Below are 144,179 nucleotides of genomic sequence, written 5' to 3'. Positions count from 1 at the left end.
CAGGGAGGCGGCACTAGCCCCCGACCAGTTGTGCACACAGTCCGAAGACTGAGGCAGAACACCCCCAATGCTAATGTCGCCCCCTTTACCCATATTGTGCGAGGCTAACCAGCGGACCGATCATTATCTTGGTCTTTACACGGTCACGGAAATATCATCCGTGACAACTAGCTAGTAATACCTACATATTCCCTCCGTCCCATGTATAATGTATTCTTTAGAAGTTTGCTTTGTCAATAAAGTAGAAAGTGTCATGATATTTTTAAATAATTAGATAATTTTGCACTTAGCTTAAAAAATAGATGAGATATTAATTGTGGGTTGTACCAACCACCACTATGATACAAATTGTAGGCTTTAGGGGCAAATTTGAAAAATCATTATGCTTTTATATAATTTCAACTAAGTAATAAACTTTTATTGATATGTGAGATTCAACTAAAAACACATTATATATAGGAACAAAAGAGTATATGACAATATATTGATTGGTCAATAATAATTCTTGATTGATGAGACAGAAATAGTTACGATCCTCTGTGTGTGCTGACAGAGAAGGGTCCAATCTTGAACTGGCACTCTACTTATGTTTCATCCAAGCTAATAAGAATAAATTAATTATTTGAAAATTAAAATGATTTCTTTACCATTATAGAAATAATTTAGAAATTATGCGAATGTTATAAATAGGGGGAGGGGGTGTGTGTAAGTAAGCGTGGGAGAAATAAGGCAAGAGCTTTAAATTGCAAACTTAGGAATGCATGCTTAGGAAGGTGTGTGATGTTATTATTAGTTTAAGATCAGAGTAGAAAGAGGGAGAGAGAATGTGGAGGCTGAAGATAGGAGAGAGAGGGAATGACCCTTACATATTCAGCACAAATAACTTTGTGGGGAGGCAGACATGGGAGTTTCATGCAGAAGATGGAAGCCAAGAGGAGAGGGATGAAGTCGAAGCTGCTCGTCAACACTTCTCTAATCGCTCCCGTTTCAGAGCCTGTGGTGATCGTCTTTGGCGATTTCAGGTTTCATTTCTTCTTTATCCCCCCCTTTCTCTGTGTATTCTAGCTAGTTTCTCTCATTCAATTTGATTTGATATTTGTTTAATTTTGGTAAGCTTTTGACTCTTACCATGGCATCAAATCTGACAATAGTGCGATCCATCGTCTGTTACTTGCTAGATATGTCTTACTTTTATTTACTTTTTGTTTATGATATTTTTAATTATGGGAGTTTACTCGGTGATTGTATATTTATTTGATTATATCGTTGACTCTTTCTTATAATTAATAAATTTACAAGAAGGCAAATGACTTGTAAATTATACCGATTTGGGTGTGCCTAGGGCATGCAGTTTCTGTCTTGGACCATATATTTAAGGCGTCAGGATTGGTTTTTCTTTGATTTAACTTGTTATTCTTTTTTTTTTTATTTATTTATGTGAAGTTTGTATGTTGCCATTAGCTAGTAGCCAAAGCCTGAAACTACAGTAAAAGTCTCAGTATAAAACTCATGAAAAATGATCAGAGTCACAGATCGATCACCTCCTAAAACTACAGAACTGAAGAAGACAACAGAATGTAGAACTCGGAGAGGAAAAGGAAATATTCGGTAGGGAAGAGAACTACAGGAAGTAAAAGTAAGAATCTTTCTCAATGAAAGAGCGGGAGGGAGGTGGAAAAATATCTGTTGGAATGAATCTGGCGAAGCTCTCGATGACAAGTGTTTGAATCATATGATTTATTTAAACTAACATGTCTACTTATACATTATTTTTCTGATAAAAACTATCATTAATACTTTACTACTGGGTCAGATATAATTAAGTATTTTTAGGCCTAATTAAGAGTATGGTACTTTTTTTTTTTTAATACAAGAGTATGGTACTTTTTCGAAAGTGTTTTCTACATTTGTATAGACTGAAATCTAAGATCTCGAACCTAAGTATCAAAGATCATTCATGACATGAGTTGGGTGCTCATGAATTTTATTGATTTCTTACGTTAATAAATATAAAATAAAAAAGAAAGTCAAAATTTAAGTAATTATTTATATACTAATCATAAATTAAAATGACCGAGGATTTAATTTGGACAAAAAATGCCAGAGATTCATTGTACCTTGTAATCTTTAGGGAGAAAATCTAGATCAAATATGTATCTTGCATATTAACTATGCGAAGAAAATTGAATAATTGAAAAGGGAAATCACAAGTGAATACCTCCAAATAGGTAAATGACAAAATAGGGTTATCACTTTCAAATCTTTGGGGACTTATCTGTCACAATTTTTAGTAAAATTGTGTTTCTAGCCCTCTAAAAAATAATAGAAAGTATTGTCGTTAAAACTTAAATTAAAGTTGTTAAAAACAAAGTTAAAATTATTAATATAAGAAGTGTAGTTGCTATTGCATGATTACATTGAAATTATGACCAAATGTGTTGTTAATATTTAAACTGAAGTTGATAATTACTAAGCTAAAGTTGTTAATATTTACTATAAGAATGTACTTGTCATTGCATAATTAAACTAACAACTATATAGTATTTTTTATATTAACAAGTACTTTTTACTATTTTTCTTAGGGTTAGAAATTTAATTACATCATTCCATGGTACCATTTTGTCATTTGTCTATTTTGAGAGGTTGATATATCATTCTCCCATTGAAAAATGAATGGTTGGAACTTGGAACGAGTCAATTTCTATTACTTTTTTCAATTTTATTCAAAAGTAATTTCCAACATGTTTTATTAATAAAACTAAAAAAAATTTTAAAATTCATTGAACTTGTGTAAAATTTTATTTAATAAGTTGCAAACATTAATCATATTAAATATATATGTTTTGGTAAATTAAAATATACATGCTTTAAATGTTGATCCTATTAAATATACGTATTTTAATAATGTACTTTATGTTACAAAAATTTAATGTAATTAAAATGAAAACTTACAATTAAAAATTAATAATATTACTTATATATAAGACTAAAAAATTATTCTTTCTGCTTTATAAATATGACCAAGGGCATTTCCCATGGGGCATTTTATAAAAGGGTTAGTGCCGCAGTATAAGGATTTAATAATTTTATATTGTTTTAAATAATGGATAAGTATCTATGTAGAGTATCTAGAAAAAAAAAATTAACGCTGACTTCTACAGTTTTATTATAGCAATATATTTTATAAATTTTCAACATGCTCAATCAAATACGTTACTAAGAAGGACAAAGTATTTACTGTCACAATTTTTATAAAAGAAGAATGCTATAATAAATATTTACAATCTGTCGGCCCAAAAAAATTACAAGCTAAACATACAAACGTCTGATGTGTGTGTGCGAGAGAGAGTAAAACAAATTTTCAAACCAATAATTCCATATTCAAACTCTTGTGTGAGCGGGCTGAGGCATGAATAAATAAACTTGGACATACATTTATTAATTGTGTTGTGGTCGATCCCTGTTTTGAAGTCCAAAGTGGATAATTAACCAGATATGCTTATAATTGTCAAATTTGGTGCATGTGATGCAGTTTTTGAGAGAGAAGAATTTCAAGCAGACAATACCAAGTGTGAAGATAAAAGATGAAGAGGAAATCACATCTGAAAAAGTGATGAACACAGTGAAGAGAGCTGCTTATTACTTGTCTGCCTTGCAATCTAAGGATGGCCACTGGCCTACTCAAATTGCTGGACCTTTCTTCTTTATCCAACCTTTTGTATGTTTGTACCTATAAAATTTCTATTTATAACTTCATTTGAAACTTCAATAAATATCCTAGAATATTAATAAAAATTATGATGCAGGTATTTTGCATGTATATTACAAGACAGCTAGAAAATGTGTTTCCTAAAGAGCATCGTAAAGAGATCTTACGTTTTTTATACAATCACCAGGTGAAGTATCTCATTCTTTTAATTATCATATTGTCAACATTTGCAATGCAACAAGTAACTGATATTATGAATATGAATTAATGTAACATGCATGGAAATAAAGAATGACGATGGAGGGTGGGGATTGCATATTGAGGGTCATAGCAACATGTTTACTACAACACTTAGCTATGTATGCATTCGCATTCTCGGAGAAGGACCTGATGGAGGAGAAGACAATGCTTGTTTCAGAGCTCGAAAATGGATTCTTGATCATGGTGGTGTCACCTACATACCCTCTTGGGGGAAAGACTTGGCTTTGCGTATGTCTATTTTATTAAATGCTTTTGATTCATCATTTGGTTAACATGTTCTCTTTTAGACATATATGACATGGCTTTCCTTATTAATATGCCACCATATATAGATACTTGGTGTATTTGAATGGTTAGGAAGCAACCCAATGCCTCCTGAGTTTTGGCTCTTGCCTTCGTTTCTTCCTATGCATCCAGGTATCATTCATTCACTTAATTTAAAGGATTAAAGTGTATTTTTTTCTCTTTGTACCTTCCTTTAAGAAGCGTTGGACACCTTGTATTGGTAAATAGGCATTTTTCTCTTTAAATCATTTTTCAGACGAGCAAAAATTTTTCTCTATTAATAGATCACTAACGGATGGGAATTTGTACACCTGTAACAAATGGTTTAAGGATGCAAGTTCCTCGCTTATTAGTATAGGGTACATAATGTTTCTTGAAGGAACGTATAAAGTCAAAAATGCACTTTAACCCTGATTTAAACTATATGTGTGTGTGTGTGCGTGTAGGGAAAAAAAACCATATATACATATATCAAACTTGAGTTTCTCCAAAACAATTTATTTACTCTCCCTTGCCTTAATGAATGAATGCAGCTAAAATGTGGGTTTATTGCTGATCAATCTACATGCCTATGTCTTACTTGTATAGTAAAAGGTTTGTGGGTCCAATCACACAACTTATTCTTCAATTGAGACAAGAACTTCATGTTCAACCTTACCATCAAATTGATTGGAGCATAGCTCACCACCTTTGTGCATAGGTGATGCATTACATGTGTATTCTTAATTCACCATCATTATAGAACTACGAACTAAGATATTGTTTATATATTATAGGAGGATCTTTACTCCCCACATCCCTTGATACAAGATCTAATGTGGGATAGCTTACACATATTGAGCGAGCCACTTCTCACTCGTTGGCCCTTCAACAAATTGGTTAGAGAGAAGGCCCTTCAAAAAACAATAAAGCATATCCACTATAAAGATGAAAATACTCGATACATCACTATTGGATGTGTAGAAAAGGTATAATTTTCTTTGTTAATATAAATATAACATCAAAGATTTGACGTTAATTATAAGATTGGAAATAGCAAAATTCTAACATTTATGTTTCTTTTATATTTGTCTTGTTACAGTCCTTATGCATGGTTGCTTGTTGGGCTGAAGATCCAAATGGAGAAGCTTTTAAGAAGCATCTTGCCAGGGTACTAGATTATTTATGGGTTTCAAAAGATGGAATGACCATGCAGGTGAAATTAAGAGATAATTTCAAGAAATTAAACTATAATAATGGTTCAAATTCATCAATTGTTTTAATGTAACTTTTTCTTATTTTGATGTGTATGTGTGTGTAAGTTAATCCAATATTGATTTTACTGCGTCTAAAACTTTGTCTTCCTTAAATAGTTTTTAATTTCCTTTGGTAACTATAATAGTTTGATTTGAGGCTTGATATCTATATGCAGAGTTTCGGTAGCCAAACATAGGATGCTAGCTTTACTATTCAAGCTTTGCTTGCTACTGGCTTAATTAAAGAACTTGCTCCCACACTTGCAAGAGCACATTATTTCATCAAGGAATCTCAAGTTTGTTTCACTAATCTTAATGGGAAAACCCATTCAATGACTTGCATATTGTTGTCTTATGAGCTAGTGTAATTTCTTTTAATGACAGATAACAATATGGTCAGGTTAAGAACAACCCTTCTGGAGACTTTAAGAGTATGTATCGTTACATTTCTAAAGGGTCCTAGACTTTCTCTGATCAAGACAATGGATTGCAAGTTTCAGATTGCACAGCAGAAGCATTGAAGGTGATGATTTGCTAACTTCATACTTAATTATTCTTGTTTTCATAATATAATATAGGCAACTTTTTCACACTATATGTTGTCACCATATACATCATTGTTTGTTTTAGTGTTGTCTTCTTCTATCAAAGCTACCTCCAGAGATTGTAAGAGAAAAGATGAAACCTGAGAGATTTTTTGATGCTGTCAATATATTGTTGTCACTTCAAGTGAGTTATTTTTTTTCATTTTAATTAATTAATGAATCACCATAAAAAGTAGACATTTTCTCATCCATTGCATTTGTGGCATGTTTTCAAAAGTTTCATAAATCCATTACCCGAGGTTACTTTCTCAACATTTTAAAAACTGCCTCCACTCTTTTTTTGTAGTGAATATCTAGTTTGATAGAATCATATACTAATTTAATTATGGTTATTTTTGTGATAATATTGGCAGAGTAAAAGAGGTGGTTTAGCAGTCTGGGAACCAATTAGAGGTCAAGATTGGTTAGAAGTAAGAGTTATATATGCTTTATTATTAATATTTGAAGTAAACATACTTTGGACTAAAGATAAGATTTCTTTGATACATTCATGAAGTGATAATGCATGGATTAATTTAATTTGCTTTTATCTTTGAGGAGCAGGTGTTAAATCCTGTTGAATTTTTAAAGAATGTTGTAGTGGAGCATGAATGTGTAGAGTGCACTGGAGTAGCAATACAAGCTTTTGTTTTATTTAGAGAGCTATATCTAACACATAGAGAGAAAGAGATCCAGAATTTCATTGATAAAGCTGTGAGATACATTGAAGAGATACAAACACAAGATGGTTCCTGGTATGGAAATTGGGGAATATGCTTTATCTATGGAACAATGTTTGCACTTGGTGGACTTGTTGCATCTGGAAAGACTTATGACAATTGTGCTTCCATTCGTAAAGCTGTCAATTTTCTTCTCACAACACAAAAACAACATGGCGGGTGGGGAGAGAGCTACCTTTCTTGCCCTAAAAAGGTGGACTAATTAATACCTATTTGATTTCAACATTATTATTATTTTTTATTGTTAATTTAATTAGTTAAAAGCTGACTTGGATGATTCAGATGTACATACCACTTGAAGGAAGCAAATCTCATGTAGTACAAACAGCATGGGCTATGATGGGTCTTATTTATGCTGGACAGGTAAGTCATGTATCATCTTTAATTAACTTTGTCAACATGCATCTTAGTTTGGGCTGATCTTGTTATTTGGTTGGATCATTAGGCAGAGAGAGACTCGACTTTTCTTTATCGTGGAGCAAGAAATTTAATTAATTCTCAATTAGATGATGGAGATTGGCCACAACAAGTGAGTTCCTCTCTGCCCCTCCTCATTTAATGAATTTAATTAATGAAATATAAACTTAAAATTAAATATTAATTGGGGAGTTATTTATATATAGGAATCGACTGGAGTATTCATGAGGAATTGCATGATGCATTATGTAATGTACAGAAACATCTTCCCATTGTTGGCCCTCTCTGAATATTACAAGAAAGTTCCATTGCCAATTTAATGCTTGAAGGCCTAGGCCATAATTTTTAATCCCCTCCCCTTATTTGGTTAGTACTCCTATTTAACAAAGGGAAAGGAGAGGAGCCCCTTATTTAACTAAATGGGTTAGAAATGTCATTAGGCCATAAAATAGTATTTAAATAAGGATGCAAGTGTATTTGAATCTCACTATGTAGTAAGGATAAAGACCTTATTGATGGACTATACATAACTAGTATATCAATTGTAAGATTTGTCCTAATTCTATAAGGTGTAACTATCACAGCTTGAAGGACGATGTGATTTGTACCTGTCTGTAATTGAACCCTTAATCTTTTATATATATTTATTTGAGTCTGGTTAATAATCAAGTAGTGTTGATTTAAGGTTATTAAATGAAGAGTATTTTTGGAAGTTTATATTTTTGTTTTGAAAAAATAAGATTCTTAAGTGTAGTTAATGAAATTTATTAAAATTGAAGATTTTATCTAAAAATATCTTATAATTTAGAATGACGGGAGTATTAAATAGGCTAATTAAGTCCCTTATCTAATTATAATTGATTGTGTTGGAAAAACCAAGCTTGATTAACTTAATATAGTTTAGTGACTATGGTGAAGTTAAGTTCATACTTGCATCTTATATATGCTATCATTTGATTTCTTATCAAATAAACTATACTCCCTCCATTAGAAATTGTAAAATATTTTTAATCGAATCTTATCCTCAAATAAAGTAGTTACTTACTTTAAAACTAACCTTATCTTTTTATATTTATCCCTCACCCTATAATAAATATAAAGTTATTATCAACAGGGGTACTTTTGAAAAAAAGCAATGATTATATCTTAAAAAACTAAAAATGCTTTATATTTTTTAAATTTAATGGAGGGAGTATCCCTCTTTAATTTATTAACTAGATTTTACACTATTTTAATGTCAACATGATTTCAAAGTATATTCATCAAAGACACGTATCTTATTTTGGATCAAGTTTTTCTCTAGGTATTTTGTTTCTTGCTATATTAGTCTTTTTTTTTTTTTTTTCAGTGAATGCTTCATTATCAACCAGTAATATTTTACCTACAAAGAATCTCAAACTTATCATAAGATTTAATTATTTATATCATCGAACATGCATGAATGAAGCATGATCCAAAGGTTCTGAGTGTTTTTCTTAGTTGATAAACATTAAACAAGAAGAAAACTCATTAAAAAACACAAAAAAAAAAAAACACATATATGCTTGATTCCATCTCAAAGAAAAAAGGGCCAAATTTCTAGATATGAAGGAATTCCATTTAACGTGCATTTTATTTAACTTGGTTGGATTAGGCAGAGAGAAACCCAAGTCCTCTTCATCGTGGAACAAAAAGATTAATTAATCCTCAATTAGAAGATGGAGATTGGTCACAACAAGCGAGTTCCTCTATCTCTTATATATACTCATTTAATTAAATATAAACGTGAAAATAAATATTAATTGGTGAATTTTTTGTAGGAATCGACGGGAGTATTTACAAACAATTGCGTGATGCATTATCCAATGTATAAAAACGTCTCTCTGAATATTACATTAAAATTCCATAGCTGAGCCAAGCATAAGTCAAGTTGGCATTATCCTTCAAATTAATGAATATTCAAATTGTTTGATAGTCTAAGCCGTAATTTATCTTTTGTTGTGATCTCTTAATCCTCTCGTAGCAGTTGTTTTTTATTACCCAAAAAAAAAAAAATGAAGCGCACACCAATTAGTGAACATTACATAACATAGGAAAGACCGACTGCATATACTCCCTCTCCAATGCTTATTATAAGATGTTTTTCAACTACTTTACTGGAATTAAAAAATCATGGTTTACTCACTATAAATATATCATTCTTTTTTCTGGTCATGAATACTTCAAATTTGACCAAACGAAAGCCAAAAATCACCATCCAGAAGCAGCAAACAATAATAAAATGAAAACAAAAGTAGATAAAAAAACGGAAGAAAACAACAAAGGAAATTAACCAATGCCTAAACTAACTACAGGTAAGAAGTATCAAAAGATGACTTTGAAGCTTCAAGTGCATCAAAGATAGGAAGAAAGGACAAAGAAAGTGATGGCACAAACACCTACCCCAAAGGGCTTACTTCTTTAAAAGATTCAACTGCAAGAAAATCAACTGCACAATTTCCCCTACACAGAGTAAAGATAAGAGAGAACCCAACTTTAAATGCCAAAGATGCAATACAATCATGAATAATACTTCTACATCTCCAATCATATGGATCAAGATGATTAAAAGCAACACAATCTACCAAGAGTTTACAATCAATCTCGAACAAAACCTTGTCATGACCAAGATCAATGGCAAACATAAGAGCACGTTTCAATTCAAGTGCTTCAATCATGAGAGTTGAAAGATATTTAACTTTATCAGCAAAGCCCGTTGAAATATACTGGCATGATTCCTACTAATAATACCAATTGAAGTGTGATCAGATTTTCCAAATAAAGCACCATCAATTGTTAATTTTATGAGGAACCCATCTAATAGAGCTTACCAATACACATTAGCATCATCAACTATTGTAGCCTCAGTATTAGAATCTGGAGCAATAAAAGTGGCTCGGTATTCAATACGCAAATATCTAACAAGTTCAAGAACAATCCCCAAGATAGGATCAATATAATTAATGTCACGCCCCAAAATTTTGAAGTGTGACCAACTGGAATACGCATATAACACCTAATATATTAATTACAAATCTATCATACTATATATCATAATTTATATTAATAAGCATAAGCTAAAAGGAACAAAATATTCAAAAATTATAAAAATTTTGGTAGAGTCTACCTTATAAGCTGGACATTTCAAAATCTCTACAATTTGTCAAAAAGAATATTTGGACAACATAGAAAACTCTCACTAGTACAAAATAGCCCTTTTACACCCTTACATTTACATCGATTCATGCGCATGCGGTATAGAAATTGGAAGTGGTGGCCTTTTGTAAATAAATAGATAATTGTGATGATATCTACACCTTACTGGTGTAGATGTCTATTACATTTTTACTATTTTTTATTTCATGGAGATATCTAAAGCGATTACAAGTTATAATTGGTGTAGTTATACTGGCACAGAAACCGAATGAAAAGAGAAAACTCTAAATTTTATTTCTAGTCTGAGCTCTCTTACAACAAAGCGAGTCCTATTTATAGTGTTAGAACTTTGAACGAAAACAGGCAATCAGCTAAAACGTTACAAATGTAAATGCTAGACGTTTTATTGGCTTAATGAAGGGGTAACAGAACATGTTTTGGCTTTATTTCTGTAACTCTCGTGCATTAATTTTTTTCTTTTGTCCATTTCAGTCTGTTTCATCCTTCCCGAGTTCAGCAGAACTCGCCCTCAAGTCAAATTTGGCATTATCGTCAATGTAAGGGGATAGATCAGCAACATTGAAGGTGGCAGATACACCATAAGAACCATGTAATTTCACTTTGTAAGCATTGTTGTTGATCCTTTGCACTATCTTGAACGGACCATCAGCTCTTAGGGACAACTTGGCATTTGGCTGTTTAGGAAATTGTTCCTTTCGTAGATGTATCCAAACTAAGTCTCCTACCTTAAAAGTCTGCTGTCTTCGATGCTTGTCACGTTGAGCCTTGTATCTCAAATTCTGCTTTTGAATTCGCTCGCAGACTTACTCATGCAACTTCTTAATTTCCTTAGCTCTTTAGTCAGCATCAAAGCTATATTACTGCTTATCAAGTGAAGGGCTCAAGTCTAGTAGACTAAGGGGACGAGTGCCATAAACAAATTCAAACGGACACTTCCCAGTTGCTTGATTGATAAAGTTATTATAAGCAAACTCAACTTGAGCAAGAATAAGATCCCACTGCTTCAAATTCTTCCCCATGAAACTGCGAAGAAGATTACTAAGAATCCTATTATAGCTTCAGTTTGACCATCTGTCTGGAGATGACTAGCGCTGCTAAACTGGAGCTTAGTTCCCATCTTCTTCCATAACGTCCTCTAAAAGTGGCTAAGAAACTTCACATCACGGTCAGAAGTGATAGTTTTAGGAATTCCATAAAGACGCACAATCTTCTTAAAGTACAAGTCTGCTACTTGAATAGCGTTGGTCTTCTGGTATAGGGATGAAATGGGCCATTTGTGGAAAACGATCCACAACTACCATGACAGAATCTTTTTGCCTCTGAGTCCATGGTAAACCCAGAACAAAATCCATAGTTATATCTTCCCAAGGTGCTTCTGGAATTGCCAGAGGCATGTATAGTTCAGTATTCTGACCCTTGGATTTAGCTAAGTGATAAATTCTGCATCTTTGTATATGCCTGTTGACATCCCATTTAAGTTGAGGCCAGTAAAAGTTCTCCTTCACCAGGTCAACTGTTTTATCCCCTCCAAAATGTCCAGCTAATCCACCATCATGTGCTTTCCAAATTATGGCTTCTCCCAAGGAACCCTGTGGAATACAGAGGGTTTTACCTCGAAATAAAAACCCATCGTGTCTGTAGAATTGGTGGAAAGGTTAATCTACAGTTGCTTCCCATACTCCTCAGAAATTAGGATTATCCTGATACAACTCTTTGACAAGGTCAAATCCAACAACCTTGGTTTGTAGTGTTGTAAGTAGCACATGGCGACGACTAAGGGCATCAGCTACGAAGTTCAGAGTTCCAACCTTATGTTTGATAAGGAATGGATAAGACTGTAAGAGTTCACTCCAACGAGCATGTTTGCGACTGATCTTCTGTTGGGAATTCAAATACTTGAGAGCCTCATGATTAGAAAAAAGTATGAATTCTTTATTCAGGAGATAATGACTTTAATGTTGGAGAGCTCAAACAATGGCATAAAATTCCTTATCATAGGTAGAATATCTAAGCTTGGCATCATTAAGCTTCTCACTAAAAAAGGCAATGGAATGGCCCTCCTGGCTTAAGACAGCACCAATGCCAGTGTTAGAAGCATCATAACTAACTTCAAACACTTGGTCAAAGTTAGGAAGAGCTAGGACTACAGCTTCAGTTAACTTTTTCTTAAACTCCTCAAAGCTTTTCTGAGCTTGCTCTGTCCACTAAAACTTCTCTCCTTTGGTGCAATCTGTAAGTGGTGTAGCAATTGAGCTAAAATTATAGATGAACCTCCTGTAGAAAGAAGCTAATTCATGAAAACTTCGAACCTCCTACATAGATTTTGGAATTGGCTAACTGTCAATGGCTGCAACTTTGCTTGGATCAATGCGAACACCCTCTGCGATAATGATGTAACTCAAGAACATAACTTCGCTAGTAAGGAAGGTGCACTTCTTGAGATTTGTATAAAGTTTCTGTTCATACAAGGCTTGCAAAACTTGCCGCAAGTAATCTAAATGCTCCTCTTGATTCTTACTGTAAATAAGAATATCGTCAAAGTACACAATAACAAATTTATCAATGAAGGGTCTTAATACCTGATTTATCAGGCACATAAATATGCTAGGGGTATTTGTTAACCCAAAAGGCATCACATTCCACTCATATAAGCCATCTTTGGTTTTGAAAGCGGTTTTCCACTCATCTCCTGGCCGAATTTTAATTTGATGGTACCCACTACGAAGGTCAATTTTGGGGTCAATATGAAATTTCATAAAAAAGAGGGGAAATATGGAATTACTGAAAGATTTGGGGGAAAATATAATTTCTAAAAAATTGGCTGACTGGGTATAGTGACGTGGCGACGATGACACGTGGCAAAGTACTATTAGGCTGACCTGTCATTGACCGGTCAGATAGATGACGTGGCATGTGATGTTAGTGTCTTCAACCTTCGGATGGCGCGTGACAGCATGTGGATCGGCGGCGAGCCGCGTGGTCTTCCATTGGCGGCGCGTGGGTTGGTTTTCGATGACGGGGAACCTAGTGATTTTTAATTTTTTACTTGTGTCCTACTCTAGTTCTAAATATCTACCTCCTGGTATATCTTGCAGCCTTTTTTTTAACTAACTCCGTGTTCTGTTATGCTAACGGCACCATTCACTTGTTAAGTAAAAAAGGAGAGAATATGTCTGCAAGGTAAAAGGAAATGGATCTTAGTTGCTTCATCATTAGCAGAATGTTACATTACAAGGAACTAGTTTCTTGTGTTTACGGTTTGGAGATATGCAGTTGAGGGCTGATAGTCTAAGTCCTTCTTATGGCAAAACTACTTCCAATTTACATCCGATCATTTCCTTGAACCCTCTGTTATCTGGGGATTCTCATTTTTCATCTAATTCTCTCATCATAAACTATGTTGCTATGCACCATATTTTCATCATTATCTATATCATAGTGCTAGATTGACTGTGTATCCTCAAATCACCCCTTTTTTGGGATCATGATTTATCCTATCATGTTCCATGTCTCCTCCCTTAATCATCACTGCTTAGACTTTCCGATTGGATGTTTCTTATCTCGTCCTTTATTCCTTATATCGTCAGCCATCTTCTTCTTTGCTTTCTGGAAGGAATATTTTCCAACTGAATACTAATTGAAATAAGCCACATACATGGACGGAATATATGTAATACTGAAGAATGAAGATGGAGGGTGGGGGCTACATACAAAGAGTCCTAGATGCATGTTCAGCACAGCACTGTTGCTAGGATTATGGCTTTGAATATTAATAATTTGCTCAGCACTTAAACTGAGTCCTCCTTCTTTATCAAATATATATATATGTATACTAATACTACCTCTATTCCTATATATAAGATGTTTTTAATCGAATCATGCAAATCAATATTGTTTATCTAATTAAAAGCACATCAATATTCTAATTTTGTCCTAATTATTGTAAATTAAAAATGAATTTTTTTTCAAAATAAGTTAATTAGAGTATTTATATTTTTTTTCTTTTTCAATTTAATAAGAGTATAATAATCCATTCATTAAAAAATATACTAACAACCTTTTATATTTAGAGATAAAAAAATATTTTAAATTTTTTTTTTATAGGGATGAAGGAAGTAACATTAATTCAAATGTTAATCATAGGATGTCACTGCTAGTAGGCTAGCTAGGCATATGACAAAGATTTTCTTGGATTGGATTATACAGATGGCCGGTCAAATAGTTATTACCCCCTTCTTGCATGAATCGTAAGACATTTTTCAAGACAAGTTTGGTCCAAAATTTTGGACACTTGGCACTTTTTAAAATCATTTTTTTAAAATTTATCATTGTATTAATTAACCTTTGTATACAAAATATAATTAATTTAAGTTAAAGTATACATTTAATTCTTTAACTTTACACAATGTTTCATTTTAGTTCCTTAACTTTATAAATTATTTTTTAGTTCTTTAATTCTAAAAATGTTAGTTTTATTCTAACAAATTTTTATATTAAATTTTCAAATATTGATAAATTATTTTCAAATGTTGACATATTAAATTTAATTTTTTTAAAATAACAAATATTGACATAAAAATAATCATTTGAAACTAACAATATTAGCATTAAAAGACTGAAAAGATATTCTATAAAATTAAAGGACCAAATTGAAACCTATAAAGTTAGAAGACTAAAAATATACTTTAGCTAATTAATTTGACTAAATACTTCTTCTCACTCTTCATAATAAAGAAGTCAAGGACACAGAGAAACACATATAAGGAAAAAAAATTACTCATTCAAACCATAATTTTTTTTTTCTGATCTCATTTATAAATTATTTCTAACATTTTTAATGTGCTAAAAAAATTTTAAACTTTATTAACTCTTTTTAAAAATTCAACGGGTTTTCAACTTTATCCCTATTATATATACATATTTTAAAAATTAAATAATCTAATGTTTAATCATCTTCCTAATATTTAATAAAGGAAAAAAATAAAAATAAATACAATAATTATTTAAAAAAACAAGACAAAAAATACCCTCTCTGCCTTGCAAATAAAACCACAAAAGTACAACTATCAGTAAAAAGATAAAGATGAATGTAAAGTACTGTGTGCATTTAAAGATTGGATGGATATCTCGCCAAAAAAGGGAAAAAAAGATTGGATGGATAACGTTGCCATCCTATTATGGTTAATTACAAAGTTGGTTGGAAGTTGGATTCGGATGATGTGTATCAGTCATTCACTCCCCATTAACTCGTCGGCCACCACGTCTTCCCTCCATCTCTCATGCAGGATAAGCTAGAGTATTATAATTAATATTTCTCCCATCTTATTTGCAATTTTTTTAATATATTTTTCTTGAATTAAATAAAATCTTTGAATTTATTAACTTTATCTATCAATTTAATAAGTTTTAACATTATCCCTCTTAAATATATATAATTTAATAACTTATTTTATCCTACTGATGTTTATTGGAGTGAAATGAAAAACTTGTTATAAAAATTAATGACATGATTTATAATATAACTAAAAAATAAAAAAAAGTAAGGAGTAAAAATATAGACATGTTTGTAGTTAGCAACAAAAACCAGGATTATTTGCAAATTGCAACTATCAACATCATAAGAAAGTACAGCCAAAAATATTCATAACAAAGTAATTAAAATTATAAAATATTATTACTTCTTGTAAATTACTTAATTATTTATATGTTAAACAAATCTATAACAAATTAATTACTTTCTCCTTCAGGCTTAATTTAGACATTGCCTTTCTTTAGACTCGGTAATTGCTTGGAACCCACTTTAGTTTAGTTTATATAGAAAAGATATCACTATAAAATTGATTGAACTTAATTATTAATTTATAAGTTCATAACATAAGAACTTTAGCTTCTATGAATTAGTAAGAAAAAGATATTATAAGGATTTCATTGGGAGTAGCTCTCTCAAATATATATTTTCTGCATTCACAAGTTTTAAGCTCACATCCTTCAACTAAAAAAAATTCTACTAATCAATAAAGAATTAAATACAAGGAAAAAACATATGTAAAATCAAAGAAGGAAAACAAAAGCCTAAAATCCCTTCAATGTCCAACCGTATCTTAAATATGATTTTTTATAGTAGAAAAATATTCATGAGCAATAAAAAAAAGTTGCCACATGTAAAATCTCGTACATCCTTTTATCTTAATCATAAGTTAAAACTTAAAAATTCTATTTGATTTTAAATATGGGATAAATACATAATAGTAGTTAATTAATTTAATAATACCCATTTTTAATTGCACCAACTTATTGACAAATTTTTAATTCATGGACACACTTTTTATATTATTTATTTTAGTGAAAGGTAAAATCAAGAAAAAAGACATAATTTTTTATAAGTTAAAAAATATTAAAATATTGAATACCAGATATCTTAAAAACAGTGAATAGATTAACTTTATCTTATAATAATTGTAATTGGAGGTAGTACTATCTCACAAGCATTATATAGCAAGTTTGACTTAAGACAAGTACAAGTTGACAAGTACTATGATTAGCTTATTAATTGTGATATCAAGTCGCTGGCGTTGTATTTCACGTACTTGACATGTAAATCCTTGCTAGGGTATCGGCGTTGGTGGACGTTTCAACGTTTTGGCCAGAACAAACAAGGATACACCGTCACTCTGCGGCACTGACAAAGGCAATAGGAAAGATTTAATGTAGACAACACTCAAAAAGATTATTATATTAATTGACATATATAAGATATTGAAATAGTGATAATAAACTTTTTAAATTATATAAATAATAATTTAATTTTTCTAAATATTATAATTTTACTTAAGTTTTTAATTAACCAAAAATATGTAATGTGTAAATGCCATAATTTAAGAAATTTATTGAACTTATAACATTTTGAGGGTTTAAATTATCATTTAGATGATTCAGGTAAATTTTATTGTCATTTTTATAAAATATTTTAAGTTTTTTAAAGAGAAATTAATAATCTGGTAAAAAAAAGAGAGCAATTAATAATATTTTTTTAAAAAAATCAGATTTAATTAATAAAATTTTTTTAATTGAAAGATCCTGTTAATAAGAGTATATAATTTTAAAAATATAATTTGATTAAAAGTGTCATATAATATCAGAAGTAATATGTATATGTAATTTCATGAGGATGAGACTTTTATATTTAATCATATATATTTAAGATTAAAATTATACGTTTTCATTTTACCAAAAAAAAAAAATTATACGTTTTCAGATTATCACGCTCTTCCGCGCGTACACACGCCTACACGCCCTATCCATAACATTCGCGTCGTCTTCACAGCTTATGTCTATAACGGTGAAAAAATCATTTTAATTTTCATCTAATTTAGTGTTCTTAATTGTACATGCAATTTTCTACTAGAAAAATGATCAATCTAGCTTGTATAAAAACATAACTAAGGCGCCTGTTCAAGATGAGAGAATTATAAATTGAGAATTATTTTTTATAATTAACCAAGCATGTAAAGTTTTTAAAATAAAGTGGTATATTTTTCTTAAAAAAATAAAGTCCAGAACATCAAATTCTTGGGTTAATTATTTTTTTACTGAAAACTTGTTCTCCTATTCTGTTAAAAAAAAAAAAGCAAATTTTTTTCCCAAAAAACTTGTCATCCTACGTCATCAAGTTGTTTAAATGGCATTTTCATCTTTCCATTTCTAGAGATATATTGACGCCGAAGGACAAGAGAAGGATGAAATGTTTTAATATGACAAACATTTTCGCAGATTAGATTATAGATGGCCAGTGAAATAATTAACAACTAACGGAAAGAAAGATGAAGGGATAATTATATTAAAATTCCACATAAAAAATTAATTATTATAAAGTTTATTAATAACTGAATTAAATTACAATTATCAATAAATCTTGTAGTAATTAATTTTTTTATGTGGAACCTAACTGTAATTCTCCCAAAGATAAATTGATCAGAGAAGATATTGTGCATTTAATTCAATAAATTAAAGGGGAAATATTAAAGTTTAAAGGATTTATTTTGTAGAGAATAAATTTTAAAAATCAAATCATAGTGAGAGAAATTTTAACAGCTACTCCCTCCAATCCAAATTATAAGACATTTTTTCTAACTCATATTGGTTCAAAATATAAGATACTTCATAGGTTTTGAATTCTTTTTCCTATTTTACTCCTGTATTTATTAATTTAGTTTGTTGTGCAATATTTTTTACATTTTTCTCACTTTTCATGATAGCTAAAACTTTATTGGTTTACAAGGAGAATCGTGCTTTCTTATGATATAATACTCAATTAAAAAAAATGTTATCTCTCTCATTTAATTTATTATTGACAAATGGGGGAAGTATAAAAGAAAAAACTTGTGATATTTTTAATTAAAAATAAGAATATAACTGAATTTTATTAGTATTCAAATTATGATTAAAAATATCTTATATTTTGAATCGGAAGAAGTAAAAGTTTTCCATTATTTGTAATTAAATTATTTATCATTCTCTCTTTTCTTTTTCTTGGTATATAACGGGCACCTGACATTTTTTGGGCTGCCTTTTGCTCATATTGTTCATAAATTGTTTCAATAAAACCAAGCAATTTTGTAAGATAATACTTATAAAATAAAAATTATGACTGGCCAAGAGTTAGCTCTCTCTCTCTCTCTCTCTCTCTCTATATATATATATATATATATATGCTTATTACAACAGAGTTGGGTGGTGGTTGGATGATTTATCTGCTCCCCATTAATTAACTTGCCAACTACCATGCCTTTCTTTTAAAATAGATCCTCAGTTTCCTTTTATAGAATGCTCTTTGCTCATGTTCTATTCATAAGTTATTTTTAACATTTTATTAAAATAAAAAAAATATTAAACCTCATTAAGCCCATTTTAAAATTTAATAAATTTTTACATCTATTCTTAATAAGGACAAAAATAATTAATTAGGAGTAAAAGAGTAAATTGGCCCCTAAACTGTGGTAAGAGTGTATGAGATGCTAAACTCATTGTTGATGCAATTTCCTTTCAACTTTAAAAATAGTATAATTTAACCCCTATTGTTAATAAAAGTTGACTTTGATTGTTAGTTGACAAAAAATGACAGAAAAGGATAAAAAGTTATAAAAAAGGACCAATAAAATTTTTTTGATCATTTTCTATAAATTTTTGAGTCCTTGTCTTTAATTTTTAGGTCATTTATGGTACTTTTATGGTCCTTTTCTATAATTTGAGGTCATTTTTTAATTATTTTTTAGTCAATTAATGATTAAAATTAATTTTTATTAATAGTGAAAGTCAAGTTATGTTATTTTTAAAAGTTAAAAAAATATTATTATGCAAAAAAAAAATTACGGTCTCAAATGCTTCTTGACCTATAGTTTATAAATCAATTTACTCTTTTACCTTGTAATAAGGACATAAAGATAAAGATAAATATAGAAAATAATGAAGTGTTTTATAAATATGAAAAAAAAAATAATCTTCTCTCTTGACTAGAAAAGTATTTTTTTTAAAAGTAATTTGATGTTTCAAAATAAAATATATTTTTCAAAAAATAAGGCTTTAATAATAATAATTATTTTAATATTACCTCTCACTATTATATATTGTATAGTCCTTTAGTTTTATTTAGAAGGCAGGAAATTATTGAACATCTCAATAATTATTATTTTTATTTTTATTTTTTTGCCGCTATTAATGTAATATTCATCCAAGTGACTAGGTGTCTCATCAAACTAATAATGAGTCTAGCGCTATCATCTGATTAAGTACTATTCTCAATAAAAGCACGGTGAAGCATCAATCCTACTCATGTCACGTCTACGCTATAAATAGGGCTTAATTGTTTACGTATGTGAATGCAATATTCCGCAATATCACTGCTACTACTTAGCTTGCAGGAATATGTGGAGGCTGAAGATAGCAGAAGGAGGGAACGATCCTTATATTTACAGTACAAACAACTTCGTGGGGAGGCAGATTTGGGAGTTTCATGCAGAAGATGGAACCAAAGAGGAAAGAGATGAAGCAGAAGCTGCTCGTCGCAACTTCTCCTCCAATCGCTTACGTTTCAAAGCCTGCCCTGATCTTTTATGGCGATTTCAGGTTCCTCTTTGGTTTTCTGATATAAGACGAGATCTTTCAAATGCATTGTATAATCGTGATCATGTTGTGCATGCATGTTCTGATGGGGATGTCTTGCTGATGATGAACTATTCCTGTGTTTAACTCTGCATATCCTTCACATCTAGATATATATATATATATAGCACTCTCTTGTCTGGTTCTGATTTTTGTCTGTTTGACTGATCACAATAATTAATAGCATTATCAGGTCTCTCTCACCCATACCTGCTGCGAGTTATTAAATCATAGCTTTGCTGAGCGAACACCATATATTCTATCCTGATCTGTCATGCAAAACCAGGTCCCAAAAAATAAACAACCATGTATATATCATCATGAAGTCCTACAGAGATGTGATTGAACATTTTTTAAAATTTTTCTGGAATGAAATGTTGTAGAACCGTGATACAACTACACAATAAGAGAAGAGACAGAAGAATAACATTTCAGAAAAATATCATTTTTTTACAAGGATTAAATTTATAAGGTATATATATGATTGAATAAACTTTTACTTTTTATTATATATATATATATATATCATTTTATTAGTATGTAATATTTACTGGCAAAAAATAAAAAATATTTAAAAGCACTCATTCATTATTTGTGTTTGTGAATGATGATGTATATCAAGTACTTTTTGAAGAGTTTATAAAACTAAACTAACTATTATGAAGTTTGAAAAAAAAAATACAGATAAATAACTTGAAGTATAAAGATTAATTATCTGTTCTTATATTAAAAAAATAATCCAAGACTTAAGTAAGATAAATCAACAAAGATTAAGAAAAGGAAAAAGAAGAAAGCAACAAAAAACTCTTACTGAAGTTACTGAAAACCAAGAAGTCCCACGTCGAAAGACTGCGTGTATGTACTCCATTGAGTTTTTTGCCCGTAACTGTGATGGAATAGGGGTTGAGTCGTGTAAATTGAAAAATTACAACTCTTGGCCCACGTGAAAATTACAAGTTTGCCTTGAAAAAAAAACTTGGATTCGGTTTAGCTAATTGATTGTTGACTTGACCTGTTTGTCAACTGCCCAGTTTAGGGGTGACCAAACTGGATCAAAAGTTAATTCCTTGTTCCATTGGATGAATCAATGGGTTCAGTTCGGCTTTTAAAATCTTTTTTATAACCATAATAAAAATAATTTTTAAAATAATTTTTATTTTAATTTTCTATAATAGTTTTGAACTGTTTAAGTCAGTTGTTTCTTGTTTTTTTCATTATACTTCAGACCTGGTCAAGTTAAATTTTAATAATTTAAATTTATTTATGTATTTATTGTTTAATATAATAATAAATTTTCATTATAGTTGTTTACACATATGATGATTGGAAGTAATTGTCTAGTTTCTCATTATAAAATCTTGGAAAAATTAATTTTTTAGTCCTTCAATTTTTAATTCACTTGTAATTCAGTCCCTCAACTATGACTTACTGCGACTCAGTCCTTCAACTATAACTCGCTGCAACTCAGTCCCTCAACTTTTGATTTACCTATAACTCGGTCCTTATTTTTTAATTTTTTTTAAATTTTTTAATCAAATAAGAGGGATAAAAAAATGCTCATATATTATTTTAAAATACCTTCTTCTTATTCATTAATGTGAGATATAAGCTAACATGAAAAAAAAAATTAACAAAGGTTAGGGGGCTAATTTGTAAGTGATTCAAAAGTTGAGGGACTGAGTCATAGGCGAGTTATAGTTGAGGGACTGAGTCACAGCGAGTCATAGTTGAGGGATTGAGTTACAAGTGAGTTAAAAGTTGGAGGACTAAAAAATTAATTTTTCTTAAAATTTCTAATATTCTTTATGATTGTGAAGAGTGGGTAGTTTTGGGAGAATTAATGCCAAAATGAGCATGGATATTCAGAAGAATCAAAATAGTCTCTAATTATCTAATGTTCACGCGTGGGGTTGCTATTTCAATAAAAGTTGAGTCTATCTTCAAGAATAGTCATAACGAGCAATTTAGAATTTGGGAATAATTGCAATAGCACGTTAACCTTCTGTTCTGGTGAAGGGTCTAATCTTTGAACAGGGACTTTAGCTCTTTACAGTACATATCTGTAGATACTGCAAAAGAGGGCTGTTTCCCCTAAATTAACTCTTATCTTCAATTGAGAGAATTCAACTTAAATTCGAAGTAATATGTGCTCGCAGAGAACGAATGATGATCTGCTTTAAGAAAAAAGACAAAAATCTTATACCCACATAAAAATTATTGGAAGAATTTCATTAAAAGATCATAAATGTGATATTATTATAAATGACTTTAAAATTTCATTGCAAGAATTCAGGCTGAAGTGAAATTAAAATGATAGGCAAAATGACTGAAATAACTTTTTTGAGTTAACATATTTACTTTACATATTAATTCCCTGTAGTTGCTTATTAAAATATTTACTTTATATGTTATAATTCTTGACATTACTTGATAACTTGTAAACATGTAAAGTAAATATTTTAACAAGTAATTAAATAAAAAATTAACAACTAATATTACACATTTAACAAGTAGATTAATTGAATTAACAAGTTATCAAATAATTTTAGGTAATTAACATGTTAGGTAAAAGAGAATTTTTGGTTTTGAAATATTCTTTGAAGATCACCTAGCACCCTAGATTATTGGTCAAAGCATTTTTTTCCTTGCCACTAAATTCCCTAACGATCAACATTGAAGTCTTAGTTGGTATTTTCTAACCGTCAACATTGGGAATTAGACATCAAGAGCAAATATGCTCCATTTTAATTACTTTAAGGAAAAAATCACCTTGACCAATATTTTAAAGTGTTGACTTGTTGGGTGCTTCTCAGAGAATATTTTAGGGAAAAAAATACACATATACCCTAACATGTAAAAGTGAATATTTTAACTACTAACTATCGAAAATATAATTAATTAACATGTAAAGTAAAGATTTTAACTCAAGAAGGTTATTTCAGTTGTGTCTAACATTTTAATTTCAGTTCAAGCCTAACTTCTTCCATTGAAATTTCATATTTATTTGAAATTCATTTGTAATAATGTCACATCTCTAGTCCTTAAATAAAACTCTCCTTATAAAATTTGTGCTTATCACAAGAAGGGAAAATGTCAGTTACATCATGATAAAATTTTAAAAAAATTATAAATATTAATTTAAATAATTACAAATTTAAGATTTTTAAATTATGGCTAAAAAGATACGGGAGGTTGCAAAAATAGTTTTGGGAGAATCAAAAGGTTCTGGTCCGAGAAATAAGGAGTCTTGGTGGTGGAATAATAGTGTACAGGACAAAATCAAGTATAAGAAGAAATGTTTTAAAGCCATACATTTGTGTAACAATGAGAAAAATTGGGAGAGGTACCGTATGGCTAAGAAGGAAACTAAGAGAGCTGTGGGTGAAGCTCGTTTTAAAGCTTTTGAAGAATTTTATAAGAGCCTTGAGACGAAGGAAGGAGAGCGAAATATTTATAAGATTGCCAAGAGTAGGGAAAAAAAATCAAGAGATCTAGAATAGGTAAGGTGTATTAAGGATGAAGAGGGAAGAACTTTAGTTGCAGATGATGAAATTAAAAATAGATGGGAGACTTACTTTTCTAAATTTTTCAATGATGGAGAGGGTTCATCTAGTAACTTGGAGGATTTAGTAACTGGTGAAGGAGAACAAAATTTGTCATTCTATCGAATGATACGTGATAAGGAGGTAAAGAAAGCTCTTAAGAAAATGGCAAATGGTAGAGCCAACGGACCTGATTATATATCTATCGAAGCGTGGAAATGTTTAGGTGAAGAAGGGGTGAGATAGTTAACTAAGTTATTTAATGTGATTTTACGGTCCAAGAAAATTCCTGATGAGTGAAGGAGAAGTACATTAATTCCTATTTATAAAAATAAAGGAGATATTTAGAATTGTACTAACTATAGAGGGTTAAACTCATGAGCCACACAATAAAATTGTGTGAGAAAGTAATTGAGCACAGGTTGAGATTGGAGACAAGTATTTCTGAGAATCAGTTTGATTTTATGCCAGGTAGATCAACTACAGAGGTGATTTATCTACTAAGGGGATTAATGAAAAAGTATCGTTCTAAAGATAAAGATCTACACATGGTTTTTATTGATTTGGAAAAAGCTTATGACCGTATACCAAGAGAAGTGCTTTGGAAAGCGTTAGAAAAAAAGAGAGTACAGATTGCTTATATTAAAGCCATACAAGATATGTATGAGGGGGTAAAAACTAGTATAAGAACGCCTAGTGGTCAAACAAAGGATTTTCCTATAAAGATTGGACTACATAAGGGATCATCTCTGAGTCCTTATTTGTTCAACTTGATCTTAAATGTTTTGATGGAACATATTCAAGGGGAAATTCTGAAATGTACGCTCTTCGCGGGTGATATAGTTCTTATAGCAGAGACAAGAGAAGAGGTTAATTGCAAACTTGAGTTATGGAGGAGGACATTGGAGTCGAAAGGTTTTCATCTAAGTAGAAGTAAGACGGAATATTTATATTATAAATTTGGTAAAGGATTATTTGACAATAATTTGAAAGTAAAATTGGGAGATCAAATTATACCTCAAGTGGAAAATTTTAGATATTTAGGAGCTATTATTCAAAATGATGGCGAAATCAGTGGAGATATTTCACATAGAATTCAAGCTAGATGGTTCAATTGGAGAAAAGCTAAAGGAGTTATTTGCGACCGTAAGGTGCCTAATAAACTTAAAGGAAAGTTTTATCGCACTGCTATCAGACCGGCAATGTTATATAGTAGTGAATGCTGGGCTCTAACGGGACAGCAAGAGCATAAAATTAGAGTAGCAGAGATGAGAATGTTACGATGGATGTGAGGACATACACGTAAAGATAAAATTCAAAATGAGCATGTACGCAAAAAAGTGAGGGTGGCACCTATTGAGAAAAAATGGTAGAAAATTGGTTGAGATAGTTTGGGCATGTACAAAGAAGACTAAGGGAGGCACCAGTGAGAAGAGTGGAACATATAACTTTGAGTCCGATTAAGAGAGGTAGAGGAAGGCCTAAGAGAACATTTTTAGAAGTTATTGAACGCGATCTCTTAATTAATAATATTCCTAAAATAAGCTATACACATCTTTCCATGTGATGTAGTTTTTAAGAGATAAGAATTTCAAACAAACAATACCTTGCATGAAGATAAAGGATGAAGAGGAAATAACATGTGACAAAGTCATGAACACAATTAAAAGAGCAACACATTACTTGTGTGCATTGCAAGCTAGTGATGGCCATTGGCCTGCTCAAATTGCTGGACCCTTCTTCTCTATTCAACTTTTGGTAAGTTTATTTCACACTCTTCATATTCCTCATATATTAATGGAAAATGTAAAAGCACACAAAATTCATAGTGAATTAATGTTGCAGGTATTTGTTATGTATATTACGCGACAGTTTGATGCCATGCTTCCTAACGAGTATCAAAAAGAGATCTTACATTTTTTATACAATCACCAGGTGAGGTATATCAAATATATCTCATTCATTAAATTTTCATTGTCAAAATTTGAAATGAACTAACTCAAGGATGGAATTGAAGAATGAAGATGGAGGATGGGGATTGCAATTAGAAAGTCCTAGCTGCATGTTTTGCACAGCACTAAGCTACATATGTATTCGCATTCTAGGAGAAGGGTCTCGTGGAGGAGAAGATAATGCTTGTGTTAGAGCTCGAAAATGGATTCTTGATCATGGTGGTGTCACCTACATACCCTCTTGGGGAAAGATCTGGCTTTCTGTATGTTTCTTTTATTGACCCTCGCTAGTTTCTGCCATGAGAACAAGTTTAAATAAAGAGTCCATCCTAAAAGACTAATATATTGAATGAGAAAGCCCCTCACACTTATAAATTACTACACTTTACTTGTGAGGCTTTCTAATATAAGACTTATCATAGTTCCTAATTGCATGCAATTATGTTAACATAGGAATTGAATGGCCAACTCAATCTTTATTACTTCCATCTTCATGTTATATATAGATACTTGGTGTATATGAATGGTATGGAACTAACCCAATGCCCCCTGAGTTTTGGCTCTTGCCTTCGTATGTTCATGGTACGTACTCTATATGGCTTTAATTTGGCTCTACCTTACCTAATCTCAATGTCATATTTTAGCTGATCTCTTCTACCTTAGATAAACTGTGGTTCTTTGCACGAACAACCTTCTTGCCAATGTCTTACTTATATGGCAAAAGGTTTGTGGGACCAATCACATCACTTATTCTTCAATTGAGGCAAGAACTTCATGTCCAACCTTACCATCAAATCAATTGGAACAAAGCTCGACACCTTTATGCAAAGATCACATATTGTCTCCAATTTCATTGGCATGTATTGATATATTCATACACCTCTAGTTGATTTTCCATCGCTTTGGACCAATGAAGATTAGAATGTTTAAACATCACAGGAGGATCTTCATTGGCACCATCCCTTGATACAAGATCTCATGTGGGATGGTTTGTATCTAGTAATTGAACCAATTCTTTCCCGTTTGCCCTTTAATAAATGGCTTAGAGAGAAGGCTCTTCAAGTAACAAGAAAGTATATATGCTACGAAAATGAGAATACCCGATACATAACCTCTTCGTGCGTGGAGAAGGTATCATTTCCATATTCAATAAATAAACGGGAAAATGACAATTGCAAGACCCTGTTAGAGAATTAATGACAATTAAAGACCTCTAATTTGCTATAATTAAAAATGAATTCAATAGACTGGAATGCCCCTCTAATTAGTTACTTGTAAATCCTGAGAAAGTCGGTTGTAAATTTATAAGTATTTGCTTGTAACAGTTGTCAAGAATTGTCAACAAAGGAATTTGGTCATTCCATGAGATTTCAAAAATTACAAGTATGTAACTGTTATTAATCCTCTAAAATGGTTTGCAACTGTAATTTCCCCAAAATAAACCTTTAAATAAATTGAAATTAATTTGAGATAGATATAATTCTAATATTTAAGCAATGAACATTTCTACACTTGTCACAGGTTTTGTGTATGGCTGCATGTTGGGCTGAAGATCCAAATGGAGATGCCTTCAAAAAGCATCTTGCTAGGCTTTTGGATGTTTTATGGGTTTCAGAAGATGAAATGACTATGCAGGTGAAATTAAGAGATAAATAATAATAGAAAATACGACAATTAAATAATTTAAGCTACAAAAGCATTTTTTGTCATATAATAATTCCGGATGTTTTATGGGTTTCAGAAGATGGAGTGACTATGCAGGTGAAATTAAGAGATAAATAATGATAGAAAATACGACAATTAAATAATTTAAGCTACAAAAGCATTTTTTGTCATATAATAATGTTTGATTTTTGAGTAAACTATAAACGTTCAGGTTTTATATTTAAATGCAGAGTCCCGGTAGCCAGACGTGGGACGCTAGTTTTGCCATTCAAGCTTTGCTTGCCACTAACCTGATTGAGGAAATTGGTCCCACGCTTGAGAAAGGACATTATTTTATCAAGCAATCTCAAGTTCAATTCATTCTAACTGAGAAACCTTGCTATCATTGACTCAACTTCTTCACATTATCTATGTTCATGTACATTAAAATCCACACGCATGCATGTAAACACAAACAAACTAATTTTTTTATTACAAATAACAATATGGTCAGGTTAAAGACAACCCTCCTGGTAATTTCAAGGGCATGTATCGTCACATTTTTAAAGGGGCATGGACCTTCTCTGATGGATTGCAGGTTTCAAATTGCACAGCAGAAGCTTTGAAGGTTAACTCTAGTTACTTAATTATGTCACCTGAAAGTTAACCTTCACATGGTATGTTGTTACAATATAATTAAGATGATTGCTTCTTTCAGTGTTGCCTTCTGTTATCAAAGCTACCTCCAAAGATTGTGGGTGAAAAGATAGAACCTAAAAGATTATATGACGCCGTCAACATAATATTGTCACTTCAAGTGAGTGTTTTTGAACTTTAACCACCAATTTGGTGTGGAAAATAATATCTAATTAAAGGCATTTTGGATCTGTTTTATTTCAGAGTAAAAATGGTGGGTTAGCAGCTTGGGAACCAATCAAGGGTCAAAAGTGGTTAGAAGTAAGAACTTTCTATATCTAGCTTCTTCTCTCATTTTAATTAAGTAAACTTTTTGCCATTCAATGTGTTATTGAATATTGAACTTTTTTTTTTGTTTGGAAAAGTAGAAGCTGAATCCCATAGAGTTTCATGAGGACAGTGTGGTTGAGCATGAAACTATTGAATGTACTGGATCAGCAATTGAAGCTTTAGTTTTGTTTAAAAAGCTGTATCCAACACACCGAAGAGAAGAGATCGAGAATTTCATTACCAAAGCTATCAAATTCCTTAAGGATTCTCAAACAAAAGATGGTTCATGGAGTGGATTCTGGGGAATTTGTTTTATTTATAGAATAATGTTTGCACTTTCTGGACTTGATGCAGCTAATAATACTTACAACAACTCAGCTACCATTCGCAAAGCTGTGAATTTTCTCTGTACAATACAAAACAATGATAGTGGTTGGGGAGAGAGTTATCTTTCATGTGCCGAACAGGTTTAATTAATTTTATCCACTTTGAATTCTGAAAAAAAATTATATATCATCATGTGGTGATTAAGTAATTAGTTTGGTTTTCTTCTACTTGAATGATCTTGTGATTAATTAATGTTTCAGAAATATATCCCACTTGAAGGAAACCGATCAAATGTAGTACAAACTGCATGGGCTATGATGGGCCTAATTCATGCTAGACAAGTAAGTCAAACATAGTTTTCCTCTCTTGAGAGTTGAGATATCCTCTCTTGGTGAATTTTCATTTATATTCTCTCTTAATCACATGTTAATTAATTTTTGATTTTTTTAAAAAATTGTTAATGTCTTAATTCTTTTAAAAAATTTTCCCTTGAGTATATAATAAATATAATACTTGACTTATTCAAAATACCATCATTAATTACTTAATAAAATAAGGGTCTAATTAAATATATATATATATATATATAACACCTATTCAATGTCCTAATTTTTTAAACTAAATAAGACTTTTAGAAAATCCTTTATATTTTGGTTCCAGAGGACACACAAACATGTATATGTAACAATAATATTCTTACCAATCCTTAATATAAAGCACTTCAAATTACCTCATCAGAACCAAAAAAAGCTAGTTAAATCATTAACTTTATTTGAAAATGAAATAAATTTCTAAAATTACACCCATATTTAAATGAAAAATTACCAAATTTACATAACATTCTCTTTCATAGTTAATAACTTTAAATGGGGGTAATATTAAAACTTAATTAATATTCTATATTAAGTGATTTATAATAATTAAGAATTATCCATTTATTTTAGAAGGTATCTCATAAAAAAACCAAAAAGGACGTTGTTTGTGCGTGTGTGTGAAAGCGCGCCCACATAAATATATATATATATATATATATATGAAATTTCAAACTATCTATGTTGCATTTCATTGGATAGATGGAGAGAGACCCAACTCCTCTTGACCGTGGAGCAAAGTTCCTCATCAATTCTCAGTTGGAAGATGGCGAGTGGCCACAACAAGTGAGTTTTTTAAATTTACCTGTTCACGCATTCTTTTGATTGGCATAATAAATTATTAAAGCAATTATAAGTTTTTGATTGATTAATTAATGTATGGATGGTTCTGACTTTTAATTTATTATATATATGTTCAGGAATTGACGGGAGCATCGCTGAAACACTGCATGCTACACTATCCAATGTATAGAAATGTATTTCCCACGTGGGCTCTCTCGGAATATCACAAGCGACTTTCGTACATGGCTCTTTGATATGTTTGCCCAATATATCCTTAAAGCCGACAGTTATGGGATTAATTTTTGAAAAATCTGAGCGTTATTTAAAACGTTATTCTCTCTCAAGTAATATCTTTTTATACATACATGCAATAATTAAATCCTAAAATAATACCTAAGAGGGCTAAACCGCTATCATTTATGCCACATCCACTTGATGACTCTTTGATATATTGCTTATGCTTATATATGTGTGCACAATTATCTTATCTTAGTATTATATATAATGAATAATATTGTTATTAATTTTGAACGAGTTATTGTTATTGTTAATATGTTGTTGTTAATTTTAGACAAATTATTATTGTTGTTACTATCTAAATAATACTCCATCTATCTTAAATTATAAGACACTTTTTAAAAAAAATTTGCATCTTAAAATATAAACATTTTAATAAAAGCAAGGTTTCATTAATGATAGTTTTTCAATATTATCCCTTTCTTATATTCTTTCTCTTCAATATTCTTTCATCAATGACTATTAAATGAAAGGTATTTTTAAAAGTTTATATTTTTGTCTTAAAAAATAACGGTTGTAAAGTGTATTTAATAAACTTTATTGATATATAAAATTTTATCTAAAAGTATTTTATAATTTGAGACAGAGGGAGTAATTTGTCAATATTTGAACATGGCTTGTCAATATTTAAAAAAAAAGGTGTTCATTTCTAGTTTATTCTATTTTTTTACAACTTTTTCATTGAATATGAACTAATTATTAATATTATGTCCAATAAAGTAATACATGTATTATAAATTTAATTTTCAATCACTTCCATAAGTTGTTTATTCTGGATGAATTATTTATTATTAATATCTAAATAATAATTTGTTAATATTTGAATATAACTTGTTAATATATAAAAAAAAGTTATTAGTTTCTAATTTTTTTTATTTTATACAATATGTTCCTTGAATATCAATAAATTATTAACATCCAAGATATATGAGAACTTCCTTACAAAGTGCTCCTATTGAATGCTAATTTTTTTAATGGTTAACAACTGCTCATTCAATCCTCTTTACAAATCATCTCTATCAATTTCATCAATACTAATGCAAACAAAGTTAAAAAAAATAAAAGTGTATAAAATTCTAAATATGTCCTTATATAACAAATCAAAAAAATAATGGTATATTAATTTCTCTCTCTTATGAAGTGTAATTTTAAAAATATTTTTCAAATATTACCTAACAAATTGCATCATAACTTATGAATAGGATTAACTAAACCTTTAAAAATGTATTTTATAAATGGAATTGGAGGAAGTAAGTCTTTTTCATACAGGAATGCTTATGGATTTTTTTATTAGAAAAATAAAAATGCTAAACACTCATGAAACGCTTTCTTTTTTTATAAACCTTGCTTGATCCAATATATATGATCAAGCATTGGATAATTTTTATATTTATTTTTTTAATTATACTTCTACTTCATTTATTACTCTTTTTGTCCAAATTATGCGTTGAAATTTTAATTATTATTATCAACACTTTTATATAGGGTATTTAATGAAGGTAAAATAAAAAGATGTGATTATTTTTAAGAATTTAAAGTTTCAATTAATATTATTCATAAACAGTGAATTAATTACCTATAATTTATATTATAGTCTAGGATGAGTTTTTTTTATCTATTTAATGTTTTATGAATAAGGTTATATTAAGTGAAGTGTGTTTTGAGAAATTTATGTTTTTTTAAAATAAAACTGTAAATTATATTTAATAAATTTTATTAATATATATGCATGATGTTACTAAGAGGTATCTTATAAACAGAGATAGAGGGAGCAAGAGTTTATAATTCCGTCATAGCTCGATGAGTCAATTTAAATAAACCTAAAAAATTAAAGACTAAACTTAGTAAACTAATTATTTTTAATATTTGAGACTATTCAAGTCATCCTAAACCTGAACAGGCTTGGAAAAAAAATTCAGGCCAAGCCCTATTAAGTGGGGAACCAAAATTCGAACTATTTAAACTTTTTTTTTATAAATTCATGCTTGTTTGGACTGATATAAATAAACGCAGCTCGACTTGAAAATGGCATGAATAAGCTTTAATGACTTGAATTACCTGCTCAATCCATATCGCCGTCGTGGAAGACAAGAGAATTGAGTGATAGTACCGATCTTTATGATTAGTAAGAAAATTCATTCACTGACAGCTTCGTGAGAAATAACCTCCATTTTTATATATAAGATATTTTCAATCTAATCACATAACTTAATAAAAATTAATTATCTGATTAAAAGCACAGTAATATTTTAATTTTATTTCTAATTATTTAAATAAAAATAATTTTTTTAAAATAAATTAATGAGAATACTTATCTTTTTTCTTTTTAATTTAATAAGAGTGTAATACTTCATTCATTAAAAAAATATGCTAACAAACCTCTTATATTTAGAGACAAAATAATATTTTAAAAAACTTCTTATATATAGGGATGGGGGGAGTATCTAAGTAGATCGGGTACATTATGTCATTTGTGATTTGTCCCATAAAAATATAATATTTAAATGACATTAAATATAAATTGATTCTGATATTAATGATAGTAGAGAAAAAAACTAAGAAATCAAATGTGCAATCTATTATAAAAATAAAATTAATTTAAAAATGTCATACAAAACTTTATTTAAATTGCTTGAAGTATTTTAATTAAAAAAATTACAAATAACATGATTCATCTAAAGAGGGCTGTTTCCCCTAAATTAACTCTTTAATCTTCAATGAAGTAGAATTCAACTTAAACTCCACGAAGTATAGTATGAACTACATAGATTCCGGCACGTTGCATGGGTTGGATTTAATAAATTTAAAATAATTATCATGAATATCATTAGCATCACACATTTAAAATTTTAAAATTTTTTAGAGTTCTTCTATTCAATCATTTTCCTTCTTCTTAGATATTTAGTTTGTACACATCTTATCTTTATTTCTCGAACTTATAATGAGTTATAAAAAGAGTTTGAAAAGGTCAAATCTTTAATGATTCTATCATACATGATTGAGTTGCCAAAACTTCTAGATATCCTACATCTGAATTAAATTGTTTTTAGTTAAAGAATCTCTTTCTATGCCAAAGAATGCAAGTTGTCTTAATAATTTACATTTTATGTGAAATTAGGAGATATTTCTTTATTTAATCTATTTTTTTATAAGTATAAATATAAATCTATAGGAATCCGCATCACTTGCATCTTGAAAATAAAATTAAGTTATTGATTAACCCGTACAAATATGATGTTTCACTATGTCTCCAATAAAATATCTCAAATGAAAGCCATAACATGAATTGCTTTATATCAAGTAAAGCTTAAAACTGAATCTTCATGTAATAATGTTTTTCTTTCATCCCTTGCTCATAATCATTTTGCTCAAGCTTTAGAATAGGAAACACGAGAAAATACAAGTCACAAGATCTAGAGCAGCTTATAACGTCATCCTTTATGTACAATAAATCCATATACCTACTATTGCTAGTATGACAATCAATGACCTCCAGGTATGGCCATTTCAAGTACTGCAAGATCAAACGAATAATTATTCATAGTGAACTTAAAAGAAATTATTAATATGGGTGATGAGTAAATCTAATTTTCTTGTGTTCACTATCCCACGAGTTTATCTAATAATTTAGTATATCTAATTATAACTCTAGATAAACCGCAAAAAAAAAAAAATCCTTGACCACGGAATAATGTTATAATCAATTTAGTATATTTAATTTTTTAAAATTATCATTTCCATGACTACAAAAGGAAATTCCAGCTTTGTGAAACCCAATGTATTGCCTATTCTACTTTATATGGATGTGGTTAATTGCTTGACATTTTGATCTCATATTAATATGGATGAATTCTAATTATATGCTAACAGCCTGGCCACGCAATTTGATAAGATCTACTTGTAAGCTGCATCAATCCAAAAATTCTGGTCAATTGCTTGACTCTTTCATCAAGTTTAATACTTTAAAGATTGCTCCATGCCTTGATCCTATTTGTTACAGAAAATATAGTTAGAATAGAGTTTAGGTTCTTGTATAAATCAATCACTTGATGAAGAAGAACGAAAAAAAAAAGAGAAAAAGAAAAAGAAAACTCAAATTTACTATCCAATAAAGTAGATAAGATATCGTATTAATTGAATCATGAAATAAAAAAAAGAATTGAGTCATTGCAATTTTGCTGATTTCAAACAATTTCAAATCCTCAGCCTTTCTTTTAATATTATTTGACCATATAATTGGGTCCATTGTCCTCAGGCAAGAAATCTTGTTTTTGTAATTTCTCTCCCAGCCACTTTTCTGCCTTGTTGAACTCATTGATGATCTGAAACAACAAAGTCATATTACTTAAAACATGGGTTTATAAACAGACTCATTGTAATATCTAATGGCTTGTGTGTTATTGTACCAATTCTTTATCCTGAGGGAGACAAGAATCCACAGACATGATCAAGAATGCACTTCAACAAATTTCTTATAGCTCGTTCTCTTGCTTCTTCATCTTTATATCCATTCTCAATTGGATCCACATGCTGCAAGATTAAAATATATATTATGATAGTGATAAAAAATGCACTGCTATAGCAAGACAAGCAGCATCATTGGGTGATAAATCCCTGATATCAATTGCTTCAATTCTTAATTGACAACATAAAAAAAAGTGAAGTAAAGTAACATGTAATTAGGAGAAACAATAGGACTACCTGGATAACTAATGCACAGGACTGTGTAGTAACTAAAAAGTTCTTATCTAGAGGAACTTTCTTATGCCAAAACCACTCATATATCAAAACTGCAATGGTGTTGTCAAACTTCTCTCCCGGTGGAACCAAGTTCATATCAACTATAGTTCTTCCTTGATTTTAACTGACAGCACTTGCACCCATTGTCTTCACCCAACTCTATTCCAAATATGTGCCTGATGCAACCTCAATCTTTAAATTCATTCATTACTGGAAAAATACATAAGGTGCAACATTCAAGATAAGTTTGACTTTCATGGGAAAGACACAACCACAAGGTGAACCAAAAGGGGTTGCAATGAGTAGGTCCATACAAATTTAGTCATAACCTTCTAGAGACCTCATGTTAAAATGAGTATATAATAAGTTACATATTAGGAGGGCAAATGAAAATGCAATCATGCAGTCTAATCAGGTAAATAAATTATCTGACAGCATTTAAAACTTTAATTTGGCTGCTAATTAATCTCATTCATTACTACCAACATTCATGAAGTTCTCGACTTTGGCTGCCAATTAATCTCATTCACCACTACCTCTGTAAGAATCCCATCCAAGAATTAGTTCATAGACAACTCAAGATTCAAATTGCAAGTATGAGAACGGTTTCCTTTCCCACAAAACTATTAGAAAGATTTAAAATTTTTTCTACCCTCTAAATGATGAATCAGGGCTGTAAGAAATAAATGGAAGGGTGGCATACCTTGCCATTATCTAGAACTTGAGCTCAAGGGAGAGATCTGCAATGTCTAGCTTTTCCAATCTTTCTTAGTATTCTCTAATTATTTGCTCTATGAACTGATCGTAGAGACATTTTTTGAGTCTAAGCAGTTTAGGTTCAACCATTATTGCCAAACTGGGGAGTGTTGGGACTAGATTTCATTGAAGCCGTCATTCTTACCTAGATCATCATTGCCTAAGACCAATGACATAGGGAAGAGCGACCATAAAAGGAAAAAGCTATGAATCATTCTATTTTAGGTGAAAACATTTGCCCTATATAAAATGTTCATGTGGAAAACAATGACTCACCATTCTTGTCAGCCATCCTCACAAATTCTATTGTGGGCAACCAAATCTTTTTGTCAGACTCAATAATATAGTCATTGAATGTATGACAGGCAGGACCATCCTTAAATAAACAGTTGAGATGATTACCACTACACAGAAATGATCTTAAAAAATTAGGAAGGGTGAAAGAATCTATATATATATATATATATATATATTGTTAATAAACAGAAACCTAAACAAAGCAAATGGTGTGTCCTTTAGGATGGAGGAGAATTTCCAGCGGAGAAAGTCGCCCTTAACTTCCTTCTCGAGGGGACTAACATAAGTGATGAGTCCAGCAACATCTAAGAGGAATGAGTAATAATAAGAGGTAATTAGTAGAAGGACAAATAGATAACCTCTTCAAATTTAAAACGGAGGGGAAAAACAGAGGGGACCAAATAGAGGTACATAAAATAAAGTTGAATAAAATTTTAAGAAAGTAATAAAGGATGAATGGATAATAAAATACTTGGCGTCTGCGATACTTTGACGAGTAGATACGAAGATGAACTGTGATGAATACGAAGAGGGATCACGGGAATGAAGCCTGGCCTCCACAAATTGGAAATGATATGAAAACTTTTGAATCATTGGGCAGTAACTAAAGGGATTATTGGAATAAGCATTGGGAACAGGGGAAGATGTGAATGAAGTTGTAGAAATCATTGAAGTTAATACACCCGTTTGAAATGAGAAATGGAATTTATGAGAATACGAAAGGTAAATGGGGAACATAGAACACTTGGTAGAAGAATAAATCCAATAAACTGCATAAGAGAAGTGAAATTGAACCAAAGTAGGTTGGCCAGGATTGAATATATGCTGATCAATTAGAGACCAATTACAAGATTTGTTAATATATATTGATAATGAAATTGAACCAAAGTAGGTTGGCCAATGGGATTGAATATATGCTGACCAATTAGAGACCAATTACAAGATTTGTTAATATATATTGATTTAACAGAGAATGAGTGATTGATTTGCTTTAAGGAAAAACAAAAATCTTATACCCACATATAAAACATGTGTTTATTAATTACATGAAAGGAGAATGACAATTAAGTTCTAAAAAAATGATAATGACAATTAGGTTCTTATAAATGACAAAATTTTCTAAAAACAATAAGTTGTAAATATTGATTTAAAATAATTACTAATGCAGGATTTTCAGTTACAGATAAGACATTTAAGTTTTAAATGTAACTCTTAGTTTGCAATTGAGATTGTTATTCACAAATGTTTGAATTAATATATAGGGGCTTTAGCATATTTAGCCAACATTATGTGGCTAAATAAAACTAATAACCCACCTTTTCCTAAATTAAGAGAATGGCCGTTTGCTAATTTTCTTATGCACTAAAAGACAAAATAACCCTTAAACACCACAATACCTTAATTGCCTTTCTCAAACCAAAGACTTAGAGACTTGGCGATGAATGCAAAGGCAAGGCAAACCAAAGCTCTACATTTATCTAGGAAAACACATGAACGTGAGGCGAGGCAAGGCAGACTTGCTGCTATAAATTCAGGGTGAAAAATCACAAATGCTGCCAGGGTGGGGAACACTTGCTGCTATAGATTCAGGGTGGGGAAGTTTGATCACACTGTGTTACTCTAGCCAGAGTTCAAGCGAGGATTTTACAGATATTTTGTCAATGGCACCAAAGAGGAAAAATCGTCTTACTTCACCAGGTGTTTTGCAGAATCATTGATATAAGGCTATATATCAGTTGCTTAGACATCTTGATTTGTTTGTTATTAAGAGCTAAAAACACCTTACCCTGTATCAAAGCTTTTAGCTGTAACATATGCAATACCTTATATATCAAATTATTACTTGTTTAAAGACTTAGTACATGTAATATTTCATAGGAAGATTGCAAAGCAGCTTGTGCGTAGACTAGTCAAGAAAGAATTTTTCATCTATTTCTTTAAGATACATCATATTTCTATTTTCATCTTCAAAGAAGCAATGAGTTTTTATTAAACTAATAAAATAGTTCATCTTAGATGTTTGAATATAGAATAATGATACCTAATCTTTTATAGACTTTATAAAATCATTTGCTACTTGATGCTTAGAAGATTTCTCCCTAGCCAATGACATGGCTTCCTCAACATTTTTCATACACAATTTCCATCACATCAAGATATGAAGTTGTATCTTCCACAAGCATTTCCAGGTATAAACCATCCACATAATGATTGTTCAAATCCCATTTTTCATCATAAGAAATGATGAGATTAAGCATCTATATATCTACAAGATGACATGATGTTGGTAAATTATCATTGATATGCTTTATTAATGAGATACTATAGTATATCAACGATATACTAACGTTAATGAGAAACACGAAAACACCATACTCCTTTGCCTAAATCAGATTAAACTAGGTTTGAAAAAAATTACAAACGCCGTAGCTAATCATAGAAAATCAAATAACTGAAATAAAAAAATAAAAATCATGAACAATGAGAAAATAATATGTTTTCTGTTTGAAATTCAAGCAAATTACATGATCAATAACAACAAAATAATAGATTAGGAACAGATGATTTACTAATTCAGTGGAGATATTATCAGGTATATGAAGATGATGAAAATTTGATTATGAATAAGATTTTTCAACCTCCAGATAAGAGAATACAAGATAACTTTTATTCGATAATGCAGTTTCCTCTTTAATGTGATGATAATGTTTGGGAAAAATAGAGAAGATAAACAGAGAGAGGAAAGCACTGTATGATAAGAAATATTTTGCAATTTGTGATGAAGATGGTGAAGAAAATAGCCGTACAGGTGGAGAAATAAAATCAAGGGAAATCAAATAAAAATAAAATCAGTTATATTCTATTTTAATAAAAATAACTGTACAAATTTGAGGATAAAGAAGTCAAAACACTTCTAATTTATTTTTGAATGGGCCATATTCTAAAATATTCAAAAACTTCTTTCATAATTTATGGGAGTTGTATTTTTTTAAGCCATTGAGCCAATTTTCTCTAATATATATGTGCAACTCTTTTTTAGAAAATTTTGTTGATAATTTAACTGTTGTTAATTTAATCTTTCATGATTTTATTGTCGTTCTCCCTCATAGGCTAACTATTTTTGGCTGACTATTTTTGGGATCATTTTAAGGAGGTAAAGACACTTATGGTTTCGAATATGATCATTAAGGACCTCTGTTCTTTACTAATCTTAAAATAATAATGCTAAGACCAAAATAATAATAAAATCTAAAGATTATACATGAAAATAAAATATTTTAGACAATATTTAATTATGTTCTCTCATTATAAATATCAAATTTATAGTCAATTGCATCAACTATGTAATTAAACTATTTAATACTCTATTTACTCAAAAATGTAATGCATTTTTAGTCTTTTAAGGTGTAACCAATATTTTTTTTAAGTGTTCCTATTAAATAAATTATTTTACATTTATTTTATGGTAAAACGTCTTATTAAATAGAGATAAATATGATAATATAAAGTTTATTTAAAAATAAGTAATTATTTTATTGAGAGATGAGATTCTGTTAAAAATGTTTTATATTTTTTAACGGAGTGAGTATCAATGATGAATAATCAAAATCATCAAGTATGCCATAATAATTATACTGTCTAGTCCAATCAATAAAAGCTTTTATTATCAACTAAAATCATTAATAAATAATCAAACACACATATAAGACTAAAGAAAAACAAACCACAAAACAAAAACAATAATAATAATATAGTTTAGGATTATTGAGATTTAAAAAAAAAAACACACAATGAAAACAAGTTCTTGGCCAGTTTTCATCAGTTCTTACTAGTTCCTAATCGATTCACTTTTACCTAATCGATTCAGTGAAAACACACACGTATAGGGATTGAACGGACTGTCATAAGCTAGATCTCTGCCGAATCAATCAATCCGGTCCGATTTTGGCAATATTGTATATTTTTGATAAGGTGGTGGCATTCCATTTCCATAGCATTTTTCCTAATCAATATATAAAAGACCTTACTCTTTAATTAATTGTGATTTTTGAAATTTGCCAACTTGATGTGGTCCCAATTGTCATTTTCTGTTTATTTATTATAGCTTGCCTTGTTTAAATTTTGCATGTGAAAGATCAGGCCAAAAATAAAGTAAAAATTAGGAAAATTTGCAAGTGAGAGGATACCGTGTCAAAATGTTACACATAGCTATTAGCTGCATATGGGCTACGGTAATATTGGTGGATAAATATTAATAAAAAATAATTTGAAAATTAAAATGATTTCTTTGCATTATGGAAATAAGTTAGATGGCATATGACTATATATCTTATCCTTTCTTCAAACACACAATTCCACTTTTTTGGTTTTCTGATCAGACGATCCATTACATTTACGCAAGTCGTTTTGCCATAATAGACATTAATGTACATATTAGAAACACTAAACGCATTTACTCTCCACCTTCATTCTTTGAGCTTTTCATAAAATGTGCATCTTATCAAATGTTTTGGAAACAATTCCGAACTATAATAAAAAACTATAAAAATATTTTTTTATATTCTGAAAATATTGTTCAAATTAATTTTTAACAGATTAAATTTATTTATTTGTTACCTAACATAATGAAAATAATATTATTATAATATTAAATATCAACCATTGAACTAGATATGTAAGAATAAGAAAGATAAGAAGAGAGTAAGAAAAAGGATTGAAAAATCAAGGTAGCATGCTTATATTTCACCAAAATCTAATTTAAGTAGACTAAATGAGCTACCAACGAGCACGTAGTTCAATGATAAGGAGTTGTGCTAACTTAATCAATGATCTTAAGTTCAAATTTGAGATATGCAATTATATTAGATACTCATTCGGAAAACTTTTACTGCTAATATGATTTTACTTGGCTCAGCCCATGAATAATGTATATATATATAAATAAAGATTGATCGGGCTATCTTTTTTTTTTTGGTGAAATCTTAAAATAATATAAATCATTGATCTAAGGTAACCCAAGTTCCTCATAATATTTATAAGATTTATTGATAACTAAATATGGCACATTGACGAATGAATAAAACACAAAATGACAACTTCTGTTAATTGTCAACGGAATTTTTAACATTTAATTATATTGCAACGACTTCAACACTATTTTTTATTTTTATTATAGTTTCTGATGAGAAGCTATACAATTCTCATTTTTTCCTCCAAAATGTAGATTATTATAATACACCCCATACATAAACAAGTTAATTTTTTAAAAAAATATGTATGGATCTTGTATAATGGACTTATTTACAAATAAGTCTTACAAATTTTGAAAATCACAACCAAAAGGGACCTGAGTGTATACATTATATCAATCAAATAACTAATTTACAACTATTTCATTAGCAATTTATAACTACAATTTTAACTTTTTATAATTATAATTTCACATATCCAATAGTTAAACAATCATGTGTTACTAATAAAGTTTAACATTAATTATTTACGATTACTTCATCAGTAATTTACAACTATATTTTCAACTTTTACACAACTGTAACTTAAAATATTTCATAGTTAAACTGATTAGTTTAATTATTGAATATATGAAGTTATAATTGTAAAAAACTATAGCTATAAGTAAATTATTGATGAAGTAGTTATAAGTTATTTGACAAATGTAATGTGTATATATATATATATATATATTTAATAGAGATATTATTATTTTTTTATTCTAATTTTAAATTACACTCAAGTTACAAGAAATTTAGTTGTAGTTTTTGAATTCTGGAAGACTTATTTATAAATAAATTTGCTCCACACGAGACTTGTTTGAAAATTTTCCTTAATTTTTTCTGGACCTCCACGTGCTGATACATATCGGCTCTGGTTGGTTTACTTTCCAAACCTATGTTGGATGGTAAGAAGTCCATTATCCCCATTAATATCATGTTTGGGAAAAAATGGGTGGAAGTGCGGTAGAGCCAAAACGCACCGTGTTATACTCAACACGTCGCCTCCTGCGCCTGCAATTGCTGCCATCACCGTCAGTGAAGGTGGCCGTGGATTCCGTCGAGTTTGATGTCACTGTTTGTTTCCGTCGAAGTTGACGGAGAGCTAGAGAGAGATATGGGCAAACATAAGTTTGGGGGTCAAACTCAAATAGCTCATTGCAAAGCACATGGAAAGGACTGGAAGTGAAGTCGGAGACAGAGATAGGTGGATAGATAAAAGCCCAGAAAGTTAAAATGCTCCTACTAAGAATTGCAATAAAAATTTGATATTGGGTTCCCTCGGAAAAAACCAAGGTACGTAAAACCGGACCGGTCATTAAACCGGTCATGGCACTGGGTCACGGGTTAGTGGTTCAATCAGGGTTGAACTGGGGGTTGAACCGGTGGCAAACCGGTCATGATTAAAATAATACAATTTAAATAAAAAGACATTAATCATAAAAACATTCAACCAAATCCAACCACTCAAAAGTCTAACAATAATAAAATACTATATTTTTGGACTTAGCATGCTCTATCTCTAATTTTTTATTTTTTGACTTCAATTTTACTTTTTTTTTGTTATTTTTTTCCGAACTCAGAGCTCTGAAAAATTAAAAATAAAAAAAAAATCAAAAACGACGTCGTTTTGGGGTAAAAGTCTGAAAAAATATTAACCCGGTTAACCCAGTCAACCCACTGGGTTATCCGGGTTATACCGGGTTGAACCCGGGTTGACCGGGTTACACCGATTCACTCCCTCACCGGGTTAAGTGCAAACCCAGACCGGACAGGGGACCGGTTCACCGGTTTCCGGGTTGACCCGGCCGGTCCGGTCCGGTTTTCAATACCATGGAAAAAACATATAATATTGGGAGGTGAGTACTATCAACACCAACGAATCTATTTTAGCTTTCTAAATATTTTCAATTTTATTATTTAATTCAATATTTTTAAAACTTAAGATTTTTTTATTTATCAATGCATTTTATATTTATGATTTAGTTTTTAAAAATTATAATTTTAAGTTTAATATTTTTTAAAAACGTCAAAATAGTCACAAAAATATTTAAAAGAAAACTCATGTCAATTTTTGTCATTATATATTTCAATTGATTTTTAAATTAAATCATCCAAGTAAGTTTTAATTTGTTCAATTCACTTCTAAAAAAATATATTCAAACATAAATTACATTAAAATTATAGATTTTTCTTTTCCTAATCTCAGTTGAGTATAACTTCAATTATGGACTTTTTTCATCCAAACATACTAGAATCTCATGCCATCTCAGATTCCACAGTAACAAGGTACTAAAAACTGAAACTATTAAGTTAATCGTTAAAGGATTAATAATTAAAATTAGAGCCAAACGTGATCAAACCATTATAAATAAACATTTTGTTAAATCGGTTAAAACTTTGATTTCATAATTTACGAGTTCAGACCAAGCAGATTAATAATCCAGATTTCCATACTATACATTAAACTTTAAAGTAGCAAGTATCTGGTACCCCTCAGTGGAAGAAAGCACGCTTTTCAGAAACTGTAATGATTGCATGCAATTAAGCTCTCTCGCTCTAAGTTAATATTGTTATTATTGCCACCCAATAGCTATACATACAACAACAGGCTAGTGTCGCGCCATAGCTTCAATCACATTATAAAACTCAAGTGTACGTGTTTACTTGTTGTTATATATGTGTGCGTGTGTGTGTATATTGCTTATATATATATATATATAATTGTTATAGGCTTTGCTAGTTGGAGAGGAAGAAGATGTGGAGGCTGAAGGAGCAGAGGGAGGGACTGACCCTTACATTTTCAGTAGCAACAACTTCGTGGGGAGACAGACATGGGAGTTTCACGCAGAAGATGGAACCAAAGAGAAAAGAGACCAAGTTGATGCTGCTCGTCGAAACTTCTCCTCCAATCGCTTCCGTTTCAGAGCCTGTAGTGCGCGTCTTTAGCGATTCCGGATCCCTTTCTTCGATTCTAACATACACAAATTTGATAAAAAAATAATAATGATAAAATTTTACCATTTCGAGATTTCAAAATATAAAAACGTTTTTTATTTTATATAAAAACTAATGATACAATGAAAAGAAGAAATTGAGAAGAATGGGCATTAGAGGGAGGCATATTAAAAATCCCAAAACTAGGCTTAAACATGATTCATGGATAGGAAGGACTTCAAAACGTCAAATTAATTGGTGTGTTGACATTCGATGCAGTTTTTGAGAGAGAAGGATTTTAAACAAACAATACCAAATGTGAAGATGAAAGAAGAGGAAAGCACATCTGAAAAAGCAATGAACACAGTGAAAAGCGCAGCTTATTACTTATCCGCTTTGCAATCTAAGGATGGCCACTGGCCTGCTCAAATTGGTGGACCTCTCTTCTATATCCAACCCTTGGTATGTTTGAGCTTTTAGCCTTTCTACTCGACTTCATCTCAATTCTTTATAAAGAACTACACAATAATTTATTGCATATTAACTAATTAAAGAAAATGGTACGTTGCAGATATTTTGTTTGTATATCACAGGGCGAATTGAGACTGTGTTTCCGAAAGAGTATAAGAAAGAGATTCTACATTACTTGTACAGTCAGCAAGTGAAGTTTCAAATAAATTTAATTCATTTAACAAAGTATGAACATTTGATAAATGAAACAATTAATTGACTTTGATTGTTGCTATATGAATTAATGAAACATGCATGGAAATTAATAATGAAGAATGACGATGGAGGGTGTGGGGATTGAATATCGAGGGTCATGTCACGGGTCTCATATTGGGGAGTCTCACAAGTAGTGTGGAGTTTATAAATTCAATGGACTCTCCCACCCAATAGACTAGTCTTTTGAGATAGACTTTTCTTTGAACTTATACTCATGACATTGGTGCTTTTGTTGAGAGCTGCTGTTCGTGAAAAGGGCCTCCCATAAAGGGGCTGATCCACCGAAGGTTGAATGAAGCACCATGGAGTGTAAGCTGTCATGGACGTAAGCTCTTAAAAGGTGGGTTATGTCATGAGTTTCATATTAAGAGGCTATATTGATAGAATGTGATTTATAAGTCAACTGCACGCCCTCCTTTATGAAATGCTTTTTTAGGGGTGAGTTCTACATAGAGGGCTTGTGATCGTGCTGGCTAAGGGGTGGGCTATCTTATGAGTTCCATATTGAGAGGCTATATTGGTGAAGTGTGATTTATAAATCAGCCGGACACCCTCCCCCTATTAGGCATATTTTGGGAGTAAGTTTTATCCAGAGGGCTTGTGGTCACACTGGTGCTTTCGTTAAAAGGCTGGTGTCATGAAAATGGCTACACACGAAGGGTTCTGACTGTAAAAGGTAGAGTGGAGTGCCATGGAGTGAAACTGTCAACTCTCGACGGGGTGACATTGTCACGAGTCCCACATCAGAGAACCTCACAAGTGGCATGGGATTTATAAGTTTAAGGGACTCTGGCTCTCACCTAATAAGTCCCTTAAATATATAATCTTGCTCTCGCTCCATGACACCTCACTCGGCCACGATAAGTTAGAGCCCTCTATAAGCATCCCTTTCCGAGAACACAAGCCCAAAGGGAGTGGTATCACTACCCAACAAACTAACTTGTTGGGCGTGAGAGCCCCTTAAACTTATAAACCTTACATTACTTGTAAGGCTCATTGATATGGGATTAGTGATAATGTCATCTTGTTAAGAGCCGACATCTATGGTGGCTCCACTTCATAGTATTTCACTCAGCCTTTTGTCGGTCAAAACCCTCTATGGGTAGCTTTTTTCATGACATTGGCCTCTCAATGAAAGCACCAATTTTATGAACACAAGTCTAAAAGGAGAGCCCTTCTCGAAAGACTAGCTTATTAGGTAGGAGAGTCCCCTTAAACTTATAAACTCCATACCACATATGAGGTTTCTCAATGTGAAACTCATGACAATGCCACCCCGTCGAAAGCTAATGTCCTCGGTGGCTCCGCTCCACGAAACTTCACTCGGCCTCTTGTCAGTCAAAACCCTCCATAGGTAGCCCTTTTTATGACATCAACCTCTCAATAAAAGCACTAATGTGACAAGCACAAGTTTAAAGAGAAAGCACATAAAAAAAACTAGCCTATTAGATGAGAGAGCCCTTTAAATTTATAAACCCTATACCACTTATGAGGCTCACCGATATGGAACTCATGACAGGTCACAGTACCATGTTTTGCACAACTCTCAACTATTCACATTCTTAGAGAAGGACCTGATGGAGGAGAAGACAATCCTTGTGTTAAAATGTAGTCAAATATACTAATATTTCCTATACGCTTTTAGTCCTATTTATAAAGTAAATAACTTAATTTTGTATCATATTTATAAGGTATGTTATTGACTTTCACAATTTTTTTTACCTTCTCACTAAATTCTAGTGAGAGAGAATGTATGTGATTAAAGTATTATATATAGGGCCCCTTTAATTTGTTTCAACTTATTTTATAAAAAAAATTACTTTTGTTTAAATCAATTTTATAAGTTTTTATTATATTTGTTTAAATTTTTAAAAATGATCAGAATCTAAAAAGATATTTATTTTTAATTATTTTAAGAAACTACTTGTGGTAGATGAGGGAGAATATTTTAAAAAGACAGTGCACAAAGATATCATAAAATTTTAAAATAAGTAAACAATAAATTATTTTTATAAAACAAGAATCAAAGAAAATATCATAAAATTTAAAAATAACTACATGATAATCACTTTTTATTATGGTGATCAAACATAAAATAACATATGCCTTTTATGAAATCTCTACAAAATAAGTAGGAGTATTTTTTTTTTTATAAAATCTCTAAATTATCTAAAAGTTACTTATTTTTTTATTTTAAACAAACAGGTCCTTAATAAGAATGGAGTTGAAAATTTATTAGATGTTCCAAGAGAGTTAACTAGTTTTAATGTTTTTCTTAATTGTGATAAAATTTATTAAAAATGACTAATAAATAATATAGGAAGCACCGAAGGAGCAGTTTGTATAACTATTACGTCATGTTTTGAGGAGTGAAAGTTAAACTAAAATGGGAATTGAAACTACTTTTTGCTTGTTTGTTGGGTTGTTTAAGAGATGAACTTAGTGTTAATGTATAGTTGTTTTAGTAATAATGCTATCTCTTTTACTTGGAAAATACTATAAGTTTGAATTTAGCATTGATATATGGGTTAATGAGTAAATAAAACTCTAAACTCTTACTCAAAAATTGACTTGAATATTGAACTCTTAAAATATATAAAATAAACTTTAAATTTTTAAATTCGTAGTAAAATAAACTCTAACCTTTAACTTTTTTAACGTCGTTGTTGTTTATATGAATACTGTAACAATTAGGGTTAAATTTATAAAAAAATAAACTTTGAACAGTACACGCATGAACAATAACAATGTTAAAAAGTTAACGATCAAGTTTATTTTGCTAAGAATTTAAAATTTTAAGATTTATTTTATATATTTTAAGAGTTTAGAATTCAGGGTGATTTTCGAACAATAATTCAAGATCGTATTTGCTTATTAATCCTTGATATATTTGTAAGCTTCTCTCTTTTATTTGGAAGAGGGCTATGTTAGTTATTTTTTTTTTAAGGATAAAAAACAGATGGACATGCCATTATTGAATGAAGTAATCAAACATTAGACCATGAGTTTTGTATTATCCTCTTCCTATGATCCTATCAATAATACTCAGGGCGGGCCACTAGATTGGTCTATTAGTTCTTTAGTAAATACTCCCTTTAGTTAAAATTATAAGACATTTTTTTTAATTTATCTTGATTCAAAATATAAGATCCTTAGTAAGTTTTGAAGTTTTTTTTCTTATTTGACCTTTGTATTTATTAACTTAATTTATTACGTAACCTTATTGGTATTTATTGCAGTTTTTTCACTCTTTATAATAACTAAAACTTTACTAGTCTACAAGGTGATTCACACTTTCTTATATTATAATATTTCATTAAAAAATATTACCTCTCTTATTTAATTTATTTTTGAAAATAAAAAAAAGTTAAAGAATTTTTATGATATTTATAACTAAAAATAAAAATATAATTGAATTTTATTATTTAAATTATAGTTAAAAATGTTTTATATTTCAAACCGAAGAGTAATTAAATGCGAAGGAATCTTACGGGTCGTCAATGTCTCAACCCAACGATAACTAAAATTGACAACGATGTTACGTTACGGTTGTGCGGATGGTGGGTGATGTAGATGGTAATTACTCCTTGCAGTACCATATGCTTCCTTCCTTTAAAAATATAATTTATTTTTTAAAAGAATTAAATGTTAAAAAAATATAAAATATTTTTAATTTTTTAATGTACTCTCTCTGTTTTAAAGTATAAAAAACTTTTAAATAAAATTTTATATACAAATAAATATCAGTAAATATATTTAATAATCTTATTTTTTCAAAACAAAAATATAAACTTTTAAAAATACTTATAATTTAATATATTAAAAAGAGAACGAATAAAAATTAATTATAGAGAGAGAGAAACGATAACATTGAAATTGGTGCATTTAATAAAATATTAATCTACTCAAAATATTTTATATTTTAGGACAGAAAAACTCCTTCAAAATTGCCTTATAATTTGAAACGGAGAGATTATAATCATTTTCTTTTTTTTCAAGTACCCATATTCAATAAATTATTTTATATTTATTTTAAGGTGAAATATCCTATTAAATAGGGATAAATATAAAAAGATATGATTAATTTAAAGATAAGTAATAATTTATTGGAGTGAGATTTAATTAAAAATATTTTATATTTTAAGATAGAGGGAGTATAAGATAAAAATTAAAGGAGAAATTATTTAGTATATAAGGTAGGAAGAAAAGTCCTACTACAAGACATGTTGCTAATTTTTTATTATAAATTTTTTCTTTTAGATTGTATTATATGTTGTGGCGAGAAATTATGTTATTACGAGCTTAATTAATACTCAAAAAATGTAAAAAGAAAAATGTATGAACTTCAGAAGATATAAACTTAAAATATCCTTTAATTAACACTCCATTTATAAAAAAATATTAAAGAAAGGTAATATAACAGGAAGGATAATTAATATTAAAAAAGCATAATTAATAAAATTTTATTTTTATTAGAGTATATCATATTTTGTAATGTTAAATTTCTCTTAAAAGAATTATAATTCAGGAAGGAGAAAGTAGATAAATTAACCATGTGTAATTAATAAGTATAGAATTTGGAACGCACAATTCCAAAGACAACGTTGTCATTTAATGATTAAAATTTAATGCATGAATAAAAGAAATACTACAATAAAGAGGAGTATTATGGATTAGAGAAGGTAAATATTTACTAGTAAATCTCAAAAAAATATAAAAATTTTCTACAAGTTTTTTAGGCTGAACTGAAATAAAATTTATGGTTGAAAAAACTGAAATACCCTTCTACAAACTTAACAAGTAAAAACTTTTTTTTTGTGAAGTATGTAAATGTTATTCCTTTCATTTAAAAATATAATATATTTTTTGAGAAGTTGAATGTTAAAATATGTAAGGCATTTTTAATCTTTCAAGTTATAATCATTGCCTTTTTTTTTAAACTGCCTCTATTGATAGTGACTTTATATTTATTATAAAGTCTTTAATAAGGGTAAATATGAAAAGATATGATTAATTTAAAAGTTAGTAATTATTTTATTAGAGGGTAAAATTTAATTAAAAATATTTTATATTTTTTAATGAAAGAAGTATGTGTTAATCATGTTACATCACTTGTTGTTTTTTTTATGTTAATTGAAAAAACTTTGAAATGATGTTGTAGTAATAGATGTGGCAAGTTTATTTTAAAACTCTCTAAAGTCAAGCACATTATCTGGTTACTACTAACTTTACTTGTGAATAGTTTTCTGTCTTCAGAACAAACAAACCAAAAAATATGTTTGAACTGAATAAAAAAATTTAAAATTTATTAACTATATATAAACCTTTAATAAATTTTTAATTTTATTCTCATTAAAAATATATACATTTTTTAATAACGCTAATTTTTTACCGATATTTAATAATAATAAAAAGGGTCACCTCATGATAAAAAATTAATTATATGTCTTATAAATAAAATAAAATTTTTTTGTATCTGTTCCTTATGATTTTTTTTTTGTCAAGTCTTCCTTGTAATTTGACAAAAAGAAAAATTATTGTGCTTACGTAAAGTGATTGTTAGGAAATAATTAAAAAAAAATTATGACTGCCAGTTTTTCCCATCACCACACTATAGCCCTTGAGTTAGCTGCGCATTACCATAAAGTTGAGTGGCTGTTCGGCGTCCTCAGCACCACGCCATATTAAACCTGTCAACCACCCCACCCCCTTTTTGCCTCCCTTGCAATTTACTTTTTCTTTTTTCTTTTTTCTTTTAATAAACAAAAAGTCTATATAAGTTAAATTTCGAGAGCTCAGAGCATGGCTTAGTTACAAATTATTTATTAATAAGATTTTTATATTGATAGTGAGATCTAATTTTACAACTTTGTGGGTCATGGATCAAAATGTTTTTCAATTGAATCAATTTTCATTGATTTTAGACTTGACATTTAGTCTCATCATTTTAATATTTTGAAGTCTATGGAACATTTTATAAGACAACGGATGAAATATTTATTGCAGTCTTTTTAATTGTCCCTTTTAAATATCTGTTACACTTTTTATTTAATTTTTTTATTAAAACACAAGTTTACTCTAAGTAAAGTTTGAATTTTTTTTTTTACACAGGTTAATCAATTAAGGGAGAATTTTAAATAGGAATCAAGGATGTGATGTAATTACAAGTGGGTCTCAAAAAATTTTAAAATTTTAGTTTAGTCTAAAAATAAAAGTCAAAATAATTTTAATTGTGAAAAGGTTAAAGTACCTTTCATTTGTTATGTAAAATTATTAGTTCTTAACTTTCTTACCTCACTTATTAATTTACTAATATGAATTGCAAACTACATGAGTTGACATGTCAATAATTATATAAGTCTTGCCATTAGTTGTTTAATCATAAGCAGCAATATCAGTTATTAAATTACTAACTTTACTTGTTAATTTATTAATATTATATGTAAATTACTGACAGATCTTGTAACTTACAATTGATGTTAGTAAATTAACAAATAGAGTTAGCAAATTAATAATAAATGTCATTACTTGTCTAACAAACGGATGTAATTTGCAAGTGATATTGATAAATTAATAAGTCAATCAAGAAAATTAATAACTAGTGATTCTGCGTAATAAATGAAGGATACTTTAATTTTTTTATAGTTAAAATTATTTTTACTTTTATCCTCTTAAATTGAATTAAAATTTTAAAATTTTTTAGCTAAGAATTATATTACATTCCTTATCCTTGTTTAAAATTGTGAATTAACAACTCATGCTTTGACTTTATGGAAAAGATCAAAAGTGCTTTCTAAAAATAATAGAAAGAAATACTAATTTTAACATAATGTTTAAGAAAATGATATAAGCTTAATGCTAACTTGTTGGAGAGCCCATTTTCTAATTCCTATGTCAATTTTGGATTTTATTTAATCCATTATTAACATTATGTCATTTAAGAATGCAATAAGAAAGAGAGTTTAGATAATTTATAACTGAATTTCAATTATCTCAAGTGATCTTTCAATTTTTTTTTAAATCACTATATATTTCTTATAGAGAAGTGGTGGCATTCCATAACATTTTACCTGTCAGTGAAAGATGTCACTATTAAGTAGAGTAAGTAATTGGTGTTAAGTTCAAATAAGTTCAAAAATTTTGGAACAGGGCTTAAAGAAAATGAGACTTTTTTACAATTGAAAAAATTGAAGCCAAATCTAAGTAAGTTTGAGCTTGTCCTGAATATCTACATTTTTTTACTTTTTTATTCATACTACATATTAAATATTAATTAATCTCTCAATCATTTTGCACTAAGTTACTATATGTATATATTTGATTACATTGTTAAGGATTTTTTCTTTAAAAAAATTAAAAAGATCCAGGAAGAATGACATTTTAGTCCTAATGGACTGATTTAATGTAAACAAAGTCCCAAAAGATTGAAAAATGCTTACCAAGTCCCGCTGATCCTTTCATGAAAAAGGAAAAGAAAGCATTATCTACCCCTGTAGCTGATATCATTAAATCCTTTCCTAACTTCCTGTCACAATCACATGTAGTATATGATGGCAATATTTATTATAAAGTAAATGCTTTTTTATTTAAAAATATAAAATATTTTTAATTAAATTTTATTGTTAATAAAATAATTATTTATTTTTTAATTAACTTTATTTTTTTATATTTATTCTTATTAAACACTCTACAATAAATATAAAGTCATTATCACTATAGACACTTTTAAAAAAAGGCAATGATTACATCTCGAAAGATAAAAAATACCTTATATTTTTAAAAATTTAAATTTTTAAAAAATAATTTATATTTTTAAATGAAGAGAGTATATATTTTCATTCCTGTTCCAAAAAAATATTTTTTATAAAGTAGTTACTAAATTCCAAATCACTTTTCTTCTCCCCTTCTATGTGTGTGCACTTTTTTTTAAAGCATAAATTTAAAAATTCTACGTTCAATTTCTGAAAAAAAATTTTAAAAAGGATTTTATTTTAAATATAAGGATAAAATTATTATTAAATATCTCTTTCACCCCCTATAACTAATTTTTTTATAAAAAAATATCTCACAAGTTATAGATTGTAAATTATAGTATATTTTGAATTTATAATTATATATTTCAAAACCTTCATTTATGATCACTTGTATTTATAACTTCTTATGTCTTGATTTACAAAAAAAAATTATGAACACATGATTTAATATTAAAATTATGTTCAATTGCAAGGATTTACAACTACAATTTTTAAATTTGCAACTTATGATATTTTAATTTGCAATTCTGTTTCTTATTTTTAATCGTGAACACGTTATTTGACATAGAATTTTTTCTTGAAAAATTATTTGTCCAATTCAAAGAATTTGCCACCACACTTTCAGATTCTCAATTTGTAATACCCTACTTTGCAACTATGTTTCCCATTTTTAATTAGGATTGCACAATTAACATTGAATTGAATTTTCTCTTGAAGAATTATTTATTTAATTACATATATTCGCAGCTATGCCTCAGAATTTATATATTATTATACCTTGATTTGCAACTCCATTACCTATTTTTAATTAGGAACATCAGATTTAGTATCAAATTTTCTCTTGAACAATTACTTTTGCAGCATATCAGATGCATTCTTTATTATTATTATTATTATTATTATTATTATTATTATTTGAATCAAAAGCTGAAATTCATTCAAGACCAATGTTTTGAAACCCGAACTGAACATCCAACCAGAAAGAGCAACGAGTCATAGTTTTTATGGTCTAACCGTTTGACTGGCAGTCGAACCGGTGACATAAAAATTAAATAAAAAATAAAATTTATATGCACAATTGTATAAATAAAACATTAATTTGTCAGTGGTGCTTGGGATCTCGATCCCAAAAGCTAAATACTTGGATCGTTGGAGCTAGAGGTAGAGGCATGTCAATACAAGCTTGTGATCTCAAAGGAAAATGTTGGAACTGGAGGTATGCGATTATGTTAGGACTCACAAGCTTTCGATCTCGATGCTAAAGGTTAAATCTTTAAAACTGGAGGCAGATGTTGGAAGAGAAGTTAGAGATTGAGTTTGGGCCATGAAGAAGAGATTAGAGATTAGAGAAGAGAAGAAAAGAGAGAATTAGTAATTAGAGAAGAAAAATTATGAATCTAAACAACTTAGCCTAAATTTCTTTTTTTTTTTAATTTTTTTGACTTTGAATTGGGTTGACCTGGGTTCGGTTTTTGGGTCAAAGCCGATTCTCTCAAAACAGGCTGATTTAATCCGAGTCAAATGTCAAATTGGTTGAACTGGACCATTTTATTCAGCGGATAACAGTCAGACCGTCCAATCCGGTCCGGTTTTAACAACATTGTTCAAAACAATGAAAAATAGCAATAAATGAAACCTAATACAAATCTAGAGAGAGCAAGCTCTTTTATTTTTTTGATCCTACCAACTGTAGTCTTTAGCTTTTAGTTAGTTGTGATTTTCGGTTGCCGAATTTTCTGAAGTGGTCCCCACTCCCCAGCATCATTTTCCCTCCATCTATTATAGCTTGCCATCATGCTATGTTTAAATATCGCATGTGTAAGATCAGGACCAAAAAAGGAAAAACTTGCAATTTTGCACGTGACAGCGTACGGAACGTCAAAAATGAAAAGCTTGCTCATACCTCCCTATGACAATATAATGTAGTACATTGGTTGATCAGCATTAATCACGAGTGAATAATTATTATTTTTATCTCAAGATACGATTGTAAAGAATTTAGTGACTAAAACTTGAATGACTGAATTGAATTATATTGAATTAAATTTTAAAAATTAAGTTATAACTGAGTCAACAAATTAATTAATAAATTAAAACTAAAAGATAAATTTTACCTTGATAATTTGGAAATTAAAATGAATTCTTAACCGTTATATAGATAATATTAATAACTAGAAGTCATGTGAATGTTATTATAAATAGGGGAGGGTACGTCTGTGTGCGCAGAAGAAATAAGGCAAGCATGGGTGGGTGTGTGATGTTAGTATTGGTTTAAGTTAAGGTCAGAGTAGAGAGAGAGAGAGAGAATGTGGAGGCTGAAGATAGGAGAGAGAGGGAATGACCCTTACATATTCAGTACAAATAACTTTGTGGGGAGGCAGACATGGGAGTTTCATGCAGAAGATGGAAGCCAAGAGGAGAGAGATGAAGTTGAAGCTGCTCGTCAACACTTCTCTTCTAATCGCCTCCATGTCAAAGCCTGTGCTGATCTTCTTTGGCGATTTCAGGTTCCTTTCTTCTAAGTTCTGATTGCTCACAATTCCACTTTTAGGTTTTCTGATTAGAGGATCAAATACGCTATATGCCATGATAGACATTAATCAACATATTAGAAACATTAATATCATGTTTGGATTAATGAATATTTCAATTTAAACCAAATTATACGAGTAAGATCCAGGATCTTCAATAAATTTTTTAATGATTTAAGATCTTAAATTGTAATTATCATCCTTAAGTGGTTCTTTTTTGTTGTTTTCTCATGATCCATTTTGCTATTCCTAGTAATTGGAGGATGCAAATTCGAATCTCCCATATATATAAGGGCAAATTATATATAAGACTCACAGGACTAATTTATTTACAAATAAATTTCGTAAAATTCAGAAATCACAATTAAATCTTTTGAGACATAAATGTAATTTAAAATTTGGATCAAAAGACAATAATTCGCCCATTAGACATACATACATACATATGTATGTATGTTATGTATATTATATTAATCAAATAATTTACAACTATTTCATCAGTAATTTATAACTATAACTTTAACTTTTTAAAACTGTAATTTCACATATCCAATAGTTAATATTAAACTTTGTTAATAATACATAATTGTTTAATCATTGGATATATAAAGTTACAGTTGTAAAAAGTTAAAATTATAGTTATAAATTACTGATGAAATAGTTGTAAATTAATTATTTAATTAATGTAATGTATGTTTAATAGGAGTATCATTATCTTTGCAACTTAGTTTCAAATGATACTTAAGTCTCAAGAGACTTGACTATGATTTTCAAATTTTATGAAACTTATTTATAAATAAATCTACTCCATGAGACTCATATGTGATTTTCTTTGTATGTATAATAACTTGATATGTGCACGTGTGGAGAAATAAACAAAAAAACATACCTGGGGGAGTAATTTTTTTTTTAATAGAGACCATTACAAAACCGTACAAAAAGCTATTTTAAGTCACGGTAGCACACGAAAGTTTTTACACCCAAAAGATGAGATATCAAAAATCTGAATTTCTATATTATCAGTAAGGACTTGGTGTGACATCTAATCAACGTAATTATTTGTTTATCTAAAGACATGATCAAAAATGCTAACCCAACCTGTCTCATAGCAAATTCTTTGCATAGCAGGGAATATTTATTGCGATGAATCTATTATGATGATGGTGGTTGAAGACTTGAAGAACTCAGTCCATTAATGAAAAAATAGCACTGCGAAAGTACCTCTTTCCTTTTTTTGTCATTCTCAAACCGCCCACTTGTATTTGCCGTATTCCCTCCACTTTGTTTTTAGTTCTAGTTAAATCATTAAGATTAAATTCTATTGATTTTACGCATTTTTTTATATTAAAATTTTAATAATATTTATATAAGATATTAAATGTAAATAATACCGAAGGCTTTGTTTTTTCAAACTTTTAAATCCAAAGTGAATGCTTATATTTTATTAGATGGGGGTTTGATTTTGCAGTTTTTGAGAGAGAAGAGTTTCAAACAACAAATACCAAGTGTGAAGATAAAGGATGAAGAGGAAATAACACACGACAAAATTGAGAACACAGTGAAAAGAGCAACACATTACTTGTGTGCATTGCAAGCTAGTGATGGCCATTGGCCTTCTCAAATTGCTGGACCCCTCTTTTATCTTCAACCTTTGGTAATTAACTTCATTTCAACTCTTTTCTGAAATATCACATTCTTTGCATACTAATGACCCCAAGGCATTCAAAACTGATTATGTTGAATTGTGTAGGTATTTGTTATATATATTACAGGGCAGCTTCGTAATGTTTTTCCAAAAGAATATCAGAAAGAGATCTTGCGTTACTTATACAACCATCAGGTGAAGTTTAAAATAATATTATCTTATTTCATTAACTTAACAATGATAAATGTTTTAGTCCCTTAAATTTGCTTCATTTATCAACTTGGCCCTTGGAATTTAATCCTTATCAATCAAGTTCGTTTAATTTCATAGCCATATACAATTAGTCTTTGTGATGTTATTTACCTAGGGGCTGATTATGTGTATGATTTTGAAACTTTAAGGACTTTGTGAGTTGAGGAAGCAAACCTTAAATTAGTTGCAATGATTGAGGTTTTTATGTGGATGAGTGGAGTTACACAAATTTTATCTCTAGTTCATAGCAAATGCATGAGAGAAGAGAGAGGAGTTTTTTGAGTGCTCCTATATTGTGCAAAAATGGAGGCATATGTTTTCACAATGGCCTCGTGCATATATTCCCAACGCATTCTCCTTCATAAGAAAGGGAAAAATTGCACTCAAGATCCCAAACATACCACATAAGGGCCTAAATAAGAATAATATTCAAATATATCCCTAAGCTTAGGTTTGGGCTTGATTCACCGGGGGTCCAACAAATTTCATTAATAAAGATTATACTTCAGACCAAATTCAAAATTGAGACAAAGTTACATAAAGGATCAAAAATTTCAATATCCCATTAACTTATCATGTTAGAGTTTGATATGAATTATGTATATGAAATGTGAATGGATTGAAGAATGAAGATGGCGGGTGGGGGCTGCAAATACATAGTCCAAGCTACATGTTCACCACAGTGCTTAGTTACATATGCATTCGTATTTTGGGAGAAGGACCTGATGGAGGAGAAGACCATGCTTGTGTTAGAGCTCGAAAATGGATTCTTGATCATGGTGGTGTCACTTACATACCCTCTTGGGGGAAGACTTGGCTTTGTGTATGTCTCTTGCATTTAATCATTAATTTAGTTCTCAATTAATTGAAGCTTTTTGAATAATATGCTCAATTTTGTTACATCATCAATCATGATTTGCTATAGATACTTGGTGTATATGAATGGTCTGGAACCAACCCTATGCCCCCTGAATTTTGGCTCTTGCCCTCATTTCTTCCCATGCATCCAGGTAATTAATAATTCATTTACTAAATATTAAACCATATACAACTCTCAACTTATTCTAATTTCAAAGTTGCATTTAAGTTTCTCTCCAATGATTTGTTCATTGTTTTAATTACCTCAATCAATGAACGCAGCTAAAATGTGGATCTATTGTCGATCGGTTTACATGCCTATGTCCTACTTATATGGGAAAAGGTTTGTGGGTCCCATTACACCACTCATTATTCAACTGAGACAAGAACTTCATGTTCAACCATACCATCAAATTAACTGGAAGAAAACTCGCAACCTTTGTGCTACGGTAAGACCCATTGATGTTTCCAAGATTATCTAATTAGTAGATTTTTTTCATTGTTAATTATGTGTTAATAATAAATATATTTTGTTTGTGCATAACAGGAAGATCTTAATTGTCCACATCCCTTGATTCAAGATCTTATATGGAATGGTTTATATATATTAACTGAACCGCTTCTTACTCGTTGGCCTTTCAACAAGTGGGTTAGAGAAAAGGCTCTTCAAGTAACAATGAAACACGTACACTATGAAGATGAGAATACTCGATACATAACAGCTGCAGCCATAGAGAAGGTCTCTTTTCTATATTTAAAAATAAATTAACTATAAAAAATGAGTTGAAATTAATAAATTAAGTAGAAGTCTAACTTTCAAGAAATACTCTTCTATACTTGTCACAGGCAATATGTATGATTGCTTGCTGGGCTGAAGATCCTAATAGGGATGCCTTCAAGAAGCATCTTGCTAGGGTTCCTGATTATCTGTGGGTTTCAGAAGATGGAATGACTATGCAGGTTCTAACACACACTTTTCTACATCGATTACAAAATCAACATAGAATATCAACTTACTACTACAAACTTATTTCTACATCCCTCTCTTATACGAGGTAGAAAGCCCTCTATAATCAACATTAAAAGTCTTTCATGCAATAATGCTAGTTTAACCAAAGATTTATTTCCACTGAATAATATCTGAGTGTTTTCATAAACTACAAAATAAAAGTTGAGGTTTGATATTTATAAGCAGAGTTTCGGAAGCCAAACATGGGATGCTAGCTTTACCATTCAAGCTTTGCTTGCCACTGACCTTATTGAGGAAATTGCTCCAACACTTGCAAAAGGACATCATTTTATAAAGGAATCTCAAGTTTGTTTCACTCACACTACAAATCATATATATTTATTATTGATTCATTTGTGTATGTGCATTAAAATATCTATATGCACATAGATTTTGATGATAAATAAAAATCTGGACAGGTTAAAGACAACCCTTCTGGTGATTTCAAGAGCATGTATCGTCACATTTCCAAAGGAGCGTGGACCTTCTCTAGTAGAGACCAAGGATTGCAGGTTTCAGATTGCACAGCCGAAGCTTTGAAGGTTATATATTAACTACAGTTGGTTATGCCATCCTAAAGCTCAACTTCATTATATATACATGTGTGTGTGTGTGGCATCGCCTTATAATTTTATCACTTGTTTTAGTGTTGCCTTCTTTTATCAAGGCTGCCACCAGAAATTGTGGGTAACAAGATGGAACCTAAGAGATTATATGATTCTGTCAATATAATTCTTTCACTTCAAGTGAGTATTTTGGAATATGAACCCACCAATGGATATATATTATTCTATTTGGTGTACGTTCTACTAATTCAAAGATGTGTTGGTTATCATTTATTTTTAGAGCAAAAATGGTGGTTTAGCAGCTTGGGAACCAATCAAAGCAGAAAAGTGGTTAGAAGTAAGAACTACTTAATTACCTAAATTGATAATTTGGTCATGAATGATGCATTATACTTTGCATTTTTGGATGATTAGATGTTAAATCCTGTGGAGTTTTTGGAGAATGTGGTAGTTGAGATGGAAACTATTGAATGTACTGGATCATCAACACAAGCTGTAGTTTTGTTTAGCAAGTTGTATCCAACACATAGAAAGAAAGAGATTGAGAATTTCATTGCCAAAGCTGTACAATACATTGAAGATACTCAAAAAGAAGATGGTTCATGGTATGGAATATGGGGAATTTGCTTCATTTATGCGACAATGTTCGCACTTGGTGGACTTAATGCAGCTGGCAAGACTTATGATAGCTCTTATACCATTCGTAGAGCTGTGGAATTTCTTTGTACAATACAAAATGAAGATGGTGGGTGGGGAGAGAGTTATCTTTCATGCTCTAGAGAGGTTAACTTTTATCTCTTTGAATCCATTCAATGCCAATTTATATTATGTGTGTTTGTTTAATCATGTTCTCTAATTCAAATGCTTTAATTTCATTGATTAATGTTGCAGAAATTTGTTCCACTTGAAGGAAACCGATCACATGTAGTACAAACAGCTTGGGCTATGATAGGTCTTATTCATACTGGGCAAGTAAGCAACAGAGTTTCATTTTCAACCTAGCTAGATAGCATATGATCTTAATGCTAAAGATTTGTTCTAATCATCAAACTTGATCCATTTCAAAATTTATTTATTTATTAGTACTTCTTTTTATTGGATATAGGTTGAAAGAGACCCAACTCCCATTTACCGTGGAGCAAAGTTTCTCATCAATTCTCAATTAGAAGATGGTGATTGGCCGCAACAAGTGAGTTTTGATTTCTTTAACTCACATTCTCTTATGTTTAATCATTTTGTGATTATTATTTAATAATTTTTAGATTTCATGATATCTCAATGGATTTCCGTTCATAAAAATATTAATCATTTAATTATTTTAAAATTTTACGATATCTTTATGTTTGTTTTCATATTTTTATCACATTAACATAATCTTTCATCAGATAATCAGAAATTTATTTTGTTTTTTAATTTTGATTATTTTTAAACTTCAAACAAACATAATAAAATTCGACAAATGGTTTTCCTTAAAAAAATAAGTGACTTTTCATTAAAAAAACCCTTAAACAAACGGTGATGTCTAACTTCATGATTAATTGGTGTTTTTGGCGTCAGGAATTGACGGGAGCGGCTTTGAAATATTGCATGTTACATTATCCAATGTATAGAAATATATTTCCGATGTGGGCTCTTTCGGAATATCAGAAGCGACTTCAATCACTCTTTTCATCTGTTTCGTAAGCTCCTTAGTCCTCATGCTTCATTTTGCCAGAGATCGTGTTACCTTGTGTGTTAAAGCTTTTATAATTATGTTGATTTACTATGTTTATTTATTGAATAATGTTTGTACAATTGTCTATAGTCTAAGTAAATTAAATACCAAGTGAAATTAGTATATTAGTTATCAAATGTCCTTTTAGTCTCATTAAACTATGTAAAGACCTCTCACACACACACATTTGAAGTACATATCCCACATGTTATCACGCGTGGCTGAATAAATATAATTAAATTCAAAAGAAAACTCATACTTAACTTGTGGAACTTTGGAAATATAATTTTGCCACTCTAATATTGCTCGCTTTATATCTTCTTTTTTTAAAAAAAATTTAAGAACAATGCATATACAAACTATAGTGCGAGTTTGGAATTAGATCACAAAATTAATTTTCAGAGTTACATATATTCTATGTAAACTTCCTTCTTTTTTTAACTTGTGGTATTTTTTTAAAAAATAAAGATAGAAATATTATTGTGCGAAACTATTTCAAAACGGAGACAATCTTTGTTTGACCACATCTCACGTATCTTGGAAGTTCAAATGCAAAAAATATGGTGCCCTAAGTGAATTATTTTTACACGTAACGATAATAGAGGCAATTTTTTTTTTTTAAAAAAAAAAGGGACTCTGAGAAGGTAATAATAATGTGTGTGTGTGTGTAGTGATATTCATGGCATGTTTGAGCAAGATTAGGGAGATAGAATCAGTCGCAGGAGGTGTTGAAGATACGAAGTGATTTTTAGAATATAGAACCCAAAAAAAAAAAAAGTGATTTTTTTAGCAACGATTATGACTAGGAGTGGTGCTCATCATTATTTTTTCACCATTATTTTTTAGCAACGATTTTTTAGCCACTGTCAATGATAATGTGCCGGTAATGGTTTTAACTATGACTAGGAGTGGTGCTCATCCAGCAATCTGGACTGTTCAAATTTTAAAATTTTAATTTTTATATTTTTATTTTATATTTGTTATAAAAAAATTATAAAATTTTAATACATTTATCTTATTATCAATTTGAACAATAGAAATTTAATCTAAATAGTTTAATTTAATATTAATTTTTTATAATTTTTATAAATCAACTATCCAGATGTATTTGGATAGTCTAGATTTAAAATTTTTAAATTGCAACTTTTTCCTAATGTTTTTAAAATATCAGTTTGAAGACTATTTTTTTTTATTTTTAATATTATATTTACTAAAATAAAATTTATAAAAATTTTAAAAAATTTTATTATTAAATCTAAATGATCCAAAATATGTTTGGATAGTTAATTTATAAAAATTATAAAAAAATTTAATATTAAATTGAACCATTCAAATTAAATCTATATTGTTTAGATTGGTAATAAGATAGATTTATTAAAATTTTATAATTTTTTATAATAAATATAAAAATAAAATTTTAAAATTTGAATCGTTGAAATTAAAAATTTGGATGATTCAAATTGCTTAATCACTTAATGAGCATTGAAATGAAATGCGAGTGGTGACATAGCCAGCAGTGAGAGATATTGTGGAGGACTGGATGCTGGAGTATTGGTATACATGGGCTGATATTTAACCCGATTTGTCGTTGGAACATTGAATTGCCCAAAAGATTTGGGTCTGGTTTTGCCCAACTAAAAAAAAAAAACAAGAAGAAATGAGCATCATTCGATATTTAAGATGGGGGAACGATTGGAAAAATAAAGAACTACATTATTTCATTACCCTTTTCCCACAAAAATTTATCTAAAATCATTATCATTTTAATGTTTTTTATTTTCTGTCATTTCTTTTGACTCATATCTTTTCTAACAATTAAATCAGTTCTTAATAAGGAGAATTTTATTTTAGGACCACAGTAGATAAATATTTTCATATCAAACCTAATTATTTTTTAAAATACACTGCAGACTTTGATGGGCCCAAATCGGAATTAACTTTTTTCATGAAATGACCAATATGTCCTTTTATAATGAAAGGAAAAAGAATGAATGAGGGTTAAAAAAAAAGGGAGAGTTATAGTGAAATCTCACATAAATAAATTAATTACTGCAAGATCCATTGATAATTGAACTAAATTACATTGACAATATAATCAATTATCAATACAGTTTAGTTCAATTGTCAATGAACCTTACAGTAATTAATTTCTCTGTGCGAGACTGTTGTAATTCTACCAAAAGAAAACTCCTACACACTCAATTGTGTAGTTCCACAAGCAATCTGTCATTTCTGAACCTTCTTACTGAGAATGATTTGGTAAATGACGCAATTCCACATTCTCCTTCAATAGACAATATAAGTAGTTATTGTAGTCTTATTTTGAGTATTTTGTATGGTTTTATAGGAAGGCTGTTGCTTGGGCAACAAACAAATTCAAATTTACTATTCCTGTGTGGAGGTAAATACTAAACTCTCTTGCGGTAAGCTTCATCTAAACTATAAAATAGAAATAGATTGGCATGGGTTCCTAGTGTATGGCATGAGCATGTATCAAAGAAAAGGTTTATTTCACATGAATGATTGCCAACATTTTTTTTTATGCATGTAATCTGATCAACATTGTTAGTAACTAGTAAGTAACTCAGTGAAGGTGCTACATATTCATGATATCGAAGTTGTGTACTATAAAAAACAATTGTAATTTGTATTGTAAAAAATTTAATGTTACATCGTAGACATAAACAAGTGGAGTTAGATGATTCGAGTTGCATGAGGAAATTTACCAGTAGCTTTAGTTTATTAGTAATAGACTTAATTTTTGTAGGCTTGGAAATTTGAAGGAGAAGAAAGAAAGACAAAGGAAACAGAAGGAAAAGGAAAAGAACAAGTAACATGATTGGTAATGCATTCATGAGAATCAGATCATACGAGTAGTTCAACCAGTTGAACCGGTCTGAAGTTCGGTCTGGTTACAAAAGAAAAACACTTATTTTGAGTAGTTGGGTGGCAGTGCACTCATTGACTGACCCTGGGACCATGTCCCTTGGATGTGCCGAGAAGCTTTCCTTCATAGATGTGAGCAACGTGGGCATGACGGAATATTTCGAACCAACAGGTCAAGTTTTTTCAAGAAAAATTGGGTCACTTCTTTAGTTTTCTCCGCTCGTAATCTTCCTAACTCCATCTCCTGTTACCGTTATTTCTACTTGTTACAGCTAATTGAGTCGGATGATCTTAAGCAACTTCGTATCAACTGTGGTGAAGGACAAATGCGTATTTTCACAAAACAATTTTTTATATTTAAGCTTTTTAAACTTGTTGGAACAATTTAAAATATATTGGATTTTTGGTGTACATTTTTTCCAGTTTAAAAGTCTATCCTTTCCATTTATGTAAAGCGTTAGTGTGTGTATGGGGTTGAGTGGCTAGCGGCTGGCCTCATCCCTTCATCTAAAAAACCTACAGCCTTTCCCTCTTACACAAATGCATATATGTGCACAAGTGGACGCCCCCATATACAATTCTAATTTATTATTTGTATATCAGAAAAATAGGTGTAAAATGTATAACAATATTGGCTTCTAAAAATATTTTTATTATTGTTACATGATGAATATTATTTTTTATTATAAAAATGAGTGAAATTTAGTATTTATTTTGTAATATGTTAGTCTTTTACTTGATTGTTTGAAAAAACGATTCTAAAATAATTGTTATTATAAAAATTGAGTAGTTACTTTAATGAATTAATTTCTGTTATTTAATTGTATTTAATTTCTGTTAATGAATTAATTTCTGCTATTTAATATGTACTTAATTTCTGTTAAACTTTCATATCCATCACTTAATATATTGAAAAGAAAAGAGACGTAAATTAATTATCAAAAGAAAAAAGATAATATTGAAACTGACACATTTAATAAAATATTAATCTATTCAAAATGTCATATATTTTGGGATCGAAAAATTTCTTCAAAAGTGACGGAGGGAGTATTATTTATGAATATTGGTTTGAGTGCATTAAACATGTATAATATATGACTTAATTTAAATTTTTAAATTTTTTAAAATATGGTATAATTTTAAATGATTCTTATCTTATGATTTTTTTTCACATTGTAATAAAAATTTAATTAAATTTTTATTCTAAATATTAAAAAAATAAATTATGAATATATAAAATAAACTTTTATTTAAGTTTCCCACTCTTCCCATCCGATTCCGCCAGAGTATATCGGTGGCAGCTGGACTTGAAATAATTGCAGTCATATCTTGTGGCCTTTAATGCTTCAACTACTAATTTGCCCTTTTCGATATTGTCTGTCACTGCCTCAGTGTTGAATCCTTCGCTCATACTAACTGCAAAGATTTATGAGTATATTTCAAGCTATCAATATTAATATCAATGTATTGTGCAAAATTCAGAATTAAATTGAGTTATTAATTGAGCTAAATAAGAGTGTTGATGGTACATTAGACATCTTTTTTTTTAATGATAAGATACCTATCTTCCTAGCTAGAAAATGTTTTTTGCTTTATTATATTCTATTTATTTAATTAAACTTATTTTTATGATATATACAAAGTATGTTTACAAAATTGTATATCTAAAGACTATAAAAAAAAAGTATTATATATCTAACAATTTAAAACATTAGGAAATTAATTATGAAATTCGAAGGAAGATAGATTTGATTTCTTTTCCTTGAAAATTTATATGCGTGTATTTATTTATACTCCCTCTTCAAAATTACAAGATGGAATAGTTTTTTGAAGTATCTTAAAGTAGGATTGTCTTCATTGAGTTCATTCCTTAATAGATTAATCTTCAATAATATGATACTTGTACGCAACAAAAAAATATATTTTTTAATTAAGACAAACTATTAAATAAAAGCAATTAAGTTAAACATGAAAATTGTGTGGCTTCAAAGGCTAAAAATTAACTCATTGAAAGTATACATCAGTTAAGAATACTTAACTATCTTAAATGAAAGGGTACTCTATATCACTAGATATTGCAATTTTCAATTGATTCATTGTCTTAATTCGACTAAAATTTAACTTGATATGTATTGATAGACAACGAAAGATTTGTCAAGGAAAAGACAGCTTACTCCCTCTGCTTTTAAAATACTTATATAAAATGTTTTAAAAACCAAAACCCATGGTGGTGGATTGAGAAAGTCAGTGGGTCTCAATTTTTATAGCTTAATCAATTAGATGATCGAAATAGTGACTTAATAATTAAAATAAAAATAACATTAAATGCATATGTAAAATACATATAAGAATGATTTCTTATATTTAATTTTAATAAAATAACACAATAGTATAACCATAAATCAATAATATTATAAATTTTAATTTTTATAACGTGTCAAATATAAATAATTTTTATTAAATCAAGTATGGGTAGGCTCAAAATTATTTACATTTGTCTTCAGCTGTCACCATCTCATAAAAAAATATTTATCACAAATCATATTATATAAGTATATATAAAGAATCAAAAAAAATAAAGTTGGCTTTTTAATAAGGTTTATTTTTATTTTTTAAAAATTAACCTTTTTTTTAATATCATGCTTAGACTCTTCCAGTTTTTCAAAGAACTATTCCAGTTTCTAGCTAATGCCAACTCAACTCCATTCCAACCTAGTTTAACCGTGAAAATAATTTTTTTAATTGAAAGTGAGTCGTTAATTATTACTCTTATTGACCATCCAACCATTTTAACCGTTCAGTCCGCCAGTTTTTTAAAACAGCAGTCTATATATTAGAAATGGTTTGAAGAAGCAAGTAGAGTGTGAGAGATGAGAATGTGGAGACTGAAGATAGGAGAGAGAGGGAATGACCCTTACATATTCAGCACAAATAACTTTGTGGGAAGGCAGACATGGGAGTTTCATGATGAAGATGGAAGCCAAGAGGAGAGAGATGAAGTTGAAGCTGCTCGTCAACACTTATCCTCTAATCGCTCTCGTTTCAAAGCTTGTGCTGATCTCCTTTGGCGATTTCAGGTTTCATTTCTTCTTCTATTCCTCTCTGTTATAATGTATATTCTAGTTCCTCTCGGGTAGTCCATATTTGTTTATTTAATCTAATTTTTTCTGCATGCTTTAACTTATAACTAGTACCAACATCATAAGGCATCATAAGCTTACCATGACATCAGACCTGCCAATATAGTTGATCAATCGTCTGTTACTTGCTATATATGTGTCTTGCTAAAATTTTATTTACCTTGTTCATGACATTTTTAATATCAGAGTTTTAATATAATTATATATATATACACATATTCTTGATTCGTTGCTCTTTATAATCATTGGTAATTTTACAAGAAGCCAACAAATGACTTGTAAATTACAACGATAATGCTCGCAGAATTGCTTTCTTGGACTATTTAAGCGCTTAGGAGTGGTTTTACTTTGATTTGTTATGTCATGTCAATATGAGAATTAACCCACAATTTATAAATATCTCTATAAATATTTTTTTAAACCCAAAGATATACATTAGCCCTAGCGAGCCATTGAGATTAACTCGCATAATTTTTTTATATAATAAAGAATAAGTCTCATTAAAAAAGAAAAACTCTCAAAAACTACTTACAAATTAAGTTACTCTGTCTGTGTAAAAATATAATACATTTTTAATTAAATTACAATCTTAGTCAATTATTAGTTAATTTTTTTTAATTTATATTCCTTTCATTTTATATCATAAGACACTTTTAGAGAGATTTGGTGTTATAAATTATAAAACACTTTGATAAAAATAATGTTTCATTAATAATACTTTTTAATATTACTCTTCTCATTATATTCTCTCTTTAATATTATTTCATAAATAGAGGATTAAATAAAAGATAATTGTTTTAAGTTTATGTTTTTATTTTAAAAATAAAGTTGTTTTTTGTAAAGTATATTAATGAATTTTACTATTCATGTTTTTCTTATTTATTATGGCATCTCACTTAAAGGTGAACGTTAATTATTTTATTTCTTAAGGTTATTTTTGGTAAAAAAATTCATTAATTACACATTAAAAAAATTAAAGATGTCTTATATTTTAAATATTTAATCTAAAATAAATCTTTTATTTTTTAAACATAAGTTGATAATATTGATGGGAATGGGTGCTTTTATGATAAGGGATTAGACGTCGCCCCAAAAACAAAAAAGATAAGGGACTAGATTATTGTGACTTTATTGCTAATGGGCCCATTATTTATGAGTGTCGCCCAAAAAAACATAATCCTTGAATGGATTATTTACAAGTCATGAATAATAAATATGTATAAGCATAAATTAAGAGGCAAAATTTTAAAATTTTTAAAAATTTTGCGACTCTGAAAAGGCAATATCATTATATATATGTGGTTTGAGATTCATGGCATGTTGGAACAAGGTATCTGGCACGTACAAGAACTTCACCATTCTGATTAGGGAAGCAGAAAACCAGTAGCATGGATAAGTACGTACATGTTGAAGAAAGGCAAGTGATTTTTAGAATTTGCTTTTGTGTGTGCTGTGTGCACGTAATGATGTATAGTACCCAAAAAAAAAAAGAAGTCATTTTAGCAACGATTATTTTCTGCTTTGATAATGATCAACGACACTGTCAATCGTAACCTGTGGATAATGGTTTTAATGACTATGAGCACAATTGAGCAGGGAGATCGCTTTTTTTGTGTATTGAGCCAGCAGTGGGAGACACCTCTGAAAATCGAAGTAGCTTGAGATATACATGAGTTGAGTTGGACCGGGCTTCACTCCAACCCGATGTCCAACTTAATTTGTAGTTTGAACATTGCGTTTGCCCAAAATTTGAGGTTGAGTTTTGGCCCAACTCAAAAATATTCAAAAACAATTTTAACATTCTGAAATAATTGGATGCTCATGAGGGGAGAATGATTAGGGTTTTTAAAGGACTTCTCCATTATTTCATTACCCTCTTCTCACAAAAAAGTTATCTAAGATCATTATCATTTTCTTTTTTTTCTCTATAATTCAATTTCATTGTACTCGTATCTTTTTTAACTCAAATGAGCTCTCAAGATCCAATCAATATATATATATATAATTCATATTACATTGCATAACATAGTGGGTCAGACTGCATGCAACGTTAGAATGGATAGCACACTAGTTGAAGATTATAGATTTATAATATAAAAAAGCAAATTAAAAGGACAAGGTTTAAGAAAAAGGAAAAGCAAGTTTGGGGAGCCTGAAATGATAGCAAGTTTGAACGAAGAGAATGACTTTTTTTGGGATTGTGATTGACATCCACGTTTGATTGACTTTCTTCATGCTCCGCATTTGGAAACAGCCATTGAAGGGACTCCCTCCTTTGTCATTTTTCTTCAATTATCTCTCAGTTTGAAATTTGAATATTGTGATTTTGCAGTAAATTATATTTTACGCTTTAATTTAATCACACGTCATCCTAATATCACTCATTTATGTCTGTGCATGTCTTTGCTCATATTTAATTAAGTTTGGGCAAGAAATCAAATGTTAAAGAAAGTAATTTGTTTTGTTTATTTTTCAAAATTTAATTAAATTTAGAGTTAAAGGGTAAATTTATTCTTGAAGTATTTCTTGAAATGTAATTAATATCTTTAAATATTTAAAGGTGTAATATTACTCCTCATGTTTTAAAAATGGTGCAACGTGAATCTGAACTAACAGATTCAAACATTTGACCGTTAATTAACTTGCTTAAGTGGCAGCCACGTGTCATTCACCACACACTTTTTATTTTAACCCAGATCAAGAAAATTGCTTTCTCTGACATCCACCTCACACAACTATTCACTCCGATCAACTTCTTCGACTCCTAATGATCCCAAGAACGGAGTCATCATATAACTAGATCACTCATTTCTCTGACGCTGTTGATGAAACCGTGGAAAGGTTCTCCTCTCCCTCTATCCCTCCCTAACTTTGTTGGTGATGAAGTGGTGGTGACGGCAAGCATGGATTCAGGAAGGCGAGATGATGATGCTGTGGAAGATGGTGAGCACGGATCTGGGAAGGCTAGACGACGCGATTGTGGGGGATGGCGAGAACGGTTCTGGGAAGGCTAGAAGACGGGGTTGTGGGAGACGGTGAGCACGGATCAGCTGGGAAGGCGAGATGACACAGCTTTGGGAGACGAAACGCCATTGATGGAGATGGACTTCCCGATTTGCCGCAACTAGCAAGCCTCCATAGCATATTCTTGTGCAAACCTCCAAACCCGACTTCATGCTGCAAATCAACATCTCTACTTTCTTTTTCATCATTTCTTGCTTTGGCGACGAGCAACTATGTAACGGCATCGCCATCTCCATCGCCATTGCAGAGTAGCCCTCGTCGCACGATGCCATGTTCTTCATGGCATCAATTTATGGATTCTTGCAACAAACTTGAGCAAGGTGATTCCGAAAGAGGTATTTATTTTTTATATGTTTATTTCTTGTGAAATGTGAATATGAAATGCTGATTATGGCTATGGATATGAAATTCTTGGATGTTCATCGATGATGAGAGATGAAAATTGAAGATGAGGAAGGAAGAGTTTTGAACAAAGGGGTCAAAAAAAAGAGTGAGGTGGAGCCATGTGTAACGCCACCTAAGCAAGGTCAGTCTTCTAACAGTCCAACATTTTGGATCTGTTTGTTGGGACAACGTTGCAACATTTTTAAAACATCAAGGGTAATATTGCACTTTTAAATATTTAAGGATATTAATTGTTTCTCAAAAAACATTTTGGAGGCAAATTTGTTCTTCAACCCTTAAATTTATGATAATCATGACCTATAAAATTTATAATAAGTCATTAATAAAAGTTGACATGATTGACAAATGTTCTCGTAATTCAAACAGGTGAGTTGGTAGCTCGAATCTCAATTTTTATATGTATAACAATTTATTTGTATCATCAACCACATTCATTTGTAAAATTTTTTCATGGGCTTTTATTACAAGGTTTTTTTTGTAAAATCTAATGAATTATTTATCAGTCCTTTAAAAAACATCCTTGTCATCTTTTGCTTAATTAATGACTTTTTTTATTTATCCTTTCTCCCTCCCAATGAACTATATCAATAAAAGTAATTTTTGAGAAGTTGTAAAAATTTTAATATTTAACTAATTTTACTTAATTTCTATAATCTAAGAAAAATAGTTAAAGTAAATGTTATAAAAATTAAAAAAAATATCCTATATATTAGATATTCAATATATATATATATATATATATATTTATTTACGAGTAATGACTTGCTTTCTCAAGGAAAAAAAACAAACTTACTTGTACCGAGTTATTTTTTCATTAGATCAAATCCTGTTCAAGCCTATTCAAGTCTTAAATAATTCTTTCAATGAGCATTTCTTAATATTATGATGGATTAATCTTTTTTATTAGGTTCAACTGTTTGACATGGAAACTTACCTCTAAATCTTGGTAAAAAAAAAAACAAAAATCTTACTTTTAATTTGGAAACAGCCATTGAAAATGAAAAGACTCCCTCCTTCGTCCTTTTCTTCAATTGACTCTCACGTTGAAATTTGAATATTGTGATTTTTCAGTAATTAAATTATATTTTACAATTTAATTTAATCACATGTCATCCTAATATCACTCATTTATATTTGTGCATGTCTATACTCATATTTAATTAAGTTTGTGCAATAAATCAAACGTTGAAGAAGTAATTTATTTTATTTATTTATCCTGACTAAACTTATGATAATAGTGAACTATAAATTTATAATAAGTCACTAATAAAAGTTAATGTGAATGGTAGATGCTCTCATCACTTAAGCAAGTGAGTTGAAAGTTTGAACCCCAACTCTTATATGTATAGCAATTTACTTCCATTCTCAACCGTATTCATTTGTAACATATTATTTATGAGCTTTTATTATGAGGTCTTTTTATACATGTCTAATGAAATATTTATGCCTCATTTTAAAAAACGTCCTTGTCATTGTTAGCTTAATTAATGACTTTTTTCTTATCCATCCTTTCTCCCTCTCAATGAACTACATCAATAAAAGTAATTTTTGAGAATTCGTAAAAAAAATTAATATTTAACTAATTTTGCTTAATTTCTATAATCTAAGAAAAATAGTTAAAGTAAATAAGATGTTATAAATATTCAAAAAGATCCTATATATTAGATATTCAATATATATAATTTATTTACAAGTAATGACTTGTTTTCTCAGACCAAAAAAAATTACCTGTACCAAATTATTTTTTCATTAGATCAAATCCTGTTCAAGCCTATTCAAGTCAGTTCAGTATTAAATATTGACTCTTTCAATGAGCATTTCTTAATATTACGATGGATTAATCTTTTTTATTAGGTTCAACTGTTTGACATGGAAACTTACCTCTAAATCTTGGCCCAAAAAAAAAAAAATCTTACTTTTAATTAAACGCAGTATGATCAAAAACGTGTGTTGTGAGCTATAAGGATCTTCTCTGTTTTGAAGTGATGATACGGACGCGTATTAACGTTTTATTAGCTTTTCGCCTTTTCGGCTTGAGGGGCCTCCTTAAAAGAAGCAAATTCAGGAGGAAAGGCCTTCTTCGCATCAGAGAACGAAGAGCTATTGGGTGGATGGAGTCGAAAACACAGATTGAACTTACAAGCTAGTTCATTCAAGCCACTAATTTTAAGAGATTAGATTAAAAAATTAATTTATTTTTAAAAACGAGCTAGACTAATTCAATCTGTAAAAATAATGAGTTAAAATGGGCTAGCCTGTAAGCTAAACAGGCTAGCCGGCGAGTTGGCCTATTTTAAAAAAAATTAATTTAATTTTTAAATTATAATATATTTTTTTATAAATCTATAATAATGACAATATTTTTTAAATTCATAATTTATGAATTTTAAATATATTCTTTATATTTAAAAAATAATGTAAATCTTTCTTACAATTTGTAAATGAAATTTTTGTTATAGTTTGTTAATCAATTAGTTATTAATTTTTATAAAAATATTTTAAATATATATTATTTATTAATCTCATAAGATCTATTAATTAAAATTATAAATATAAATTTGTTGAGAAAAAATGTGGGCTTATATTTAAATTTTATTTTAAAAAACAATATAAAAAAATTATTTTATATATATATATATATAATATTGATTATAAATTTTAAATTATTTTTAAAAATAAAATTGTATTTTGTGGGCTAGTCTACAAGCTCGCTAGCCCATCAATATACAAGTTAAATTGGGTTTTTTTAATTTATTTATCTTGTTGGATTGACTCAACTCAACTCATTAAAACACTAACATGTGAACTGGCCGCAAATTGTTTGTACAGCTCTGGGTGGCAGCACACTCATTCACCAACCCTGGGACCATGTCTCTTGGATATGCGGAGAAGCTTTCCTTCATTTGAGGATGTGGACAATGTAAAATCTAAAAGCAAATTACAGTTACTTTTCTTGTCTTTTTTTCATTTGTTATTAGCAGTGACGGAGCTAAATGCAAAATAATTTAATAAAAAATTAATACTTTTTAAAAAATAATAATTATGCTATGACTAAAATTATAATAATATAAATAATTTTATCATCATTTTTTATTTAAAAAATTATATTGAATAGATTGATATAGTATTTTATTATAAATATGCTCTTCATATCCTATCTAATTCATTAAAATATTATTTATCTAATAAATTTTTGAGCCTAAATATTTTTCATTTAATTTAGAGGATGTAAAATATCAAGAGTAGGGGATATGAAGTTGTAAATTTTACATATCTCACTTATAATTTTTTTCAAAGTGAGGAGGTGCAATTTGCACCCCTTCAAACCAATGTAGCTCAGCCATTGATTATTAGGTTTTAGTCATTTGTCTAAGAGAAATTGTTGTTTCCTATTTTTAAATAGTCATGTTCCTTCATATGTTACATTTTATTGATGAAAAAAATAATAGAGAGATACTTGTAATTTGCTATTAGGCTTTTGTCATTTGCTTAAGAAAAGTTGTCATTTACTATTCTTAAGTAGTCCCCACCCTTCATATGTTGCATTTTACTAATGAAAAAAATGGCAACAAGTTACTTGTAATTTGCTATTAGATTTTAGTCATTTGTCCAAAACAAGTTGTCATTCCATATTCTTAAATAATCATTACGCTTCATATGTTTCATTTTACTGATGAAAAAAAATACAAAAAGATACTTGTAATTTGTTATTAGGTTTTAGTCATATGCCTGAAAGAAGTTGCTTTCTCTATTCTTAAGTGGTCACCATCCTTTTTTCATACGTTGCATTTTGCTAATGAAAAAATGATCAAAAATTACTTGTAATTTGGTATTAGAGTTGAGAATACGAACCAACTTAAACCATATGGGTTGTTGATCATATATGAGTTAGGAAAAATATAGGTTTAATCTATTTTTATATTGATTGAAAAAATCTCAATTCAATCTAACCCTCACAAGTTAGTGGGCTAAATGGGTCAACTCCCAACTCAAATAATTATTTTTTGCTTGAATTTTCCAAAAAAACTATACTTAAATGATATGTTTTAATATGACATCTCATACTGCTAAAAAATTCACATCATAAATGAATGAAAATGATATGTTTTAATATGATATCTCATACTGCTAAAAAATTCACATCATTATTCATTCCAAATCTGCTTGTTGTGTAGAGTTGTGGTGCCAAAACTCCCTTCACTTTTTTTTTTTAAAAAAATATGGGTTAAGTAGGTCAATCTTAACTCATTAAAGTTTGCCCATTTGATTTATGTGTTGTCTAGTCTAAGCTAGAAAAAATTCGTTTTTAGTTGGATAATTTTTTTTTTTTCAACTCAACTATACTTTTATAAGACCTATATTCTTAACTTTTTGTTAAGTTTTAGTCATTTGCCCTAGAGAAGTTGTCATTCCATATTCATTGTCCTCAATATGTTAAAGTTAAAATTTTAAATTTGAGGTAAAGTTATCATTTTGCCAAAACCAATATACCAGACAAAGTCCCTAGGGACTGCGCAGTAATTATATCATATTCCACAGTACTTCAATGTCATTTGCATGTTTTAGGATTTTTTTTATCACTTTTGCTATTATTTTCATGAAAATAAGAAAATAATTTAGTTTTATTGATATGTAAAATATAGTTGAAAGTATTTTATAATTTATATAGGATAATAAAACTTTATTTTTAAAATTTATCTCATTTATCAATTTAGTCCCTATAATTTAATTTTTATCGATTTAATCTTTAAGTGTGCATTAATTATTGATTTGCCTCTTATTGTTTAGAGATGAGGTAACACTATTAAAATTTATTAACATAGATAATAGCATATATATTAATAGCATCGATATAAATTAATGAAAAGCATACTTATTCATGTAAGAAAAAAAGAAGACTTAGATTTTTTTTAAATAACAAAGGAACAAAATGTAACATAATAAACTAAATTGATAAAAATTAAATTAATCTAAAAAATAATTTATTTTTATTTAACTACACATAGATGCTAGATCATTAATATATTTTTGGGATTAGATTAATTTAAAATTTAATTTGTATTTTAAAATTTAAGAGGCTGACACAACAATTTAAGAAAATATAAAAAATTAAATTGATAAAAATTAAATTTAAGAAATTAAATTGACAGTTGAAATAACCTTAAGGGGTTGAAAGTTTTATTTTCCGATGAACACACGATGAGGTAGAAGCTCTAATAATTGATTCATGCGTTACAAGCAAAAGAGGATGCACCCCTAATCGTCCGAATATCTCTGACTTTGGTGACAGGATCATCCATCACACAATTTGCGCAGTGCTGAGTCGTCCAAAAATTAAATAAATCATCCAATTTTTTTTTTAAAAAATCCAATTATTTTATGCTCCCTCCATATTTTATTATAAAAGAAATTACTATATACTTTATTGTTTTTTATAAGCAAAAATATAAATTTCAAGAAATATTTTTTATATTTTTAAAAATTACTCCTTACTCCCTCTGGTCCTATTTATAGGGTAGAGAGAGAAGAATTTATTTATCCTATTTATAAGTCATATCATTAAATTTTTATCATAAATTTTCTCTTTCACTTTTCATTAAATGTTGGAGAGAGAAAATATGTTATTAAAGTATATTTAATAGGGATAAAGTTGAGAACTTATTAACTTTTAAAATGAAATTAATAAATTTTAAAGTTTTTTTTACTACTAATGAAATATATTGAAAGTGGTTTATAAATAGGATCAGCAGTATAAATGAATATTATCATTAAATTTAAAAAGTAAACATTAATTAGAATCGCATTCCAATCCAAACATTTTAATTTTAGATATATTTGAGAAGTGGGCATTAAATAAATGTTGTAATAAACTTTGTTGGACGACAAAGAATTTAAATCAGTGGTTGGAAAATTAAATATATGGATATTATCGTTAAATTTTAAAATGTAAACATTAATTAGAATCTGATTTCAATCCAACCATTTTAATTTTAGACATTTGAAAAGTGAGCATTAAATAAACGTAGTGAGCATTAAATAAACGTTGTCATAAACGTTGTTGGACGACGGAGAATTTAAATCAGTGGTTGGAAAATTAAATATACGGATATTATCAGATATTATCATTAAATTAAAAAAAAAAGTAAACATTCATCAGAATCACATTTCCAAACATTTTCATTTTAGATATGTGAGAAGAGGAGAAATTCTTAAGCGGACCGGTTGCACTTTGCACCATGTTATTTGTGATTTATTTAATAAAAACATGATATTTTAACAGCATTAAATATAAATTAATTTTAATATTAATAATAATAATAATAAAATAAAAGATAATAAATTAAATGTGCATTTTATTATAATTAAAAAAATATCACATAATATTTTATTTAAATTATTTAAAGTATTTTAATTAAATAAATTATAAATAATGTGACGTACTCAACTTATCAAAGTGTTTCTCGAGAGGAGTGAGCATTAAATAAGTGTCGTGATAAACTTTGTTGGACGATGAAGAATTTAAATCAGTGGTTGGAAAATTAAATACATGACTTCGTGGAGATTGACGCTGAAAGAAAAAGGGAGACAATTTCATCTAAGTGTCTTAATTGTGACTCAAGGGTGGAACAACGTTGATGTTGGAGGGGGCTCTGGCCGCCCTAAGTTCCACCCCTCTCTTCAAAATATGTATGTATGCATGCATGTATATATTTAAAACATTAATCATGAACCATATAAAAACAAAAACATTAATACCCACTTTTTATTTGATTCATGACTGCATATAATATACACGTGTGTGTGTGTGTTTGCCTCTTATAAAATTGTGGATATATGTTTGAATATTAAATTTTTTATTAGTATTTAATTAATTAGTTTTAAATTACTTGAATTGATAATATTTATTAAATTAAAAATTTTGGCCCCCTCAAATTTAAAGTCTGGTATCACCCTTGTTCTGATTCATAATATATTTCTAAAAGTAAAAATATGTTAGGCTAAGTTAAATTTTGGCCAAATAGACGTGAGTTTGCATGGTTGATTAGAGGCTTCAAGCTTGTATAAATATTTTTTTTTTTTCACGACTCAAACCTAAACCTACCAAAAACATGCCCTGGCCTAGATACCTATGTAAAATGCTTACTTAAAAATAAGCCTTTTAAACATGTTTATATATTAGTATTAAACGTTTTAAATATACTTTAGAGTTATTAATATCTACATATATATATATATATATATATAATCTGATTTATTAATTATAATATATGATAATGAAAAGGACCTACTAGTTACAATACAGTACAACAATAAAGTAACAATATCAAAATCAATATATAAGTCTAATCCAATTAAAAATATAACTAGAAATAAAAAGGATAAATTGATTGAAAATTAAATGATGAAACTCGTGTATGTAATATATTACATAATATGTATGTATGTATGTATATACTCTTTTCGTTTAAAAATGTAAGATATTTTTAGTCTTTCGAGATGTAATCATTATCTTTTTTTAAAAAAAGTATTTCTATTGATGAATGATTTTATATTTATTGTAAGATGTTTAATAAAGATAAATATAAAAATATAAGGTTGGTTTGAACGTAAGTAACTACGTTATTGGTATATGAGATTCGATTAAAATGCCTTATGCCTTCTAACGGAGTGAGTATGTAAATAGGCTAGCCTATTAGACTCGTAGGTCAAGCCTTGTAAAAATGAACCTGATCCATTTAACTAAATAACTTAATCAAAGACTTAAATTTAATCTAAACCTATTTAATAAATAAGTTAGTAAGCCTGAAATAAGTTAGGTTATAATTTCTTGATAAGAGTCTAGTCTACTTCAATTTCTACATGTCTCTGAATCAAACCCAGTACAACTTAAAATTTCACTGCAGATGTTGAGCTTGAAGTGAAATAAAATTTTAAAACCAAAATATTCTTCTTCCAATATTGCATCCTAACAAGTAACACAGTGGCACTAAACAACTAAAGTAAAGCTTTTAATAGGTAATGTAATTTATTTTACATGTCATGATAATATAGCTTAACAAGCAGTAGATTTTATTGGCAACATGGACTTCACAAAGCAGTGAAAAAATTAGACTCAACTATAAGGGGGCAAACTTCAAAGCCATTAAGAATGGGGGAGCAGAAGCTACATTTCACATTTTTTACATATAAAATTAAAAAAAAACAAAAGAGGCGTAAAAATGTAGTCAACACTCCTAGAAAGTTATAGTTTTACTTATAATAAAAATAAAAAAATATAGGATTTTATATATATATATATATATATATTTGAAAACAGATGGAGTGCTATTTTAAGAGTTGCTACGTGTAAGATCTAAGAACTCACCAGCTTTATTATCAAGTCGGTGGCACTTAAACTTGAAATCAAATAATTGCAGCAGTTGTACCAAAAAAAAAAATTAATTGCAGCACTAAGTGACAATGATGTTTCAACGACCAAACGTGGCCGCCCTTATCATTTGTTAATGCAGATTGCAGACGCAACCTTGGTGTCCGTTCGGTTCCTCGAAATGATTGTAATGTAATGTAATGATAGGAACTACAATTTAATGTAATGATAGGAAACATCATGTTTGATTACCTTGAGTTCTTTGGGTTGCCATTACAGATGTGGAAGATAAATTAATATTTTATATCCAAATTAATAATAAACTTAAAAATAAAAAGACCAAGACACCCTTGATAAGAAAAGACATCCCACCCGCCCCCTTGATCCATCTCCTTCCCCATCACTGAAAGTAACCCCAAATCATCTTCTTCCTCCCCTTTTGATACCCAAAAAAAAAAAAAAATCCAACAGGAAAGTCAAAGAAAATGAAAATGATGTTTGTTGAAAAATCAAAGAAACACCAAACTCAAAGAATAAAATCGTAATATGTGGTACTTGAAGGTCCAAACTCCAGATCTTGTTTCATGAATATAATGGTGAAGGAAGAGGAAGGCAGACTCGAAAAAGGTCTAGACTCCAAAAAGATTGACAAAGATGAAGGCAGAGGAAGGAGAGGGGCTGAAATTGATAAAGGAGACATTGACAATGGTGCCATGTCGATGTCGTCTTCAAAGGCAGAGGAAGGTTGATGCCAGCGACGATAAAGGTGCGATGGGTCCACCGGAAGGGATAGGAGATGTAAGAAAGAGGGAGGAGGGAGGAGGCAGACACATAAACGGAAGGGGCATTATTGGATAAATGAGATGGGAATGGAGATTACATAGGTCCAATGATGTAACCCCGTTACATTACTGAGAAAATTATATTCAAATCTCACATAAAAAAAATTATTATCTAGGAGATATAATAAAAGTCATAAAATATTTTTAAATATCAAATCTTGCACATTTATAACTTGATTAAGGACATTGACAATTAGATAATGATCATTTATAACTTATTATTATAAATTATTATTTTTCTTTACAAGTTATAAATGGCCGTTACTCACTTGTCAACACCTTTAGTTAAATTGTAAATGTATAGAATTTGAATTTAAAAGTATTTTATAAATTTTATGAGATTTTTTAATAATAATGTTTTTTATGAGACTTAAATATAATTTTTCCTGCATTATTTGAAGTAATTTTCATCACATGATACAATCCTCTTTACCTTATTTTGGATCAACCAAACAAAACAAAGGGAATGGTGCGTTGCATCAGGACTCCAAGGAGTGGCCTAACAATGCACCAAACCAAACGAGCTATTAATGTTTCAGCTACTAACCAAAAATCACGTGCGCTCCTGTTGTATATCTATGTTAAAGTGGGCCCTCCGTTCTTTTTCCTCGACATCCCTCTCTAAGTCCTAAAAAACGGGCTGAGCCTGTAGGGCTAGTCCATTTAAATTCGATAATTACTAAAATCAGGTTTAAGTTTTAGAACTTCAAAATAAAACACAAACTTATAAGGGCTAGCTCAATGAGTTGAGGGTCTAAATAGGCTGGTCTTGTAGAGCCGAGGGCTAGCCAATTTAGACCCATTTATTTATTTATATTTTAAAATAGTATTTATTATGATAATATTATTGATACTTTTTATAATGTTTTAAATATTTAGCTATTTTAGAATTAAAATTTACATAATATTTTGGTTTGTTTAATATTTTTTGGATAAAGGTTAGTTTGTTTAATTCTAGACAATGATATACTTGGACAAAAAAGTAATTGTTTGATCTAATTTAGATTCTAGATAATAATTTGATTCATGCTATGTACGTGTATTAATATTTTTAAATTATATTTTTTAATAATAGATTATGTTTATATTTATATAATTTTGTATTGTGTGACTTGAATTAGGAATTTATAAATTTTAATATTTTATTATTTGAAATAAGGAAATTTTTGCATAATCAAAATATTGTTGATATTAAGAATTAAGATATTGTCTATATGATTTAACTTTGAAATAAGATTTTGTATTGTAATGAAATAAATAAATTATTTTTAATTTAAAAAATAAAAAAGTAAAAGGGTTCAAAGCCTGCAGGACTGACCTTAAGCCCGTTACACATAGGGTCGAGTTTCGAATATAAGCCCCTCAAAGGGAATTAGGGCTCGAACAAGCTAGCTTGAGCTAGTTTAGGGCTGACCCTTTAAAGTTGAGCCAACTTACTTTTCTAGCTTTACCTCTCTCCTAATTTAAAATTAACATAAATATTTGTTCTTTTTTAGAATTCGAGTAGATAAAATACAAGCAGGCAAATAAATTTCTTCTCATAAAATTAAGAATTATATATTTCTATTTTATGATATACTCTGTATTATCCTTATTATAAGATATTTTTAATTATTTTACGTATTCTAAAAAAATTAATTTTTTTCTTGATATCAAAAATGTGAAATGTGCTTACATTTGTACTTAGCTTTAAATGATAATAAAATTATATTAAAGACTGTCATGCTAATAAAAAAGAGATAAAATTGAAAAAAATAATTTAATTATTGTAAGGTGTTCTATATTTTGGACTAAAAATTATTTTTAAAAGGTGTCTTATAAATAAGATCAGAGGGAGTATATATATATATATATATATTGATTCCCTCTAGCCCAATTTATGACAAAATCACACATATCGATAAAATTTATTAAATACACTTTACAATTTTAATTTTTTAAAATATAAATATAAATTTAAAAAATTCTGTTCATTTAATATTTTGAAAGAATATTTAAAAAGAGAGAATATATTGAAAAAATGTAATATTGAAAAAATGTTATTTATAATGAAACATTATTTTTGTTAAAATATTTTATATTTTGAGAGGCCAAATCTTTTTAAAAATGTCTTGTAATTTAAAATTGAGGTAGTATGTAATAACTTTAATTTATCAATATTTACTTCATTAAAATTGATTTTGACTAAAATTATTTAAACACCTTCAGTCTTATCAAAATCAATTTTAAAAAATAATATCAAAACATAATCATGTTATGACATAATTAATTATAATAAAAACTAATTATATTAAACAAATTTTTTATAATCAATTTTATCCAACTGAAATTTAAACAGCCCTTAAAAATATTTATAATATGAAATAATTTCCCCAAAAATGATGAATATAATAAAACAGAAGGAGTAGTAAGAAAAATATCACGCAGAAAATATTACAAATAAAATGTTTGTTTATTGCAACGAAAATATTCTGTGGAATCATTTAAATGAGAAAGAGGCGGAATTTCATATTACTGAAAAAAAAATGGAGTTTGTACTATATATATATATATATATATAGATGGAGTTTCAAAAATGAAAATAAATTAAGGAGCAACGCCCTTTACTAATCTTAAAATAATGTTACAGACCAAAATATCTATAACTGTTTTGGAGATATAATACGATGGGAGCAGGAGAGACGTCCAGTTTCCTGTTCTACCCTTACAAGAGCATGATTTTTTTAATTTCCCACGTGGGAGAAGGAGAGAACCTGCTTCCAATACAACGATGTTTAAAAATGAAATGTTAGGTTGTGGAAATCAGAAATTCATTTTCATCAAATAATGCATGGAGCTTAATGTTAACTTATTCAAGACACTATTTTTAAAAAATTTATTATCGAGCTTTAATCATTTATAAATGCATTGAAAATGAGATTTTTAGATAATTTATCATTGAAGCTTTAGATTTTAATTGAACTTAATTATACAGTTGTTGAAAATCATTATGTTTTTTTAATCATTTTAGTCCATAACCTTTTTTTTTTCACTTTTTAAATAACATGCAAAAGACTTTAGTTCTTAATTGTGACTCTTGGAATTTGATGTCTCGGTCCTAAACGGTCCCAAAATTTCATGTTCCCTTTATTTATTATAGGGTTATGGCTAGGCACCGTTTAGGAGTTGCATATTTAAGATTTTTTTTTTTTTTTGCCCGGAGTTTCATATTTAAGATAAGCTCTAGAAACAGAAAACATTTACATGTAAGGGGCACTGTACAACAGTGAAATTTGTACTCAAGTACTAGCCAGTAATACCTACCCCTCTAATTCTATTTATAAGGTAAAAAGAGAGAAATTTTTTGATCCTATTTATAAATTATATTATTAAATTTTTACTATAAATTTCCTTTTTTAACCCTTCATTAAATGTTAGAGTGAGAAAATAAGTTATTGAAGTATGTATAATTAATAAGAATGAAGTTGAAAACTTATTAAATTTTTTTTAATAGAAAAAATTTATTAAATTTTAAAACAAAGTTAATGAGTTTTAAAGTTTTTCTTGATATTGGTGAAACATCTTAGAAATAACTTATAAATAGAATCAGAGGAATATGTATTCCCTCCATTCATGTGTATAAAGTGTTTTTAAAAATTTATTTTATCCATAAATATAAAAGATATCATGATATTTTTAAATAATTAAATAATTTTGTGCTTATACTGAAAAATGTATGAGATATTAATTGTAAGTTATACCCACTATCATCATGATATTAACTGAAACATTATTAGAGATAAAATTAAAAAAATATTATAATTTTATTTGATTTTAAGTAAATAATAAACTTTAATTGATATGAAAGATTTAGTTAAAAATATATTATACATATGAGGACAAAAGGAGTACTATATGACAATAAATTGATTGGTCAATAATAATTCTTGATTGATGAGGCAGAAATAGTTATGATCCTCTCTGTGTGCTGACGGAGAAGGGTCCAATCTTGATCTGCACTCTAGTTATGTTTCATCCAACCTAGTGACAATAAATTAATTATTTGAAAATTAAAATGATTTCTTTACCATTATAGAAATAATTTAGAAATTATGCGAATGTTATAAATAGGGGGAGGGGGTGTGTGTAAGTAAGCGTGGAAGAAAGAAGGCAAGAGCTTTAAATTGCAAACTCAGGAATGCGTGCTTAGGAAGGTGTGTGATGTTAGTATTAGTTCAAGACAGAGTAGAGAGAGGAGAGAGAATGTGGAGGCTGAAGATAGGAGAGAGAGGGAATAACCCTTACATATTCAGCACAAATAACTTTGTGGGGAGGCAGACATGGGAGTTTCATGCAGAAGATGGAAGCCAAGAGGAGAGGGATGAAGTCGAAGCTGCTCGTCAACACTTCTCCTCTAATCGCTCCCGTTTCAGAGCCTGTGGTGATCGTCTTTGGCGATTTCAGGTTTCATTTCTTCTAAGTTCTGATTGCTCACAATTCCACTTTTAGGTTTTCTGATTAGAGGATCAAATACGCTATATGCCATGATAGACATTAATCAACATATTAGAAACATTAATATCATGTTTGGATTAATGAAGATTTCAATTTAAACCAAATTATAAGACTAAGATCCAGGATCTTCAATAAATTTTTTAATAATTTAAGATCTTAAATTGTAATTATCATCCTTAAGTGGTTCTTATTTGTTTTTTTCTCATGATCCATTTTGTTATTCCTAGTAATTGGAGGATGCAATTCGAATCTCCCATATATATCATAACTTAATAAGTGCGTGCATGGTTGTTTATATATATATATATATATATATGTATATGTATATGTAATGCAATAAGAAATAAAACAAAAACACACACAGAGACTGACAGACATATAACATGAGGAAGTAAATTTTTTTAATAAAGACTGCAAAAAAAAAAAAAACACGTGCGAAAAAACATTTTAAGTCATGTCAATTTACCAAAGTTTGTACATCCCAACGATAAGATATCAGAAATCGAAATGTATATATTATCAATAAGGCGTTGGTGGACTATCTAATCAATATAACTTTTTTTCTATCCAAAGACATGATTAAAAATGCTCATCAACCTCTCTCCATAAGGGAGCATTTATTCCTATGATAATGGTGGTTGTAGACCTGAAGTGCTCAGTCTGTTATTGAAGAAATAGCACTGTGAAAAGTACCGATGGTCCCATCAATTCTTCATTTGATTAATTCCATTTAATGCTCATCTGCTAATGGGCCTCTTTCCTTCTTTGTCATTCTCAAGTGGCGCACTTGTATTTGCCGTATTCCCTCCACTTTTTTTTTTTTAGTTCTAATTAAATCATTGAGATTAAATGCCAATGATTTTATATATTTATTTTTATTTTAAAATTTTAATAATATTCATATAAAATATTAAATCTGAATAATACCGAATGAGTTATTTTTTTTCTCACTTTTAAATCCAAAGTGAATGCTTATATCTTATTAGTTAGATGGAGGTTTGATTTTGCAGTTTTTGAGAGAGAAGAGTTTCAAACAAACAATACCAAGTGTGAAGATAAAGGATGAAGAGGAAATAACATGCGACAAAATTAAGAACACAGTGAAAAGAGCAACACATTACCTGTGTGCATTGCAAGCCAGTGATGGCCATTGGCCTGCTCAAATTGCTGGACCCCTCTTTTATCTTCAACCTTTGGTAATTAACTTCATTTCAACTCTTCTCTGAAATATAACATTCTTTATATAGTAATAACCACAAGGCATTTAGAACTAACTCTGGCGAATTGTGTAGGTATTTGTTATATACATTACAGGGCAGCTTCATAATGTGTTTCCAAAAGAATATCAGAAAGAAATCTTACGTTACTTATACAACCATCAGGTGAAGTTTCAAATAATCTTATCTTATTTCATATTAACATAACAATAACAATACTTTCAATCCCTCAAATTTGATTCATTTATCAATTTGGCCCCTGGAATTTAATTCTTATCAAGCAAGTCTGTTAATTTCATAACCATATACAATTATTCTTTGTGATGTTATTTACCCTTTCAAACTAAAAAACTGATTATGTGTATGATTTTGAAACTTTAAGAACTTTGTGAGTTGAGGAAGCATACCTCTTAGTTGCATTGATCGAGGTTTCTATGTGGATGAATGGAGTTACATGAATTTTGTCTCTAGTTCACAACAAATGCATGAGAGAAGAGAGAAAGGAGTTTTCCGAGTGCTTCTGTATTGTGTAGAAATGGGAGCACATGTTTTCACAATGACCTCGTGCAGATACCCCTGATGCATTCTCCTTGAAAAAAGAAAGGGAAAAATTGCACTTAAGAACCCAAACATATTACCGCATAAGGGCCCAAATAAGAATAATATTCAAATAAGTCCCCTAAGCCTAGGTTTGACCGAGGGTGGATAAATCCAAGAAATTTCATTAATAAAGATTATACTTTAAACCAAATCAATAATTGAAATAAATTTGCATGAGGGACCAAAAATTTAAATATCCCATTAACTTATTGTGTTAGAGTTTGATATGAATTATGCATATGAAACATGAATGCATTGAAGAATGAAGATGGAGGGTGGGGATTGCATATTGAGGGTCACAGTACCATGTTCTGCACAGTTCTCAACTACATATGTATTCGAATTCTAAAAGAAGGATTTGATGGGGGAGAAGACGATGCCTGTGTTAAAGCTCGAAAATGGATTCTTGATTGTGGTGGTGTCACTTACATACCCTCTTGGGGAAAGACTTGGCTTTGTGTATGTCTCTTGTGTTAATGATTAATTTAGTTCTTAATTAATTAAAGCTTTTTGAACAATATTCTCAATTTAGTTACATCATCAATCATGATCTACTATAGATACTTGGTGTATATGAATGGTCTGGAACCAACCCTATGCCTCCTGAATTTTGGCTCTTGCCCTCATATCTTCCTATGCATCCAGGTAATTAATAATTCATTTACTAAACATTAAACCATTCATAACTCTTAGAGCTTAATCTAATTTCAATGTTGCATTAATTTGAGTTTCTCTCTAATTATTTTTGTTCATTAATTGTTTTATCTCAATCAATTAATTAATGCAGCTAAAATGTGGATATATTGTCGATCGGTTTACTTGCCTATGTCTTACTTGTATGGGAAAAAATTTGTGGGTCCAATTACACCACTAATTCTTCAACTGAGGCAAGAACTTCATGTTCAACCATACCATCAAATTAATTGGAAGAAAACTCGCAACCTTTGTGCAAAGGTGAGACCTATTGATGTCTCCAAGATTATTTAATTAGTAGTTTTTTTTTTATTGTTTATTATGTGCTAATAATAGAGATATCTTTTTTGTACATAATAGGAAGATCTTAATTGTCCACATCCCTGGATACAAGATCTTATATGGGATGGTCTATATATATTAATTGAACCACTTCTTACACGTTGGCCTTTCAACAAGTGGATTAGAGAAAAGGCTCTTCAAGTAACAATGAAACATGTACACTATGAAGATGAGAATACTCGATACATAACAGCTGCAGCTATAGAGAAGGTCTCATTTTCTATATTTAAAAATAAATTAATTATAAAAATGAGTTGAAATTAATTAATAAGTAAAAGTCTAACTTTCAACAAATATTATTCCATACTTGTCACAGGCAATATGTATGATTGCTTGCTGGGCTGAGGATCCCAATGGAGATGCCTTCAAAAAGCATCTTGCTAGAGTTCCTGATTATCTGTGGGTTTCAGAAGATGGAATGACCATGCAGGTTCTAACACACATGCACACTTTTCTACGTTGGTTACAAAATCAACGTACTGCAGTAGTAGCTTGACCAAAGATTTATTTCAATTGAATAATATCTTGTTTGACTATAAAATGCAAGTTGGGGGTTTGATATTTATATGTAGAGTCTCGGAAGCCAAACATGGGATGCTAGCTTTACCATTCAAGCTTTGCTTGTCACTGACCTTATTGAGGAAATTGGTCCCACACTTGCAAAAGGACATCATTTTATAAAGGAATCTCAAGTTTGTTTCACTCAGACTAGAAATCCTATTTATTGTTATTCATCATATGTGTATGTGCATTAAAATATCTATATGCACATACTTTGATGAACTCTTTTTTTATGACAAATAACAACCTGGTCAGGTTAAAGACAACCCTTTTGGTGACTTCAAGAGCATGTATCGTCACATTTCTAAAGGGGCATGGACCTTCTCTGATAGAGATCAAGGATTACAGGTTTCAGATTGCACAGCCGAAGCTTTGAAGGTTATATATTAACTACTAGTCATGTTATCCTAATGCTCAACTTCATGTGTATGTGTGTGGCATTGCCTTATAATTTTATCACTTGTTTTAGTGCTGCCTTCTTTTATCAAAGCTGCCACCAGAAATTGTGGGTGACAAGATGGAACCTGAGAGATTATATGATTCTGTCAATATAATACTGTCACTTCAAGTGAGTATTTTAGAATATGAACCAATCAATAGATATATATTATTCTATTTGGTGTACGTTCTACTAGTTCAAAAATGTGTTGGTTATGATTTATTTTCAGAGCAAAAAGGGTGGTTTAGCAGCTTGGGAACCAATCAAAGCAGAAAAGTGGTTAGAAGTAAGAACTACTTAATTACCCAAATTGATAATTTGTCATGAATGATGATGCATTATACTTTGCATTTTTGGACAATTAGATGCTAAATCCTGTGGAGTTTTTGGAGAAAGTGGTAGTTGAGATAGAAACTGTTGAATGCACTGGATCGTCAACACAAGCTATAGTTTTGTTTAGCAAGTTGTATCCAACACATAGAAAGAAAGAGATTGAGAATTTCATTGCCAAAGCTGTACAGTACATTGAAGATACTCAAAAAGAAGATGGTTCTTGGTATGGAACCTATGGAATTTGCTTCATTTATGCAACAATGTTCGCACTTGGTGGACTTAATGCAGCTGGAAAGACTTATGACAGCTCTCATACCATTCGTAGAGCTGTGGATTTTCTTTGTAAAATACAAAATGAAGATGGTGGGTGGGGAGAGAGTTATCTTTCATGCTCTAAAGAGGTTAATTTTTATCACTTTGAATCCATTGAATGCCATTTTATATTGTATGTGTTTGTTTACTCATGTTCTCTAATTTAAACGATTTAATTTTGTTGATTAATGTTGCAGAAATTTGTTCCACTTGAAGGAAACCGATCACATGTAGTACAAACAGCTTGGGCTATGATAGGTCTTATTCATGCTGGGCAAGTAAGTCAATAGAGTTTCATTTTAAACCCAGATAACATATGATCTTATTGCTAAAGATATGTTCCAATCATCAAACTTGATCCATTTCAAAATTTGTTTATTTATTAATACTTCTTTTTATTGGATAGGTGGAAAGAGACCAAACTCCTGTTGACCGTGGAGCAAAGTTTCTCATCAATTCTCAATTAGAAGATGGTGATTGGCCACAACAAGTGAGTTTTGATTTCTTTAACTCACATTCTCTTATGTTTAATTATTTTGTGGTTATTATTTAATGATTTTTAGATTTCATGATATCTCAATGGATTTTTGTTCATAAAAATATTAATTATTTAATTATTTTAAAATTTTATGATACTTTTGTGTTTATTTTCATATTTTTATCACATTAACATATTCTTTCATCAGATAATCGTATTTTTTTTAAATTTTTATTATTTTTAAAACTTTAAAGAAACATTATAAAAATTGACAAATTATTTATGGCTTTATTTTAGGAATTGACGGGCTCGGCCTTGAAATATTGCATGTTACATTATCCAATGTATAGAAATATATTTCCGATGTGGGCTCTTTCAGAATATCAGAAGCGACTTCAATCAGGCTTTTCATCTCTTTCATAAGCTCCTCATGCTTCATTTGCAAGAGATTCATGCTAGCTTGTGTGTGAAAGCTTTTAAAATTATGTTGATTTAGTGTGTTTATTTATTTCATAATGTTTGTACAATTGTCCATGGTCTAAGCAAAGTGAATACCAAGTGAAATTAGTATATTAGTTGTCAAATGTCTTTTTAGTCTCAGTAAAGTATGTAGATCTCTCTCTCACACACACTTGAAGTACATATCCCACATGTTGGCACGCATGGCTGAATAATAAATATAATTAAATTCAATCATTTTTTTTTAAAGATAACTCTATGCTTTTTCACCAAAAAAAAAAAAAAGATAACTCATACTGAGGGAAAAATTGTATGCAGGCTATAGTGCGAGTTGGAACTTGGAAATATAATTTTGCCACTCTAATATTGCTTTCTTTATATCTTTTTTCGATTTTTCACAACAATGCATATGCAAACTATGGTGCTAGTTTGGAATTAGACCACAAAATTAATTTTCAGTTACATATATTCTATGTAAACTTCCTTCTTCTTTTTTTTAAACTTGTGGCATTTTTTTTGAAAAAATAAAGATAGAAATATTACTGTGCGAAACTATTTCAAACAGAGACAATCTTTGTTTGACCACGTCTCACCTATATTGGAAGTTCAAATACAAAAAACATAGTGTCTTAATTGAATTATTTACAAGTCATGATTATATATATATATATATATATGTTGTATAAACATATAAATTAAGAGGCAAATTTTTTTTTTCAAAAAAAATGGGACTTTGACAAGGTAATAATAATTTGTGTGTGTGAATGTGGTGATCTTCACGGCATGTTTGAACGAGGTATATGGTACGTATAGTCCAAGAACTCTTCACCATTGTGATTAGGGAGATGGAAATCAGTAGATGTGTTGACGAAAGGCAAGTGATTTTTAGAATATGTCTTTTGTGTGTAGTCACTGTATATTAGTACAAAAAAAAAAGTCATTTTTTGAGCAACGATCATTTTCTGCTGTGAGATAATGATCAACCACTGTCAATGATAACGTGCGTGTATAATGGTTTTAATTATGACTCTGAGTAGTCACAGCCAGCGCTTGGAGAAATTGTGGAGGGCTGGAGGCTCAAGAATGGGCATACATGAGCCAAAAGTTGGGCTGGACCATATTTTGGGCTGGTATCCAACCTTATTTGTAGCTTGAACATTGGATTGCCTAAAAGATTTGGGTCGAGTTTTGGCCCAACTCAAAAAACTTTAAAAATATGAACATAATTCGGTGCTCGAGAGAAGAGAAGGATCTGAAAAAATAAAGACCTCTATTGTTTCATTACCCTTTTCTTGCAAATTTTTATCCAAAATTATTATCATTTTAATATTTTTTAATTTATATCATTTCATTTGAACCGTATTCAAAACACATACAGTTTTGACATTCAGTTGTGAATCAGCATCCCGTCTAGTTCAATAACTAGTTTAATTTTCTTAACACTGGCTTTTTGCCTTTTTGGCTCGGGGCCTCCTAAAAAAGAAGCAAATTCAGGAGGGAAGGCCTTCTTCACATCAGAGAACGAAGTGCTATTGAGTGATGGTGCCCTCATTTATCCCCTTGCTTTAATGAAATTAATGAGGGTAGTTTTAAATGTTTCACTAAGGGCAATATTGGTAAAATAAAACAAAAATATAATTTCTATGTGGTGCTCTGTGTCTGTGTGGGGGGAGGAGTTTATCCATTTTTTATCATCATTTCCCCTTCACTTCTTAATTATGACTGATCAAATCTATTGTTAAAACAAATTCTAACTTCACGATTGATTGATATGTTTATGGTTTTTGTATTACCCAATGTATAGAAATATGGGACTTTTGTAGGTATAGTTTATATTATAAAATCAAATTAAACAAATAACTTAATATTTATTATATTTTACATTGTATTCGGTTTATTATATTTGTCAATGATAAGCTTTTTATAAATTTTTAATAATAAATACTTTATATATATCAATGATAAACTTATTGTATATTAATGTAAATCGGTCATACTTTTAAATTTTTAAAAATTTAATCCATATTTTTTGGATATAAATTTTTTTGGGTCAATAGGCCAATTTATTTAGAAATATATTTCCAATTTGGGCTGTCTTTCGGAATATCAGAAGGGACTTCAATCACTCCCTTCGTCTCTTGAATTAGCAAGCTCCTCTTGCTTCATATTGCAACGGAGGATATTTATGCTACCTTGTGGCCAAAAGCTTTTATAATTATATTTGTTTAATAATGACTGTACAATTGTTTATAGTCTAAGTAAAGGACATACCAAGCGAAATTAGTATATTAAGTTATATAATCAAATGTCTTTTTAGTCTCAGTAAAGTATGTACATCTCTCTCACACGCACACATTTGAAGTACATATCTATGAGTGATGGATAATAAATGTGTATAAACATAAATTAAGAGGCAAGCTAAGATTTTAAAAAAATTTGGGACTCTGAAAAGGCAATCATTAATATGTGTGTGTGTGGTGATATTCATGGCACGTTGGAACAAGGTATATGGTACGTACAAGAACTTACACCATTATGATTAGGGAAACAGAAAATCAGTAGCATGAATACGTACGTACATGTTGAAGAAAGGCAAGTGATTTTTAGAATTTGTCTTTTGTGTGTGCTGTGTACGTACGTAGTGATGTATAGTACCAAAAAAAAAATCATTTTTAGCAACGATTATTTTCTGCTTTGATAATGATCAACCACACTGTCAACTGTAACGTGTGGATAATGGTTTTAATCATGACTATGAGCACAATTGAGCAATGAGGTCGCTGTGTTTGTTGATTGATCCAGCAGTGGGAAAAACTGTGAAAGCCGAAGTACATTGAAATATACACGCGTCGAGTTGGGTCGGGCTTTACTTTAACTTGATATCCAATTTGATTTGTAGTTTGAACATTGAGTTTGTCCGGGTTGGATTTTAACCCAACTAAAAAATATTTAAAAGTAATTTTAAAATTTTGAAAATAATTTGATATTCAAGAGGGAAGAAGGATTAAGGAATGTAAAGGACCTCTATTATTTCATTACCCTCTTCTCACAGAAAGTTATCTAATATCATTATTATTTTAATCTTTTTTATTTTCTATAATTCTATTTTATTGGACTTGCATCTTTTCTAACAGTCAAATGAGTTAGGGAATTTGCTTCATCTTGTCAATATATATATAATTAAATATTACATTGCATAACATATTGGGCTAGACTGCATGCAACGTTAGAATGGATAGCACACTAGTTGAAGATTATGGATTTATAATATAAAAATCAAATTAAAAGGACAAGATTTGAGAAAAAGCAAAAGCAAGTTGGGGGAGCCTGAAATGATAGCAAGTTTGAACGAAGAGAATGACTTTTTGTGGGACTGAGATTGACATCCACGTTTGATTGACTTTCTTCATGCTCCGTATTTGGAAACAGCCATTGAAAAATGAAAAGACTCCCTCCTTTGTCCTTTTTCTTCAATTAACTCTCACTCTGAAATTTGAATATTGTGATTTTTCAGTAATTACATTATATTTTACACTTTAATTTAATCACTCGTCATCCTAATATCACTCATTTATGTTTGTACGTGTCTATACTCATATTTAATTAAGTTTGTACAATAAATCAAATGTTGAAGAAGTAATTTATTTTGTTTATTTATCCTGACTGAACTTATGATAACAGTGAACTATAAAATTTATAATAAATTACTAATAAAAATTAATGTGAATAGTATATGTTCTTATAACTTAAGCAAGTGAGTTGGAAGTTTGAAACCCAACTCTTATATGTATAGTAATTTACTTCCATTTTCAACCATATTCATTTGTAACATTTTATTTATGAGCTTTTATTACGAGTTCTTCTTAAACATGTCTAATGAAATATTTATGCCTCATTTTAAAAAACGTCCTTGTCATTGTTAGCTTAATAAATGAATTTTTTCTTATCTATCCTTTCTCCCTTTCAATGAACTATATCAATAAAAGTAATTTTTGAGAATTTGTAAAAAAAATTAATATTTAACTAATTTTGCTTAATTTCTATGACCTAAGAAAAATAGTTTAAGTAAATAGGATGTTATAAAAATTAAAAAAGATCCTATATATTAGATATTCAATATATATATATATATATATATAAAGATATGTGTAATTTGTTTGCAAGAAATGACTTACATAGAAGGCCCAAAAAAACTTACTTGTACTAAGTTATTTTTTCATTAGAATAAATCCTGCTCGAACATGTTTAAATAAATTCAGGTATTAAATATTGATTCTTTTAATGAGAATTTCTTAATATTGTGAGGGGTTAATCTTTTCTACAGTTTAACTATTTGATAAAGATACTCACATCTAATCAATCCTTGGCAAGGGGGAAAAAACCTTACTTCTAATTAAAAGCAATATGATCAAAAGCGTGTGTTGTGAGTTATAAGGATCTTCTCTGTTTAAAAGGGATGATACAGTTGCATATTAACGTTATATTGGCTTTCGCCTTTTCGGTTTGAGGGGCCTCCTTAAAAGAAGCAAATTCAGGAGGAAAGGCCTTCTTCGCATCAGAGAACGAAGAGCTATTGAGTGGCAGTACACTCATTCACCAACCCTGGGACCATGTCTCTTGGATATGCCGAGAAGCTTTCCTTCATAGAGGATGTGGGCAACGTGGGGATGACGGAATATTTCGAACCAGCTCAAGTTTTGCAAGAAAAAGTGGGTCATTTCTTTAGTTTTCTCCACTCGTAATCTTCCTAATTCCATCTCCTGTTACTGTTATTTATACTTGTTATACGTAACTCGGGTGATCTTGTGCAACTTCGACGCTTCTGACTGCTGTCTGGGTCTAATACTGAGAAACTTTGTTGCCTTGTGGAATCTGGTACCGGGGTTTTAGTTGTATGATTGATCGGCAATTGGTTAATTCACTTGTTTTGTGCCGATTAAGATGAAATTTGGGAAACTCATTGCTGGGCTGTCTGTATATCTGGTTGTATAAGTCTTGATCATCAACTTGCATGATTATGCATATAAACGACACAGAGTAAGGCTACTCTGGAATAAGATGAATGAACTTGTTCCATTCCAAGGGTTTTTGATGGAGCGAATAATGCTTTCAGACATTGAATGTTTACCAGCTGCATACCTAGATCTGATTTGAGGCTGAGACAAGAATATTCCAATAGGCAATAATTAAATAATGGATAATGGGAGGTGTTTTCGACTTTTTGTCCACATATATGATTCTTGCCTTACCTGAAATTGCTGATGTTTTTCTTTTCATTCCAATTGTCTCCGGTAAATGGAAGTTGTGTTTTGTAGTTTGGTTTTAGTCACAGGTAATTTTCCCCTCATGTGGTGTGCTAATTGCAATGCTCTTTCATAATTTCCTTTTCTGGCAGATTGAGCAACTTGCTGTCGTGATAAAAAAGGTAATTTGCAGAAACTCGTTAGTTTTGACAGTAGGGAGTTCCATTTTTGTGTGTTGGTTTTGTATATAATCAGTTTCTTCATACCTCTCTCATTCTACTCGCAGAGTAAGCATCTAGTAGTGTTTACAGGTGCAGGAATATCAACTTCTTGTGGTATACCTGATTTCAGAGGTCCAAAGGGTATTTGGACGCTTCAGGTGATCAGCATATTCTATTTGATTTTTTTTGGAATCTGAAATGCGCTTTCATTCCATTTTAAGTGAATGAATGCTGGATATTTGATTTTATTATATTTGATTCATAATGCAAATTCCAAAGAGAAAACATTATATCAACTTTTTTATTCTCAGGCTAAATTGCATAATGAAATTTGTTGTCCTAGAATTCCTGCATTGTGGGATTATATATTCACATAGTGGGGACGTTGCTTGATCAGTCTGATTTGATGGTGCGATTTTAAGTTGACGACAAAGAAGGCTATGACACATTTAATGCTTGTCACTCTTGTATAATGCATAGTCATCATCCATTCTTATAATTTTAAGTATATTTGATTGAATCAGTATTTTGTGGACCATTTGTGAATTATGATCGTTTCCTTTCCTCATTAAGGAGAAAATGTATCTAATTTTTTAAGTAGTATGATATATATATATATATATATAAGTGCAAGAAAAGATTATGAAACCAAGATAATGATTTCTGTATATATATATATATATAATAGTATTAAAGTTCAATGGACTGTAAATTGGATTTTACATGCTGTTCTGTCTTAAACTTTGGTTACTCAAAAATACTAGAAGGGAGTTAATTGAAGTATAAACTGTTGTAGCTACAGTATATGTGAATAGTTACTTGAAATTGTTACGGACCTTAAAAACAAGGTTAACATGCCTCCTCTAGCATATTTTAATGAATTTGTTATCTCTCAGAGGAAAGAAAATATTGTTATTCCAAGATTTAACTACTGGTTTGTTATCTAGCATGTTTTGATTATGTCTCTTGTGATTGATATAAAACAAAGTCTTGTTGTTACCTAAAAGAAGTCTTATTTCACTACTGTCTGTAAGGATGTGTTCTTTCAGTGTTTCATTGCCTTTTCTTACTTGTCTTGATACTTCATGCTATTATTACTTCAATGTGGGGCTTTTTAACTTCTCATTCGGATTGATGTATCATTACAGCGTGAAGGAAAACCATTGCCTGAAGCATCTCTGCCATTTCAACGTGCAGTGCCAAGCTTGACTCACATGGCTCTGGTAGAATTAGAAAAGGCTGGTATATTAAAGTTTGTTATCAGTCAGGTAATAACACTGAATTTTTGTTTAAATATCTATATTTATGTCCATTGTATACATTACATCAACTTTTTGTTCATTATTAATTGGCTTTATCTCTGTTCTTTCGATGTGTGAGCAAATTATCTGTTTGAAGTAATACGGTGCTGCCAATGTTATGTTGGCTTGAATGTTTAACAAGGTGGGATGTATGATCTAAACACAACTACACAAGCATGCATACATTTGTTAATTTTGTATATATCACAAGAGAGACCTGTATATTTTTAGAAGACTCAATAATTATGCTCATATAATATACCAAACCTTCAACTACCATTTATATGAATACTATGATTACATAATTCACGACCAAAAACTCCATGCTTGATTCATGGTAATTTCCTAAAAGAAGATTATACATCTTAATAGGATACTATCTTATATCTATTCTCTGCAGCACAAATTTGGCGTACATTTCTATCACTGTTTTTAGGCATTTTCTTCTGTCAAAAAGGTCAATGAATTCTACTTTTGTCTGTAGAATGTTGATGGTCTCCATCTTCGTTCTGGAATACCAAGGGAGAAACTGGCAGAATTGCATGGGAACTCCTTTATGGAAACATGCCCTTCCTGTGGAGCTGAGTAAGATTTTTATTGCTATTTATATCCCAGTTTAGCACACGATTTATCTTTATTGATGATGTTTGGTTATCTTGGCATGTTCAATCAAATATCTTTAACAATATTAAAATTGATGCGTGAGCAAAACAAGAGCCACCACACATTTTTAGACCAAATAAATTTTATTTACTTAATTTTTATAAGTTCTAGTTTATAACATTATCTGGAAAGATTCTGTTATAGACATCGCTCAAATAATTTTGCTATATATATTGGATTAAGTCCATCATACATAGTCTAGGTTCATGCCTATTTGAATTGTTTCTTCTATGCTTTCTGTTCAGTATTTTGTTTTCAGCATTCAGGAACCTATTTCATCAAGGATATCCACCTAGCTCCTTTGAACAAAATCCACCTCAGACAATCTGTGATCGCCTTGCTTTCTTTCTTTCTTTTTTCCTTTTTCCCATTTTGGGCCTCTGCATTGTTAGAATTAATGTAGTTTTGTTATTCACGTCCATATTTTTTCAAAGTTTGTATGTTAAATATATTATAAGCCCAATTTTATGATTTGAACTTCTTAAGGTACTTTCGGGATTTTGAGGTTGAAACTATTGGATTGAAGGAGACATCAAGGCGTTGTTCAGATGCAAAATGTCAAAAAAAACTCAAAGATACAGTTCTTGACTGGGAGGTATTGCTTCATTCATTTGCTCTGTTTAATTTTAGCTGAAATTCATTGATGAATCCTCAAGGATGGACTCAGGACGGACAGTCTAACATAAGTAAACTATGGGGTGTATGATTTAAAAAAACAAAGAAAAAAAGGACTGTATACTGTTTTAAATTTCAATCCAAGAAAGACTTTATTTTAAGTGCTGAGTGAAGTTGTTAATTTAGCAAAATTGTCTTTAAACTAATCTAACCAATAAGGCGGAGCTGACTGATTGTTGCTTTCAGTTGGTGATATTTTTGAAATAAAATTGGGATAAAATTATGGGAAACTATCATCTAAGGACCTCTAGAAAGTTTTTATATTAGAGAAGGACCTTTAAAGTATGAAATTTCACTGCATCCCTAGGTACCTATTTGAAAATAAGATTGATTGAGAAAAGACCTAACTACCCTTAAGATTTTATGGATGTATAAACAAGCATCCATTTATGTTTTGACAAGTAATCGTACATGATTAACAACAATCTATTCAAAAATGAACAAGTTGCAAAAACTGATAGCACATGTTTAATTATACAAGTGTTGATTCTGCATAAATTAGCATCCATTCGAGTTATGGCAAATAACCTTATGTAATTAATAACAACCTATTTGGAATTAACAAGTGACTATAATTGATAGCACATGTTTAATTGTACATGTACTGGTTCTGCATAAATAAGCATCCGTGCTAGTTTTGATAAGTAATAATACATAATTAACAACTCCTCTTGTGGAATTAACAAGTTATTATAACTGATAACATATATTTAATTGTATAAGTGTTAGTCCTGCATAAACAAATACTATTTAGGTTTTGACAACTAATCATATGTGATTAACAATCCATTAATTTATTGAACTTTAGGGTAATTAGGTCTTTTCTTATAAATCTTATTTTCAAATAGATACCAAGGGAATGCAGTAAACTTTCAGATTTTTAAGGTCTCTCTTTGATATAAAAACTCTCAAGAGTCCTTAGATGATATTTTCCCTAAAATTATCATGTCCTGGCCGATGTGTTGTAAACTCACATGTTGGTTAGGATTCATTTATATCTTTGTTTCCCCTGACCATGCCTCTGTGTATGGATAGGACGCACTGCCTCTAAAAGAGATGGGTCCTGCAGAGAAGCACTGCAGACAGGCGGATATTGTATTATGCTTAGGGACAAGGTAACAAAATGCTTGATTTCTTGTCAAAGTAAGACAGAAGTATTCTTCTGACATGATGCACATCGCTTTCCCTACCACCTGCTTGTCTACACTTGTAGTTTTGAGTAATTCTGTGTGGACTAACAACCAACTTGCACTAGAATGACAAATATCTTTTAAATATATACTATTGTGTTCTTATTCTAAATCTTTTACTTCATTATGTGTTCTTTTGGTCGTGCAGTCTGCAAATAACTCCAGCATGTAACCTACCACTAAAAGCACTTCGTGGTGGGGGTAAAATTGTCATAGTAAATCTCCAGGTATCTCTTTCATTTTCTCACCAGGTTCTGTATATTCATCTGGGTTGTTGCCCATATGTCAACTTAATTTCCCTATTTGTCTTTCTAGAGTTGTTTGAGTGTGACTGCCTATTCAAATTTGTTAGTTCATCAGTGAAAGCCAAATACCTTCACTAGTAGCAGAAGATTTTGTCTTTCTAAAGAAATAAGTAGCAGAAGATTTTGTTTGTTTTTGTTTTTGTTTTGGGTTATATTAGAAGGGTTTGAAGCAAGGATATTACTCACGCTTAACTCCATCCTTTCCAGTTTTAGTGCTATGTAGTAAAGTATTGGCTGCCTCAATCAACTTATGCATTTTAAGTGGTCTAAATGGCTACTGTTAGTTAAACAAATCCTTGTTCAAGTAAAACCAACATATAAAATGGTTATGGTAGATTTAGAGGATCCTAATACAATGGGGGAATCGCAGGGTTCTTACAACATTGAGCCTATCACAGCCTGACAAGAATAAAATCAGAGAGTCAAATATTCTTCTGCTGCTTATTGTCTCTCTCTGTTCTTTTACTTATTATATTTTTTTTTAAAGCTTCATGATTCCCTTAGGATTCACATTATCTGCGGTGTGCTTTTTGGACTTTACAGAAAACTACAAAGGACAAAAAGGCCAGTTTAGTTATCCATGGGCTAGTAGATAAGGTATTTTCATCTGAATCCTTGAGTGCAGAAGATCTTTTCTTTTTACCATTGTTTTGAGAAAAAATGATACAGGTCATGAAGCCAGTGGCAAAAATTGAGGTGGGATTGGTACTTGCATTAAGAATGTGATGATGTAATCTTAATTCTGTGGTAAATATTAACTAGAGGAGTTCATGTTTGGAAATTGAGAAACTTAGCTGCTTCTGGAAATATTATGAAAGTGTAACAAGATTTTACCTCCAAAACCTTCGATTTTAAGTGGCATGCTTTTATCTGACTTTTATATGTATGCATATAGCTGACTATAAAGACGTCTCAGTTTGTAGTTACTCATCCAAATTAAAAAGTCTCTTAACATTTCAGGTAATATGAAAGGATTTCTAATAAATATATGATAGGGTCACAACAAATGTAAAATTGCTAATTTAAACCAAATGTTCATTAATCAATACAAACGAAAGAGTTGGGTATTAACTGTTTTTTTCCCCCTTGTCTTTAGGTTTTCTTTGTTCACTGCACTTGCAATTATAGAAATCCGAATTGCTCTATATATTCTTGTTTTCCCTGAGTAATTTTTTTCTTAGCATGGCTTTCTGCAATTTACTATGTTAGTTCAAACTGGAGCAGGTAATTGCAGGAGTCATGAACTTGCTTAGTCTGCAGATTCCTCCATTTGTCAGGATTGATCTTTTCCAGATCATACTAAATCAAGCTTTGAGCAATGGTAACCATCGTTCAGTTCTAATGTGTGTACATTTTTCTTCTTTGGCTTTGTATATTGACACAAATCTGTATAATGGCATGACAACTCCACTGCTTCATGATAAGTTTACAAGACTTTGAATGAAAGGTCTCATGGATTGCGTATCATGTCAAATATCAAAATAACTGGACTGGACAGAGTTTCATGTTCACGTGATAAAATTGATATGTCAGCATATCTCTTCATTGCTTGTTATATTTCTGGTTATGGTAACTCGTTTGGTTGTGTCTGTGAGAAATACTTGCCTTTTCATAATCTTGTAATTCAAGGTTGCGCGATTGAGTAGCACTTGCATGAGTCTTATTTGGTTTCACATAGTTCCTTCATTTGAGTCACAGATAAAAGATACGTGAACTGGACCCTCTGGATTGCCAGTGCACATGGGCAGAAAGCTGCATCGCCATTTATCAAGTCTGTTGAGGTGAATTTATGCTTGGAATTGTCGTTTTTTCTTATATGGCTAAATTACTTGATTCTGGATTTTTGGATACCAGGGCCAATGGTCATTTTCCTATTTATGGGTGGCTGTTTTAGTAATATCATGTTCAGATTATAGTGGGTGAATCTGTGCTTGGTGAAAAGAAAAAGAGTGTGGCTGTGATTGTAACTCTCCTTTCCGATTAGGGAAGGGGCTGGTCATGTCATGTCATGTTACCTTGCTGCTTTATAGTGATGACTGAAGTTCCCATGACAAACTCTGCTAGCTGCCATTTAGGCACGAGGAAGAACAAATCATTAACCAGTCGCTATTGCAACTTCATCACATTTTTTTAATGAAAAACCAAATCAATCTTGTGTTTGCAGTGAAAAATAATGTTTATGGTGTCGATAAAAAATTGACTGGCATTTCTATCTCTGCTGCAGGTCTCCTTCTTAGACAAAGATGATTACAAAGCAGCCATACTGACCACACAACCCTTTCGGCTTAAAAGGTGCCGAAGCATGCATCTGCCATACACTTTTTGGAATTAATAATATTGTCAGAATCAGTGGTAACATACACTCTGTTGTCCTCTAATTTTGGAATGCGTCTTCATGCCATGGATAAATTTAGCCAGTTAATTAGTCCTAACTCACTTTTTTTTTTTTGGGTAAGTCCTAACTCCTCGCATTTTTAATGAGATTAAACTGAAGTGGCATGATTTGTAAGAATATGCATGAGAAGTCAGGAAATCTTGAACAAAAATCATATCTTAGTGTTGCTCCATTTAAGATGCAATAAGTGTCATGGATCACATCTGGATGATTGGTGCATCAGGAGAACAGCACTGAACAAAGCATTTGAAATGGTTCTGAAAATCAGCTTCAGTGAAGGCTGTGGTTGCTCTTCCATCGAAATTGATGTCCTAGTTGATTTTAAGGTGAGATAGGTCAACATCATGTGACTATATGTTAGCTTTCAGAGCATCATTTCTTGAATAAAATCTTTCATGATGTTCCCTTCTGTTTATACCATATTTGTCTTCTCTGTTCATAAGAAAGCATTGCTAGTTCTCTATCAAGTCCAGTGATAGCCGATAACTCTCCTGTGTGCCTAAACGTGTTCTTCATCAATTTTTATGGTGGAACTTAACGACAATATCTTCACTGCAGGTTTCAACTGACAGCTTTAGCTTTGATAAGGATGTGATATTCCAAAAGCTGAGAGACAAAGCAATTGTTGAATCAAAATGTGGGCAGAATGCTGTTATAAAGAGAATATTGGGACCTAGAAGCAATAGCACTGTGTATGCTGTTGTCACGAATCTTGTTCAGTACAGCAAAGTGTATAAAACATGTCCCGAATACCTTAGTAATGGCCATCTCAAGAAAAGAAAAAGAAGTGTAAATAGTACAAAATCAAATAGGAAAGGATCTGAGTAAATCTTGATCAATAACTCTAGGATTTGTATCTATAACATCTTTTGATTAGATCAGTAAAGGAATGTGACAAAAGTTAGAAGACATGGATTTAAGCATTTATTATTATATTTTCCAATACAAGTTAATTTGCTTTTTCCCTGCGTTGTTTGATCATTTCTCTTTCTTTAAAAAATGCATTTTATTTTTATTGCATTATTTAATAACAACAACTTAAAAACTACTTGTGTTCCTATATACTAATAAGTGATAACCAATGTGACATCAGTATGAGTTGTAAGGGCTAAAATCTTACCTGAACATGTCACAACGAAAGGATGAAGCATATGATAGTTTTTGTTTTGTATGCTCTAGATCTATTCTGGAGGAAAATGTGTATGCTCTGGTAGGATTCGTTGTATTAGTGTTTGTATAATTGAACTCATAAGAATGTTAGAAGTGAAAGGAGAACTCGCACCTCTTGCTCCTATTTTAGCAGAAGTCTGAGGAATGTTTGGGAAGATGTTGATATCGGTAACAAATGGACCAGAGTATGGTAAGCAAATTCACTTATGGGATGATAACTAAGTGGGTGAGCTAAGACTACTTAAATAACTTTGGCCCTATTTGGTACATGGGATTGAAGGTTTGGGATTGAAAAACTTAACTTCCCATATCTGGCATAGATCATTGGGTAATTCAAGTCCAATCTCTATCGCACCTCATATGGGATTATTCAATACTACTCACCCCTTATATTGCAAAATCAATTTTGGGATTGAAAATATTTAGATGAAATTACCCTCACCCATCTCTTTCTTTGTCATCCCTTCCCTTACTTGTTGGCATCACCTTCTAACATGGTCGTCCCTTTCATTCCCTACCTCCCTTGCGATTATGTCATCTTTTACCATAACAATGCCCTTCCTCTTGTATCTCTGTCTTCCTCCCTTCTCTCTATTGATGAGCTAGATCTTCATCTTCCTCCCATCATCAATGTCAACAGTGAGTCACTGGTTCTAGTTCAAATTCAGCATTAATGGGTTCAAGTTCGAGTTTGCTAGATTTGGGGTCCATCTTCCTTCCACTATTGATGTACACCACAAGTCACTCTGGTTCAAATTTAAGTTGGCCATTGATGGGTTCAAGTTCATTTTCTAGATTTGGGTTCAAGTCTTTCCTCCTTTGCGATTGTGTTAGATTTGGGTACAAGTTCATCTTCCTCTTCCCTAGACTATGTATATATGTTCATATTCATCCCTCCAACTGTGTATTTTTTTATATTAATGATAAGAGGCATTATAGTATTTCAATAATTTTTGATTGATTATAAGATCAAATTAATGCATATATTTCATTCAAATATTATTCCGTACTAAATATATTTTTAAACTCTCAATAGTCAATCCCAACTCCAATCCCAATCCATCAAAATGCATACCTAAATATCAAATAGGGTTTTAAATTCTGCCTTTGTCTGAAGTGGATATGCAAAAGCTCATTTCTAACTTTGGGACTACTCCAAATAGGGTGGTATAATTGGAGTGGTTTCAAAATTTTACTTCATTATGACACTCTAAAGGAAACTGCGGCTATGTCTCCTCTTCATTGTTGTCAGCCCAATGTACTTGGTCTTTTAACATACTCCCTCCTGTCCTTTTTATAAGGTGTTTAGAGGAAAAAAATTTTGGTCTTTTTATGAAGCACTATACGAGAGGTTTATTATATTTTTTCTATATTGTCTTTATTCAACCATAGTTCATTCTTCATTTTTCTTTTTTTTTATTATAAGGCCACGGTAAAATTGTACAATGAACTATGATCTAGTCATATTTACAAACCATGAAATTTTTGCAGTCAAGTAGTGGAGTATCAAAAATCATAATATTAAAATATATTATGTAGTGATTAATGGGCTAAGAGATTAGTATATCTATTTGTTTTCCTATAAACATGGTAAAATGCACTATCTAATCTTTCATAGTCAATTTTCTAATTTTCTTAATAGTGCCAGAGCTATGGTTCATTTTTCTGAAGTTACATTATCTGGATTTAAATAAGGGTAAGATTGAAAATTTGTCATTATTAAATAGAATTAATGAGTTTTAAGCAAATCCTTGATTCCTGTGATAATGCTAAAGGTGTCTTGTAAGAAAGGAGTACATAGTGCATACATTATAATTTTCGCCAAGATGTCAGATATTTGAATCTCCTGAACAAATTGAGATGAAGAAATGAAATTAATGACGTGGATCATGTTTGTAACAGCCCTCTGGGTCACCACTACCTCTCCAGGGTCTTTTCCCAATGCTGGATAACACACATGTCACCACATGATTGCCGGCTTTAGCCCAAGTGGTATTGAGCGTATTCCTCACCCCACCCTCACGAGGGTCTTTTGGAACCTCCCCAGACTCAAACCTCCAACCTCTACCCCCTTAATGAAGTTGAGGTTAAGTCTGGTACCATTGAGTCAAGTTATGTAACAGCCCTCTGGGTCACCACTGCCTCTCCAGGGTCTTTTCCCAGCGCTGGACAACACACATGTCACCACATGATTGCCAGCTTTAGCCCAGGTGGTACTGAGCGTATTCCTTACCCCACCCTCACGGGGGTCTTTTGAAACCTCTCTAGACTCGAACCTCTAACCTCTACCACCTTAACGAAGTTGAGGTTAAGTTTGGTACTATTGAGTCAACTTTTCAAGCTCTTGGGGACAGACTTGAATTTCTCAACAAGCTTTCATCCTCAGAGTGAGGGACAAACAGAGCTAATCAACGCTTTGTTAGAGCTCTACCTTTGGCACTATGTGAGCGCTCATTGATAAGGTTGGGCTAAGTTGCTCGATGTGGCCTAATTCTCTTACAACTTGCAGCGAAGTGAGTTAATAGGTAAGAGCCCTTTTGAGATAGTTACTGGACAACAACCTCTAACCCCCAATACACTTGCCACACCATACAAGGGAGACAATCCAGCTGCCTATAAGTTTACTAAAGAATGGAAAGAAGAAGCCGACATTACTCGTGCATGCCTGGATAAAGCTTCCCGAAAAATGAAGAAGTGGGCAGACAAGAAGCGGCGCCCCATTGAGTTTCAAGTAGGTGACTTGGTCATGGTTAAGTTATTACCAAATCAATTCAAGTCACTACGCAAAGTCCACAAAGGCTTGGTCAGGAGATATGAAGGCCCTTTCCCTATCATTAAACGTGTGGGAAAGGTTGCGTACCAGGTACAACTCCCTCCCAAGCTTAAGATTCATCCTATCGTCCATGTTAGTCTCTTGAAGAAATACTATAGAGATGAAGAAGAACCATCTTGAGGTATCTCTAAGAGAGCACCGACAGCGGTCGTCACCGAGTACGACAACGAGATAGAAGAAATCCTTGCCGACAGGGTGATTAGAAAGAGAGGAGTTTCCAACTATACTGAGTACTTAATCAAGTGGAAGGGTCAACCAGACTTTGAAGCTAGTTGGGAACGTGAAAACCTCTTGTGGTAGTTCACAGACCAAATCCAACGCTACAAAGAGGAAGGCGCGACGAGGGTGTCACGAAATCAAGTGGGGGAGAATGTCACGTTTCATCATTTTTCACAAGGTTAAGAAGGTCCAGAATGCTCCAGAACCCTCCAGAAGGCTCCCAGCTAACTTTAAAAGTGCTAGAGAGTGCAAGAACATTCTAGAGAAGGCTACACAACTCTAGCCTCAATATTTTAATATTATCTCTAGATTCTTCTATTTAAATATCTAGATATTTGTTAAGAGAATTCTAGAGAATCAATTGTAACCGTAGGATAAACTTAATCTCCACCGTCCATTAAGGAGGTGAGAACTTTCTAGATCCAAGGGGAGGCCTATAAATACCTCACCCCTCCTCATTTGTAAATCATCCTTGAGTTCTCAAAGCAATAGAACTCTCACATTCTCCAAATTCTCTCTACTCTCTTTTGCCCTTAAGCTTTCCCTTTCCTCTACTTAGCCAAGCATCCTCCTTTTATATGAGTTAGGCTTACTTAGCAACTTCCAGTGAAGATTGTCTAAGTGTCACACGGGTCAAAAGACTAGCCTCGTAACAGTTGGTATCATACAAATGAGGAGGGGTGAGGTATTTATAGGCCTCCCCCTTGGATCTAGATGTTTCCTACCTCCTTAATGGACGGTAGAGATTGAATTGATCCTACAGTTACAAATGATTCTCTAGAATCCTCTCCTAGATATTTACAACAAATATCTAAATATTTACATAGAAAGATCTAGTAGAAAATATTAAAATATTGAGGCTAGAGTTGTGTAGACTTCTCTAGAATGTTCTTACACTCTCTAGTACTCTTAAGCTTGTCCAAGAGCCTTTTGGAGGGTTCTGGAATGTTTCGGAGCTCCTTAACCTCATAAAAAATAATGAATCGTGACATTCTCCCTTACTTAATTTCGCGACGCCCTCGTCACGCCTTTTTCCTTGTAATGTTGAATTTGGTTGGTGAATTGCCACAAGAGGTCTTCACGTTCCTAGCTAGCTTCGGAGTCTGGTTGACCCTTCCACTTGATTAAGTACTCGGTGTAGTTGGAAACACCTCTCTTTCTGATCACCCTATCGGCAAGGATTTCTTCTATCTCCTTGTCGTACTCGGTGACAACCGCTATCGGTGCTCTCTTAGAGATACCTTGAGATGGATCTTCTTCATCTTTGTAGTATTTCTTCAAGAGACTAACATGGACGACAGAATGAATCTTAAGCTTAGGAGGGTGTTGTACCTGGTACGTAACCTTTCCCACACGCTTGACGATAGGGAAAGGACCTTCATATCTCCTGACCAAGCCTTTGTGGACCCTTCGTAGTGACTTGAATTGATTCAGCAATAACTTGATCATGACCAAGTCACCTACTTGAAACTCAATGGGGCGCCGCTTCTTGTCTGCCCACTTCTTCATTTTATGGGAGGCTTTATCCAGGCATGCACGAGTAATGTCGGCTACTTCTTGCCATTCCTTGGTAAACTTATAGGCAGCTGGATTGTCTTCCTTGTATGGTGTGGCAAGTGCATTGGGGGTTAGAGGTTGTTACCCGATAACTATCTCAAAAGGGCTCTTACCTGTCGACTCGCTTCGTTGCAAGTTGTAAGAGAATTGGGCCACATCAAGCAACTTAGCCCAATCTCATTGATGTGTGCTCACATAGTGCCGAAGGTAAAGCTCTACCAAAGCGTTGATCCGCTCTGTTTGTCCGTCACTTTAAGGATGAAAGCTTGTTGAAAAATTCAAGTCTGTCCCCAAGAGCTTAAAAAGTTCTCTCCAGAATTTCCTAGTGAATCGGGGATCTCGATCACTGACGATGCTGCGAGGGATCCCCCATAACTTCACGACATGCTTGAAAAACAAGTGTGCCGCTTCATCAACTTTGCAATCTGCTGGGGCTGGTATAAAGGTGACATATTTGCTGAATCTATCAACCACCACCATGATACTCCCACATCCTTCAGACTTAGGGAGAGCAACTATGAAGTCCATAGAGACACTCTCCCATGGTCTCTCAGCTACTGACAAAGGTTTGAGTAGACTTGTAGGATGTTGTTGTTCAACCTTATCTTGCTGGCATACTAAGCAAGTCCTCACATATGCTTCGACATTGTCTTGCATATGTGGCCAATAAAAGTGATTTTGTACAAGAGTAAATGTTCTGATCATACCTGGATGTCCGACCCACATGGAATCATGGCACTCTTTCAGGACATCCCTTCAAAGGTTGCCCCATTTTGGCACATAGACTCGGTTCCCAATGGTGTGGAGTATTCCATCATTCAAGTCTGACTCAATGGTACCAGACTTAGCCTCAACTTTATTAAGGTGGTAGAGGTTGGAGGTTCGAGTCTGGAGAGGTTCCAAAAGACCCGCGTGAGGGTGGGGTAAGGAATATGCTCAGTACCACCTGGGCTAAAGCCAGCAATTATGTGGTGACATGTGTGTTGTCCAGCGCTGGGAAAAGACCTTGGAGAGGCAGTGGTAACCCAGAGGGCTGTTACAATGTTCTTAGAAAATGCTCCCTTGCTCATTCTGCCTGGCACCTCACTATCCCTGATGATTTGGCTTCTGATTTCTTCAGTCTCCCCTGCCATAAGTGGATGATCACTAGATCTAACACCGGCTAATATTTGCTGACTTGTTTCTCTTTTGCATAGCTATTATTATAGCCTAATTTTTATTTTTATTTTTGTAAATCACATGATGTCTTTTGTAATCTCTTGAGTAACGAATTCATCCTTTCACTAAAAAAAGGGCAAAAAGAAAAAAAAACATGTGGTGATTTTTCATGTGAACTTACTAGCATTTAGTGAGAATTTTGAGATACAAGGATATACGTGTGGGCAATAAGAAGGAAGAAGCATAGGATGGTTTTTCATGTGAAGGAGTGGGCTTATGATTCTCTAAAATTACTGAAAAAGTTTGGCATTACAAGTAGCATAGCGTGGTTTTTCATGTGAACTAAGTAGCGTTAAGATTTTCTAAAGTTCCTTTAGATGAAATTTTTAGGTGAAAAAAATGTGTACACGACTTCATAAAAAAAATGTATAAGGATGACTTGACAAAAATTGAATTTAGTGAAAGGGGCTAGTCCCTTACAACATAATGAATCAAGTTCAAATCCTCACTTGAAAAATATCTACATTTAATACACAACTATGCCTCAAATAGAATTGTTTTTAATAGGAGAAGTAATAAAAAAAATTGCACAAAGATGGTTTTTCATATGATATATATATATATATATATATATTATGTGAACTGCATAGGTGGCACCTACATTTTCTGAATCTATTTTTGAAAAAATCTGGAAAAAAATAAAGAGAAAAATGTAGAGTACAAGTCGCCAGACCATGCCTTTTCTTCATATTTAAACCCATTTTGGCATTTCCTTATAATAATAATGTCTTACGGATCTTTAATTGGCCAAGAAACGCCATGACCAACACTGAAGTTTAGCGTGAGGAAGAGGCCCACTTGAGACACTGAGGTAAATAAAACTGAAAAGAAAAGGAAAAATAACTTAAAATTCCAAGGGCTGATGGTTCATGTGTCTCCGAGATAGAGACAAGAAAAGATGCTTCTTTTCTGTGATTCTCTTCCTCACACATGATGTCTCATTTTTGTTGTTTTCTCAATTCTCACTCAGATACCTTCACTTTCTAATTTTCTTCACTGTGTGGGCCCCAAGGGCCCTTTTGTAGATTTGTTGGTGACATCTCAAGCATTGTAAGAGTGAGAATGTTAGAGACTACATATAAGCATAATGTGGTCCAAATAGAAAAGCAATACGCATTGATATATCAATTCTATGATTTAATTTGTGTTGAAACAGAGAAATATATTGTTTCGATGTGTTGAAACAGTTAGAACTGGATGCCTCTCATATACAATGTCAAAGAACTATCCGAAAAAGAATATAATTAATTAATTTTAGCATTTGCATGCGATGGTTCTGAAGAAATGTTTTAATATTTCAAATTATTCATTCTTTCTCCAAAAGATAAATTTGAAAATTTAAAATATTTTGTAAACATACGTAAATGGAAAAAAATGCGAAGTATGGCTTGTAAATGTGAAAGCTTTCTCAGTTATAATCATTTAAAAAGTATACGTTACGTTCTAAGTAAGAAGTATTGGATGAAGTTTCATGTGAAATTACATTAGATAGCAACAACAACATTTTCAATAATGTGGATCCCACAAAAGTAGTTCATACCTCTATCCCTGGTGTTGTGGGTCCCACACATGCAACTCATACATATCTTTTTTTCCCTCCATTTCAACCTCCTCTAAAATAATTGTAGATGTGTGTGTGTGTGTGTGTGTGTGTGTTATAACATATTCAAGCTCCTCACGTGCAAGACACAAGCAAAAGACGTAGCCTGCATGTATGGCTTAAAACCAGATTTAAAAAAAAAGAAAGGAAAACAATTGGGATTGGTTCAAAGGTTGATCCAAACTTGCATTCAAATGGAAGAGAATGTCTCCAACAACGTAGGCACAAGATATGCTATTTAATTAGTGACAAATTAAAAGATTTATATATATGCTTACCTTATTTATAAACTTAATTTGGGGACAAATATTGGTGTTGCCATTTCATCACTCGTAAATTGACCATACTAATTAAAGAGAAACCACTCCTCGAAGTGCTTTCCTTTTTCCCCATAATATATAATTCATCTTTCGAATTGAATTAAGTAGTGCTTCAGTGGAAAATCAATTGCTTAAATTGTTGATTATCTTTAATTACTAATAAAAATCCATGTGTCCAATTTTTAATTATCTCTAAATTTAATTAACTATTTTTAAAGATTTAGCTGTTATTGATGTATATAAGAAATGAAATTATATGAAGTTACTTAATTCCTTCATCTTATATACTGGGTTGTTGGATGATAATGTAAATATACGTCTTCCGGTTTTCTACTACCTATATATTGGGTATAATTTCTTTTTCTTAATTAATTAAAGCCCATATATATCCTTATAGAAATGCCATGACTGAAATATCGAGATAGTTCTCTGAAATTATGAAAATATGAATATTTTGTTTATGATGAAAATACAGCACTTTAAAACGTTAAAAAAAGCTGCATATATATATATATATAACACTAGAAATTGCCCTTGAGACGCCATGAACAACACTGAAGTATATAGTATGAGAGGAAGGGCCCCACTTAAGCTTATGATGTACAATAAAACTGAAAAAAAGAAAATAAATTTAAATCCCAAGGCTCATCTTTCATGTGTCACCAAGAAAAAGACGCTTCTTTTCTGCCATTCTATTATATTCCCCACAGATGATGCTTCATTAATTTATTCTTTAATTATATTTTATCACTCACATATATATGATAACATCATTTTTTCCCCTTCTATTTAGTGTGTGGGACCCCAAGAGTCCTATTGTAGGTGAACTCTCAAGCATTGTGTGTGTGTGTGTGACAATAAGAATGTTGGAAACTATAAATTAGCATAATGTGGTCCAAAGAGAAAACCAATTCACATTAATGTAGAATTCTACATATTATTAATCATGTGTCAAACTATTGTGAAAACTAGAAGCCTCTCATAATAACAAGATCAATGTCATGAAGAACAATCCCAAGAGGAACAAAATCTGTGTTTTTGATGGTTGTGAAGAAAGTAATTTAATATTTTTAAAATTATTTATTTCTCAAAAAATTGTGAAATTTTAAATATATTTCACTAAACACTAATGGAAAAAGAATATCAAGTATGACCTGTAAAGATTAAGAATATTTAAAAAAATATATGTTATGTTATAAATGAGAAGCGTTAGATGATTTTTCATACAAGGTGCATATATGATATCAAGACTCTCAATCATGTAGATCCCACACAAGTGGGCCCTACAACTTACTCTCAATATTGTGGGTCCTACACACGCCCATCATTCATGTCTTTCTTTGTTTTTTTCCCCTCCTTTTGAACCTTTTTAAAATACTTTTGCACATCTAGAATAAAATTTATAAAACATTACATTATTCACAGTATAAAAGAGTGGTTGTTGGCTTGTTCTTGATATTAACATTCACCTTAAGAGATTGAATTATACTTGCTTAATAGTGAATGCTTATTTCAATTTCTTAAAATGCATTAATTCTATTGATTAAATTTAAATTAATGTTTTATTTTATTTTTTTTTGGAATTTTATATATACACCCTTCGGTGCTTGTAATTAATCGATACTTAAATGAGCAATGTGATCATTAGGTGACTTGAAATGGGAACTAAAACTAATGCACTTACTAGCTAACCATTCAATATCACATGTTATAAAAAAGACCTATTAAACATTTCATGTTACCTAGGCATTTTGTGAGAATGGAAGTAACACATTGTTTCTCTTCATTCCTTTTAAAAATAAATTCTATTTATTTCACTCTCTCAACATTATTTTGAAATATTTTCTTTTTGAAATAATGCAATATTTCAAAATAATGCGGACAAAAATTAAAATTTTTCTAGATCATGTTTCCATAAAGCAAATATTTGTCGTGATATCAATCATTCAGCACGGGGAGAGATAGACACATGAAGAAAGCGGAGGGGTGGATATGAAAACTTTACATATCCCACCCTCCCTTTTGAAATTTAAGGTCATAAATAATTGGGGATCATATATAACAGCACGTAGCTTGAATTCATGGCTTAAAAACCAGATTAGCCCAAAAAAAAAAAAGGGATTGGTTTTGAAGGTTGATCCAAACTTGCATGCAAATGGAAGTGAATGTATGTCCCCAGCAACAACAACATATATACAAATTAAAGGAGACAACATCGAAGTGACAAATTAAAACACTTATGTTTTCCATATAATAAATTTATCATTCTAATTGAAAGTAGTGCTAATTCAGTGGAAAATCAATTGTCTAAATGTACATTATCTTCAATTGCTAATAAAAATTCATGTATCCCATTTTATCACTAAATTTGTTTAACAAAGATAAAAAAGGTGACTAATTTACCTAGTAAAATAGTTTATGAAGCATTGTCATATTAAATTCTAAAGAGTATTTTCCAATGAGATGTCAAAATAATTTTGACGGTCAACTTTAAAATTAGTTTACTATAATCAAAACTATTATTATTATTATTATTATTATTAATTCTTCCGGAACGAAATCCAAAGACGTAATTTAATTATATTCATTTCATTAATCATAATTTAAATAATAATCACAATTACATAATCCTATTCAAGTGACAGAAACTTTTTTTTTTTTGTTAGTTTCATTGTTCATAAATATTGAATATTTTTAATAATTACAATCTTATGATGTTGTATCTTCTTGGTTATGAAAACCAATTGAAGAGTTCAAAAATTAAAAGAAAGGAACAAGAAAAAGAAATGAAAGGGGAAAAGAAATGTACTCCTACATTAAGGATTTGATGTTATGAAAATTAAGCAAGTTTTATTACGGACTAATTAATTAAGTAAAGCATGAATTAATGAAAATCAAAAAACATAAAATAAATAATTTTTGTTGATTGCAGCCTCATCTAACCCTCTTCCTTTTTCAGTCTATAAATACAAAGGCCGCATTGTGGAATAGAACCACACAGTGTACTGCTCCCATACACACTCTTCTCATTCTCTTATCTTCTTTCTCTGTTTACTGATCAGAAAACAGCCATGGAAGGTTCAGGATCAGGTCCCTTCTTTCCCTCTGGCCGCCACCATCACCAACTTGCAGCAAGCTCTGGTAATACTATTCCTATATTAATCCTCTTCCATTTCTTCTTTTCTCTTGTTTGGAGACCAAACACGCCCTGGCTAGCTAGTTTCTCTCTCACTCTTACTAAAACAGATTTCGTGTCTCTCTATTGCTTTTGGGTTTGTTTGTTTTCTTTAATTTTCATGAACTACCAAGAAAGATCTGAGACATCTTTTGTGGGTTCCCATATGCGATGTGCATGCTTCTTTTCTTGAATCTGAGATTCTGTTCATGACAGCAGAAGTTTATCAGATGATATGAAGGAATCATGAACCACGCGCTGTGAAATGCTTTTAACCACACACACAGACACACGTATCTTCTTATCTGTGTTGATCTGTATTTTCTCCTTAAAGTGATTGTTCATCAGGAACAGCTGATGATGATGATGATGATGCGCTTGTTGGTGCTTTTGCTCTGATCATGAACTAACCTGTGATAGATCAGAAATGTTTACAGTGTTTCTGAGGGGACGATGGAGGATGGATACGTGTTTATGGAAAGAAACAAAAATATATATATATATATATATATATATGAAAGTGTTGTGTGTCATTAATTAAAAGAAGGAAGGGAGAGAGAGATGATGAGGGAAGTCATAAATGAGAAGGAATTGGAAATTGAAATTGAAATTGAATTGAATTGAAGGGAATAGAAAAGCCTTTGACTTAGGGCTTGTCTTTGAGATTACCTAAAAACGATTGCAGTGGCCTACAGACACAGTCTAGATCCTACTCAATCAAACAATATTTTATATATATACTGTTCCATTGAAACCAATTGGGGGAGAGAAATGAAGAAGATTGGTTTTATTTTTATTTATAGTTTATTATTATTACCACTATATTTTTCACATTTTTCTTGCCTGTTATTGTGTATTGTAATAAAAATAAATAGTAATTCAAATCAGGGGTGAAATGGATGATTTAAACACCAAATCAAAACTAGTGGAGGACAAAAGAATATTTAATTATTCAGACCCAAAAGAATATTTAATTATTAAAAGTGTATATTAATTTTTTTTTACCAAGAAAATTCAAAAACACTTCTTTTTTCCTTTTTGGTATCTTTGGACCGAGTTATGTTTGGCAACAATCTGACAGACAATTTTTTTTATGTTTGAGGTTCGAATCTCATGGGGACACAGAACACTGCCGGACACGGCGGAGCTCCGGTCAACCCAAGCCAGAACCAGCAGGAGCCTGCACAGCGTGGGATGATGAGAGAACAGGATCAGTACATGCCGATCGCGAACGTCATCCGAATCATGCGCCGGATCCTTCCGCCGCACGCCAAGATCTCCGACGAAGCCAAAGAGACGGTACAGGAGTGTGTCTCTGAGTACATCAGCTTCATCACCAGCGAGGCTAACCAGCGGTGCCGGCAGGAGCAGCGCAAGACGGTGACGGCGGATGACGTACTCTGGGCCATGGAAAAGCTGGGATTCGACGACTACGTCGGGCCTCTCTCCGTCTACCTTCACCGCTACCGTAACGGTGACGGTGCAGGTAGCAGCCATTATGTCCCCCGGGGACAGCAAGTGCTGGCTCCCGAGCTTGCACCAGCAATGCCGCCACCTCCACCACCGTCATACTATTACGGATCGGGTTATCCGGTGGGACCGAGTCAGATGGGGCCGGGAGCTGGTAGCTCAAGTAGTGGCACCGGCGGCCCGGCGTATTATGATCCGTATGCTCACCAGAGACATGACCGTTTCTGATGCAGAGGAGGAGGCGCATGCATGACTCTTAAACAAGAATGCCGCTTTTTAAATATTAAACAAAAAAAATCATAAAAAAATTAGTAGTAATATCTAAATATGCATCTTGGGATGTTGCTTTTCTTTTTTTTTTTCCTTTTTCTTTTTTAAATTAGATTGTGAAAGCTTGTAAAGAAAGGCTGTCTTAAATAGGGATTCATGAGCGGTCATATAATATATGAATTTATCTTCTTTTTTTATTTACTTCTTTTTTCTTCTAAAATTATTCTTCGGGTCTACTTTTTTTATTTATGATATTTTTTGTTTTATTTACTTTTTGTTCCTAAAATTTTGTTCGATCAAAAAATTTTTACTTTAATTTTATATACTCCTGTTTTTGTTAAACGTTATTATATATATATATATATATATATATTAATTCTAATTATTTTTATTTTTCTCCAAGAAAGAGAGATATTTCTTAATTTGTCTCAACCGATTGCTAATCTTCCGACAAGAATTTTGCTCATTTTAATCTCAAGGGGATTAAAGCAATTGGATTAGCTAGAAAGAATAAAAACTACTTTCTCAGTTTAAAAATATAAAATATTTTTTAAAAAATTAAATGTTAAAAAATATAAAATATTTTTAAAGTCTCAAAGTGTAATTATTATACTTTTTTCAAAAGCACCCTTATAAATTAATCATTTTATATTTGTTTTAGATTGAAAAATTTTATTAAATAAGAGTTAATATAAAAAGATAGTGTTAGTTTAAAAATAAATAATTATTTTATTGGGAGATAAAATTCAATTAAAAATATTTTATATTTTTTAACCAAAGGAGTATTTAGTTTTTTTTTTCATTGTTAAACAATTTTCTATCAAACAATTCACACCATCTTAGTGACTTGGGTGAAATATACTCTCTCTATTAAAAAATATAAGATATTTTTAATCAAATCTCACCCCCCAATAAAATAATTACTTACTTCCAAACTAACCATATCTTTCTATATTTACTCCTATTAAACACCCTATAATAAATATAAAGTCACTATCAACAGAGGCACTTTTGAAAAAAAGACAATGACTACATATCAAAAGATTGAAATGCCTTACATTTTTTAACATTTAACTCCTCAAAAAATGTCTTATATTTTTTAACGAAGGGCCTTCCTCCTTTTAAAAATGTATACACTCCCTTTGTTCAAAAATGTAATGCATTTTTTAAGGAGTTAAATGTTTAAAAATGTAAGGCATTTTTAATCTTTTAAGATATAATCATTACTTTTTTTTTTCAAAAATGTCCCTATTAATAGTGACTTTATATTTATTATAAGATGTTTAATAAGGATAAATATAAAAAAATAAAATTAATTTAAAAGTAGATAATTATTTTATTAAATGGTAAAATTTTATTAAAAATATCTTATATTTTTCAATGAAAAGAGTATGTATTCACATTTATATCATTCATATTTTTTTATTGCTCATACGTCCCGACAATTAAAAAGAGATTTTAGGGGTGTGTTAGTTTGGTATATGTCAAAAATCAATGTTTATACGTTCTTTAATGTACCATAAAAAATCTCTATATGTAAAAACCCATTAAATTAATTACATAAATATATTTTATATTTTTAAAATAATTACAAGCATAATTTTCCCAACTTCCATATCAAAATTTAAGTGAAAAACAATAATTGAACAAATAATGAATGTGAAGGTATACATCATCAACTACACACGAAGAGAAATTTTATATAAAGCTTTTCCATATTCTAAAAGTTCCACCACCTGTTGGTTCATCGTTTTCTGCAACAAACTCAAGGATGAAAAATAATACTCCTTCCCACCCTAAATAAAGGAACTCACCAAGATATTTGCTTTGTTTTTAAAGAAAAAACTTCAACTCACTTTGTCCCTTAAATTTATAATTGTTCTCATACCATCTATATTAATTACATATATTAATAAGGGGTTTTCATCGATTAGTTTCCAATGCAAATAATTAAAAAGGTAGTTTAAGAAAACCATAACACATTTTTACAAATAACTAATTTTTTTAATTTTTATAAACTAGTTATCTAATTTCTACGTTTAAGTTTAGGAGAGAGTATCACTTCTTTTTTAACATTAAAGATGATAACAATCATCAAACCAATATCTTTAGGAGCAATATGAACACTTGAATAAGACTTATAGGACAAGATGTATATCCTACCAAATTTCATAGGATATTAGATAGTACTATTACTCATTTGTGTAGTTCAAGTGATCTCTCCTTTGAGCTTAATTGCCATGAGAGATACGGTGCATGACTTTATATGTTATTCTCCCCTTTTTTTAGCAAAACATCTTGTATTCAAAAACCAACTGTTCCAACTAATGCGGGTCGAGCAAATTTAGAACTTAGAACCCTCTTGAGCAGAAATTCTATCACCAAAAACTCTTGCATTCCTAAATTTTGAATTTGAGATTTTAATTTAACAGGTACAATTTCCTTGACATTGAATGAACCAAGGGCTTGTTGGTGACTTTATATCTTATTCCATCTCCCTGCTCCCCAACAGAATTTCTGGCCTTCTTTTATTCACCCTCAAAACTTCTAATTGTTGTGCCACCTACTCCCCCCGTCCCTATACATAAAAAGACCTTTTAAATTTTTTTTCATTTTTAAATATAAGAAGTTATCAATATATTTTTTAATGAAAGAACCATCATACTCTTATTAAATTGAAAAGAGAAAAAAATAAATACTTTCATTAATTTACTTTAAAAAAATTTATTTTTTATTGACAATTAGAGGCAAAATTAGAGTGTTGTTGTGCTTTTAATTAAATAACCAACTTTTATTAATTTGCATGATTTGGTTAAAAATATTTTATATATAAGGACGAAGGAAGTATGCTTTTATTAAAGGAAAAAAATGATAAAAAAATTATAAATAGTATGCACTATACGATGCATTACAATTGTTAGTTTCCGTCTGAGTTCAAATATAGTTGATGCTCTCTGATATAATCGATCACTTCATCCAGAGTAAGGTATTTTACTGACAATCTTCTTGCAATGCATTCCCTGAATTTCAAGAATAGTTTTCACAAGAAATAAATGAAAAGCCTCCCAATGGTTAAATCATTTTGCACAACTCGAGGGAGAGTCACCTTAGCCTGGTTGAGCTTATTTGATTTGGTACAATTTCATCCACTACTTTGACATTAGCCTGCTATAATTGTAATAGTTAATATATATATACACACACACACACACTCTCTTTAATCCTATTTATAAATCATTTTCAACATTTTCATTGAAACTAAGAAAGCCCTTAAATCTCATTAACTTTATCTGAAAATTCAATAAGTTTTCAATTTTATCCCTATTAAATATACTTACTTTAAAATGAAATACTCTAGCATTTAATAAACTTCCCAACATTTAGTAGGAATAAAATAGTGAAGATGAACATAATAATCATTGAGGTGTCTTATAAATAAGATCAAAACAAACACACACTCTCTACCCTATAAATAGATAAATAGGACTAGAGGAGTATATTCATAAAATCAAACCAGTAAAATCATTGGTTATAAGACAAGACTTGGATATTTAAAAAAAAAAATTAATTCAAGTTTTTCGTTATCATAATCTATAATAAAATACGATGTGCCGAATTCAACTTTACCTTGCTGGTTTTTCAAAAACTTCCTCAACTAACCATAATTTTTTGTCATCACATGGCTATGGCTCTTTTTATTCACTCCTACTCATGTTTATTTCTTTCTTTTCTTGGTTTTGTGTGTTTCTGTTCATTTCTCGTACACTAGGAGGAGATTAGGAAGCATTATTACCCGATTTTCATTCAAAATGTCATTATCAGAGATAGTCCTCTCAACATCCTGTCCTTCTCTAAGGATGCAAACTACTCCATAATCTTTGCATATGTCCTTAACCTAATCAATAATCAGAAGGTCAAAATCACTATTGTATTGGTAAGCGTTACGCCCATTATCACTTGATATCTGTAACAAGTAAAACTCATTAACTTAATAAGCTTATCAGTCTTAAGTATAAACATCACAGAATCAATCTGATTCCTACGGCTTACCAATAACATTATTTCCATTATAGTTACAATAACGAGTAACGACTATTGTTTTAGCTAGTTTACTGTCAATGCTATTAGATTTTGGGAGAATGACCCAAAAAAAAATATATATATATATATATATATCCCTCAAATATCCAAATGAATTATCATTTAATTCCTCGGGGCTTGCTTGGCATTTTGACTTTTGACAAAATAATATATTTGCCTCAGTGACTATTATAGGAAATGATCACTTTGATTGTGTTATCGACTAAAACAGAATAGAAAATGACTACTTCTGCTTTGCAAATTTGTGATTTATAAACAAATTAAAAAATAATGATTTCTTTTTGAAAATAACTACTTTGGTTGCACAAGATTAATGAACAAATAAGCTGAAAGAAAGTAGTCATTCTTTATTTCGTTTTAGTCAGTAACCCAACCAAAGTAGTCATTTCTTATAATAGTCATCACTAGGAGTAAATAAATGTCATTTCATCAAAAATCAAAATGTCAAACAAGTTTCTAGGGACTAAATAATAATTATAACATTTTATGGTACTTAATTGTCATTTGCATACTCGAGGGGCATTTTTTGTCATTCTCCCGTAGATTTTTCTCTTGTACTGACCTTTTTCTTTTTTAAAAAAAAAATACCTGCTCAGGAATCCATACTCCAGGAATGCCAAAGGAGTGAAGGAGATCAGAACCACAGATGAGCATGACCTTGAGGGATTCTATACCATACAATTCAAAAGCAAATTTTAGTATTTCTTTCTACATCATCAACAGAAACACACATTGAAAGCAACCTAGGTTTAGACCCAAAAATATGTCAACTTTTAAAAGCATACTTTAGTCTAAATCTAGACTTATGAACAAAAAATGTATATCTCAGTTTTGATTCTTTTGAAAGCTTGAGTATAATACTGAACCGAATATGTTGGCCTACAACATAGCCACTTGGCATGAATGAAATTTGATATTTTAATGGATTATTTAAAACATAGAAAGAATATCACTTATTATAAATGTTCGTCGCCAGTAAGCATTAGTACGCTTGATTAAAGTTTCAACTTTCAACAAAAAGGAAACATAGGATTGTTTTTTATTTCAACTCGAGAGGGAAAAAAGGTTGATATTGTAAGACTATAGCTTTTTTTGAAGAATTGTTTGTAGAACTCACCTCTGGGTACCAGCCCTGCCTCAGAAATACAATTCCGGACTCTAGATAAAACAGTTAAAGTACGCTGATATGAACTTTGAGTTGCCTGCAAGAAAGTTCTAAAAGCCTTAGCCACATAAAATGCAAAGCGTGACCGAACAAGATCAAGTAACACTTTGTTTTTCTCACCCTATTCATGGTCTATTTAAACATAAAAAATCCATAGGATTATCTCTTAACTTTGAATTTTTGCAAGATGAAAGTTAATTGCTTGGACACAGACACATCTAGAGTTGGAGGAAGAGAGTAACATACTTCCCATGGATCAACCATTATAAATTCTGAACTTTTGCAGGCTAGCTGACATAAGCGTACGCGATGTTCAGCAGAAACAAGCCCCTTTACCAATATTTCAAGTGACAAGCAATGAGATCGATTTACAGCCATGAAAGAAGGAGAATGTAGAAATATAGGTAAAAGATTATTAAGATAGCAGTTCTTAGGATACATCTCCAACTATAAGTGCAGGAAAATTAAAAATGTGTAGTAAGCTCAGTCTCAAATCTTTAAAAGACTGCTCATTGATTCTCATAATGACTTCACAATTACATGCAAAGTGTCTATATTTCATTCTCCTTCATCAATCCTTTAGTGTGCTAATTTAAACTTGCAAACATGTACATATGAATATACTTGAGCATCTCAATGTTAATGAGCTAAAGCAGAGCTACCTTGCAGATAGTAACGGAGAATGGGCGTAATTCCATGAAATAGTAATTAAAGCTAAGAAGGGCCCCTAATGAATTATCCCATTACAGTTTTGCAGGATGCTCAAAAATGTTCACTAACGTTACCCTTTTTTTGTATGCATCATTAACAGGTGACATATAACCGCCAATAACACAGTAGCCTTCTGAATTCAATGCATCCCTTGCAAGCTCTGAGAAAATATTTTAAAAAGAAAGCAGAAAACAAATGATATTTAACAATTAAAATACACCAATTAAAGGAATTATGTCAATAAATCAGAGCTAATAACTGAAAGATATGTGAAGATTTTACTTTGCCAAGATTTTGTACCTCTAGAAACAGTAAGTGGATTGTCTAACGAAAAACTTGTGACCAACATAATACATCCATTTGCCAAGAGAAATTAGAAATGAAGAATCCCTCTCTCCCTTCTTTGTTTTCAGAGAATAGAAACTATGATATTATACTTTAGGGAAGTAACTGTTGTCTGAAAATAATAATTTAAGGAAGTAAGAATGCAGGAAGACACCATACTTTAAAATTGCTTCTTGCGCAAATCCAACTCATATGAAATATTAGAATTTCAGTAGCAATTATTTCATTTATATGATAGATAGAACATCAACTCTGGTATGCAATATGTGCATACAGCATAACAGCTGTACATGAAACATATTCAATTACTGCTTAACGAATGCTTTAACAATAAATGCCAAAGGAATTGTATTTTATTCCGGTGATATTCTCCATTCTTCTTGCAGGGCGATCCATTTCCACAGTCGTCTACAGTCCCAACCCCTCTAAATAATGATGATACTGTGCATCTTGCTACTATACTTACAATCAATAGCTCTAAATAATGATATTTGAACTTTTATGTTTATGCCCATGCTTCTATATTGAAAAAAATTGTATCTTACACCATCAATCATGATAGGAAGCTTCAAATCAGCAAAGGAAAGGGGCCTGAAAGGGAAGCTTTTTGCTTGACTAACATTGTGTGTGGAGTCGGATAGTATATATATTGGGTCTTTTTTATGGTGTAAATTTAAATTGGGTCTTTAAGAACACCAAGCAAGCTATAAATTTGGAAAGACACAACTCTGAACTTCAGCAAATGGAAATAAACAAAAGTACAAGAGCTCTTCAAGCAACTCACCAAACATGCGTAAATGCATGAAAGTGGGAGGATTGAAACTTCCAGCTGCTACCAGAACAACATATGTCTTGCCACTGAATTGTTCACATGTGAATATAGCAAGATATAAATGCAAAAGATTAAGAGAGGGACAGGAAAAGGAAAAGCCCAAAAAAATGGTAGAGGACAAGAAAACCTTACGTGCTCATGGCTCCATGCGGAGGCTTTTCATCAGCTAGTTTTAGAGCCAGCTTATCAAACGGCAACAGGACATCCATGACCCCTGAAGACATAAGAAACCAGCAATGCTAAGATATAAAATGCTATCTCTAATTACAATTATCTGTGTCGTTACTAAACGGTTTAGTCTCTTAATCAATCAAGCATTTTATTGTTATCATGGTTACTCAGCCAAATTCCTTCCCTATGTGCACTCATCCATATTTGGCCATGATTTTACTCTGACTGTGAAGCTTAAATCATACCAATTGAGCAAAACAAAACATTTTTTTTAATAAATTAAACATGGAATTTCAAGCTCAACTTACAACTATCAACACCAACACGCTTCCCTTTCTGAATCAAATAACCATTTGATAACTGACTAAACAAAATGCGTTTCCTCATCAATTGGGAAAATTGAATAAGAAAATTACTACTTTTAATGTAAAGCAGGACCAGTTTTTCTTTCCTAAGACCTAAATTCTAATAATCAAAGAATCTCAACATCAACAATAACCAAGACGAGATAAACCCAAAACTGAAAAAAAGTTAATACCCATTGGGAAAGTGAAAGAGCACGAACCAGAAGCAAGTGGTAATTGTTTGAGAGTAAGGAAGAACAAATGCATAGACAGCTTCCTCGATGTTAAAACACCTCCTTTTGTAGTTGGGTCTTCGGCGTCCGTTCAACGCCCCAGGATGGACGCATCCCCGGCTCAAAATCTAAAAAACCAGTAGACGATGATATCGTGTTCAAGTAGTTTCATAGAAACTCATTTTATGCTTAAAATGTAATGCAATTTGGCTCTTGTCTTAAAAAATAAAAAAAAAATATTAATGTCTGGATCTTTTACTTACCACCATTATAATATTAATTAATATTATTTAAAAAATTAAAAAATATTATTATTTAATATAATTTTAAGTAAATAATAAATTTATGTCGCTTAAAAAATACTTTATATCTATAGACAAGGAGAGTATTTTATTTCTTTAATATTTAATAAAGGATAAAAGTAAAAATTTATAATAAAAATTTAATGATTACTTTCTTCATTTAAAAATATAAAGTATTTTTAACTAAATCTCACCCCTAATAAATTAATTACTTACTTTTTAATTAATCCTATCTTTTCATATTTATTCCTATTAAACACCCTATAATAAATATAAAGTCATTATCAATAGGGGCACTTTTAAAAAAAAAATAATGATTACACCTCAAAAGATTAAAAACACCTTACATTTTTAATATCCAACTTCTCAAAAAATGCCTTATATTTTTAAACAGAGGGAATATAACTTATAAATAGAATTGAAGAAGTATATCCATTTTTAGCTTATTCTTCTAACTAATTATATATTATAGGAAAAATATATCTATGAATCCTCATATATTATTAAATTTTGAATTAGGCACTTGTAGTTTATTTTGTTTTAATTGAGTCTTTATAGTTTGATCAATTAAATAAGTTAATCCTTAAAAGTTAAAATTATTAACAAATTATTAAATTTCTCAAAATAAAAACATTTTTGGAGTTTATAAAAAAATTGATTTAATAATTTTGACCCAAAAAATTAATTTAATACAATCCTTATATTTTTATTGTTTTTTATGAAAATTCTATATGTATACAAATTGTATAAAAGACAACCTAATTATATAAATTTGGTGTTATAAAAACTATATAATTAATTGTAAAGTTATATAATTTCTTAATAAAGATAATGAAAGTTCTTAATTTTTTTAAGGAAAAATTCAGGAATTTTAACATTTAGGGATTCAAATATATATCAAATCAAACCATAAGGGACCAACTAGAACAAAATAAACTATAAAAACCTAATTTAAAATTAAAGAAAATGAGGATTTGTAGATATACTTTTCCTATATTATATATACTTGCTCTTCCCTTAGATATGGCTAAACAATTACTTTATATTGAAGAATTTTAATCAATTTAAACTTCTGTTTTTGAATAAAATTCTTATTAAAAATTGGGAGAATTGTCACAAAATCCCTCCTTGAGAAAGAAATTGTTTCAAGGGACCAAAACTAATTTAAAAACCAAATACATACCAAGTCTTCTTGCACATCAAGCCTATAACCTTACACCTCAAACTTATCATCTTGCCTCTTGGGCTCCAAGTCTATCGCTTTACAAATCAAACACACCTTACACCCCAAGCCTTTCACCTTACATTTAAAACTTGTAATCTTGCACCATAAGCCTATACCTTGCAAATACTTGTTATTTCAATAAAAGTTATGAACACTTTTAAATCCACATGATATTTTGAATTTCAATGCTTTAAACTTTAAAGTTAAAATTTATAATAATTTTATTTTTTATTATCATTTTTTGATTGATCACAGGTATCCTCTTATTAAAGACAATTCTATTCGTGGCACAATCAATCACTAAATATGAGCACTAAGTTTATAACCATTAACATGATACATGATATTATAAGAATTTTTTGGTCAAAAAATGTATTCTAAATCTGTGTAAATAGATATTTGCACTCTTTTCATTTGTTTATTTTCGTTCACACTCATTTTGTTTCACCCAATTCTTTATCCATTTTAAACCCTGTGTTATTATTATAAATTATTATTATATATCTACATTCTACTCCATCTTCACCACAACAACTAGTTACCCATAAAGTTGGAAATAAGGCCCAAGCTTGAAGGCCCTATTTAAATAAGAGTTTGGACTTAAAAATAAAAGTTTTTAAGGTAATCGGACTTCTATTCCCATCCCTAATAAGCCCTAAAAAAACAAGCCCAAGCTCGAGCCAAGCTTAATTATCTTTTTTTTTTCAATCTATGTAAAAATGATGTTTGGAGGAAAAATATAAGGCTTAAGTTTCTTTGATTCCTGATCTCTTGACTCTCATTCTCTCGACCTTCTTTCTTTTATGGAACTCTCGCTCTCTTAACCTGAAAAATTGAAGATTTTACATTTACTCATTTGCTCTCCTATCGACCGTTGCTCATCTCTACCTCACTCAGCATCTCTGATCTCCCATCAGCCGTTGGTCATCTCTGCCTCATTGCTGATGATCTCTGCCTCACTCAAAGTTACTCAGCTCTCCCTCCCTCATCTGCAAGCCCTATTGCCCCCCACGCCTATCACACCTGCTCTCCCTCTTGCCTTTCACAGCGTTCACGATCAGCTTTCCACTTAGCTATTATTTGTCGTGGGTGCTAGTTGACCGATACTTTAATATTTGATTGTCTTAGTTGGGTACTCTAATTCTCACTAGGTTTAACTAGAGTAATTATTTTTTTGGCCAACCAAAGTAATTCCATTGATTTATTTTATTTTTAATTTTAAAATAATCTAATTAGTTTATAATATTAATTCTTTTATTTTTTATAATTGGGTTTACGGCCTCATCCTAAGCCCTTTACATAAGGGCTAGCCTTTAGGATTTAGAGGAATTTTAAAAAATCGACCTTTGTTAAGGGCCTAGGCTTACCCATTTTCCAACTTTAGCTGCCCATCTACCTATTTTCCTATTTATTTGCCTACAATAATAACAATCTTATTTATATACATTCATGATAGGGGTGTTTATGAAATGAAACAAAATCAGGTCAACTTTATCTTGTGTCCCATTCAAAAAGTGAACGAGATTAAATATTTGTCACGTGTCTCATGTCGTCTTGAAAGTCATCATAGCCCGTTCAAGATCGGAACAAGACAAGACCAAAATGTCTCAAAAAAGTAGGCACCACATAGAAGAGAAATATGCATAACAATATTTATAAAATTACATAACATGACAAGTCTAAAACTAAAACAACATGAATATATAAATTTAATCATTAGGTTGCAAAAACTACAATTTAAAATGAAAGAACACAATCATGACAACTACAACTTAAAATTAAGTGCACAATAACTACAAATGACATCCAAGCTATAAGCACAACAAAAACAAAATGATTAAGTTACACAGCTTAAGTGAACATATGATTATATAAAAAGAAAATAAAATAACAAAACAAAAAAATATATACTCTGATTTAATAAATAAAGTATTAAATGTTAATAAAAGAAGACAAAAAATTTAATAATATATTTGTGGCAGGATGTCCCCGTGATGATCCTTTGTCCCATACATCTTGAACTTATTTTCATCTCATCCCATATTTTTTGGAGATAAAATAGACTCGTTTCAACGTGATTGAGACAGAATTGGATCAATCAAAACAGGGACAGACGTAAACACCCCTTGGCGATAGCACACCTTCCTTCTAATAATTTTTTTGGATTTTTTTAAAATTAATACAAGGTCTTTATAATTTTTTTAATTTTAAATTAGGTTTGTATAATTTATTTTATTCTCACTGAACCTTTATAATTTGATCTATTATATATGTACATATATATTAATTTTTGAAGGTTAAAATTATGAATGAATAATCAATTTTTCCAAAAAAAAGTATTTTTTAAGTTTATATGAAATTTAACTTAATACTTTTGGGGAAAAAAATTGATTTAATAAAATGTTTACATTTTGTTGCTTCATTTATGAAAATTTTATATTTATAAAAATTATTGAGAACATATAATTTAGAAAAAATCACAGATAAGGACCTCTATAAATTGCAAAAAAGAAATCAAGACGATGAAATTATGGAATTGAATTGCAACACCATGGTCCTTTTTTGTCATTTTAAAAATAATATTTTGACTAAAATGCTTCTGGCATGAGACCAGGTTTGTAAGTATAGGAATAAAACAATTTTTTAACTCAAATAAAGTGATTTTGTAACTCCATTCAATTCAATTAAAATGATTTCACTGGTGAAATTTAAATTAGCCAATTGCAAATCTAGTTACCAAATCTGCAAGTTTGGGAGTAAATAATTTTCCAACTCAAATAAAGTGAACTCATTACCTTCAACAACAAATTTTCAATCCAATTAAGTGATTTCAGCACTAGAGAATTTTAAATTGTCAATTATAAATCTAGGAGTAAAAACGTTTCTGACTCAAATATAGTGACTTCATAACCCCGTCAACTAAATTTCCAATCCAATTAAAGTTATTTCAGCAATAGCAAATTTTAAGTTGTCAATTAAGAATCTGGGAGTAAAAAGCATTTCCAACTCAAATAAAGTGGTTTCACATGTCCCTTCAATTAATTTCCAATCCAATTGAAGTGGATTTCACTACTATTAAATTTTAAGTTAGTCAATTACAAGTTTAAGAGATTAGAGTAAAAACAAAGTGATTTCACAACCTTTTTCAACTAAATTTCCAACCTAATTAAGGTGAGAATAATTTTAAGTTGATAATTCAGACAGGACATTTTTATCAAAGTATTATTTTTAAAATTAAAAAAAAAGGATCTTGGTCTTGAAATTTAACTTTATAATTTCATGGTCCTAATTAATTATTTATAATATCTGGAGTTCTTTATTTTTTATTTTCCCTATAATCTAATTAAGTAAATTTTGAATTAAAAAATTAGAAAGAGGATGGCTCTCCACTTTCATTCGCATTTATAGTGGAACGTCATCATGTCTTTTTCAAGAATGAGTACCCTCTCGTGTTAGTTCTTATTGCAGCCTTCTCCGTCCAGATGCAATCCAACGTGCTTGCCGTACCTATGCGCCTCGATTTCCCATTTGTCAATCTTTGGAACCTCACTCTCTTTAGTGATTCCTTTCCCCAGGAAGGTATCATCGGCCTCACCAAAGCTATCGACATACGTCCCTACTTCCTGAGTCGGAGCCATGGTTTACAACGAATCGATCTCTCTCTTCGACCGTGAATCAAACACCTCTTCTTCTTTCCCCACAAGATTCACTTTCTGAATGAATATTAAATATTTTAATAATATTTATTAAATCTTATTTAACATAAAGCGTTTTTAGAAAAATAGTTCAGTAATAAATTAATATCAAAAAATATGATCAATAAAGGTTAGAGTTGTACATGTCACTGTGTGAAGGCTCTATACATATATCATGTTAATAGAAAATAACAAAGTTACCAAGTTATTAATGGAAAGGTTTTTTTTTTCTTCTCAAAAAATAGTTAAAGAAAAAAATTATCACACTTATAATACAAGACACCTAACACCATTTAAAAAAAGTTCAAAGATAAAAATAAACACTAACCTTTTTATATTTAAGACTAAAGCAAGGACCAAAATCCTATAATAAGGTCAATTTAAATTTAGGAGGGAGTTAGGGAATGCCCTTCCTCCTCGAACTGATATTTATTTTCATTGAAAGGTGTAAAAGTTCATCTTTAACCCCTTTTTTTTAGTTAGGTTCCTCTTGAGATTACATTTTAAAGTGAAAGACTGAAAGGTATATTGATTCTCTTGAAGATTACATTTGATTTCTCTCAATTTTAATTTTTTTTTCATCCATATTAGCTTTTTTTTTATGACACATAGCTTTTTTAAAAATAATTTATTGTTAAAAAAATCTTATTTAATGATTAATGATGTTACATAAATATCATATTATTTAAAAATATATACTGTAATTTCAAAATAGGGAGTGATGCTGATTTAATTATTTTGTTGCCATATTCGAAATAAAATAATAACGTTATTATATATTTAATATTATTTTTTAAATTAAATTTTTTAATGAGCATTTTTTGTATGGGTCAATTACTGTAATGAAGAAGATGCTGAAACAAAAAAGAATAGTGCAAATCACATACTTCTCCTAGAGAATAAATAAGCTCTAATAGTATTTGTCCCTTCATAAAAAGCTCTGATATCACTTGTGCTTTTTTTTTTTTTTTTCTTTTAAAAGAAAGATGTGAGACAATTCGTCCCTATATAAATATGTTTCGGTACCACGAGTCCCTACATAAACAAGTTCAGATGCCGCTAATCTTTATATAAACAATATTTGATACTACTTGTTAGAATCATGAAGCACCCTAACTAAAAACAATAAAAAAGAATTTAATTCAACAAACGCTTCTTATCTAGACCTTTTTCAGAGTTCTCTTAATCAAGAATATTTCAAATGTCCAATTCTTTAATTATTTACAGTTTTCGTCATATGAAAAAATAAATTATATTCTACCAAAAAAAATAAAAAATAAATTATAGTTTTACCTTTCAAAATAGTAATCAATTTATAGATATTTTATCATCATATTAATAACAGGATTACATTTTATTGCCTCACACAGTCTTAAAAAAAATAAGACTAATTGATTGAAAATCATATTTTCTTTGGCTTGGCAAAAAAACACATTAAATTTTCTTAGCTTGTACACAAAAAGACTAGCTAATTATTAAGAAGGTCAGGTAAAATTTATTTTACAAATGAAAATGAAACACTACTACTGATGTATCTAAGAGTTTTTAATATTAGAACCAATAACATTCCTTGTTAAGCTTATCTTGAACTTAAAAGTAACGACTCGCTAAGATGTGTAAACCCAAATTCAATTTAGGGTTTTTGAATCACAAATAAAACCCCAAATCTAAGGCATATACCACTGGAAAACTTAAAAAATATTTTCGGAGATGGAAAGAGAATCTATTGACGAAAACCGATAATGATAAATTAATTAGTTTGAGATCGAGTTACCTCTCGTGATTGTGATTGAAATCACGAACGGAATAGAAAAGAAGAGAGATTAATTGTTGACAGAAGAAGAGAGAGCACACTCCCAGCAGTGCCAAACGCATCATTGAGCCATTCCCGGGCTGTGCTCTCTCTCTTCTGTCAACACGTACTTATCATCTTTCCTCGCTTCTTCATCATCCATCATCTTCTTCATCGTCATCATCATCTTCATCCTAAGCCACCCATATTATTTGTTAGAATCACGACATCTAAATGCATGCGCCTCCATATTCTAAAACTTCATTTCAAGCTCCTGATCGACAATTCAATGCATGCATATATAACAGTCTTGTAATCTCATAATATTCAAAACGCCATCATTTCCGATCAACTCACCTGCATATCATGTATTAATTCATTTACAGTCCGTTCACAAATCTGCTGCAATACTGACGCATCATTGTGGGGAAAATCTGGAAAAATGAGTGATATTCTGATTTAAGAGAAGAAAAATCAGAAATTACAGAGAGGACGAAAGAGGCGGGTATGAGATAATTGAGTATGAGATCGAGAAGAGAGAAGAAGTGGAACGACAGATTAGAAGATCGGACAAACGTATAAACCAAGAACTTTATCTCAGACGAAGAACTGATGGAGAGCGGAAAATAAACGACGAGTCAGCCTTTCTTGCACACACCATCAAGTTGGTTCCCCAGACGCAACTGTTCATTTGACCGGCTCACCAGTTCAGCCCGTTAATACTGTAGTATTTTTATTTAATTTATCAGTATCGCAGCGGCTTTTATGTCCAAAAATAATTGTTTTTATTTTAACTTTTCCATCGCAACAGCTACTGAAGGTTAAATCAAATTTGAATGACTTATTTTTTTTTCATTTATTTATTTATGATATTTTTTATATAAAAAAAATTAGGCGATTAGCTTATCAAAATTTAAGGAAATTATGGTAATTTTATGTATACATATTTTTATAAAATTAATATTTGTATAAAAAACAATATAGCTAGATACTTTTTAAAATATTAATTTAAATAGGAACCATTCAAATGATTAGGACAGCGGAGGAGGAAAAGTAGAAACAGAATCATTGGTGGTTGTAACAAATTTGTTACAAATTTTTGGCAGTTTCTCAAATAATATATGTTCCTAATTTCAATGGCAACTTATCTCTTCCTCACGATTGCTGATCCTTCAACATAAATAGAAACTGGTACAATGTATTTTGCAACCTCTTTATTCCTCGCAATCACCAATTTGTCCTTCAACAGTTTTTTATGGCTTTTATATATATCCCTTCTTAGTATATCTATCTGCCAAAATAAATGCTTTTTTTTTTCTTTAGACTGTAGCATCTAGATCTTCTATCTATTAAATTTGAAAGATTTATCAGCATATAGAACTATTTGATGCACATTATTTTGACCTTATAATAATTGTTTCCCTATCTGGTTCCTGCCTCTTAGAGGATGTTTGTATAATTAGAATATTTTTAACATCTACCCTCTGGTCTAAAATATAAACAGATTTTAGCTTTTTAACAATAATTCACATACCAATAAAACTATTATTCTTATAAAAATATATTTTTTATATTTTATTTTTAGTTTCAATTTATGATGAAGTAAAAAGAACGTCATAAATTCAAACACGAGAATCTATGTTAATAAATATAAAAAGTAAAATAATAATTTTTTAAATAATACTAAACTATTTATATTTTGAATCAATATAAGACAGTAAAAAATGTTTCAATTTGGAATTGAAGTATACATTTACAAATACTCCCTCTGGTTTTATATATAAAATGTTTTTAACCGAATTTTACATATCAATGAAGGTTTGTTATTTAGGTGAATTCACCTAAAAACACAATAATTTTTTAATTTTATCCCTAATAATATCATAATTTATCATAATGGTAATAGAAAAAATATACAATTAATGATTTATTCTATTTTTCAAGATAAGAATAAAATTATTTAATTATTTAAAAATATTATTATTATTCTTTATATTTAAAAGTAAAATAAGCTTTTAAAAAAATATTTTATATATAGAAACGTAAAAATATGTTTAAAAAGTAGAATATCTTATTTATCTACACAACACACACACTTGCCACTGGACGATTGATGAGGTGTGAGCTATGAGCATGAGCTGTGAGGAGAGAGAAGATGGTGAAATGAAAGAGAAAGCATGACACGTAGAGGACATGCGTACTGCTTCAAGCCTTATTCAACAACCGTTCCTTTCTTCTTCCCCATGAAATGCACTTGCCACTATTGATAATGCCAACTGCTGCTAGCCTGCCACTGCCACGGTGGTAATATAGAGAATGGAGATAAATATAAATAATTGGGTTGTATGGATCCCATACACCTCATTTCTCTTTACTCCCTCAAATTTTTATTCATAAATTATTTTTAATATTAAAATTAATAAAATTTTAAAACTCATTAAATTTATTTAAAATTTTATTTTTAACAGGTAATTTTTAACGTTATCTTTATTAAATATAAATATTTTAATATTGTATCTTTTTCTCAATAATATTTAATGAGATAAAAGAGGAATTTATGATTAAAAAAATGTAATAATATAACTTATTTTTTCAAATATAAAAATTCCTTTTTTGTTGTTTTTTATGAAGACAAATTGAGAACCACACTTACATCTGCGTAGGATATATCAAACCCAAAAACTTCCTTCTAATATATTAGATATCTTAAATTACTAAAAAGGCAACAAAAATACATAAAAGAGTCCAAAAATTAAAGCCAAAGACTCAAAAAATAACCAAAAAAATTTATTAATATGTTTTAATAATTTTTGAAATCCTTTTTTAATTAACTAACTTTTAAAGTTAACTTTTTATTAATGATAGGGATCATTTTACACATTTTTTAAAAGTTGTAAGGGACTACTAAGCTAAAAATGAGTTTAAGATATTAAACATTCTTGAATTGATAATTTAAAATCAATTTGCCATTTAACCTTTTATATATATATATATCTATCTATCTCACACTCTCAAATCATCACCATCTTTCATTGATTATTATCGAATATTGCCTATTACACCGTCATTGCCACTAGCTATCACTCACTATCCCCATTAGCCACAGCTACCTTCGACCACCACTTCTGATTGACTACAACCATCAATAGACGGTGGCAATCGACAATGATTGATAATAAAAAGTAGTGACAATAGTAGTTGATTGGTAGAGGTTAGATGGTAGCAATTGATGGTGATGGATCATGATGAGTAGCAAGCTAGCAATTGATAGTAATGACTATTGGTGATAGTTGATAATGGTAGCCAATCAGGAGGACTAATGGGGCCATATAACAACCAATAAACTCTCTTCCATGCAATTGAGGGAAAATTTCTTAAGGATGTTGAAACCTAAAATCACAGCTTGAACACATTAAGGAAGCATTATGTATAGATAAAAATTGGGCCCATATCTCACAAGTGTTGAACATGCATACCGTAAGCGATTTTTCTTTTTCTTTTTCTTTTCTTTTGGCTAATTAAAAGAGTATGGATAAAATTTATACAAAAGTAAGAAGTGTTGAACTCTCCCTTTATGTAACTCCAAAAACCTACATTTAAAAGGAGTTAATGCCCGACAATAGGATTACCTCCAATAGAAGAATACATGTAGGTAAAAAGAAAAAAAGAAAGAAAAAGAACTATTGACATCTATTTATGAGATGCTATATAACTAAATTCTAAGGAAGACACGATTTGACTTTTCAAATTATTTAAAATGAGCTCAAATTTATCTTGCTTCCGTGTCCAATGCTCCTTGGTTAAATGATGATAAATGGATTTAAACAATAATGACTACATGCATATGGGAAACTGGAAAGACATCATAAATAATGAACTCAATCAAACAGAATAATGGTCTTTGTACAAGAAATGAATTCAAACCAGTCACACTAGTTAATCACAAGCTCTGGATCGTCATGCTACATTGCCATGCATGTTCTTGGCATGCACTAGAATCACAAGCTTAGCTTGAAACTTTAAAATCAACCATCCATTCTCAACTTTGTGGTCATATAATCAGTAGCAACTTCATTAACAAAAGCTGTACCAATCTTAATTGGAATCCAGTAAAAGCAGTGGTCATGTATTTGTACTAATCAGCACTTACATGAACAATAGTAGCATTTTTTGTTTACATCCATTAAACAGTTTACTTCTTCATAAGGTCCTCTAAAAATATTGGAGTCCAGCAATCTACCGGATCCAGGATTAAAAAACTTTATCAAGCAACTGGAGCAAAAGTGTACATGATATGACCATTGCCCATAAAATTTGCCAGTAGAAGTTAGATACTCCCTCCAATCCAAAATACAAGCAGCTTTCAGAAAAAATCTGAATATCAATAAAGTCTTCATTCTCATAAAAAAAATATATATATATTTTTCCTTTTTTTACCCTTAGTCTCATTTACCAATACACTTTATGATAAATGAGAGACAAATTTACGTAATGATCTAGATTAATAAATAAAAAGGGTAAAATAAGGGAAAAAATTTATATGAATTAGGTTGCTTATATTTTGAATTAAAATTAACTGAGGGAAAATGCTTATATTTTGGACGGGAAGGAAAAATTAACCTGAAATTAGACAAGAATATGGAGGAAATTTGCACCTTGTTAATTTTGTATACCTCTTGACTTCAATACTGGCTTTGAGATCATTATCTTCAACAAGGTAAGTGCCATCATTGATGATTTCTTTTTTTTTAGCCCACCCTTGATTACCAGGAAAAAAAATGAAGTGCTTTTGGGATGTAAACCATTCATATGTTTTTAAACGACTTTTGGGAGAAATTGCAGATTTCCTGCTCTGAATGTGAAAAACCCCACAGACGGAAATTGCCTGATTCAGTGCATGAGGCAGTGCTTGCAAGACTTGGAGAGAAGATCGGGACCGTATTTTGTTAGCAGCATGCGGTACTAGGAGTCCATTTTGAACTGAATTTGTGCAGGAAAGACAATGGAGATGCTGAGGATCGGTAGCCACGATTAATTTTATGAATCACGAACCAATCGAGCGGCGAAGGAGCCATCCAGTGAATGTTTTACTGGGTTGGAGAAATAGAAGCCACGGTCTGTCACAAAATCAGGTGGAACAAATCTGTCTACAGCATCGATGCGGAAATCCTGAACCCCATGTAGAACAGTAAATAAGCATTTATGTTATAACCTCGTAATAGAAACCCAAGTGTGACTAGTTTTGCCAAAAGAGGTTACAGATAGCCAAGGCATTTGATAGTCCATTATTTTATTTTATTAACAGCTTTCCTGAATCAAGCACATTATTCAATCTCTCTTTTCACAAGCAGCTCAAGAATACTCGGCACTTAATCAGCTAGCATAGAAGTCATTTATCATGATCATGAATGCAAGAAACACAACTTCACTAAAAACACTCAAAATAAGGGATAACTCAGTACAAAGGCCAAATGGATCCGAAAACAGGAAATGAAGTATCTGAAGATAAAGACTACAATGACAACTTACTGGATGTCTTGCAAGAAAAGCAGTCACCCTCTCATCGTTCTCTTCAGGATCTATGGAGCACGTGCTGTAAACTAACACTCCACCCGGGTTTACCAATCTACACAAGCAAAAAGATATTACACGAAAGAAAATAACAATGAATTGATCCCCCTGCTTTACCCAACCTTATTAATAGTCACCATTATGCGGAGTTCTTCATTCAAAAATTCACTTAATTGATAACACTTCTCATTCAGCTGTTCATAAAAGACAATTTTCGAAACGAGAACTGACTTTCATGATGAGCAAATAACAACTGCTTTCCTAAACCTAATCTGTAGTCATAAATCCAGATTCTTTGCCATTGCTTCTGTTCAATATAGTGGCTATCAAGAAAAAGAAATCATATCTTTACAAATCCGTGCACCTCTGATGATTTAATACACGCTTAGAGGACATCAAAGAAAATTTTTGGCCTTACTTGGATGCTGCATCCAGCAGCTCATCCTGTAATTTCTTTAATTCTTCCATGTCCTCCAGCTTCCGGTTCCAACGTAAGTCCGCTCTCTTAAAGAGCCAAAGATTTAAAACAAAAAAAAAGTTTATCAGCAAGAAAAGAAACTGGAACATGAGGTAATTGCAAGATGCTTAATATAATACCTTGGAAAGAACACCAAGTCCTGAGCAAGGAGCATCCAGCAAAACTTTATTGCACTTAAGTGGTTTGCCATCCTAGAATTTCAATAGACAGCCAACTTAATAAAAATAAACAAATTCTGGGCTTTTAAATATAAGTTTAATAACTTACAGGTAACTGACGAAGATCAGCGCGGATGGTGGTAATGACACCATCAACTTGGTGCATTTTTGCCGTTTCTTTAAGAATTCTCAATCTACCACGATTTATATCAACTGCAAACACCATACCTGCAAACAAATAATCTCCTCTTAACACTCAAATTTGCTGGGTGTAGGGAAACTTATGGTTCAACATCTCAGCAAGTCAAATCAGATCATTGAGAACACACCACAAGACAGCTTATATGACTAAGGAGTGCATAGTATGAAAATCCAAGTCAACCTGCCCAGTTGAACTAATAAACCGTTAAACCAGTGTATTGACCGATTTAATAAAATGATTTGTGACTGGTTTGATCACGGTTCAACTACAATTTTAATAATTAATCCTTGAACCAATGCCTTGACTAGTTCAATAACCAGTCCAGTTTTCAATGCCTTGAAGGAGAGTAATATCTTGAAGTAGCTAGTATTTTGCAGTTGGACAATAAATATTTGGGGCATATATATGGGCAAAAATTTAAACTACTCTGATATATATAAAGAGATGAAGCAAATAATTCTGGTTGCCATGGACACAGCGCCAACTTGGAGAGGAAAATTATTAAAATTCTTCAAGATAGATCTATTTTATGGAGAACAAACAATTACTAAAAAGTTTGTCATACATACTCTCTAAATTAAAAGAAATCCTACATGGTTTTCAGATTTTTCTATCTCTTTCATTAGAGCTAATGATACCTTGACCACACAAGAGAGAGGCCATGTACAGAGTCTTTCCACCAGGAGCGGCACAACAATCAACGATGATTTCCCCAGGCTGAGGATCCACAATAGAAACTACCAGACCTGCAATGGAGAATGTGCAATCCATTGTATGAGGATACAAGCTTGAAAGAATATTTTTCAAAGAAAAACCAACGTCTAAAGTTTCTCTTTCTTAACCAATAAATTGGGTCACATATATCCCATCAAGTTTGACCTCTGAAAAAAGAGGGTGGCATATTGAGCAAAATGAAAACCTTTGCAAAATCTACAAACCTACTTATAAATAAACACATACATTTACAGCTGATCATTTCTAATAGATCATCAAACTATGGCAAAGGCCACTGTTCTGAGAGAAAAGAAGCTTGAAAATTATAGTCATCTTTTCTATTAGATAAGATGAAAAGTTGACCTGCACTCTCATCCTGAACTGAACATAAACCCTTCCTGAGAAGACCAGCATGCATGACAACCTGTAAGGAAAAAAGTAAAAACAATCAAGAACCTGAAGGACAACTTGGCTCCAACGTGAACTTAAGGGGAAGAAAGGGAGAAAGAGGAAGTAGATACCCAAAGTAGACAGCTGAGGCAGAAATAAAACTATCAAATAAACCTTCTACGCTATTGTATAAGGTAGAAATCATGCAGTATATAAAGTCCTGCCCCATCAACTGTCTATTAGAAGCAAGAAATTTTCTTCATTATCTACTCTCCACCAGCTTCATTTATTCCTACCCTCATCTCTCTGGACTTTCTCCTCTTATCAGTTTATGGCTCCTCAGAAAGTTATTGGCCCAGTTAAGACAGTCAAACACGAAAACAACCTTATCATCAACTCATTGTCTCATTGTCATACCTGTAATCCAGTTTTAATACGAACAAATTCATCCAAATGCAAAGAAGGCTTGTGCGGGACCTGAAGTTCAATAAAAGAGACTTAAACTTGGAAGTGATACAGATTACACAAGGACAGTGGGTATATTACGATTATAACATGCAGATCTATAGCAGAAACCTTAGTCTCGCCCCATAGGGAATGAGGAATTCATTCCAAGGAAATTCAGAGAAGAAATGTAAAATTTTAATCACAACTCTAAATGTCGAGAAATATTATGTGGAATCACGGAGCAATTGTAGTACCATTAACGCATTAAGCTGTGTCACAAGGTCGTCTCTTGAAAATCCTCTTGCATGGTTTGCCCTAAAGTTTGCATGAACATAGAGCTTGAATACTTAATTTGCTCTGTCAGAGGCCTTGTACTATTTTGGGGGGAGCAGAGAAAACAGGAAGAAGCAGTCACAAACCTCAAGCTGAAACTGGGTTCACTGTTGTTCCAGATCATCAATTTGATAGCTTCTTCCTGCCCAAGATACTTTGTCCATCTTCTTACCATCCACTATGAAAGAAATAATAAGATGCAAATTTAGCCTCCCTTTTTATAAGAATGTATATTATTAAAAAACCTATGAATAAATTTTTTCACCCTCTTAATATAACACTAATTTGGATGGTCATTAGAGTCTCCATTACCATAACTAACCTTCTGTATTACACAAAAATCCCCTGACAGTTAACAACTGATTCAAGTTGTATGGGAGAAGAAGCAGCACTCAAACTATTTAGTTTCTCTCATGCACAAGTTTGATAAAACTAAACATATTTAGATAGTAATGCGGGCCCATTTAGAAAGAACTAGAGGTATAAACATGGGAAAATAATGTATTAAGCATAAAATTCTGAAATTTCTAAGTTGAAGTGCAGGGATATTTTGCACATCCAATGCTAATACACCTTTTCCAGATGATGATGTAAACAAATAGTAAGAAGTACGGAAAGTCCAATAAAAATATGATGATATAGCTTTTAATGAGTATGGTAAAGTTGCAGAAAATAAAATAATTAATCCAGAGATACTGAGAACTAGTAGTAATGCTGACCAGGGAAAAAAAAATCCTTTGATTCCTCATAAGCTATGGGTTTCCAATTCTATACTTTCCAGATTAGAACCATAAGTGATGCAAAGAAATGAGAGAATCACGAACTCACAACTGGATGAGAATACAAAGTAGCAAGAGCACGTGCTTGAGCACGATCATCACCCTCCACTTTGGGCAAGGGAAGGCTTTCATTTTTCTGTACGCCAAATATTTGTGAAATTGATAAATTCTTTATAGTCTTCAACTCATTTCACCACAGTTTATAACTTGGCAGAAAGAAAACCTTAAGCACTGCAAGCTTTCGAAGGATCCCATTGACCATGTTGCCAGCACCAGGCCTAAGAGCAACTTTGGCAAGCCTCACGTTCTGCATTCCACATAACAGGTGCCACAAAACGATTGAGCTAAAAAAGGATGGAAAGTGAGAAAATAGAAAGCCAAAGGACTATACAAGAGCAAATCAAGAGGGCTATATAACACAGATCTCAAGGTATAAAAAACTTTTAGGCAAGACTTAAAAAGATTTAAACTTTTTAGCCAACTCATTCATCACCAATTTGTAGCAACAAAAAGTGTTAATAACTAATGCCCCATAAATTTTTTTTTTTGAGCCAGTCATATAACTGGCCAAAAAACTTAATTTAACCTTAAAATGCTATCTGATTTTACAACTGGAAATTAATAATTTATTAAAATAAAATACAAGCTGATCTTTTAACCTATAATGAATATGTAATTATCAAAATATCTCTTCCTGCAGTAGACTACATCAGCAAAAATTCAAAAATTCAACAAATAAGAATCCTGTTAAATCGAAGTGCTACTTGCTTTCTGATATCTGCTTAAATAATGACCTAATTTATTCTCCTAGAAAACAATACACAAATGAACGAGTAAAATACCTCATGTACAATTTACCAAAACCAAAAAAAAATAAAAAAAAATACCTCATCTACAACAGCATAATGTGGCATATCTAGCTTGACAATCTCATAGGAGCCAACCCGTAGAATCTGAGAATAAAAAAGTATTAAGATAAGTAACTAGGTGTTCAAAGAGTAAAACATGCCAAAATAAAGGATGATTACGCTGAAAAACTTTCTGGTTTTTTCAGGGTTTTCGTTTGACAAATTCCATGGTTTCACCTACAAAACCTTTATAATAGTGAACCATGAGAGAGCCATGATCAAAAATATTCTTGTCTATCCTTTTTACTTTTATAATATTTTCATATAATTAGATGGCTTATATAAACATGCTCTTAAGAAGTACAGATCCTTAAACCACCTGCAACAGTAGAGGTTCCATGCTAGATATATCTTTATCGTGACTTATTGAACTAATCAAATGATCAAGATATCTTCTCCAACGAATTGTGCCCCCCACAATGTCTGTAACCTTAGTTGACAAATAAAACAAGAATAAGAAAAAAAAAAATCAATACAATGAATCATGAATGCTGCAGGACAGAATAAGAACTTAATGTATCCACGATTACATAACTGTTTTGGCTAGGTTTAAAAATAGTTGACCTAGTTTCAGTCTAATTACTAAATAGTATTCAGTGTACAAAAGAATGAAGTGGAAGTTATAACCAGCCTGAGATCTTGATCATTTAACTCCCGAGTGCGAAAACCAAGCGTCCTTCCGACATATGCCATCTCGTTCTCACCTGAGCCTTTCCCTTTCTCATTGAGAAGGTCAGCAAAAGCACCTCCAAATTCTATCCTCATTAACCTAACCGCCGATACTGCTCGTGGTAAATTGAATTGAAAAGGAATGAATCTAATTAACAAATGACAATCTCCTTAAGCAGCGAGACTCTAGCTAAACAGTAAGAATCGGTGGTATCAGAGCAGAGAAAAATAGAGAGAAAGACGAGTACACCTGCTCTGTGAGGAGAAACCTCTAAATTCAGCTTCTGGGTTTTAAGCAAGCGATTGGCAGAACCTGGAGTTCAGTCAATGTCAGTAGTAATAAGCTAGAGAAGCGGTGAAGCTAAACAATTCAGTGAAACTATAATTCTCATTCACTAAATAGAAGCAAGAATTTGAAAAATGACTTCTTTTTATGGAACTTGAGCTACATTTACTAGTTGTTGAAATGGATATCTTTGACCCGTGGGTTGACTCAACAAGCTTCAGGGGCTTGGAAGAAGAAGCAGAAATTTTGTGGGGTTGCGCGGGAAAAGAGAGGCCAAGATATAGCAATTGCGCCATTGATGTTTAGCTTCTATCTTCTCGCCTCCAGTGTCGATGGCGGGGATTATGGATTTTGAGGATAGAATATCAAAATAACCATATGTCGCTTCGGGCCGATTTTTCATTCTAGTCACGTAGTCATCATTTTCTGCCTTTACAATGAAACAGAACAGAGGGGAGAAAATTGGGAAAGATGGGAAAGATAATTTAAAAAAAAAAAAATCACCTTTCTTTTCTTCTAGTTTTCTCTTAGAACGGAGGAAATTAGAGGGGGTGAAATACTATGATAGAAAAATGTTTATTTTTTTATTTCTCTCTTCTAACTTTCTCTCCTTCTATTGTTTTCCTATTTAAACGGTTGAAGTCCAAAAAAATAATTTAATCACAGTTATTTTTTTTAAATATAATAACCTATAAATATTCATCTAGAAAATTATAAATTGATTTCATTTTGAATATAAATATTTTATTTATGATTTTTAAATATTATTGGTACTTATTTTTAAGAAAATTTATCAAAAATTTAGTTATCTCATTAAAACGGTTTTTTTAAATGGGAACCTGTATGTCATCACCTCTCAATAATATCACCAATTTATTGTGTATTTTAATTATGTTAAATATTAGTGGATGAAAACTCACAAATGTTGGTGAATATTTACCAACTTCTTAAGTTCATCTCATAACTCTTGCGTTGGCCTTGTTTCCTTTGCCGCATCCAAACAGAGGCTTATACTGGTATAAATTAAGTCATCTTAAATTTAACATTTCCAACTCCTTGGTAAAAGTAAATATTTAGCTGAATATCAGAGCAAGCAATTAGAATTTCAAAGACATTTGTTTTATATTAATTAAACAAGATGAAATATAACATAATGTGCGTTATAATGCGAATTTTGGATATGTAGAAAGGATAAAATTACAATCTCAGGACCTAATCAAAATAATTAATGTTAAAATATGACATTGGTAGCTACTTTATAATTTTAAAAAAAATTAGGTGAAACTTTAATTTCTTAAAAGGTTTTACATATTTTAAATTATACCCTCCTTAAATATTTTACAAAGTAAAAATATAATTAAAAAATAATCATAAAAACTATATGATGTCAAGTAAAGTATTTCAAAAAAATACTTTATATTATAATTGGGAGAGAATACTATTTCAAAAAAGACATGTGTGCGTGGATTTCAAGGAAGCTCACTTTCCATGAGAGGGTTACGGTACTGACGTTCCACGAATGCAGTTTAAAGACTCTTTTTTTGAATATTGGGTAGCCAGCAATGGAAAGATTGTCAATGGGGCAATGTTATTCCCTCCTGTTCTGTTTAAAAGACGAAGAAAGAACAATTTTTTAATCTAATTTATATGTCGCATTATCATTTTTTTATTGTAATTTTTTTATGTTACCTTCTATTAAATATTGATAAAAGAAGATTTCTTAAATGTGATTCAAAATGGATTTTATTCCATTGTTAATCATAAATTTCTCTACAAAAAAATATGAATAAAAGTTTTTGCTTTTTTTTGAGTGAATGGCCAGGTAAACCGTGATATCCGACATGAATATTCACGTCATGGTACAAAAAATTTTTACAACTCTCAAAATTTTCAATAAAAACTTGATGAGTTAATCAATCAATACATATATTTACTTTTCTAAAAGTTTGAAGAAGATGAAGAAATCTCGACTCACAGGCCATAATAGATAGGGGAGGATTTATTTAATTACATAGCTTGGACTCTTAGAATATGATGTCACTGGAGCCTTTTGTTTGATTGTGTTGAAAGGCCTAATGAATTGAGATTTTTCCATTGGGCTAAGTCATTTTAGGGCAACCTAATCACTTGTGATGAAAAAGATGAACTTCAAGAAAATTATTTGGAGTTCTTGTTCAGTGAAACCATATAGTACTAAACACAAAACAGATATTCTAAAGAGTAAGGCTTTTTTATTTGAGAGAATTTCAATTAAGGGCTTAAGAAGAGACTTAATTTCATGTGGGTCCAAAAATATTATAAAATTTTAGTTTAATTTAAGGGAGAAAAGTCAAAAAAATTTTGACTATGAAAATACCAAAATCCCTCCACGTGTTATACAAAATTATTAGTTATAAATTTTCTTACTTCACTTGTTAATATACGAATTTGAGTTACAAATTACATGAGTTGACATATCAATAATTATATAGAATTTGCAATATAAGTTTTTCAATCATAAGCACCAATATCAGTTGTTAAATTGCAAACTTTACTTATTAATTTACTAACATAGTTATAAATTCCTAACAAGTCTTGTAATTTATTAATATTAATTGTGAATTACTAAAAGGTCTTGTGATTTACAATTGATGTTAGTAAATTAATAACT

The 144,179-nt window shown here is 30.6% G+C and overlaps 5 protein-coding genes and 1 pseudogene across 18 annotated transcripts; 4 read left to right on the top strand and 2 right to left on the bottom strand.

The window, feature by feature from the left end:
• Nucleotides 1-824: 824 nt before the first annotated feature.
• On the top strand, nucleotides 825-61,388 carry LOC129318105 (uncharacterized; annotated as a pseudogene).
• Nucleotides 61,389-84,164: 22,776 nt separating this feature from the next.
• On the top strand, nucleotides 84,165-90,087 carry LOC129318633 (beta-amyrin synthase-like). Of its 4 annotated transcripts, XM_054963507.1 has the most exons (16): nucleotides 84,165-84,368; nucleotides 85,430-85,615; nucleotides 85,712-85,801; nucleotides 86,498-86,695; nucleotides 86,797-86,881; nucleotides 87,024-87,190; nucleotides 87,290-87,481; nucleotides 87,588-87,701; nucleotides 87,844-87,963; nucleotides 88,088-88,210; nucleotides 88,302-88,400; nucleotides 88,501-88,557; nucleotides 88,637-89,005; nucleotides 89,114-89,194; nucleotides 89,323-89,406; nucleotides 89,692-90,087. In XM_054963507.1, exons 1-16 carry the CDS (start codon nucleotides 84,168-84,170, stop codon nucleotides 89,815-89,817), a joined length of 2,292 nt encoding a protein of 763 aa, XP_054819482.1. In that variant the 5' UTR covers nucleotides 84,165-84,167; the 3' UTR covers nucleotides 89,818-90,087. The 4 variants fall into 4 exon arrangements, with proteins under 4 accessions (XP_054819482.1, XP_054819483.1, XP_054819484.1 ...); XM_054963508.1 differs by lacking the exon at nucleotides 87,290-87,481; XM_054963509.1 differs by lacking the exons at nucleotides 85,430-85,615; nucleotides 85,712-85,801.
• Nucleotides 90,088-94,313: 4,226 nt separating this feature from the next.
• LOC129317934 (NAD-dependent protein deacetylase SRT1-like) lies at nucleotides 94,314-102,807 on the top strand. Its single transcript, XM_054962365.1, has 14 exons — nucleotides 94,314-94,562; nucleotides 95,249-95,278; nucleotides 95,383-95,475; nucleotides 96,466-96,585; nucleotides 97,103-97,203; nucleotides 97,768-97,876; nucleotides 98,992-99,071; nucleotides 99,295-99,373; nucleotides 99,995-100,048; nucleotides 100,676-100,772; nucleotides 101,150-101,232; nucleotides 101,676-101,743; nucleotides 102,070-102,172; nucleotides 102,405-102,807. Exons 1-14 carry the CDS (start codon nucleotides 94,464-94,466, stop codon nucleotides 102,672-102,674), a joined length of 1,386 nt encoding a protein of 461 aa, XP_054818340.1. The 5' UTR covers nucleotides 94,314-94,463; the 3' UTR covers nucleotides 102,675-102,807.
• A 12,325-nt stretch (nucleotides 102,808-115,132) lies between these two features.
• LOC129319029 (nuclear transcription factor Y subunit B-9-like) lies at nucleotides 115,133-116,254 on the top strand. The gene has a single exon (XM_054964060.1). The coding sequence runs from the start codon at nucleotides 115,133-115,135 to the stop codon at nucleotides 115,634-115,636; it is 504 nt and encodes a 167-aa protein (XP_054820035.1). The 3' UTR covers nucleotides 115,637-116,254.
• A 900-nt stretch (nucleotides 116,255-117,154) lies between these two features.
• Nucleotides 117,155-131,244, bottom strand: LOC129318084 (nicotinamide/nicotinic acid mononucleotide adenylyltransferase-like). 9 transcript variants are annotated; one of them, XM_054962622.1, is made up of 12 exons: nucleotides 130,952-131,243; nucleotides 130,577-130,788; nucleotides 128,551-128,820; nucleotides 123,569-123,708; nucleotides 122,965-123,046; nucleotides 122,785-122,858; nucleotides 121,730-121,815; nucleotides 121,191-121,274; nucleotides 120,897-120,981; nucleotides 120,368-120,447; nucleotides 118,785-118,843; nucleotides 118,553-118,698 (listed from the first exon to the last, which is right to left on the bottom strand). In XM_054962622.1, the coding sequence occupies exons 4-12, from the start codon at nucleotides 123,612-123,614 to the stop codon at nucleotides 118,596-118,598; spliced, it is 699 nt and encodes a 232-aa protein (XP_054818597.1). In that variant the 5' UTR covers nucleotides 123,615-123,708; nucleotides 128,551-128,820; nucleotides 130,577-130,788; nucleotides 130,952-131,243; the 3' UTR covers nucleotides 118,553-118,595. The 9 variants fall into 9 exon arrangements, with proteins under 9 accessions (XP_054818593.1, XP_054818598.1, XP_054818597.1 ...); XM_054962617.1 differs by lacking the exon at nucleotides 128,551-128,820 and adding an exon at nucleotides 119,472-119,573 and having other exon boundaries at nucleotides 118,785-118,846; nucleotides 130,952-131,235; XM_054962618.1 differs by lacking the exons at nucleotides 128,551-128,820; nucleotides 130,577-130,788; nucleotides 130,952-131,243 and adding exons at nucleotides 117,155-118,256; nucleotides 119,472-119,573 and having other exon boundaries at nucleotides 118,591-118,698; nucleotides 118,785-118,846.
• A 3,361-nt stretch (nucleotides 131,245-134,605) lies between these two features.
• On the bottom strand, nucleotides 134,606-141,940 carry LOC129318899 (uncharacterized). 3 transcript variants are annotated; one of them, XM_054963896.1, is made up of 17 exons: nucleotides 141,693-141,939; nucleotides 141,494-141,556; nucleotides 141,202-141,356; nucleotides 140,894-141,004; nucleotides 140,554-140,619; nucleotides 139,890-139,973; nucleotides 139,716-139,802; nucleotides 138,974-139,065; nucleotides 138,809-138,869; nucleotides 138,525-138,584; nucleotides 138,081-138,141; nucleotides 137,642-137,749; nucleotides 136,911-137,029; nucleotides 136,763-136,834; nucleotides 136,584-136,669; nucleotides 136,124-136,220; nucleotides 134,606-135,763 (listed from the first exon to the last, which is right to left on the bottom strand). In XM_054963896.1, the coding sequence occupies exons 1-17, from the start codon at nucleotides 141,823-141,825 to the stop codon at nucleotides 135,632-135,634; spliced, it is 1,587 nt and encodes a 528-aa protein (XP_054819871.1). In that variant the 5' UTR covers nucleotides 141,826-141,939; the 3' UTR covers nucleotides 134,606-135,631. The 3 variants fall into 3 exon arrangements, with proteins under 3 accessions (XP_054819871.1, XP_054819872.1, XP_054819873.1); XM_054963897.1 differs by having other exon boundaries at nucleotides 141,699-141,939; XM_054963898.1 differs by lacking the exon at nucleotides 136,584-136,669 and having other exon boundaries at nucleotides 135,622-135,763; nucleotides 141,693-141,940.
• Nucleotides 141,941-144,179: the final 2,239 nt, after the last annotated feature.

The sequence above is a fragment of the Prosopis cineraria genome, unplaced genomic scaffold, assembly GCF_029017545.1.
Source record: "Prosopis cineraria cultivar Desert tree isolate PC_DT_omini unplaced genomic scaffold, ASM2901754v1 PC8, whole genome shotgun sequence".
Classification (NCBI taxonomy): domain Eukaryota; kingdom Viridiplantae; phylum Streptophyta; class Magnoliopsida; order Fabales; family Fabaceae; genus Prosopis; species Prosopis cineraria.
Note: the sequence above shows the minus strand (reverse complement) of the source record. Positions and strands in the feature narration are given on the sequence as shown.

Coding starts and splice junctions, on each gene's coding strand:
- LOC129318633 (XM_054963507.1), top strand. CDS start 84,168: ATGTGGAGGCTGAAGATAGGAGAGAGAGGGAATAACCCTTACATATTC. Junction 87,482..87,587: donor CAGCTGCAGCTATAGAGAAG/GTCTCATTTTCT, acceptor TACTTGTCACAG/GCAATATGTATGATTGCTTG. Junction 89,407..89,691: donor ATGGTGATTGGCCACAACAA/GTGAGTTTTGAT, acceptor GCTTTATTTTAG/GAATTGACGGGCTCGGCCTT.
- LOC129317934 (XM_054962365.1), top strand. CDS start 94,464: ATGTCTCTTGGATATGCCGAGAAGCTTTCCTTCATAGAGGATGTGGGC. Junction 97,204..97,767: donor TGCCCTTCCTGTGGAGCTGA/GTAAGATTTTTA, acceptor GAACTTCTTAAG/GTACTTTCGGGATTTTGAGG. Junction 101,233..101,675: donor CATTTATCAAGTCTGTTGAG/GTGAATTTATGC, acceptor TCTCTGCTGCAG/GTCTCCTTCTTAGACAAAGA.
- LOC129319029 (XM_054964060.1), top strand. CDS start 115,133: ATGATGAGAGAACAGGATCAGTACATGCCGATCGCGAACGTCATCCGA.
- LOC129318084 (XM_054962617.1), bottom strand. CDS start 123,614: ATGCATTTGTTCTTCCTTACTCTCAAACAATTACCACTTGCTTCTG. Junction 121,816..122,784: donor CATGCATTTACGCATGTTTG/GTGAGTTGCTTG, acceptor ATATTTTCTCAG/AGCTTGCAAGGGATGCATTG. Junction 119,574..120,367: donor GAGTATGGATTCCTGAGCAG/GTATTTTTTTTT, acceptor ATTATTGATTAG/GTTAAGGACATATGCAAAGA.
- LOC129318899 (XM_054963896.1), bottom strand. CDS start 141,825: ATGGCGCAATTGCTATATCTTGGCCTCTCTTTTCCCGCGCAACCCCAC. Junction 137,750..138,080: donor AGTTCAGGATGAGAGTGCAG/GTCAACTTTTCA, acceptor TCTCCATTGCAG/GTCTGGTAGTTTCTATTGTG. Junction 136,835..136,910: donor CTGATCTTCGTCAGTTACCT/GTAAGTTATTAA, acceptor TTGAAATTCTAG/GATGGCAAACCACTTAAGTG.